Source organism: Epargyreus clarus, unplaced genomic scaffold (genome assembly GCF_041222505.1).
Source record: "Epargyreus clarus isolate Ecla_fem2 unplaced genomic scaffold, WU_Ecla_fem_2.2 ptg000006l, whole genome shotgun sequence".
Lineage (NCBI taxonomy): Eukaryota > Metazoa > Arthropoda > Insecta > Lepidoptera > Hesperiidae > Epargyreus > Epargyreus clarus.
The window spans coordinates 10,849,637-10,958,564 of record NW_027332214.1 but is presented as its reverse complement, the minus strand read 5'-3'; the positions used below and the strand labels follow the sequence as shown (position 1 = coordinate 10,958,564).

Below are 108,928 nucleotides of genomic sequence, written 5' to 3'. Positions count from 1 at the left end.
AATTAAATAAACATGTATCAAATACGATCATATAAGTATACCAATTTACAATACGCAATTGGCCAACGCGATGGACTATGGCCTAATCCTTCTCGTTCAGAGTGCCCAGCAGTGGGACAGTTATGGGTTGATGATGATAATGATGATACCTACTTTAATAAAGCAATATAGAAATGTAGCAACATTGCTTCTAAAATAAATAAATGGGTTCTCTATACTTATAGCCCGTTACTAAGTTTCCTGGTTTCATTCATTTAGTGTCTGTAAGGGAGGGCGATATTGTGATCTCTGAGACATGCTGGTCGCGTTTCTAAATATCAAAAATTAAAAATATCTTAGATATAATAAGAGTAAATTATTACATATAAAGTCAAACAGACTTTCTCACCAAGAAAATGTAGAGAAAATTCAAAAGATCGTTCCCGCCCGTTTGTCCGTGGTTTCTTTTATTTCTATTGTAACCGTTGGGGTGTAATTTACAACCTACATATTATATAGATGTTTATGTCTTCTGCAATATAATAAAAACACTATTATTTATAAGAATGCTTAAACCACAAAATAATTTCGATGTATAGTAACAGTAGTAAGATTTTACCGGTTCTGGCTCAGGGAAACTCCTCCGATTCTAGATCCTCTCCTCCCGTTCCCCACCCCCGGATCCCCCGCAATTTTGCTAACTTTGGAGCCATGCCGTCTAAAAATTATTATTTATTCAAATTTTATTTCTATTAGAACACCATTTACTTAAATACTTTTAACAATGTGATATCATTCAGTAGCCTATCCTCACCAAACAGCCTTAAGAAGTCGTGGATTGTATTTCCATAGAACTTATAATGCAAGTATGTGAGGCTATATTGTCCATAAACTGAAGAGAAATCATTGCAATCTATCTATCTAATAAAATCATACTGCCGTGTATTCCTCCTTAACAATTCTTTGTGATGTCTAAACGGTGGTCGACCATAGGAATCAAAGTACTGACCAATTCCACTTTTATCTATGTGTATGCCAACCCAGTATCACAATTGACTGTCAGTATCTAAGTTACTTATAATGCAGGTTGGATTTTTATATTTGTTTGGTCATTGAAATTATTTTATCTATAGTAATAATAGAACGACGAATGTTTGACTATTGATAAGCATTCACTTTAAGAGCACGAAGCAGGGTGGAACAGCATACAGCATAGTTAACCTGGCTTAAACACGGAACATGCTACAAGAAAATGATACTCATAGACCCAAGTTTAATAGATAAAATGAAGCAACCACTATCTTTAGAAAATTTCATATCTAGGCTTGCTGGTGAATTGCAAAACATTTTAAAAAGTGATTTGGAAGATAGAAAAAAGTGTATTTTATATTTAAAAATACTACAAAGATACTTATATTACACTCAAGAAGACAGGCAGCCATTCGAATTACCCATCGTCACAAATATTCCTAATGATGACGAGTATACCACTAACAATATAAAAACAATAAAATAAATAAAGGAGAGGAAGGGAATATAGTTACTAGAAAAACAAATTTTATATTAGGAATAACTACTTTTACATTCGTTTATTTTCTTTTCCGAGGCAGACGTGATAAAACTTTATCACTGAAAATAACTAAGCTGGGGATATTGCACAAAACAACGAAATGAACGGAACCGTCGTCAGCTCATTCACACCTGAAAGGTAATCAAGTTGAATGAGTCTGGATTTGTGAATTTTCCTTCAATTTAATTTGTAATTTAAAAAAAAAAAAAAAAGTTTGTTGAATAACACACTGTATGAAGTTCCGGTGGATGAGCGGAGTAACTGTAACACAGGTCTAGAACCAAGTACAGGGCTCTTGCGACTTGTAAATGTGACTGTATTAAGATCAATAAAATATTTTTATTTTTATTATTCAGTTACACTCATAGTCCCATCAGACCAATATGGTGACGGCTCTGCCATACGGGTCGTCACAATACTTTTACACAGTGTAGTAGAAATTGTGTTTACTGAAAATATCATTTTTTTTCTCTACAATGATTTGGTGAAGCTCGGGTGTATGGCACTTGCCGCTAAAGAGTGAATTTTACACCATTACGTTTTAATAATGTAGAATATAAATTGGTTAATGCCCTAATTAATTTTTTGTAAGTAACATACATAGGACCAGCTGTGGATTTCGGATCTGCCTTAAAAAATCTAACTCAAAACGCTACAAATTAATTGCTGCATTGAATCAGTTGTAGTTTACGTAAGCAACGGACCGTATATCAATAACTTCGCTTTATTGGTTAGATTCTGAGAAAACTCACTGTAAGTGAAACAAAGTGAAATATATAATAAAGGTAATACTATTTAATTAAACATATTCCATTGCTTCACATTTACTGTAGCAGCGTAGTAGTAGTAACCTAACAGCAATTTCGAATAAAAAACTTTTAACAATATAGAGCATTAACTCTGTGATTATTAATTTGTTATTTTTTTAATAAAATAACCACCCTTTTTTAATAACAAATGTTGAATATTTTAGGCAAACTTTTTGAACTGCAGTAGGCAAAAATTGTTTATAATTGATTACCTACGGGCGAATAAAGTTTAGTTTTATTATCGTAATAAAATAAAAAAATCTTGAAACTGGTGTTAAAAAATATTTCTAAATCAAATTCTTTTTGCAAGTAACGAATTGGATAAAACAGATATAAAACGGACAGTTACAACGGGATGTCATCTGGTTCGCAGAGAATCAAGAACAATAGATCGCTAGCTCCAAATAAAAGCTTGGAAATGGAAAAATTCCCGTTTGTCACGACAAACAATGGCCGGGATGAAGATGAAAGCGCTTAACAAGATGCCATGTCGTTTGACACCATTGTTCAATTTATTTTTCCTTTATTGCAACCTAGCGTAGCTTACAATAACTGCTCGTTTAACTGTCCAAATAAAACTCGTTACATTAACTCCACAATAACGGCTTTATCTAGAAAATGATAAACAATAAATTATTCTTTGGTATTCGAGGGAAGTCTACTGAATTTTTTTGTTAGTAACAAATTCAAGTAGCCATGTATTTTCATGACATACTTTATTTTAGTAAGTTTATTGCTAAGTTCTTAATAAAGACAGATCGCAAAGCAAAGCATACAGCAAACAGAAAATATAATAAAATAAACTAAGTTAATACACAACGCAACTAAATCAAAAAGCGCGGAGTGTGTCTACTTAATTTCAGCCGAACTCATCCAGTATATCTATACTACATGCAGAGACAGATTCAGAGGTATTGAGGGCCTGGGGCAACGAAGGAATGGAGGCCCCTAATTTTTTAGGAGGCCCCTAATTATTCAGAAGTCATTTAATGTATATAACTGATTATTTTCTATTGTGAGGCCCCTTTTTTGCGGAGGCCCCGGAGAAGAGGCCCTGCTTGGCCTTCCCACGAAACATTTCAGCGGGTTCTCCCTCCTATCATAACGTCTTCATATTAGAAACAAAAAATAAAAATCATAATAAACTATTTCCTCTGAATTGCACAATTTTCTATGGCATGATCTATTCAATCTCTTTTCCAGTATCAAAAGCTTCGCCCCACGTGTAACAGCTTTTTAATGGCCGACACGATATATCGTCGTTGACATATTTGTTTGTTATTTTTATGTATATATAAATATTAATATATGTTTCTTGATCTGAAAGAATTAATTTTATTGCTCGTTTTTACCTTGGTTACCTTAAAAGGCAAATCGTACACTCTTGTGCGTGTCTCAACTACACATAAGTATCAGAGAAGTTGTGTCCTTTTATTTAAAAATCTAATTGTGTTCTACATAGGCACTGTCTGAGAACGACGTTACATACAACAGCTTATAGTTATTATATTTTAATGGTTTCAAGATAATATCGGTATCGGCGACGATATATCATTACCGGTATCGGCAAGATCATGTAAGCAGCAGAAGCAGTGTCAATATCAGCATCACTCGGATGTCTGATTTCCCTAACGATGTTACCAGGCTCGTCTCTCTGTACAAACTAGACTCTTGAGTTAGAAAACCACGTAATCGTGTTTCAGTCAAAGTATCTGTTTACTACATTTGTTTACCACCTCGCTTCCCTTTTGCCTGTGTTTAATTATAAAGGTTGTTTATATTAAAGCAATGAGTTTCTTTATTATAGGTAATAAATACATTTATTTTATTACTATCACTATTAAAGTATCAAGATAATACCAATTAAGGTCGATGTCTGTTAGTATGATTAAATACGTCAAGATATCGTTATCGGTCGGTGATATACCGTTACCGATATCGACCAATGCAAGACCGTGTAAGCAGCAGAAGCAGTGTCAATGTCGGCGTCACTCGTCTGTCTGATTTCCCTAACGATGTTAACAGGATCGTCCCACTGTACAAACTAGACTCTCGGATTGGAAAATCATGTAATTGTGTTTCAGTTAAAGTGGGAACTTTGCAACGGATCGGGCTGGAGGTGGGAGTTGCGAACACGGTAAATCCATTCCGCTTCGATTTAACGGAAGCATTATTGAATAGGAACTTGCCACTCCATCTCCTAAGTACCTGAAATTTGTGACGTCATGGAGGGATGATTATCATAATGAATAGAAAATATATTTTTTATTAAAAGTAGTATGCTATTCACCTGAAGTTAAGTGAGTACTAGTGTTTATGGTTATTGAAGAAAACTGAAGGAGACCTCTACAAAAGTAAATATTTTGTTTGGTTTTTATGTACAAATCGCCATTGAATACCGCCGTGTTTTGTTATTATTTTTTTAGCAAATTAAAATTATTTTAACTTTATAAATTGGGGTTGCATGAGGTAGTATGGCGTATGATTTAAGCCTCCAATGATGATAAAGAGAAACGCATATCCAACAGAAGAATAAAAACCCTTGCAACCAGCAAATCACATATAAACATGTTGAATATAATAAATTCATTACTCGTATAAGCCAATATAAATATAAATTATTACCTCAAATTATTGGCTTATTTAAATAAATGTTATATAAGCCAATAATGCAAGTCAGGTTGTTAGATCCAAGTGGGCTGATTGCCGAAATGCTCGTTAAAATTTTCTTACGGAGCAGAGAGATAGGGATCTGTGGAAAAATATTTTTACAAAATATTTTCGTGTTATTTTAAAGCAAGTAGATTTGGATCAACAGAAATACTTTATATTTTTAGAAGCTTTTAATAATAATAATAACCATTTATTTCAGACAATATAAACAAAGATACAAAAGTATAATTGTAAAAGTACAGAGGTCCATATCATATATACCTTACGGACTAACAGACTAACTACTAACTAGTTTAAAAATATGTTTAATAAGTATTGTTTCCGACATTTATAATATATTCATTAGTAATTCAATTGATTATTAGAAAATCGACTTACCAATCATAATATTGGACTACATTTTATCAATAATAAAGATTATTTCATTTTATTTTTATGTTATTTACTTATATACAAATTTTGCTCATGTAAGAGTGGATTTTTTATAATAGCAATGATTCAGTCCCTAAATATTTTTCCTATTGACACCAGCAATAAAGAGGGTTCTATCTATTCTCGCCTGTCGTACAACATTTAATAGCTATGGTCTGCTAGTCCTCGCTCTAAAAGTTTAAACTCTCCTATACAGAGTAGAGCCGAGCGCGTTGAACTCTATTGATTCGGCTTTACATCGCACGCCGGCGGGATACGAATGCGAACTCTACATGGGAGATCCATGTATATAAGTTTTAAAGATAAGGTACTTATTTTATATACTACTTATTACAATAACTTTTGAAACGTTTTTGCTGTAAGTGTTATGAAAGTAAATAATAATGTAGAACGTACGATACGAGTTCTAAACGGATATCGATTTAAGTTTCACAATAACATCTTAATTTGGATTCTTATTGTTTATTCAAATACTGCTTTGTTAAATGCAACGAAGGTAACATTGAAGGTACATATTTTTATTTTTACAAAGATGTTTGACAATTTGTGTTCTTTTCCGTCAAACTACAACAAAGTTATGCAACATTGGGCAGGGCAGTTGTATAGGTAATCACTAGTCGTTAAATTTCATACGCGCTTCGGGCACAAGCTTTGATCCCGGTTATCATTGGAAAGCAGGTTTTAAACCTTGATAGAGGACATCGTGGAGGAGCGACTTGTGCCCAACAGTGGGACATACAACGGGTTAATGGGTCCTAAATTAAATTAAATGTCTTTAATTAATTTCAATTTAAAGTGGCATGACTAGCCCAGCATCACGCCTTCTACTTTTTATGTTTTATAAGGTCTGCGAACTTTCTACATCTTCTATTGTTTAAAAGGTGCGGTGTAACACATAACATAAGACACCCGGCATCCACATTCTATCGAAACGGAGAACTGCTTCACACTAGCAATTGGTGTAGCGGTAATGAAACCTTATCAGTCGAACTCTACTATAATGGCTCTACCATTCATCAGTTACTTAGATGACAAAGGGGACGAAAGCTTATCGATTAATTATATTTTGTATTATTTTGACCTAATATTATTGTGAATATTTAAACTACTTTAAAACTTTTTGTGTTTGAGATCGGCTCGATAAGTATTTATTGATGTTAGATTTTGCCTTTATAAAGGCAGCTATAAATATTATAACTTCGCTTATCACTACATATATATTATTAATGAATATTTCGAAAAGTAATACCCTTTTTATGCGGTTATATTAAGGCAAGTACCTATAAAATAAAGCTATTTAATAATTCTGTCATAGAATTCTAATATTATTTTAAAATGTGTAAGAATCGTCAAATCCATGACAGCACTCAAACATGAGTACTTGTAAAGTACTAGCCTGTTTCTAACTGTGACCTAATATTATTATGTTCTACGTAACTTGCATATCATACACCATTTTAATATGCATTACTCGCCAATCACTATAAAAGGAATTTAAGGCCTTACAGATTCCGCAATGGAAGTAATCTGGAGACATTGTCGTAGCCCATTGGGCTGGAGAGGTGTAGTTGTAAGTGCCGCGGGCGTGTCTCCCGAAGCGGGTGACCGGGGTGTGCCATGACCGCGTAACCCGGTCACCACGTGACCCGGTTTCCGAACCGGGTATGCACCGCCCGGGATCGCTTGCATACCCCGATTGATTCCTTGCGATAACGATTTTTAGGTCTCAGTTGCGATAGACTTAAAGAAACTGTAATTGAATAGAGCTTTTTGCAACGTGTAGCGAATGTTAGTGGTGTTTTTGAAATAGTTTTATTCTTTACATATGTTAGCTTAACAAGTTGAATATGTGTCATGAAATGTGCGTTGAAATTAAAAGTTAAAAGCGCTTACAGATTAAAATATATTTTATGAATATGTGGTGGACTATAACCTAAGTCCTAATTCTATTTATCCTAAGAAAGTATTCAGGTTCGAAGTGAACGTAAAATGAAACCGCAGATCATTTGCAAAATTTTTATAATAACTTTTTATCTAGTTGTACCTTTTCAATTATATGATCATGTTCAAAAAGTAAAAAAAATATAAATACATCGGGAATCTTTGAATATGTCTTATAAATTACTATAAATATATAGTTATAATTTTATTTTTTCCAATTTTATCTGTGACCATTTTTTAAATATTTTGTATCTTACGACTAAGTGCAAGACATTATATCTAAGATGACCCAAGTAGTAGAATAATTAAATACCTTTGTTCCAACTAACTTCAATCTCATAAAGCAAACCGAATTATACTAGTTCATATAAAAAATATATATTGCGTTTTACTCTATCGCTTTTAATTTACACATGCAAATAAAATTGCATTCTTTTACAATGCAAATTTCGCACGAAAGCGTGGTTCAAAAACACAAAAAACGAAATTACATGCATATATAACGATTTGCTATTAAAATGGACGAAAGGTATTGTAATATTAATAGAATTTTCAGTATTCGTTTCAACTGAGATTACAAAATCTATTAATTAATAACATCTATACAGTATTCAATATAATTTTTATGTTTTACTGGTCATTAAGCTTTCAAGAACGCTATCTTTATTAAAACTATTATCGGTTACACCTATTAAGGCACTGTTTCTCAAATCCTTTTCAAATTCGTCGTACTCTGCGTCCGAATGGTAAATAGTTTCTTGGCGGGGTGTCGCGGAACGCATTCCTTTGAGAACCACTTTCAACACTCGTTTAATGCCCAACAGTTCCCTCTTTAGCTTCGTTACCAAGTTTGACTTCGATTCCAATGTGGTTCTTAACTTTTCTTTCTCCAATTGCAAGGCCAAATTCTTTGTTTGTGTTCTCAACTCACGTTGATTAGCCGCCTCTAATTGCTTTTTCATTTCACACAAAATTACTTTGAAACATCTCCGTGCCTCATCTAAGTTTGAATTCGCCTTCAGGAGCTCGCTCTTCAACTTTTCAATATCGCCGTTCAATCTATTAAATGTACTACTTTCTCCGTTTGATTTGTGCACGTTAGTAATTATTTTATTATTACCTTTGTGTTTTATTTCTTTGACTATAACTTCTACAGCTGTTGTGTTGTTTCTGAATATTTCGAATGGACTCTGAAGACTATTGTTCAATCTGTTTTCTAGACCTTCTTTGTCATAAATTTTCGATGATAATATATCTGCAGATACAGAGATTTTCGGTTTTAATCTATTGGCCATCGTAGATTTGAATTATCGAGATAAATGTAAAAGCTGACTATATTTTTCTCTGAAATAGTTTTATATAAAGTTGTCTTTGTAATATTTAAATTTGAAATGTTTTAATATTGGATGCAAGTTTTCTACTGACATTTTAAAGCACATGCCATATCGTATCTGTGGTCTATGTCAAAAATTGGATAGATACACGTAAAAAGATCTTCTGAAGAATATGAATTACAATAAAAATTAATTATCTGTAATATTATATGTATGTGGGTGAGTGTCTTTGTGTTTTCATGTTTATACTACTTTTCATGAACCCATCCACTCTAATATACATACAAAATATTGCAACAAATATTAATATAAAATTTTCGCAACTCGAGTGATGTCTACGAAAAGCAGAGAGGCATTTTTTTAACTCACTGTACAAATTTGAAGTGTCTAATGGGAAGGCGAGGAAAGGAATGTGAGCTTACTAAATTAGCGCTAATGAGAGTAAACAGGTAGAGACGTACTCCAGTGCAATAAACGAGGCGTGTGATTGCGCTACTCTAACGAATATATTTTGTGAGTGAGACAGGTGAGAATCGACTGGGGAGACCACTACCACACCCACTTTTAATCCATAGGTATAAAGGATATGAAAATGAGTGCTGGCCTCTAGCGGCTTAAGGGAGGGGCTGTCTGCCCCGGGCCCCCGCTCCTAGGGGGCCTCCAAACACAGTTGCTAAAAAAGGTCGTCAGAACAAAACAATCTATGAAATGTGTATCAGTAAACGAAAAAAAAGGTCACTGAGATCAGCGAACTGGGGGCCTCCATTCAACGCCCCGGGCCTCCAATGACCTTACTCCGTCACTCGTGCTGGCTTCATAAAATGAGGCAACTATTTTAGTCCTCAGTAGTGCTAATGCATCTGCGATCGCTTTTAGGTAACTCCTTTTACATGTAGGTAGTTGGTTACGGATTTTCAAATGGACGCAGTGATAACTTCCCATCAGGAGGGTCTTCCTAAATTTTTCTACGTCAATCTTATACAAAAGTACTGACTGACTGACTGACTACTCGGAGCTAACGTCTAATAAATTCTACTGATACTAGTACGACTCCAGTTCTACATAGACCTAATGATACATCGATATATTCCACATAAAGTGTATTCTATACCTGTTTACTACTTGCACTTGACATGTACAATAAAATAGAGTAAGAAAAAATAGACGTAAGTCGGTAGTCTTCCGGTCAGAGTGTAGCCAGCGGAGCGTATGATTGCGCCTCGGGCCGCGCTTTATCTATAAACTTCATTAAAGTTTCTGTACGTGAGCTTTTTCATATAAATATTAGGTAAAATATTATAGCTAATATAAAATGATTGTAATGATAGATAATTATCATAAAGTGGATAATAACAAGTTTACTGGTGTATAAAAATCCATCTACAAAGTCGTTTATCATAGCTGTGTTTGGAAAAAAATCTTTTTTTTTTTTTCATTAATCGTTCCTTGATTAGTTTGCTGAAATAACACACTTTTAAATAATACAAGTACCTTGTCAATACGTGAATAATTAAAATAAGAAAACAAAATACAGCCTAAATTATGGGTGACCCAATTTTTGTCCACTAGTAGGTAAATAGGTCATAAGGTAGGTCATATTAATGGAGAATCAATATAGTTACGAACAAAGGACATTCCTATTATTTTCAAATCATCGCTAGATCCAGTAATGTAACAGTTATCGTAACAGAACAGAAACAAGTACCTATATTACTGTCACATAAATATTTATTAACTCCAGGAATCGAACATGTTTCTTCAAGGAGAAATAGCAGTATTACCGCTTGTATGGTTTTCAATTCAAGTCCAAATTGCAGCCAATTGAAACATTTCGTAGCGCGAGGTTACGTGGTTCTATTTAAAAGGCTATTGAAAGAACGATAAAATATAGTAAGCGTCTTTTCACACGTAAAATAACGACACAAAACCCTTTCATCTGTATAACAACAATGTTAAGCGCTTTTGAGTTCTGATTTGCTCATGTAAAGGATGGAGGACGGAGGAGTAAGCTTCGGGATAGAATCCCACACCCTTCTTATCACCGCAGCCTTAACATTGCTGTTGTTAAACAGAAATAGGTGTGGCGGTTGTGCCGCCGAAGTCGAACCACAAAGGGTTCTACTACCCTTAAATTTTTTTTAACAAAAAATACAACCGACTTCTATGTCACTACAAAGTAAAAAATAATTGAAATAAATGTTGGTTTAGTACATATTTCTGAAGTCGGCGCTCAATATATTTCGTTGGATAACGATGTAAATAGCGTGTCTAATATGAGAATTCATTCATTAGAATTCTTTCATTAGAACCTACACCAAATATCTTCAAACACAACTCAATTATACCCATCGGTTGAGGAGTTACATATTTTTTTTTCCAGAACCCACTCTGATCCTCATCATATTTAAATGGGACCAACTTGTAGCAATTGTACATACACGAAATTAAAGGCATTAAAATAGGTTCATAAACGGCGAAGTTATGGCTGTTATATTTACATGGGTGGAGGAGTTTCCCTCATTTTCTCCAGAACCCATCAATGGATCCTAACCATATTTAAATGGGACCAACTTCCAGCTCCTCTCTATACAATAAAAAAAGATTTATTACAATCGGTCCACTAACGGCGGAGTAATTCGTGTACATAAATAAAAAAAAAAAAAAGATACCGGCCGAATTGATAACCACCTCCTTTTTGAAGTCGGTTAAAAATGGTGTCATGTAATGTGGTACTTATGAACTGGCTCTAATAACGGTCTCACATACATTCGCATCCCTAGGGAACCTCAGAATATTACACTTTTCAAGCCAGCACTGTTTTAACTGAGCGGAGAGATGGGACAATTTGCTGAAGACAGTTGACCCAATTTTGAACTGTACAGCTTAAGTGATTTCGTAACCTATAAATCGGAGCTTTGGATAAATATGACGTGCACTCGTGATGTAATAAAATAAGTATTCGTAGTTTACTAACCTGAGAAAATTTTGCTTCCTACCAACTATAAACCTCTTCCTCCTTATGAGCCACATATCAGACATTTAGATTTATAACATAGTACAAGACACCGAGATTCCTTGAGTCGTGAGTGCCACATACACACAAAGAAGAATACACAAACACCTAAAGTCCAGTTTAGAAATTTAAATTGTTAAAACTAGCAAAATCGTCTTTATTAGTAGTATATCTATGAGCAAAATTAACCAAATTAGCTACACAATAAGCCGGATCTATATAGGTACATAATTTATGTTATTTCAGTTAATATTAATCTTTTTGAAGTTGGGTAGAGATGTTCATGGGTGTAGTGGTGCGGCAACGCCGATGGATTCATTAGGTCAGGTTTATTACGCTGAATTTATTTTATTTATTGATACAAAGTAACTTAGGGCTCGTTTGCAATTGGGCTGCTGTCTTCAGGAGACGAAGTATTTTCCTTCCTCTGTTTATATCAAGTAAACTTTGAAGTTGGTAGAATTCACAGTAGTTATAAGCGCTAGTGTGTTCTGGTTTGAAGCGTGTGGTAAGGGAGACATACTTTTTCGAGGCGTTCCAGCTTAGTCCTCAAGGGTAGCGGCGCATCTCAGGTTGGAATATCGAATCCTATCTGCGGTTGATTACAGATGTCCATGGGCGTCAGTAGCCACTTACTATCAGGTGAACTGCATGCCGCCTGCTACTCCTGTATTCCAAAAAGGAAACTACCACTTACGCTGAGCGAAATCGACTTACCAAGAATCTTGTTGGCTGATAGGGAAGTTGAGTTGACCATCGCTAACCCAAAGTCAAAGGTCGACTTTCGCACTGAAGCGCAAAAGTAAAAGTGAGGACTGCTTACATCGTGGTAAACGCCTTCGACAGACAAGCGAATTTGACTAACGACCTGATGTTAATAAGCCCTTAAGTCATATTCACTACACGTGTACTAGGACGATACCGCATAAAGGATATTAACGTAATAAATTAGATTTACTACTTTGAAAATTATTTTATTAAATTATTTGTAATAGTATATTAACATAAGTCATTCACTACACGTGTAGTCGTGTAGAGACATTAGCAAACAAAAGGTTTAAGGGTATTAAAATCGTAAATAAATAGACTAATCCAACGGATCTAAGCGGGCAGTCGGGATTTAATAGAACGCTCCGGAGCGCCAGTTGGGACTGGGGTTTAGCGCTTATTCGTGTTAGCTACAATCCCTTGTTTTATACTTGGTTTCTCGTTACTATACAATGTATGTTTGGTGTATTTAGAAGTATATGAAGGACGGTTTTTACACAAAAGAAGGAGCAAGATTTCGTCCAACTTTTAGAGGATGGCGAATTTTAATATGAAAAAAATGGTTGCCTGTAAAGTCGGTTTTACGGGCGAAGATTTTACGTGACAACGTCTTTTTCTCGGTAGAATATTTATTGATATGAATATAATTAAATTGCACAATAGGAACAAGGAATTGAATGAAAATAAGAATTGCACAAATTTTAACTATAGAAATATATTTTGTTTAGTCTCTAGTGCTGCGCGCGCGGCAGACCGATCATAGTTGAGTGGGAGAGAGACGCAAGGCATTCGGCGGGCCTCTCTCTCGTTCGGTGACTCATCGTAACGTTACCGGGCGTTACACTTATTCATAAGTGACTCCCAGCCGCAACCTAATTTAAGACGTTGTCACGTCAAAAATGACAGTAAATTCACCTCTGATCGAAAACATATAGGATTAAGTTATACCTAAAGCATTAATACTTATCCGAAAGGTACTAATTGCATCATCAGGGGTAGCATCTTTGGCCAACCACAGGGTGGACTCTAATCTTAACTTAGGTTGATTACAGATGTCCATGACCGGCATTTGCCACTTATCATCAAGTGGACTACATGCCCGTTTGTTCAATATTATAAAAAGCCTTATGAAAACAAGCCACAATCGGTTCCAGGAAACGAAACTATCGGTGTTAAGGACGTCTATGAAAGAAGAATAAACCATCATCTGTTCCGCAAATTGTACTTATAATGATTCCACGTGTCCAAGGTACAATATATCGAATTTAAAGCCAATTTGAAGATAATAATTTTGCTACTTTTCCCATTCATTTCATTTCATTATTGGTAAAAGTAAAATGAATGAAAAAGAGTATAATACAAACGTAACATTTCAACGACACTCGTGTATTGTGTACCGAGATATGAAAGTGTATACACTCGTACAATGTTATGTTATTACCTAATTCTCTTAACTCTTAACTTAACTAGCAGTTATGGTCAATACCCAATAGGGTACCCATTAGGACCGACCAGGTTAGATACATTAGGTAATAACCTAATGTATCTACCTGGTTGCTCCTAAATTCTTGTTACTGGTTAATTTGTTTTTTGTCAGAGGTCTAATAAACAAGTTGAAAATCTGTCGTGATGAAAGTGTATACATTCGTACAATGTTATGTGATTGTTATTAATTCTCTTAACTAAATAACCAGATAGCAGTTATGGTCAATACCCTGCTACCTAATGTATCTACATAATGCTGGTTAGTCCTAATTGTTGTTACCTACTGGTTAATTTGTTTTTTTGTCGGAGGCCTAATAAACAAGTTGAAAATCTGTCATGGGTTAGCAGCATGCAGAATTTGTTCTAGTTCCAAGGTAGATAGCGCTATTTAGATAAATAATTACAGTTAAACTTAAGGTACCTATTTAATGTTAGCATTCTATACCCTTCCAGAGTATTAAATAGTCTACCTGATACACCGTATCTAAATATATATAACTCAAAGGTGACTGACTGACATAGTGATCTATCAACGCACAGCCCAAAACACTGGACGGATCGGGCTGAAATTTGGCATGCAGGTAGATGTTATGATGTAGGCATCCGCTAAGAAAGGATTTTGATCAATTCTACCCCCAAGGGGATAAAATAGGGGATGAAAATATTAATTCGTAACGCGAGCGAAGCCGCGGGCAAAAGCTCGTCATAACATACGATGACCATTGATCGTGCTAAAAACGTGGCGTGTCAGGCATTTTTATCCAGAAAAATCCGAAAAAATCTAATAGGTACTTACAGTCTCATATTTCAGTATCAAGATTTTTTTAAATAACACGTTCATAGCAGCATGATATAGTACAGTGGGCAAACTCCTTTATACTACAAACTACATAACCGCACTGTAACTCTGGTTTAATTTAATAACTTCTTGCATCGATATCCGAGCTTTGCAAGCGGATGGCGAAGTTCGAAGCCAGCCGGTTCATAGCTGAGCTAACTCGATAGGTGTATGCGGACCGTAATTGAATAATGCTTTGCATGCGGCCTATTGAGACGATGCACAGATGAATGTCTGGAACAGTGGTTGCCAAAGAATTTAACTTAGTTGAACTCAAATTTCAACATTGTTTAAATATATGTACTATCTAAGGCTTTATAGGCTAAATATGTTTGTGTGTTTCAAATAGAAACATTCCACCAAATGTTAGCATTTGTAACGAATTCAAACTAGAAGGCCAACATTAAATCGTGTTAAAACAAGAAAAACAAATTTTATCCACGGTAAAATCTAAAGCTACAATGCTACTTCTTAACTACAGCGCTAGTAATTTTTAGAGTTATATTAAAATAATTCCAACATAAAATGTAAACATTCTTTGTCCTTCAACTTACTAACATGGTTCTGAGTTTAACAGCCCGAAAGAACAAAAGATTGAGAACAGCTGGTCTAGAACTATAGGAAGTCTACGTAGATGCCTAGGTATTGTGCGGAGCTCGAGGCCGCGAAAGTAGGACGTCGAATGTACTCTCGGAATGAGGTTACAGCTTCGAATGTATAGCTTTGGGTATGTATGCTGGAAACATTGAACTCAGCGATTAATCGGGTTTCGATAACGAAGCACAGTTTGCATTTCCCGGCACATAAGTTTCTTAATTTAAATTCAATTTGTGTTACGCTGCAAGATTTCTGTTCGCCGCGCGATTGGGCGCTGCTGTTTGCTAATTTTATTGTATGCATGTAGTTATATCGTAGCGAGAGCCTTGTGGGTGAAACTCGGCCTCTCAATCGAGAGTTTGAGATTCACATCCCAGCCTCATATCTCATCTTTTCAAAGAAACATGCATATTAGAAATTAATTATCACTTACATTACTGTTCGAGATAAAGTACCTATTTCAAGTCAATCAATCCGCACTTGTACAGCGTGGTGGATCTTATCCTTTTCATTTTGAGAAGAGACTCGAGCTCAGCAGTGGTACAATCGCTAAGAAACAGCAATCACTAACAATATTTTACATTCGTATATAAATCAACTTTAGGCATCGCTAATTAAGTAGATGCTAACCTATTCGTAAAGGAAATAGACATACTCTTATTGCATCGTACACCTACATATCTAGGTATAAGATCTCTTCTCAGAAGTCACAACGGAAAGTACTAAATTGGTATTACTTTTGTCTTTATAAGTGGGTTTGTTATTATACATAGTTTTCACAAATGTTTTTGGAATCTACTCTAGTAGACTGCAGTTGTGCAGCAGTCTAGAAAACTTGATAAGAGGTTTTGCCGTGTTGATCAGTCTTATAAAATGTAAAATATAAAAAATCGGGTATTCGCAAGAATTATTTACTTCCATTAACAGAATTCCATGTTTTATAACCCAGTGTCCACCTTCCAATTCGGACTTGGCCAGCGCTGTAGACTGTGCCCTTACCCCTCTTACTGTGAGAGACTCGTGCCCAGCAGTGGGACACTGAGTTGACGACAACTGCTTCATGACGGTATAAGGTAAGTTCTGCAAGTTATATTGATATTTTGAGGGTATACCCTATTTTCATTGGGGCTATTTGGTTTTAACCACCACGCGAAGCCGTACCATGTGATTTAATCGTCACACGACATCAAATAAAATAGCCGAAAAAAGATACCACTACATTTCTGCATGTATAAGGACTATGTAAATAAAAGTCTATCTTTAAAAAATCATTTATTATTCAAATAACAAATCACTGATTTAATAATTATAAATTTAGAAAACCATAGGTAAATCTTATCAAAAATTCGCTTATACTATATTAATGTTAGAACGTGCATTAATTTCCAAGCTTACTGCTTCATAAGTACTAATTTTAAGAAACCGAAGTAGCAAATAAGCTTTGTTTCCAATTTATACTAAGAGTTCACATGAGTGACACACTCGTGTACATTCCTAATCAACTCAAAATAGAGTTGGAGTCGTACGTGAGATATAATATGGCCGTTGCTACTTCCAAATTCTAAGTTGGAACAACTCAAGAAAATTTCTGCTTTAACAGTTTTTGCCAAAACACAGCACTACTGTCGTGTTATAGCAAAAATGTGCGGCATTTTCTCCACAGGAAGATTATGCCTTCATGAATATTATAAAATAATTATTTTTTTATAATATTATTATAGAGATTGAAAATTATTCATTGTATTTTTTTCCGACAAGAGATTCAAATCAACGTTCTCGTATATGCTTTTTACAAATTAACAAACTTTGGTATTTCGAGATATTTGAGAGGAATTCAAGATATTTTAGTGAAACTATATTATATTATTACTTATGCTAATTTATGAGTAATAGTCTGATTCATAATTAGGTGTCCAAAATGTAAACAAAGAAATGTCACTGTCAAGATTAACAAGAAACAAAAACATTAACAAACTCAACAAAATACGAAAACTTTAACAACTGTACGCAATTTAACAAACGCGCTATGAAAACGAGAAAAAATTCGAGTTCGATCACAATCACGAAAATGAATAATATCAGCTACGAAACTTAAAAATGCGGCACAAAAAATGTTTTGGATTCCGATTGTGTTACCATTATCACATTTTAATTTTCTACCATAAACTTAGTTTTTAATTATTATTACTGTATGAAACAAAATCGACGTGATATAAATATTAGAAAATGTGAATTAAAGTTAATTTATTTAGATTATTATTTTATTATTGTTGTATTACTTTAATATCGTCAAAAATAAGAAACTACCATTTTAAACGTATTTTCTTGATAGGTCAACACCTTTGTTTACATTTTGGACACCTAATTATGAATCAGACTATAATTTAAGTCTGCATTGATAAACGACTGTATTAAGAAATTAAACATAAAGCAAAAAGCAAACATCAATTTTTGCGTAATTAATTCCTTATTTAAATACATTGTCATGTTTTATTAATACATAACACTAAATATAGTTATTATATGACACCGTGCTTATTATTTTGAAGCCCTAACTCACACACAAGATACCATAAAATTGTAAATATAAGGTTATGGCGTTACAGTAAAGGCACTAATGGCTAATTAGTAAAAATAAAGAAAATAATTATAATTAATAATTATTTTAAAATTGAAACATTCGAAACTATTCTATCAAACGGTGGATAGACAGAATTTCAATTAATTAAAAAATCAATAATAATGAAGTTGTATTTTTTGTATAAAAAATACATATTTAATAATAAAAATATTAATAAGAAATTACGTAATACAGCATGAAAAAGTTAGAATTTAATTTTTATCTAAGTATACGCTCGTTACAAATACGAAAGCATGCGCTTAAAAATATATTATACATAATAATCAATTTATAAATAAAATATGAGATAACAAAATCACTCAAAGTTAACATCACTGGCTGTATATAAAAAATATAGAAAACAAAGAAAAAAAAGACAACCTCATGTTTAATAATCTCAGATAAAAATCTCAAGTTAAGAAGTTTTATTTTTTAATGAAATAGATCCATATTAATATAATCTATATTAAAGACTTGCATGTAATCAATCAATGCATGCAATCAAGCACTAACCACAGCTCAATCAATCAGTAATCATTAATCAGTATTTCTAATTTCAATAGGTATTTTTTTTGTTATTTTACTAAGCTCTCCAAACAGTCAGCGCATGTCTTTAAAATATAGTTGTATATAAAAATGTGAATAAATAAACATGTTATATGAATATATTATATTTTTTTATCACTTGTAGTAAAATCACAGCAACTGAAGAAAGACCAGGCGTTATAATGAGATCTAACAGTTTTCACGGCCGATATATATTTCACGGCCGATTCTTCTTTTCCATAACGAAACACCTTGTGAAGTGGTGGTAGTTGTATTGACATTCAAAAAGTGCTCTGTAAAGAACCTATTTTGAATAAAAAAATTGATTTGATTTTATTATATCATTTTATACATCAACATAACTTAGGTTTAAGACCTAATACATACAATATATTTACTGAGTTTTATAATATAAAATCATCTCATAATCACTTAGCGTTCCAATTGAAAATTACAGAACATTGGCCACACATAATAAAATTCAAAGCATTCAATCGATTTACACGTTAACATTACAACGGTTACGCGGATTCGTTTCACTACATGCGTTATCATGAATATTATGCGGTCTACTTCCATTCATAGAAAGCTTATCGTCGCAACTACTAACACCGTGGAACGCAGAATTACTAACTATACTACCAACAAAAATCGTCTCTTTTACTTTCAAACCTCTTGCTAGATATTTCGAGTAGATCGGCTTAACCGCTAGATTGGCACCGAGATTTTGACGGGCCGATGTGCCGGCAATGAAAAGCACGTTGGAACTTGTCCATACACTGCCGTCACACGCTGTTATCGATCGAACAAAATAAACCGCCGATATCGGTCGCGGTGGACAAACTATCGCCGTCACGACATATTAAAATCGGCCCCACAATAATCTCGTTCTCGGTATCGACTCGGTGACGGTGCGGTGGACGACCTTACGCGTAGTTTCCACCAGGTATTTGGCCGAGCCAATACGCTGTGTTCTTTTTTGAAAAGGCCCTTTTTTAGTTTCACGGTGTTAGAACTTAGCGACATTATATCGATGGTGTACCTATTCCACGTTATTCCTATAGTTAAGTGGAGTTAAACGACCGCGCTACTGGCCATCTGGTTGAGGCCGCAGGTGCCGTCGCCGCGGAACACGCGGTAGTAGCCCTGCTCGCCCCACGACTTGCCCCACGAGTTCTTGATGATCCAATAAGGTAGGTGTTTGTGGAAGAGCGGGTAATCTGGAAACAATCATGAGGGCATAAGAAATATAGAGGGACACACATATGTAGGTCAATATGGCTGACCGGCCATTAGTTAGTTAGATAGATAGTTTCGTATTTATTTATTTTATTGTGTAAAGCAGCGTTTGCCAGCCTTTTTCAGTGCACGGACCCTTAGGAAATCAAGCACAGTTTTCACGGACCCCCTTAATAAAATAAACAGCAAAAAAAATGGATTAGGTATTTATTTTAGTTATTACAGATACAAAAAAAAACAAATACAGAAGGTTATATTTATTATAGTTATATTATAACTGTTTATTATGAAAAATATGAAAAAAAAATGCGAAGGTTGGTGTTGCTTTTTTGCAACCAAATCAGGGATATTCGGGTTCATGTTGCTACTAAGCTGTAATCTCAAATCAGATTCTACTTGTAATCTGTTTCTGTATTTGTTCTTTTTTTTTGTATAAATAAGAGTAGACAATGCCTTTTCACATTGTTATACATCATTGGCTGCATCTTTTTTAATTTTTTAAAATATCGTGTGCTTAGATCACATTTTTCTAATAATGAGTGATTTATGCATGGTCCAGAGATGACACCGCGGACCCCCATACATATACTCGAGAACCCCCAGGGGTCCGCGGACCATAGGTTGGGAAACGCGGCTGTAAAGCATATAAATTACGTCAAATAACGATACATAAAGTCCAATTAAATGCTACCTTTACAGGTGTTACACATGTCAAAACTTAGTTTACATGATAGAATTAACAATAAAAATATTAATATTAAAGGTAAATGATGTTAAGACGTATGCAATCATCTCAAAATAATTATCAATAATAATAATTAGTGGGCTATTTAAGTTATTGAGGAACTACTTAGATTAGCTTCTGCGCTAAACAACCACTGTTATTAGGCGGAAATAGGTATTACGGTGGTGCCGCCGGAGTCGACGGCAAACAACATAAGGATGAGGATGGAATATTGATTATTGAAATAATAACTTGTATAATCAACACGTATTTCGTACCATAACACCACAATAACATAAATTAATTAACTGTATAAAAAACAAGGACGAAATACAAGGAAAATAACAAACCACATATTTGTCAAACATACACAGGTCTTATAATAATATATGGCATATTACTATTACTATTACTAATACGCACTTGGCCAGCGCGGTGGACTATGACCTAATCCTTCTCACTCTGAGAGGAGACCCGTGCCCAGCAGTGGGACAGTAATGGATTGATGATGATGATGATGATGAAGAGAGGCCGAACTTCAAGCACTTGGCGGCTGTTCGATTTTCAAAACGATATAGATGAAAATATTACCTTTAGTTCCATATCCGACAATTAGAACTCCGTGATCCAAATTCTTCGGATTGCAGAGCATCTTCCACGGGTGGGACACGCCGCCCACGTAGAACTGCATCGCATTTGCGTTAATACCTGTAACAAGAATACATTTATTAACTACAACCCCTTCAACCCCTGCACGCATTGTCTCTTTTTTTATAATATAAGAGTAGCAGACGAGCATGCAGTCCACCTGATGGTAAGTGGCTACTGCCGCCCATGGACATCTGTAATCAACCCCAAATAGGATTAGATATTCCTACCTGAGGTCAGCCACAGATGCGCCGCTACCCCTGAGGACTAAGCTGAAACGCCTCGGAAAAGTCTGTCTCCCTTACCACACCCTTCAAACCGGAACACAGCAGCGCTTAACACTGCTGTTATTAGGTAGAAATAGGTGTGGCGGTGGTGCCGCTGGAGTCGAACCACGAAGGGTTCTACCACCTTCAAAATTCTCCTTTAATTTTTGAAGTGTGCGGCACCTGCGCCTTGTGTATTTCTTAATCAATTAACCAAATTAAGTAAAGTCGTAGGTCAGGAGCTCGATAGGTGCCCGCCAAGTAAAATAATTACTTAATAATCATTCTTTCCAACAGTTTGCCTACCAACGAATGGAATTTGACAATTTCCGCCTATTAGAAATTGTCTTTCGGTATTTAGTAAGCAAAAAGTAAGTAAGAGACTCAAAGGCGGTTCGGTGCTACGAAAAGTGCACATCATCGATCCTGGATATTATTGGAAAGCAGTCAATAAACATTCATTGTTTTTTTTGGTGGTTTTAACATTAATTGAACGAGCATGCAGTCCACCTAGTCAATGGGCTCTGTCGGCAATGGCCCTCTGTAATCAACCTGATAATATCAGTATTATCTGAAGTTGGCTACAGGTGCATCACTACCCCTGAGGACTAAGTTGGAACGTTTTGGATAGGTACCTATACCTCCTTTATCACCTTTCCTGTTATTATGGAATCTTCGTCGTAATGGTGCTCCGAAGTAGAACCACATAGGTTTGCACACCAACCGTTGTGGCCAACAGTGTGGCATGGGGGGAATACTTGCCAATAGATATAGGTCCATTCTTCACGAGCCATTTCGCCATGTCAGTCTCATTGCTGGTGATGTTCACCGCGCTGGTGATCTGGACCTTCGACAGCGTCCTGTTGAACGAGCACTTGTCGTTCTCGCCCTCGTAGGGATAGTCGTTCTCTGTCTCCAAACCACCCAACTCTTCTATTGCTCTGTAATTATTAAAAATACACATAAGTATAATATATTCAACCCGGAAAGCTTCAATCTCCTGTAAATATTATTAGAGATGTAAGTTTGAAAGGTACGACCGGTATAGTTCGAACGAACAGATACCACTGTCACACCTACTCGTATATAGAGTGAAACAGTTCTTACGTATCGGTAGAAGAGTGTGAATGCCGGGCGACTTAGGTACATGACACGTTCGGCCCCGTTCGACTTACATATGAAGCCGTGAGACGATAATTTTATCAAGTCTTCGGGTGTGGCAATAAATCAGTAAGTTTTTTTTTTATAATATAGGAGTAGCAGATGAGCATGCAGTCCACCTAATCGTAAGTGGCTACTGCCGCCCATGGACATCTGTAATCAACCCCAGATAGGATTAGATATTCCTACCTGAGGTCGGCCACAGATGCGCCGCTACCCCTGAGGACTAAGCTGGAACGCCTCGGAAAAGTATGTCTCCCTTACCACACCCTTCAAAACGGAACACAGCAGCGCCGAACACTGGTGTTATTAGGCAGAAATAGGTGTGGCGGTGGTGCCGCCGGAGTCAAACCACAAAGGGTTCTACCACCTTCAAAAGGTTCAGGTAGAACCCCTGGTTCAATGGAATTGGTTATAGACGGTTATAAACGGCAGTGACCATTTACACACAGATGGATTGCATGCTCGTTTGCTACTCCAATCTTACAATAAAAGTAAATAAAAATTTCGCTCGTATGATCACTTCTAAATGACATGGAAAATATTCAAGAAAATTAAAAAATATACAGGCTACCATTTGGACGCAAAGTGATAAAGTTCCGCTTATTTTAAGAAAAACCCGTTGATAAGTAAAATAGGGATCAAAGAAAAAAACCCTGACCAATATATTTCTATGTAGGTATATGAACATTTCCTGATGTTATCAATACTATATTTTCTAAAAACATCTGTCTTAACCATACGTCACCTACCCATTCTACTTGCAAGTTGACTATTTACAATAAATTACGCATTTGGCATGTTACTCACACGTTATGTGTAGCTATTTTTACAAAACAAAGAAATAAACCCAGGGTAATGTACATAAACCGTTATCATACTGTTTGACCGCAATGTCAGATTTATCACTAATGTTCTAACGAAATAACTCGAAGGTGAATTACCTACTGGGTTATTTCAGGATAATTACATTCCAATAACATGTACTTAATGTCAATTTACAAAGTAGAACCCTCTGTGGTTCGACTCTGGTACCACCGCCATACCTATTTCTGCCTAATAAAAGCAGTGTTAAGCACTGCCGTGTTCTTGTTTTAAGAGTGCGGTTAGGGAGAGATACATTTTCGAGGCATTCCAGCTTAGTCATTAGGGGTAGGAATCGAATCCTATATGTAGTCAATTACAGATGTCGATGGGCGGCAACATCTACGCACCATCACGTGAACTACTTATTGTCTGATATTCCTATATAATAAAAAAACTGCAATTGCAATAACACATTTCATTAGATGTAATTGTATAACCTTGACCGATTCATCATCTTAAAGTGAACATAATATATTCATATTCATAGAGATAAGTTTGTTTTTATAAGCATTGCGTGGGTGGCCTAACCGCTAAACTAAAGCTCAGACTACATGAAGTGTTGAGGTTAATGTATGTCTACAGACATTGAACGTGCCATAAACGGACCGGGGCACATAAAATGTTATTTTTTTTTAATATAATATAGGAGTAGCAGACGAGCATGCAGTCCACCTGATGGTAAGTGGCTACTGCCGCCCATGGACATCTCTAATCAACCCTAGATATGAATAGATATTCCTACCTGATGTCGGACAGAGATGCGCCGCTACCCCTGAGGACTAAGCTGGAACGCCTCGGAAAAGTATGTCTCCCTTACCACACCCTTCAAACCAGAACACAGGAGCGCTTAACACTGCTGTTATGCGGCAGGAATACACATAATATATATATTTATATTTTTCTATACACGCCCTATGTCTGCGCGGAAGCGTTAAAATAAATACATCAATAAACATTGTAAAGGAAAATCTATTTTGTCTGCCACAGACATGTATTCTGACACGCCCTATGTCTGTATATTCTGGTACGTAACGAGTTCATTCGTGTGAACTAATCGAATGTAATTGAATTTAACTATGAGTAATGTAGTAGAGTATGTCCGCCTTGAACAAGTTAAGAATAAATATACCTTTTTTTTTTTTTTTTTTTTTCTCGAGGGGGAAACCTTCAAAAGGTACCCGACGACGTGGGAGCGACGCCGGGTTATGTGGGATTTTTACCGCACTAAAACCCCCCCGGTGGCCGTCCTCAACGCTTGTTGGAGAACTCCGGGATCTCCGACGGAACACAACCGGAGCCCTCCAAGCGCGATGCCCCGATCGGGCTCTACCCTGGAGGAGCAGCTTTCGCTCCTCCCACACCATGTAGTGTTTACGACGGTATGCGACCACACATACCGCCGTCCTTCCCGGGGTCGCTAGCTGGACGGTTCGAGCTCCCACTCTTGCCGCCCGCAACCCCGGAAGCCCCCTTTTAGTCGCCTCCTACGACAGGCAGGGGATACCGTAGCCCTATTCTAGTCCCGGAACTACAGGGACAAAGAATAAATATACCTACAAACAAACAGATACATTTATGATAACTAAACAAACATAAAAATAAATAAACTATCATGATATAATGAAACCAATGCTTGTCTTCGATTAATGTTAAAATCGACGATATTTTACATTCCCGCTTTTCGGAAAAAATGTTAAATCGTCCTTAGTAACGCAATGAAATTCGCTAGAGTATGGATGTAAGAAACTTGAAATAGATGCATGTAGTCGGCACGTAAATACCACACGCTTATATTAGAACCGAATCAAGGACAGATTGCACCGAATCATTCTCAGTAATATTTCAATCAACATACATCACCACTACATCAATAAGGCTTACTTATTTTTAAGATAGTATCGAAACTCTAATAAATTAATGCAACAAATTCTTACATTTAATTTGGTTTTGTTTCATTGTTAATAAATTACAATAAATGTATTAAGTAGTAGACTTTTTCTCCGTAAACGAATCTCCATGTTTATCATTCGAACATAATTTACATATAATAAAATACTTTGACTTTTAACACCCCCAAATAAGACTCGCATTTTTTAAAGTTCTGTAACATAAACTCATATAATAATTATATATGTATTAAGAAATTGTTACATATACCTACGGTTGCACTAATGTCTACATTGTCTCCTCCGAGAGAATGACGTCAACGGTTACACACGTTTTTCTTAACGTTGGCACTTGAACAACATAATGTTTATTAATGCAACGGAAATTCCTACAATTTTACTGCGTGTTTGTTTTTTCAGGAACACGTATTGTGATCACGATTTTAACAACAAACAAATTCGAACAAATAGATGAAACATTTGGTTAACATTTGCATTACAATTCCTTGTAGATTACATTGTTTATTTAAATTGTACTGATAAATCCATGGCCACTATTTCAACAAATAAAAAAATGGACGCATCAGCAACTTTTTTTAAGTATTATTTCGCATTGCCACAGATAATACTTGCAGTTAACTAAATACTACATTGTTTGAAACAAGTTTATTTGCTGGCAATATTTCTTGATAGAATTGGGCAAAAAACTATTTTTTCTCTTATTCGGAATATAATTAGAGGCCTCCGCTTCTTCATTGGCCCTAATTCCGACTCTGACCATAGCTAACATAACGCAGGAATATGTATTTAAATGAGGATTAGGAAGAGGTTTACCTGTAAGCGTTATCTGGTAGACCACCATTGCATCCATCATCAAGCTTGTCACAGTCCACCAACTCTTGTTCGGAGAGTGACAAGAGCTGGCCAGATTTTATCTTCCATTGACCTTCCACATTTCCTGTCAAAATGATTAATGATTGGTTACTTAATAGCGATTGTTATTAATAATCAATCTATTCAATGCTTCGCCTACCAAAATAGAAAAAAATCTATCTACTGTTTGTAAAAAAATAGGATAAACTGAACTCTTTAAGTAAAATCTTAGAATGGTAGAAGTCTGCGACAGCAGAACAGAGGCGGTGGTGCGACAATTATTTGTCCTGTGACGCAGTGTTAACAGTAACACTGTTTGGCACACGGTGTATGGCCTATCGATCTCAGACGTAAAGAGGAGCAACGAATCTGTATGCAACTTCTGATAGAACGCCTCAAACGCCCATGGACTACAGTAAACGGACAGATTCAATTCGTTTAATATGAGTCACCCATAAAGACTATTAATGTTCCACTTGTTGTCAAGAGTTTGAACACACTATATGTCGGTCTGTCCTATTGTATGGCTTTTATCCCGATCATTGAAATTGTCATCTCATTTAATTATATAACTTTAGTTTATTTAATTTAATAATAAAGAGTAACTTACCTGTAACACTGAAAGCCCAGCAACTACCGCATGAACCCTGGTCCTTGACCTCTGTCACGGCATCATGGTCCCGCCAGTCAAATTTATTAGGCAGCGGCACTTCAGGGATAGTTGCCTTCCTCAAAGGTATTTGATTTGCATCACGCATTTTTGGCTTAAGCCCCAAGTACCGAGTACTGAACTCTTCGTAGGTGAGATCTGCAAACCGAGTCACGCCATATCTTGCGGTTCCGCGCTCATGAATATTCATCTCATGTATTTTCCTAATATTCTCCTCGAATATTTTAAAGCGTTTAAGCATCTCTGCGGGTTCGTTTTCGTACTGTGGCTTGTAGGTTGCTATGAAATCAAAGAACAGGTGCTCGGCCTGAATTTGACGATATATGTCCGAAGTAACTCCCGCTTGATAGTCACACGATACACGGAAGTTTGGCGGGTGATCTGTCCAGGGCCGGAACCAAACATTCACGCGACAGAATTTGTTCTGGCCCACGTTCTTCTCGAACTCGCAATCTTCATTAACACTCAACGCCAGACAATTAGTTATACCAACTTCGATCTTCATTCTGTAGTGTATGCCCGCAATCACCTGCTTTTCCAGTGAGAATATCCTCACAACTTTCTGTTTACGCGGATGCGGATATTTCGCTTCTATATGTTTTACAGCTTCCTTTGCTAACTCCATTGCGTTTTCGGCACTCTCAAACTCTATATGAGCTTCTAATGGAGTTTCATCATCTTCGCAATTCACATCAATGTGCCGGCCATTGTTGATCCAGAGCCGCTCAAAAACATGAGATATGCAGTGCCTTCTAGGCAGATGTTCCAGATAGTCACACTTCGTAACATTATCGACCCATTCGTATTTTAAACAAGATGTATAGGCCACATCGAAATCTATTGTAGTAACTCGGCCAGTTGTTAATTTAGTGGAATAGCTATTTATCTCTAAAAGCCTTTGTTTATATCTGTGGGTGGATGACATTTCTAATTTTTCCAAAGATTCTTCAACCATATCCTTAATCATTACATAGTCTGGATCAATGTCAGTAGAATTGGACGAAATTGATCGCTTTTTTCGTTTCATTTGGGGTGGACCACATTTCACTCTTATTTTTTGAATGCTTCTGCTGTTAGGTAATGGCCACAAATAAGAAATGCATGATTTTTCTGGTATTGTAGTGTCTACTTGGCAGTCGAAACGCTTTCGATAATCACCATCTTTAGAGCAATTAGTATGAACAATTATGAAAGTCATGGTGATTGGCATGTTAGAGTCCAAGGTGGGAATTACGTAGGGTTCCCCCTGTTGTAGTATTTTATGCTTAATTCTTTTGGACTTTTCAAGTTCTTTAACAGACGCTTCAATTAATGCCGGTATCGACAAACCTGTTATTGTTTCGAAATCGACGTTGTCGTCGCACACCACAGAAACGTCTTCGACGATGAGTTGATCATCCAGTGAAGGCCATAATCTAACAAGACATAATCTGTGATTTAGGCCACTAAGTTCATCGCAGTCGTGCAAATCAGATTCGTCCTTATGCTTTATGCAGTACGTATAAGCCGTTTCAATGTACATTCTTACCATATTAGCACCCATAGTTTTGCTTGTTTGAAATGCATGTATGGTAATTAATTTTTGTAAATTATTTGTATCAGACTTGTCATTCAAATTTTGTAAAGCACGTTCAGCATAATAATACCGTATATCTTCATCGACATAGTCATCATCAAAACCTAACTGTCTTTTATTTCGTTGTAAGACTCGTCCTTCATAGGGGTCACGCTTATTTCTGTATTCTACACCAAGACTGTCGTCTTCAATATCATCTTCATCTTCGTCTTCATCTTTATCGCAGAACACTTTAATTTCTTTACGGTGTAACCATGGTTGGCTCCAAATTTCAGCATGACAATAAAGTTTTACTTCATTATTGCGAATACAATTTGTAGATTTTCTTGAATCAATAGGACAAGAAGTAGGGGAGGCTATAAAATCAATCTTATATATTATACCAGACACTATTTGTGAGGTAGCATGTTTTACTTCTACAACTTCATGGCGTACTTTACATTTTTTCACATGTTGATATTGTTGTAACGATTCCTGTGCAAAAGTTCTAAATTTTTTATTACTAGGATCTTCAATTTGTAGACCACCAATCATTTTTCTTTCCGAGTATTGCTTTCTATGCAAACCCCCTAACGTGCGAAGTTTAAGCTGCTTATTTTCTTTTTGATTTTCTACTTCTTGACCAATCTGATGGTAATATTCAGGATCCATCTCCAACTGACCACCAACAATGTGTCTGACTTTTCTGGTAGCTGGTTCATCTGGCACTGGCATTTCGCATTGAGTTACAATATTCTTTATTTTCAGCCACTTTTGTTCAAATACTTCAGCACGACAGCTAAATTTAACTGCTGGATTATTTACCTCACATACGGAAGACGTCGGTTTCCTTTGAGTATCTAACTCGCAATTAGTTGGAGATATATCAAACCATATTTGCGTAAGAGACCCCGCGACAACTTGACGTGTTACATTGTTAACATTTATGACATCGTAGTGTTGTGAACCATCAGATGACTGCATAAACTGCGCTAGGGATTCTTTAGCCAATGTTTTATACTTTGGATCTGTAGGATCATCTGGTTTTTTTCCTCCAACAAGAAAACGTTCGCCCCTGGACTGGTTGGAATTCGTTGATCTCTTTGTTCTGCTTACCGATTCATCTAGTTTACAATCAATTGTAATATCCGTTTTGTTCAGCCACGGTCGTTCCCATACTTTAGAATGACAGCTAAATTTAACAGCTGGATTCTGTACTTCGCATACAGAAGATGTTGGTTTTCTTTCACTGTCTAACTGGCAATTAGTTGGTGATACATCGAACCATATTTCTGTACTAGACCCCGCGACAACTTGACGTGTTACATTGTTAACATTTATGACATCGTAGTGTTGTGAACCATCAGATGACTGCATAAACTGCGCTAGGGATTCTTTAGCCAATGTTTTATACTTTGGATCTGTAGGATCATCTGGTTTTTTTCCTCCAACAAAAAAATTCGATGATCTCTTTCTTCTCGACCTGGGTATTTCATTTTCGAGGTCGTTTTCACATGTAACATTTACCTGTCTGCCATCTTCTAACCACGGTCTCTCCCATACTTGTGCCTGACATTTTCGTAATGGTTCACTTTTTATCAAATTACAAGTGTTTATATCTACTTGAAAATCATTAGAGCAAGTTGTGTACCCAACAACGAAGTTCACATGAGTTAAAAGACCCGCAATTATTTGAGTTTGAACGGATTGTATTTCTACAAGCTTCTGTTTATTATTTTTATTGGAATTAATTTCCAAATACTGCAAAGCTTCTTGCACCATTTCAAGAATTTTAGGATCCGTATCATTTTTATTATATATTTTATGATGGCCGAAACCTGAAAAGGTTTCATCTATTGATCTTTCAGAGCATGAATGAGTTATTTTCTTCTCTTTAAGCCAATGTCTTTCGTGAATTTCTACTTCACATATACTTGACCCTAAATCTTCTAGTATTGTGCAATTTTTCCTTTTTAATAAAGGAATTTGTTTTTTACAATCGGTATATGCAAGGATTAATATCATCCTTGTCAGAGTACCTGAAACTTTCTGAGTATTCGCAGAAACTATCCTTTGAATTGTCATAGCATTTAATCGAGATGATGCCAATTCTATTTCGTTTAGAGCTTGTAAAGATAACTTCTGAAGAAGAGGATCATTTAATGGAACATTATTGAATCTACCTATACCATTTTTGTTTATAGATTCATCATGACAAAAAGCACTTAATACTTGCGGAATATTTTTATCCGAAGTATCAATTATGCCATTGCAAATTTTCTTAATGGTATCTTCTTTTTTACAGTCTGCTTTATCACACGGAATTATGACACGAGCTTGGATGTAGAAAAAATTTTGATAATTTTCTTTTTCTTCTTCCGCTGTTATTACATCCTGAAGCACACGAGTTTTAATTTCCATATCCATTTCATTTAGATGATCGACCATAACCTGGGCTAATGAATAAATATATTCTGCATTTTTAATATTCTTCTTGATCTTATAGTATTTTTCTGCCATTGCCATGATTTGCAAATCATGATCGTAACTTCTTTTTATTCTTTGTATATCTTCTGTAGCCTTTGAATCAAAACCAGCAGAATTAAAGAAATTGATTAAGTCCTCTATAGCTTTTCGCTTTCCCTCATCTAAAGTTGTCTGTGTTTCATCGTCTGCTTGTTTTACCTGACCCGAATTATCACTGTAATGTTTCGCGGTCTCAATATTTGATACAGCTTGCGCACTAAATTTTGATGAACCAGACGTTGTAGACTCTACGTTTATAGGAATACCTGTTTCAAAAAACTGATCATGTGGAATAATTTGCGACTCTAAATTTTTTATTTCTACTTCTGTTAAGGATTTTTGCTGTGCTTGAACATCTGTATGATGTATAGCTTTAAGAATTTCATCTGCTGATCCTGTGTTTGCAATTTTATCGTAATCAGGAGTAGGTTTGGGATAGTCATTTCGGTTATCTTTACCATCATTCGAAGGATTTATAACAATATCGTTACTTTGTTTATTTCCATCCTTATAACTTACGACCTCGCCATTGTCTCCATACAGCCATTCACTGGTACAGTTATTGGATACAATTGCTCGATATTTTGAACCATCGGGTAATTTAGCCCATGGTTTTTCTAGGACTGACACCTTGCAAGGCGATTTTGTAATACATTCTTCTGTTTCTTCTGAAGTACAATTGTTATAGTTAACAATGAGGGTCAATATGTATCGGACGCCATTAACAACCTAAAAATATATATATAATGAATAAAAATTTATAGAACATTAAATGATATTGGAGGGTGTCAAACTGTCCACCCAAAAAAGGATCGCAAAATCAGACTCGCGCATCAAGATTTCATACTATTGCAATTATACCATATAGTGTTTTATAATCCTTAATAGGATTTGTTATTCTTACCTGAACCTGCCTCTCCACATCAACCACAGAATCAAGACTGTGCCTTGCAATGGGGTCATGTTTATCAAGATGCTTTATTGCAAGTTCAGCCAGATCAGTCACACCGGCTGCCTGGATGTTGACATGTTGTGAACATCCTATACACGGCACACTAGGATGCTGTCGGGGAATAGCAATGAACTGTTCACCTGAAGTCACCTGAAAATATATATATTTTATGAAATATCAAATTGTTTATTAAATAATTATGCCCCACATGGAAAATGAAATCTCACTCCAGGCAGCTACAAACCAAGCTACACCATGCAATATTTACAGATTATGTTTATTATAATTATAATTAAGTGTAGTTAGAAAGGCAAGCCTATAGAAAAACAAATTAAAAGGTTCTCTATTAATAAAAAAACGCTATACATTATATTTCAAAAATTGAATACAACCTACATTAGGCATAAATCCTTACTAACATTATAAATCCAAAAGTAACTCTGTCTGTCTGTCTGTCTGGTTGTCTCTTCTTCACGCCTAAACCACAGAACCGATTTTAATGAAATTTTGTACAAAGATAGTCTGAGACCCGAGAAAGGACATAGGATAGTTTTTATCTCCCGGAAATCCCGCGGGAACTAGGGATGGCGATCTAAGATCGGTTAATCGGAGAATCGATCTTTTGGACCCAAAAAATCGATTATTTTAATTGATATTAGTAAGGATTCAATCGTAAACTATGCATTTGATCAAGTGATGATCTTTAGCAAAGTTGAAGGTACGAATTAACAGTTTTATGTATGTTAGTATGTTATATTATTTTCTTTTAAACGCGGACGAAGCCGCGAGCAAAAACTAGTAATTTACAAATAACTTACATTATTTATTCAAATATATGAAAAATAACTAACCGCAGCTGTGGTTTGAATTTCATTATCCAGTTGTATGGGTTGATAGTCAAATGTTGGTTCTGTTACAGTAGTCTGCTGATCCACGGAGGCCTCTTCCACTTTAGGAGAAGCATTACCAAGCTTGGTCTCCAAGTCAGCATCATGGCACTGATGCTCATTATTTTGAATGGACACCCCACTCTCCCCAAGATCCAAAATGGTAGCAGAGCATTTGAAAAGCTTGTGTTTATCCAAATTATGAACATCACTGGCTTTCAAACTACTCTCAATCCTGTATACATTTTCATCCTAAAAAATTTTGTTTGTCATTTTGTTTGTCTCAAAATTTCATTATTCATACACAGAATGTGGTAATGAACAATAAAATAGATGGTAATAGAATCCTTTGGTTCAACTCTGGAGGCACCACCGCCACACTAATTTTGACTAACAACAGTATTAAGCACTACTGTGTTCTGGTTTCAAGGGTGTGGTAAGGGAGACATAATAATTGGAATGTATCTTATTCCAACTTGGTCCATAGCAACAATACCTGGGACCAACCACGGGTAGGATACTGATTTTATCTGTGGTTGATTACAAACAATACAAATGTTTGTAATTGCCACTTAATGGCATTGGGTTGGCTGCTTGCCTGTTTCCTATTTCTGTCATGTACATAAATAATAGTTTTAAAAAACTAAAAAAACACGCTTTTATTGCTATTGGAACTAAAAACTAGAAAATAATTATTAAGTTCTTAAAATAATAATTCAATTCAGAGTGCATGATATTTGAGGTGAGGTGCTTGATATTTTAAATGTTACAATTATCTATTGGCAATTAACTATGAGAGAATCGTTATGCACAGTAAAATGCACCCCACACTTTTTACTCAGAATTGAATTATTATTTTAATAAACACCAGAGGAGTCGCCATGCATAGCCAGTTTTGTATGAGAGCTTTTTTGCAGCTTTTTTTAAAAGACCCCTGTCATAGCGCTCCGGGAATACCTCTAAGTGGCTATTGCTACCCATGGACTTCTATAATGAATTTCATAAGCTACTAGCTGACCCGAAAAAATGTTAAGGGTGAACAACCCTTATCATTTAGGGGGATGAAAAATAGATGTTGGCAGATTCTCATAGATACCGGATAAGCAGAAAAAATTTCATCAAAATCGGTCAAGCCGTTTCGGAGGAGTATGGCAACGAAAACTGTGACACGAGAATTTTATATATTAGATAGATATTTTGATATTCCGAAGTTGGTCACAAATGAGTCACTACAGAACACAGCATCAATTAACACTGTCATAAGGCAAAAAAGGGGTGGTGGTGGTGCTGCTTAGAGTCAAACCATAGAGGTTTCTACCACTTATAAAAAACTGTCATTATTTTAGATTTCAGTAAAAAACTATTTTAACTTTTTTTTAAACTCCATCTATCAATCTATTGTTCATACATAAAAGATCATGAGTTATTATTAATTCATTAACAAAAATAGGTTTAAATAAAAAAAACAAAACAGTTTAATAATATGCCCGATAGTGACTGGAGATAATAGCATAGGTCTTACTTTAGATAACCTTTCACAGTACTCATATAAAAATTAGATATATTCCTTCTCAATGTAAATGCCCTTTTATAATTAAAGTTATTACTAGCATATTATTTTTTCTTTTATTTCTTCCAAACAATACAGAAGCTTCATGCCTAAAATATGCTCTAGTTCTCAATGATATTCAAAACCTTAAATTTAAACAAAGATCATAAGATCATTATAAAGGTTGTAAGTAGCCATCAATGCAACTTATTTAGTTTTTCATAGTATTTCAATATGGGCTATTTTAGAAGTGTTTCAATTTTAAAATAAGCAATGCGGGCCAAGAAAAGATCCCCAAAATTACAGTTACACTCAAATAATTACTCATATTATATCATCACACTGAAATAATATCATCACTCAAAAAATTAAAGAATTAACAAAAAAAAATGCATCTGGGGATCTCCAAACCACTGTTTGCTGGAGTAATGGAATAAACCTATGTAAATGTTTATATAACGATACTAATCTATGTTAACGATAGAAATCGATGTGGATTTTGTCACAGATATCATCTATATTCATAATAACAATGCATGAAGTCATACCTAACACATAATTGATTAGGTATTAAATGTAGTTTTTAAGAAAATTTAAATAAAATTTTGCATTTCATCAATTTATTTTTTACGTCATTTTTGCCATTATTTGAAAATTAGAAAGGAGGGTATATTATGAGTGCGTAATTATAAATACCGTCAAGTAACAAAATAGCTGGTATCAAAAGAAAAAACACAGTCGAATATAAATTAGCTACTCACAAGTTTCTGCGCATCATTAATTACACCTTCTTCGTATGTGTACGTCTGTTCAGGCAAATTATTCAAATACTCGAGAAATCCATTGATAAGTTTCTCTTTTCTTTCTACACTTAGTTCACCAACACAACCGTGTATTAATATAAACTGAACCAAAAAGAACGCGCAATACCAACGCATGATTAGGACGAGCTCATCTCTTCGTGCGCGAATACTCAATAAAGACGACCGAAGCCTCGTTGGCCTATAAAAAGGCTTAATACGTCACAGTGGCAATCACTATACCAGGGTTTGTTTATTACATTTATTTACATTACTGGACATTTTTACACATGATTCAACAATATGACACTTATGACAAGAACCAAGGTGACAGTTGACACAAGTATTGACATTGACGTGCTATTATACGTTCAAAAGTTTGGGCCCCCTAAACCACGTTACAACGCCATAGAATTCTTTGTCACGGCAAATAATGTGACGCAGGTGTGAAGAAGCTGATAATGAGATGAATCATAATGAGAGAATTTTAATTTTAATTTAAAATAAATGTATTTATTAAAAATAGCTTTAAAACTTTCAAGTCTACCATTGACATTCTCGTGTCATGTCAAGTGTCATCGCAACAATATTCATTCTGTCTTCTGTCTAATTCTGTTCTGTCAATTTATTTGTCTCGTCAGAATCATAGGCATATATAAATACCGTTATAATTTCTTTTAAAACTGATTTGTATTTGTAGAAAAATAAAATACAAACTATATTTGTTAAGGTACTTCTATAGTTATGCCCTTATAATGCCGTCAAAAGATATAAGTGAAGCTCCGAGTAAGAAAGTGTAAGTAAATATCATGTAAATATATTGTTGTAAGAAACTGCAGATTTTAAAGATAAATGTGAGAGAAGACAAACTATTTGGGATAATAAATGACAAAGTGAAGCGTTGTTATTATAGATGTCGTGTACCAACACCTATGATTCTGGTTAATAAAGTTTTTGATTACTAAGGACCTAAAAGTGCAAAACCATAAGCATGGGAAGGCTTTAAGTTCCACTACTAAGGCTTACAGTGTTCTAATTTAAAAGTTTTGGCTAGTCACTGCAGAAAGCTGATCATGTTCTAAATCACTGCTGCTAAATAAAAACTATAAGATGTTGCTATTTCTTTGCTTTAATCCTTTTGTAGTCCTATGACTATTGGGGACAACAATAACCCATTATATATACAGCCGTCACACTATCTTAAGTATTGTTTCATGGAGTATAATTGAATATTAACTTTTACTCGTCCAGCCAAAGATGCCCTGAGCGCGCCTTACCAAACTTTTCACTTGACACTGAGAAGTCACTGAATAGAAATGTCATAATTTTATTCTTTTGTACTGGTGACGTGAAGGAATATGTTGTACCGGTAAAATAGGTTCACATACTACATATTAAAAGTATTTTTGGCCACAAATAATACGTAGATAATTTAAAATAAGCCAAATACCAAAGCGCTAAATTCGGACATGTATGCATGTCCATGGGCCGATTAGGACATTTTTTGTTTCCGGACATGTATACAAGTTGCTGGGCATTGAAAAATTAATAATAAATTTGTTTATTTTTTTAAAGATGGTGGATAACATTTGGATTAATATGTGGAGCCACTTTTTTGACCCGTTATTACAAAGTTTTAGACCCTGATCATGTTTGGTAAGTTTTATTTTTATTCGTGTACCTTGTATTTTTATTTTATTATTCAAAATAAATGTAACTCATAATTCAATACCAACAATTGGGGTAAATAAAGTGTCTGAGTAAATAATACTATAATTTTATGGTAAAAATCATGTCAAAGTAGAAAAGCATATCATCATTTATATTTAATGCATTTAATCTTTAACAATTTATTTGGTAAATATACTTCAAAGTAGAAAAGCATATCATCATTTATATTTAATGCATTTAATGTTTAACTTGTTTTTTTTTATTGATAAATATACTATTTGCTTTTTATCTTTGACTGCAAGTTATTTTGTGTCACTGCTTGGCAATAGTTACTCCTCACAATTAGATGAGGTCTGAAGCATACACCGACACACTACTCTAATGCAAATTGGTGGGTGCAGGTATTAAGGATTAGTGGCAAATAACTATCTTAACACATACTATCCAATTTAATGATATCAATTAGGACCCACAGTTGTCCCAAAAAGCAAAAAGATGCACATGAAATCTTCATAAATTACTCTAGAAGTCACTTGTACATCTCTATATCATGCACAATGTTGCTTTACTTTGTGAATCAGTTACTATGTACATAAGTTACAAGGCTATGCATGTTTCTAACTTTAGTTCATAAGAACGGGTATAAACCCGTTAATATTAATGAATATTAAACAATTTTTGCTTACCACTGTTCAAAATTTCTCAGTTTAAGTAGGCCAAAATTAACAAGTTGTGAACTTTAGTTGGCAAAAATTTAATAGATCATTATTACGAATGGGTGTCAGTATGCATGATGCATTATCACTGCTTTATTTTGAAATTTATTTTTAAGCTAAATAATTATATGCTGTCATAACATTTTAGTGGTGAAATGGTGGTGGTGAAGTATGGAGGATTGGTGGTTCTTCATTCATGAGTTTCAGCAATTGCAATTTGGATTTTCACTGGTACCAGGCATGTCACTATTTTTTTGTTTCATTATTTTTATCAATTGCTTATAATAAAACACTGTAGATTTTGATACCTTAATTCGCAAATCAGCCAACTCCACTTTTTGTCAAAATTGTTTTTTTATTATTTTGATAGTAAATAGCGTTGAATGAAATCAAAATAAATAAAAAAATACATTTTGACAAAAAGTGGAGTTGGCTGATTTGCGAATTAAGGTATCTATATGCATTATTGTCAAAGTTAGTTTAAATATAATTGGGAAATTGGTGTGGTATAAAACCTTCAATATTTATTTTTCATATAAATCATACCTTTGCGCTATATACATTTAAAGATTCATATATTCATTTCAGTTGGGATGAAACACATTTTGGTAAAATGGCGAGCTGGTATATAAACCGGACATTTTTCTTTGATGTTCATCCACCACTTGGAAAGGTAACACCCATTACATCAAATTTAATGTAATTGCATTAATTTGTCTTCATCGGATCAAAATTAACTAGTAAAAAATTAATTTGATGTAAAATTAGCCGTTTAAGACATGTTTTATTTCAAAAGTGTGATTCAATAAACAAAATAAAGATATAATAGCTTTGTCAGATAGAATGATTTTATAATAATAGACCGGAAAACTGCATATTATTTGACACAACTGGTCATTGGAAAATAATTAAATTGCAGAATAGTGTTTGTTTCATTAGGAGACTCCTGATTGATTTTATAATCTTGCAATGCAAATTTTCATGATATAAATTGTGAAATATCAATTTCTTTATTATTTTTAGATGTTGATTGCATTGTCTGGAAAGCTGACAGGGTATGATGGAACATTTCCATTTGAAAAACCCGGTGACAAGTATGATGGTGCCAGATATGAAGGAATGAGAATAGTATGATTTCATTTATGTATTGATCACTTTATTTATAGTTAATTAACGTTGTGGTTTACTTTTTTATCTTACAATTTAATTCAATATAATTCACACTTCACCTTTTTATGATGTTATGGGCTCATTCACATGAACTATAACTTCACCACATCACATTCACAAAAATTGTACCTTGGTTCTGATATGTGAATAATATCTTGTAGCTGCATTGTAGCTTATAGCCCTTTGTCATTACTTTCAACTATTAAAAAGAAATGGTACAGTTAATAGTGTTGTGAATGTGATATAGTCAGTACTTATCACACTAATGACTGCAACATCAAAATGTGGTCTGTATGAATAAAATGAAGCATTTTCTTACACATTGGCACATGCCCACACAGTAATCATTATGCTGTGTGTGTGTGTGTGTGTGTTATGTGTGAATAGGCACTATCTGTAAATGAATGCTAAATAGATTATTCTAAAAATATATTATATTATTATGCGATATTAATTTGTTGTTCTAAATATTATGATGATTATTTTAGTTTTGCACTACTCTTGGAGCATTGATATTACCTTTGACATTTTTGACAATATGGGAAATGACAAAATCGTTGGATTCTACCTTTATTGGTACCCTGCTGTTGTTATGTGGTGAGTTATTATTAATATTTAAACAAAAGAACTTATATCTTCTTACTATGTTTTTTTTTTTTTTATATTCATACAGTTGATTCATGTCTTTTTTTTTATTTCAGATGTTGGATTTTTAACGCTCAATAGATATATCCTATTGGATCCCATTCTTCTGTTTTTTATGAGTTGTTCTATTTATGGAGTTTTTAAGGTAAATAAAAATGCAACAAAATATATTACTCTAGAATGGAACTTATATATTGACTTATTTATCGTGTCTTATCCCGAGACCACAGGAACAAAGTAGTCGGTTGCCTAGTACGACATGAGCCTGTAGTTAACTTTTTATACGTCTCCCTTAGGTACGCACACTGACAGACGAGAAGCTGCCGCCGTTCTCGACGCGGATGCTGTGCTGGCAGTTCTTCCTGGGCACGTCGCTGGCGTGCACGGTGTCCGTCAAGTTCGTCGGCCTCTTCGTCGTCATGTTCGTCGGATTGCGCACCATCGCCGACCTGTGGAACGTCCTCGGTGATCTGTCGAAACCTGTTGTGAGTTGGTTTGAAGTTTTGGATAGCTATTTTACATCTAGAATATCCTTGTTACCTAGACGGAGTGTATGTATGTGTACGGTATCACCTGCCTGTCGCAAGAGGCGACTAAAAGGGGGCTTCCGGGGTTGCGGGTGACAAGAGTAGGAGCTCGAACCGTCCAGTAAGCGACCCCGGGAAGGACAGCGGTATGTGTGGTCGGATGCCGTCGTGAACACCAGATGGTGTGGGAGGAGCGAAAACTGCTCTCCTTGATGGACTCTGGTTGCGTTCCGTCGGAGATCCCGGAGTTCTCCAACAAGCGTTGAGGACGGCCACTGGGGGGATTTTAGTGCGGTAAAAATCCCACATAACCCGGCGACGCTCCCACGTTGTCGGGTACATTTGAAGGTTTCCCGCATGACCATTGTTTTCTTTCATTATAAATTGTTCGTCGTTGTACGTCGTAATACGTCGTAATACGTTGCGTCCCAGCGACATGTATACATGTCCGAGACGAAAAGTACCGTAACTGTCCACGGACATGTATACATGTCCGAGTTTAGCACCTTCGTATTTGGCTTATTTTAAATTATCTATGTTTTATTTGTGGCTAAAAATACTTTTAATATGTAGTCTGTGAACCTATTTTACCGATACAACGCATTCCTTCACGTCACTAGTACAAAAAAATAAAATTATGACATTTCTATTCAGTGACTTCACTGGTGTTGCGCGCGAAGTGCAGTGTAATACTTTTTCTTTTGTTTCGCGGTTTTAACTAACGGAATACGGTAAGTGATGCTTATTATCTTTAGTAGATAGTATTTTTAACCGATATAATATAAAACAACAGTGATATTTGTGTTTCAAGTGATAAAAACAATGATATGAAAACCGCGCGGTAAACGGTTTACAACGTAACGGTTTTTTATTGAAGTAAATATAGTTTATTTTGTTATTGAAATACGATTGCAAAACATTATTCTTATAGATAAACTCGTCAGGAATCTATTTCTATAATTCTTTTTCGATGAAATTCTATGATTATGTGTATTTTCTATCTAAAACATGCAAGGAGTCAAATTACACTCACACAAGCACATTTGTTACGTTTGTATGTGTGCGTTCCAAAATGGCGCGAAACTATCGATACAGATACAGGATGCTCTTTTTTCAAAGCAATATATTTTTTTTATTAGTTTGAGATAAAATGTTACATGCGAATTCAACACCGTACATGGTGTCCGGGGTCTGATGATGGGGCGAGGAGATACGTGTCGTAACTCCTAAACTATCGAGTACGTACAACGTACCTAACCATCTAGGGAGTTAGGGCTCTTTAGATTTGTTGTGCAGACTTATAGAATTTATTTATATATACGTTTTTGTTTCTGTTTTAGAAAATAGCAGCCAATGATGGCGAAGTACCAGGACCTAGTGGGGTCCACCTTGTACCCTGCTACCCCTGCAGCATTGCGCCAGGGGGCACAAGGCGGGTGCAAGGTGACCCTATTTTGTATGAGATGACACGGAGTGGGCGCTTTGAAGTAAGTATTAAAAAAATACAATCCGATCGTTTCATATTTTTACCAGACTTTGGAATCAAATCGACCGTTTTTTTTTTTACATCTTTTTCCTGTTTCGGGATGTTTGTTCAGGGATAACTTCGTCGTTTATGAACCGATCTTGATGATTTTTTTTTTGTTGGAAAAAGATATTTTTAAGGCGTTTCCATTATTTCATTACTTTGTAGTGACATAGAAGTCTGTTGTATTTTTTTTTTTGAGGATTCGGTAGTTTTACAAGGATAATATGCCTAATGTACTTCTTCTGTGGTTGTTTTAGCCATGGATGCCAATGTCTACACCGGTCATCTCTCCAGCCGCGTCTCCGGGGTCGTCGACGGGGCAGCGAAAGCGGCGCTGCCCTGATGTCGCTGGTGGTTCAGGTGCCCAACGAAGTCGCCGCTCCCTGCTCAACTTCTTAGAAGACTCAGGGAGCGAGTGCGAAGAGGGCTCCTTGAACTACTTCGACATCGACGACGAAATCGGAGACGAAGACGAGGAGGACGACCGGGTAGATTTTCAGTTGCTCCGCCACCATACGCGACAACTCCGTGACCGGTTGGTTCGGGAGGATGTCGCGGATGGGTGGCGGTTGAGTGAAAGGATAGGCGTGAATGAGGATGTGAGGGTGGAAGAGAGTGAAAGGTTAGGCGTGAATGAGGATGTGAGGGTGGAAGAGAGTGAAAGGGTCGGCGTGAATGAGGATGTGAGGGTGGAAGAGAGTGAAAGGGTCGGCGTGAATGAGGATGTGAGGGTGGAAGAGAGTGAAAGAGAGGAAGAAAGAATGGGTGTGAGCAGGGGAAGGGGTGTTAGAAGGGGACGGGGTGTTGGAAGGGGACGGGGAGGTAGGAGGGAAAGGGAGCCCGTGGGAGATGCACCTGAGATGCCGTCTTTCTTGTGGTCGGAAGATTTTACTTCTTTTTCCGGCCAGAAGGAGACGTATTCTCGGGTGCCCGGCCCCACGTTTGGGTCCCAAGACCCGGTCGCCATATTTGAAAAAATATGGGACCGGGACTTTATGGAAGCAGTAGTCGAAGAGACAAATAAGTATGCATGGCAATTTATCTCGGGGCTCTCCGACACTGACCTTGGCAACGAGATTCCAAAATATTTGGATGCTTGGGTCGAGGTCACGGTCGAAGTGCTGTACCGATACTTTGCTATGCTAATTTATATGCCTTTTCGCTACTGCTCCGACGTGAGGGAGTACTGGACGTCTGGCACAATGAGGATGCCAGGATTCCGGGAGATTATGCCGCGTAACCGGTTCTTCCTGATTACCAAATTTTTGCATTTTGTCTCCAATGAAAATTTGGTATTCGGGGGGCACCAACGCAAAATCGCCAAAATTGCTCCCGTAGTTGATCACATGAACAAGCGCTTTGGGGAGCTCTACACACCTGGTCAATACCTCAGCTTAGACGAATCCTCGACTAAGCTGGAGGCAGTGCATACGGTCAAAGGCAGCCCGGTTTGGTATTAAATCCTACGAGCTGTGCGAAGCCGACACGGGTTATCTCCTTCAATACAGGCTGTACACAGGGAAATCAGACGACATGCATCCACCTACCTTGCATGGGTTCCAAGATCATACCGCTAAGGTAGTCGTGGGCCTCATGCAAGGTTATTTGGATGTAGGTCATGTACTCGTCATGGACAATTGGTACAACCAATTGCCCTTGACGAGGTACCTGAAAACCCGTCGTACAGATGTATTGGGGACGATAAGCCGGCGTCGCATTGGCATCCCACCAGCTATAAAGGATTTGATACCAAACAACATGGATCGTGGTACGGTGGTAAGTAGTCATTGCGGTGACATTACGTTAACCGCTTGGAAAGACGTGAAACTAGTTACCGCAATTTCGACTTACCACCAGCCTTTGATGGTGCCGGGTAGACGCGCGGGACAGGCGGTCCAGAAGCCTGAAGTGATCCATGAGTACAACCGATACATGGGGGGGGTTGATCTGAAAGATCAAAAACTGAGTACGTTCCTTATGGAACGGAAAAGGAACCTCAAGTGGTATATGAAAGTGTTCAGGAGGCTGTTAAACACCAACCTTCTGAACGCTTTCATAATTTACCGCAAAAACCCCATGTATCGTGTGTCCTCACATCGTCAGTTCAGGCAGATGGTCGCCGAAGGGCTTTTGAGCCGATACCCGCGCGTATCACCGGTGTCGGTTCCATGCAGAGCAACGGACACAATGCGAATTCGTCTCCAGCCCGGAGAACATTTTCCCATTCATACGGAACTTGTTCCCGGGCCTGGAAGAGGGAAACACAAACAATTGCGTTGTGTTCGATGCTCTGCCTTGAAACGACGGGTGACTAGCACCTACCAGTGCAAAGTATGCAAGGTGCCTCTTTGTATTGGCCAGTGCTGGGAAGACTACCACCGTCTGACAAATTTAAACAGGTAGATGTTATGATGATGATGATGATGTACAGATTATTATAATCTGTATTTTCAAATTTGTCAGACGGTAAGTGCTTGTTCACGTTGAATCGCGGGCGGTGGGCATTTTAGGCGATGCAATCTACCCGATGGTAAGCGGCTACTGCCGCCCATGGACATCTGTAATCAACCCCAGTACTCCTACCTGAAGTCGGCCACAGATGCGTCGTTACCCCTGAGGACTAAGTTGGAACGCCTCGGAAAAGTCTGTCTCCCTTACCACACCCTTCAAACCAGAACGCAGCAGCGCTCAACACTGCCGTGAAAGAGAGAAAAAAAGGAAGAACGCTTGTAAGAGTTGAATGGTAGCATCTTTCATGGGTAACTGTATTCACTACTACAATAAAATAACCGACCACATTTTGAATCTCACAGAAAAAAGTTCAACCATGTCGTTAAACAAATGCGCTATGTAAAAAAGCGTACTATAAACTAAGTGATTATTTGACTGACAAAACGGTGTGGTCTGCAGTAGTTCCAGCTCCACATGTACCATTAGGTTAAGTTTAACATTGTAATTTTTTTTTTTTGAAAGATCTGTGTTATGGAGTTTCCTTCGCCGCTTCTTCTCCATAACGAAACACCATGTGAAGTGGTGGTAGTTGTATTGACATTCATGGGATTTAACTTTTTTGCGCTTATCCCTAATTCTTTTTCCAAAATTAATGTAGCCTATGTTACTGTCTATAACATCAGCTAACTGACAGTGAAAGTCCCGTCAAAATCAGTACAGCCATTTTGAAGATTAGCCGGAACAAATCAAAATTTAAATAATATTTTTTTCGTTATAAGTACCGTATATCCTTTTATTTTACATTTTCCTTTTATGTTATATGCTATTAGTAAAATGTTGTTATTTTGACATTACAAACATACACTTAAATCTCGCATCTCAATAATTATAATACTTGTAAATCGTTATAAAATAGAACATGCTGTATAAGACTGTGTAGGTACGCGTGTGTGTGTTCGTGTACACGCGTACGACGTGACGTCGCATTGGGTGTAGGTAATAAAAACGAAAACTTTGTAAACCTGTTGCGACATTTTTTTATATCACAAGGGTATTGTTTTTATACAGAAATGAGTTCAGAATTTCATCTTCTATTCGAGAAATGAATAAGTTATCCAGTATGGGACATTTATCAGGCACAGATTTGATCAAAACCATACCCTAATGATTTGCTTATAATTATGTACCTCTTGAGGTGTTTAGCCTTATTTTTAAAAATTGGTTACTAGTTTACAATGGATAAAATTATTACAGTATTCTTGAATGTTGTATCTATGTAATACTATAAAATATACGAAATTGTACTCCATTATACGGTCACAAAAAAATATTGAAAATGTAACTCACTTCGCGCGCTAAATCTGTTTTTCGCCGAATTTCGAGCGAAGTTTGTGAGTAAAAAAGTGTAATTATTATAATAGAGACATGCATATTTTTATTTTTTTTGTAGCAAGATTATACTATAAACAATATAAATAAAAAGATATGAAATAAAAAAAACATTGTTTTTCTTCGTAATAAATATTTATTCTAAATAATGCCTGTTTTTACAAGATCCGCTCAAAACAAAGAGCCGTACAAAATTAAACAAACATTAAAATGGTATTGTTTTTGTTTCTTGTTAAAGCTTATCTATCTGACTTTCAAGAATAATAACCCGTACTCCTCTAATCCAAGCAATCGACACTTGAGAAACATAAATAAACGATCTCAAGTGGCCCGCGCGCTATGACGTAATTCGATCGCGGCGGCAACCAACTGTAACGCTTACCTCGAATGCCGCGGTATACCAAAATAAAAAAATACAAGTCATTTATAATGTAAAACATGTGTGTTATGTTTTATTTTGCAGAGTTTAACAGTGAAACATGTGATCGCCAGGAGTATAACACTAATAATTTGGCCAACCATTTTGTATGTGTTCTTTTTCTGGATTCATTTAACTGTATTGAGTAAGAGGTAAGTCCAACTTTATTTGATTAAAAAAAAAATTGTTTGTGATTTACTTTTTTGTTATTTTGAAACGGCGTTATTTATTATTGTAGTACTTTTCGTTTTATAACATTTTAAGTTTTGAAGGAGTTTCTTGCGTTGCTTCTTCTCCATAGCGAAACACATTCCGAAGCGGTGGTAGTTTGTTGACGTTTAAAAAGAGTTCTATGTGAATCAATTTGGAATAAATGAGATTTGAATTTGACGTTTTTGATCATATCATAGTCTATTAGCTCGTAGGTCATTGAAGTAACTATTATTATACTATAAATCATAAATCTTACGCAGTGGTAATGGTGACGGTTTCTATTCGTCGGGTTTCCAAGCGCGCTTGGAAGGGAATAGCCTACATAACGCAAGCGCGCCACGAGTGGTAGCTTACAACGCGATCATCTCCTTGAAGAACCACCGCACTGGTGGGGGCTACCTGCACTCTCACCACCACCTGTACCCGGCTGGTGTTGGAGCTAGACAACAACAGGTAATCGTTTACTACTTGAATTCGATTTTTATAAGCAACGCAACGGGTCAGATACCTATTTCAGGCTTAAGAGTTACAACTGACAGAAAACGATGAAAGGAGTTGGAGGAGGCCAAAGGGCGAAAATAAAATCTAACGTTATGGCGGCACCGCGCGCCATGAGTTTCCTGCGGTGCGTCAGAGTTCTGAAGCCCGGTGATGTGAAGTTTTCCACGTAGTTGATATACACTGTAGCAAGCTGTGCGCTGTGGCGCCGTAGAAAATTTTAAGTGCGGTGCCTTGGCGAGAATACGTGACGTCTACAGCAGCGTTATAAAATACGTATACCGAATAGAGAAGCATTGTAAATAAAAAGTAACTAAAGTATATAGGTTATTATTTATTTATGTTGGAAAAATGGAAATAAAGTGTTTTTTTATCTATTTATTAATTTAATTTAGATAACAACGTACACGCACAAGGACGACAACAACCGGTGGGTGATAAAGCCGTTCGACCGCGAGCGGGTGTCGAGCGTGGCGGCGGTGCGCAGCGGCGACCTGGTGCGCCTCACGCACGCGCCCAGCGGCCGCAACCTGCACTCGCACCGCGAGCGCGCGCCGCTCACGCACAAGTTCATGCAGGTCACCGGCTACGGGGAGGTGAGTGGTGGCAGCTACTTGTGTTGCCGGGTGTGTTGCTGGCTGGTCAACAGCTCCAGAGAAGTAACACAAAGGGAATAGAGTTTACGTATTTATAGGCAGGCTGATCATCGAATACGGCAGGTTAAATACAACATCCGATATAGTGAATTAATGACAAACATTTGTTGGGGTCAGCTTGTGTTGTGGGGTGTAGTCTTGTCTCTCTTAACTTGGCTCTACAGTACTCATATAAAGTTAAATATTTACATTTCATTATTGTCTGTAATGGAATACAATACAACTTTAGAATTTGGTTTTTAAACATTTGTGCACGTTCGAATTACCAGATACGAAAGTTTTTGTACTTGCTTTTAGGATGGAATTGGTGACGCAAACGACGTTTGGAAAATTTTAATATCTGGTGGCAAGGATGGTGATGAAATACAGACTGTTCGGAGTAAGCTGATGCTAGTACATTACTTACAGGTTGGTTCAATTTATTATTAATAATAATAATAATAATAATAATAATTAAAAAAACTAAAAACTAAAACGCTTTCTACACTCACAGCCCCACACTAGGATTCCCTGTGTCTTGGGCGCTATGGACACACACAGAGACAAATACACAAACACCCAGACCCAGAAACAGAAATCTAAATTCATCATTTAGAAATCTGTCTGGCCGGGGATCGAACCCGGGACCTGCGCGTCAGATCGGCATGGTGACCGCTCCGCCACGCGCACCAATTATATTAATACAATATAATTTCATCATTATTGGTGCCCACTCTGCAGTTTTCCTATTTCTGTCCTACTGCTGGACATGGGACTCCTTTAGCAAGCGAGAAGTCAACAATTTACCCTGCTAGTAACGTGAGTTAATGATGATTGTGGTGTATTACCCACTGTTTGTATATTTTGAAGTATTATACTACCCGCCGTTTGTATATTAAATTTAACATTGCAACCCGGCGGTCGACTAACGACTTGCGTTAGTCCTGCGTCTGATGGCGGTAAGAGACGGACGTGTCGCGAGTGCTCGAATCACAAATACGTTCGCTTCTTGAGTTCCAACCCCTGTGGTCGAATCCCAAGTTAATAATGATCAAATTACCTCTAGAGTTACTATTTGATGTATTACAGGCGTTTATTAGAAATTAATGCAGTTTACCTTTTAGGCTTGCGCGTTGACGACGACTGGTAAGCAACTCCCGAAGTGGGGTTACGAGCAGCAGGAGGTCGCGTGCAACCCTAACTTGAGGGACAAGAACGCCTTGTGGAACGTCGAGGACAACATTTTTGATGACTGTAAGTATACAGGTCCTAAAATTAAACGATATATTTTATAATCATGATCATTTTTGGTTGAAAAAAAAACAGTTTCCATAAATCTCCTGAATCATCGTTTAAATATTTTTTGCGAGATTAGATCGTCATATTATGTTTGCATCTTCAGTGTCTCATGCATGTTGGATGTAGGCGACGCACTATATATATGTGCTTATTTATTTGATTATTTTAGTGCAGAAGGTTTTAATGTATTTTTCTTTTAATACGTTCTTATGTATATTGTTTTTTCTATGTCATTCCTTCCTTCAAACGTTGTCATTAAATTTTCATCGGTTCTTCTGGCTTTTTCTATTAATGTTCCTTAAAATTCCACTAAACCCTACTTTTCTACATGCCTATCACCTATAAAACTGGTCCTTCGTGCCTCATCTTACCACGACTATGTTTCATACTCCGCCTGGTGATAAAAAGGAACTTAGTGACCGCTTGGAAAGTGAGCATGTGGGGAACAATAATAGCGGACAAAGGGTTTGTACAAATGAAATGGTAAGCTCACAAATCCCTTCGCAACAAAATTTACCGATGCCATCAAATGTAAAATTAGAAGTTAAACGAGAGAAGATCGCCTCGGCGTACGCGTCATCTATGTCAACGTCGTTTTCAAACGTAAGGCGCAAGCAGCTTGAGTTGGCTGCAGCTGAAGCCAAGGCGAAGATCCAGCTTGATTTAATTGAGAAGAAACTAGAATATGATTTAGCTGCGAATGATTACGAATCTGAAATTCATGCGCCACATAGCATACATTCATCAAGATGTCGTTCGAATGCTAGCCGAGGTCATGATTGTAGCAGTAAATCACTGGTGAACGAGTGGATGGAGCAAAACGAGGTGCAGGAGTCGCCTATTCTACAGGCGGCAGCGACAGCGACGGAGGCAGCGCGGATACCTACAGTATACCCGATTCGTGCACAGGCTCAGGGCCCTCCTGTCGACAGCATACTGCAGCTCGCGCATACATTGAAGGACATTATGGTAACTTCGTCTACTCAACAGGAAGAACGTTTACTCACACGATTATCTACACCGCGTGAACTACCCAGCTTTGCTGGTGACTATATTGAGTGGTTGCACTTTAAAAGTGCATACGAGGAATCTACTCGTGTATGCCATTTTAGCGACTCTGAGAACTTGTGGCGTCTGAGAAGAGCCCTTAAAGGTGAAGCTAGGGAGACAGTAACGGAGCTGCTCATAGGTAACACTTCACCAGATGTCATTATGGAGGCATTACAATTGAGGTATGGTAATGCTGATATTATTATTCAACATCTCATCTCTCAAGTTAAGAAGCTCTTACCGCTACAAAATAATTATCAACACGACATAATAACATTTTCAATTAAAATAAGTAATTGTGTTGCAATCATACAGAGTTTACACAAACTTGACTATCTTCGTAGCCCAGAATTGTTAGCTGCGATATTAAACAAGCTACCTAATATATTGTTAAGCAAATATACTGATTACGCTTACACAAGAATGTCGTCCGATATGCCCAAACTCCAGCTCTTAGCGGCATTTCTGAAGAGGGAGGCTGAGATGGTTTCGGTTGTTGGTGTATCACAAGTGCGAGAGTTTAGAAAACAGCCTCTATCTTTAGAAACGCAACCTATTAAATGGTTTGAAGATAAACCTCGTCTTAGTGGCTACAATCGACCTGTATTTGCTACGGCCACGTGGGCTGAGAATCCTTGTAAACTTTGTAACTTTTGTAAAAAATCTATTCATTTGTTACCAGACTGTCGAGCGTTTAAAAGGGCTATGAGGAGAGATAGATGGAGCTATGTCAAGTCTAATAATCTATGCTATTGTTGTTTACTAGATAGATACGAACGTGGTAGTTGCACCGCTGCCGTGTGCAATATAAATAATTGTGGGCTCCCTCATCATCACTTGTTGCACTACAATAAGCCTATCGCCACGCAAATAAGATCAGCTGCGGAGCGGGAGGAAGAGCCGTCACCATGACAACATGGTCAATGTGGACCATCGTCAACATTGGGCGAAACAGTGACTCACTCCCTCGTCCCCGCTACGCAAAGTACAGTATTACTTAAAATAGTTAAGGTAAATTTACGTGGGCCTAAAGGTATTGTAAGTACTTATGCTTTATTAGATGATGGCGCTTCTATTTCTATGATAGATAAGGGGTTAGTGCAGGAGTTAGGTCTTACGTCATCACAGAGTACTTCTATTAAATTTATCGATGCCTTTGGCGTTGAAGTATTTCAATCGGACGCTCCGAAAATATGTACTAATATTAGTGGCTTTTATGAGAATCAATGTTATGGTGTAACTTTGAGGCAGGTTGAAAAATTAAATTTACCTAAACATAATTTGTCACCTATTAATGATATTAAATGTGGTCATTTGTTACCTATATAAGATATTGTTTGTAAAGAATGCATAGTGCCTCGCCTGCTAATAGGGGAAGATAATTATTTTCTAATTGCGCCGTTACAAATTCGTCACGGTAACAAACAGGAACCTTATGCTACGAGATGCCGTTTGGGGTGGTGTATTCATGGTTGCCTTGGTCTCACTCACTCTTCCGTGAACGCACACACATTTCATCTCGCTCATTCCGAGGTGCACGAACATTCAATAGTTATTAATGAACTTAATGATTTAATTAAAAAATCCTTTGAGTTAGATTCCATTGGAGTATCGAACTTACGACGTGCGAATACGGCACATTTGAGAGCGGTACGTATACTAGATGAAACTGCACGTCAAATAGGTAAGCAATGGGAGGTAGGTTTACCCTTCGTCAAGGATGAATTCTGCATGCCTGACACCTATGATTATGCCCGTTCCAGGCTTACAGGTATTATGAAAAAAATTCAGGCAGACAGCAGTTATGGGGAGAGATGCCGGAAGGAAGTGCGGAAGCTCTTCGACCAGGGCTACGCTCGAGAACTAGATGAGTCACAACTTTCGGCTAGTCACATTTGGTATCTGGCTCATTTTGGGGTTCTGAATCCCAATAAAACTGAGAAACTAAGGTTAGTATTTGACTGTGAAGGAAAGGTAAAAGGCGTTTGTTTAAATGATTTCCCTCTTACCGGCCCTGATTTATATAATTCTTTATTAGGAATTATGTTACGTTTTCGGGAACATATAATTGTTGTAATGGAGGATATTAAAGAGTTTTTTAAACAAATACTTCATATAATAATCGAATGTAATTCTATTACATTAATACAAGCAGGAATGAAGGAAGCAGAGGAACTGCTGATAAAAAGTGCCAAAGCGATAGTTTTGGTACCGAATTGTCGTATTTGAAGCAGAATAAATCGCTTCCTTTTAATAGCCGCTTGCTGCAGTTATCACCATATATTGACGAGTTAGGTATATTAAGAGTGGGCGGTCGTATAGACAAGGTGGCAGGTGTGAACCACCAAGCACGGCGGCCTACTATCTTAGATGGTCAACATAGGACTAACCTTCGAGGCGCCGATACAGAGATGAGACGTAGCATAGCCGAGATTGACACGGTGTCAGTTCGGGAGGCTGGAGCCGTACGCGGCGTGGATTGGCGCTTCATTCCGCCAGGTGCTCCTGAGATGGGAGGCAGCTGGGAGCGGATGATTCGAACAGTTAAGTCTTCACTGAAGGTTATTTTAAAGGAACGCGCACCTCACCCAGATACTTTGTCTACGCTGTTAGCTGAGGTAGAGGCCTTGGTTAACAGTCGACCAATCACACATGTTTCGAGTGACCCCTACTATCCTGAGGCGCTTACGCCCAATCATTTTTTGATTGGAACATCTTCTACTAGCCCTCAGTTTGGTAAGTACGAGTATGACGACTCTGACTTATATCTACGAAAAAGATGGCGAGTTGCTCAGAGACTAGCGGACATGTTCTGGGCTCGCTGGTTGAAAGAATATTTACCAACTTTACTGCCACGCCAAAAATGGACACAAGAAGCTAGATCCCTTGAGGTAGGTGATTACGTTATCCTTATCCGATTCTAATCAAGAGAGAGGTCACTGGCGTCACGGAGTAGTGAGTGCAACCCATCCAGCTAGGGATGGACGCGTTCGAATAGTAGATGTGCGTACACGCACAGGCGTACTGCGTAGGCCGGTGACACGCGTCGCCTTACTATCACCACGGGACTGTAGTGCTATTTAGCTAGCACTAAGGAGGCAGATATTGTAGGCGACGCACTATTTGCTTATTTATATTATTATTTTAGTGCAGAAGGTTTTAATGTATTTTTCTTTTAATACGTTCTTATGTATATTGTTTTTTCTATGTCATTCCTTCCTTCAAACGTTGTCATTAAATTTTCATCGGTTCTTCTGGCTTTTTCTATTAATGTTCCTCAAATTCCACTAAACCCTACTTTTCTACATGCCTATCACCTATATTGGGCATGTTGAATATGTATAATGTTAACGATTTTAGAGCAAAGTATGAAACTATTCGACTGCATTGAGTAATAATAAACATAATAAAAACGAATTGTAATGTTACTTCTCCTATATGTGTATATTATGTTAAAAATAGTGTGAAAATTTATTTCCATTAATTGTGCAGTACCAAAAATGAGCTTCGAAGCGTACGCGTCTGGTTTCGTGGAGCGCTTCCTGGAGTCGCACGCGGTCATGTTCCAGGGGAATGCTGGTCTTAAGCCCAAAGAGGGGGAGGTCACATCCCAGCCCTGGCAGTGGCCGATTAACTATAGGGTACGTAAGGGAAATGGTATAAGGGTTTAAATTAAAATAGAACTGTTAACTTTTTCCAATCTATTAGGAGTAGCTCTGTATACCTTAAGGTAAGGCCGCTGTCAAACTAATCAGATCAAATGTTTCTACTATATGTATCTACTACCACTTAACAATGTGTTTTGTTATGTTACAATGCTTTTATAACAATCATTATTTTTATTATTAAAACGAAATAACTATGTTGATGGCGCTTGGGCTGTTCAAATACTTTTAGTCCTAAGGTATGTGAATGATAGATTTACCACTGTTATTAAAGTTTTGTATTTAAAAAAATATCATTTACATGCTAAGAGTCTGATACTAAAATTATAGTTAAAGGTACGTTATTTTATATTTTTAGACACTCATCACTGCTAATTTTGTTGCAGGGTCAGTTTTTCTCAGGCAGTGCCCATCGTATCTATTTGCTTGGTAATCCAGTTGTATGGTGGGGTAACCTTGCGTTCCTGGTCATCTTCTTCATCATATATGTCGTCAACTCCATCAGGGAAAAGAGGGCGGAGGCTTTCGGAACACCTATACAGGGTAATTTAAATTTTATTTACATTATATACTAAATGGTGTAAATATGAATTTCCGTTATTTTATATTGTTAAGGCTAAATACTATTTAGTGTATTAAAACTAACCAATTTTATTGGCAGGTAGGTACTCCAGTGTCCTGTCTTATTATAACGGGATTAATTGCTAATGTGTTTAGTGATTTATTTTGCTTTTAAAGGTAGAAACCTTGAGGTCTTCCAACTTAATCAAATTATTACAAAAACTTGCAATGCAAACGCTCGAATACGGTGTGACTTAAATTTTATTAAATTTTATTTTAAACGAACATAATTGGCATGATGACAGTATTAAAAAATCAAAGAATAAATGATTTAAGAAAACACATTATATTGAAAGGTTTCTCAAAAATGACTCAGATTAAAAAAAAACTTTAAGATTTATTATATTTTCAATTAAATAAAAGTAAAATACTACAGTCATCTTGTCTGAAACGCTAATCGGGGGCGAATGACGTCATTTTTGTGTTAGTCACTGAATTGCTTGAAATTTTGTATGAGATACTCTAACGTGACGTCACCAACTGACGCCATGACACTCGCGAGCGTTTTCGCGCTTAATTCAAAATGGCTAGAAACAAATGCTATTATTGTCGTTAATACTGAATTTATTACCGAAATAAAACGATTTTTGGAATCGGTAGACATGTACCTACGTTATAGAAGGGGTTTTCAAAATTTGTCATCATGCCCATTGTTTCGGCTGAGCGGAAAGGTTGAGCTGATTTCCACCTTTCTTTTGGGAAACTTGGCCGAAACCCGATCTCCGTTCACCATACTGACAACAACGTGTTATGTTTAGACGGCTCGGCGCGGTGCCTGCTGAACGCGGCGGGCTGGAGCGGCGCGGGCTGGGCGCTGCACTACGTGCCCTTCTGGGCGATGGGCCGCGTGCTCTACTTCCACCACTACTTCCCCGCGCTCGTCTTCAGCTCCATGCTCACTGGTATGCCACCTGCCTTCTAAGTTCAACTTTATTGAAAAGAGATTTCGTGTTGATTTTATAAGTCCACGTGATTGTAAGTATACACTTTCATGCTTTCATGTACATGATGATTTGTCTTATTAAAATGATTCTTTCAAACAAAAAACAACAGCACGTGACATGGCTGGCATTGCGCAGAAATAAGTTAAGTGAAAGAGCCAGAAACCACGTAAAATATTTCCACCATAAAATCTATGTAATTTATGAGTTTACTACAAAGGTAATTTTATGAATTATACTGATACACATTAGAACTTTCTGCCATAGATTTTATAGATCCATATAAAAACTGTCTGGCTAACTTGCAATCAAACTAAATCCGGGAGTCGGATATGGCGACCGCACCACTACGTGCGTTGTGACGTTAAGACCTTTCGTTATTTTTAATTTAATTGTTAAACATGCCTTCCTTTTACAGGTATCCTAACAGTATACCTCCTACGAAGCATCAAGAGCTACTTAAGCCCGGAACTCGGGAGAACATTTTATCACTGTGTCATGGGCGTCATCATATCCACGACAGTGTATAGCTTCTACCTGTTCTCGCCGTTAGCTTACGGTATGAGTGGCCCGCTATCACATGAACCTAATTCCACTATGACTGGACTGAAATGGCTTGAATCCTGGGAGTTTTGATCAAATATAATGGAAGCTAATGAGTCTACAGCTGATGTTTAAGTCACTGCCGCACGTTTAAATTAAGAAATCGTAATTTATTATTTTCATATTTTTCTTTATGATCAAGAACCGATACCGTAGTTTAAAAAAATATATGGCATACGTCACAAACGCCGCTGACATCACATGCAGAGACGATTCGGTGAATAGAATTTAGTTTTTTGAATGACTTTACATGACCTTCATCCGTCCATATTTTATTTACCTATTTATAAAGTCAGTCGTTTCTTCCAGATCTAGTGTTAGGAATCTACAATATTTTTGATGTATTTACAATTTCCATATATTTTATACAAGAAATTTAATAAAAATGTTTTATAAGTTTTGTTTTATTTTTGATGCATTGTACCATTTATATTTATTTGCTTAGCAATATTCTGTAAGTTTTTTTAATAAACCTAAACATAATATAATGAACTCTCCCACAGTTAGTCATCCCTAAGGACTAACTTGAAACGTCTCTTGCAGCATTTTCCCACCGTTTAAGAGCGTTCGCTAAAATTGAAGTGGGTATATGCTTGAGTATTTGTAATTTGTTAATAAAATATAGTACGAATAACGTTATAGGCGTGCACACTTGCAATGGGTGTTTACAAGAACGTATTTTTTGTATAATTTGATAAGAAAATAATATCAGTTATACAATAAAATGACTCATACAATTAAATTAGAAGGGACTTTCCAGATCGATTACTTTAAAGTTGCTAGAGGAAATGTAATCATTTCAAGCGTTTAATATTCAGGCACATCATGTGACTTAGCAATATAATATTTGATATAATAATTATAATATTTATAATATTTATCTCAGAGCATCTAATATTTAAAAATATAAATCAAATTGATAGTCCCCTTATGAATTAATAATTCATTTGAACACTGCTGTTAGTTAAAAACAATGGGTTATTAGGTGGTTTCTGATTAAAAAACTTGTGGTTAATTAATTTTTTAGTATTCTATATTAGTACATTACAATACGAGGACGAAAAATTTTTTTCTGACAAGTGTGAGTTTGCAGGCCGAGCCGCAGGCGAGGACTGCAATCACACGAGTCAGAAAAACATTTTTCGTCCGCGTGTTGTATAAAATTTTATAAATAAATGGGGGTTTTGCGCACGCGAAGCGTGCGTAAAACGTCCATTTACGCACGCCGTGATATAAAATATTTTTTGACCATTTTAAATTTAAGGGCTGTATAAATACTAGAGTCATAACTGAATCGCCAATAAAACCAAAATAGTCTGTGGCCTTATCTATTTTGCTAACTAGCAACATTTTTTTACTTTTATGATGTTATTTCTTTTGCATTTCTAGTTTTACACTATTCAAATATAGAGTTCATTGCTTAAATGTATAATAATATCATCAAAGTATTTCTAAATAATAGTTAATTATGAAAAATCTTTTTTTATATAGCATTCTAGTGAATTTCGAAAAAAACATTTTGCTCTATGGAACATGATACAGCCTTCATCCATTTTACGTCTGGCCACTTCATGTAAAATATTTGACATAAAAAAGTATAATTACAAATGGCGTTAACGTAGTGTAGACAGATGTGTTCACGGCCACGATGGGCGATGATTCTCTGTTATTGCGCGAAGATGGCTATATACGCATGAACTTTCCTGTCACTTCTCTAGCGTACCATATTAATTTAAATATACTCTTGGTGAAGACTGACGTTGGTGATGTACACGTTTTGGATGTGAATTCTGGTGTGATTCTACAGTCATCGAATCTATCAGCGGGTAAGTTGCACACGCATATACATTTCGGACAAAGAATCCGGTGTACTATGTTGAATGAAAATTATGTACGATCAATCGATATTCTGTCAGTGTAGGTGGGCAACAGGATCGGTTTTCAGTGTCCTACATTGTTTCGGTTTGACAGCTCACAGTAAACAATTCCGATTACACCGGAGTCGATTATATCGTTCGCCGACCGCGATTGTTATGAGACTTTATGAGAGTCTTGGTTGTAGATGAGGGGGGTACCGTTGGCGTGGAGTACGTGCCCGGCGCCGACCGTGTCCTCCTGTGGGACCAGGGTGGCGTGAGCGCGCGGAACGACTACAATGGGGTACTTCTCCTCCACACGGCGTTACAGCGGCCGATACATCCCTTGAAGCCCGACCAAGTGATTAAGATTGAACTTGTTTTGTCAGAGGTATGCATTCATCTGTAATAATAACTACTGTCTAACAAAATACTTTGTTAAATCCATTATGCATATCATAAGATCTATATATTTTTTTCATATTAGAATACATTAGGTAAAAAATGGCCATTGAAAATTATCCTTCTATTATTCTTACACAATTGTATAGGTTTAACATAAAATAAACAGTTAATATAATGTTTGATCTTTGTTTGTAGTTTAACTATGCTATCCTGTATCTTAATATGACCAAGAAATGTTTTGCTATGGAATAGTAAATTTAGTAGAAATTGGTAGGTTTTTTTTTTATTTGCTCTATGCAGATATAAAATCAATAATTTGAATATAGAAAATAATGATTTGTTTGTACATAAGCTTTAAAGGTATTGTGTATTATAAAAGTAATTATAAATTCAAGTCTTGTGGTCTTCGTGAATACTAGTTACTATGTGGAATTAGGTAAATATTGTGCAATATATGTTAAGACTGATACTTAGTAAAATAATTTAATATTTTGTAGCTTGTTACAATTTGCCATTATACCAGTATTTTAATTGTCTATGATGTTTTTTTAATTAAACCAGAATTTGCTGGTATTCACTTGTAACATTGAAATAAACTTAGTAAGGACGGATTTATATCTAAGAGTACTTAAATATGTTGGAAATAGCCTACAAATAAGCACTTTTTAGTCTTGCAAATTATATTCCAATTTAGTATCAGTACTTTCATATAGATCAACCAACCGCTACCATTTGTAGAAGGTATTTCTTTATGAAAAAGAAATTAACATTAACATTTTAAAGGATGTGAGTGTGTGCATATGCATCTTTTTAAATAAGTTTACACTGAAGTAAAAATTTAGTTGTAACTTGAAGCAATTTTTTAGAAGCAAATACAACTGCCTCATAAATAATGAGGTATCTAACTTAACCTAATACTGAATAGAAATTTTACATAATTTTATGAAAACATTCACAAATGGACAAGGCATCATTGCAAACATAACATAACATTCCTAATATCAATTTACATCATTGAAAGGTTAAGTTAAAATCAATACATGAAAATAACATACAATTATGCTTAGTACTACTAGTAACACAAATATGTTAACCTGAAAATTGTTGGCAGGCTGTGTTGTTGTACCAGTGCGTGCAAAGCTTGGATGCCCACTCCATCGAGGGCCTCAGCGACTTCATCAACGAGTTGAAGAGTGCCATCGATGCTGAGCCGGTGCGGAAGGGCGTCAAGGCGCAAAAGGTTTGATACAAATTTATACAGTATGTGGTGCAACTCTTGGGTTTTTTTACTGTCTCAGAACCATTTTTGTTGCTGTTTCTTTTGTATATCAGTATTATTTACACTCCTGTTATGTATTGAATATTAAGTATATTCCACACCCTTTTCTGCCCAATAACAGCGTGTGGTAAGGAAGTCATACTTATTCTTTGTGTTATTTCTTGGGTTTCATGGGTACCAACACTAGCATCTATGGCTTATCTTAGGTAGGACTTCTATATTATCTGGAGTTAATTACACAAGGGCAGCAGTAGCTACTTATCATCAGATGGATTGCATGCTTGTTTGCTATTATTAAAATTGTGTTGAGATCTGAATTTTTTATGTGAGTTCTAACTTGTTTCCGGTGTTAGTTCTCAATACAACTAAATATATCGTATTCATATTATTCATTGGTTTCAGTTCTCCAACTGGCCAATTAGTGTCTTAGTATGGATCGTTTGATTGTGTGCTTATCGAAATGTACTTTTTGTAGTGGAGTACCGTGACGATCTCGCTGCCCCAATCGACCCTCCGGCTGGTGACGGCCGGCGTGGTGCAAGAGCTGAAGGGGCAGAACCGGCAGATCCCAGCGCTGGCCATCGCGTCGGCGGTGGGGCAGCGCGCTAGCGACCTCTACCCCGGTAGCCGCGACGAGGACTCGCGCACACTCATGTACTCGGAGGCTGAGAGGAAGAAGACCTTCAAGCGATGGCCTCACATGGACTATAAGTAAGCTAAATTTTTGTTGTACAACTAGAATAAAGCCACTTTTCTTTACATTTCATGATATTTGTTAATTAGAACTATATCTGACTTTTGTTTACCATAAAGCACTTATCTTCAACTAAGATTGCTAAGAATTTATGGATGGATTGAAAATAAGTTGTGCATATTAATATAAATACATACATTTGTAAATAAATACTTTTACAAAGGTTTCTGGTAACAAATGTTTAATTTAATATAGGTTTAAAATTGACTGTACTTCTTATGCATTTGTCAAGTTTAACAAGGGAGTTGACTGATTGTTATTATGAATAATCCATATTTACGCATTAAAATAAAAAATAAATAAAATAAAATTTATTCAAGAAATGCTTATAACTAGGTATAACAAAACATGGTTAATACTAAACATTTCTTTGTATATTTTGTATTTATGCAGTGATTGGTGCCATCCTAGTAAGCATTTAAAAATGCCTGTAGCAGGAGGCTTCGCTCTTCCATATCTCTAACCGTTATTAATATGAAATGTTGAAGCCATAATCATATCGTACGGTTACAAACATAATTATTAGAATTATGTTTGTAACCGTACGATATGATTATGGCTTCAGAGCATTAGAAATAAAAACATTTTGTGGAACATATAATTTTCGAGTTGTAGACGTACCGTTTGCCGCAGGTGGGCGCTCCCCGCTCGCATGGCGCAGGCGGGGTTCTACCACCAGCCGTCGCCGAGCGGAGACGACCGCGCCATGTGCTTCATGTGCACCGTGTGCCTGGTCTGCTGGGAGAAGTCGGACGAGCCGTGGGTGGAGCACGAGCGCCACTCGCCCAACTGTCCCTTCGTGCGCGGCGAGTACACGCACAACGTGCCTATATCGGTCAGTTCCTGCTTCATCTAGTTCAGTATTTTCTTGTTACAAGTGCAACAAGTATCTTGTACTAAAAATGAGATCAAAAGCGAAATTATTACCTTAATTATATATCAGCTTGGACTAACGGATTATTACTACTATAAATGTTGTTTGTCCCTGACATGTGCAGAACCTTTTAAAATTTATAACACATGTATACACTCAATAACATTAATGTTTTTCGATAAAATTAAAAACAAATTTAATTTCAGTTTATCTTTGCACTTGAGTAACATTATATACTTATCTACAATAGGTCACAAACGCCACCGCCTGCGCTCAGGTGTCGCCTAACGCACGGATCATTTCAAGGGGAAACACCGGACACCTCATTGCTACCGGCACTGTTGAGGGTAAAGTCACCATCTGGAAGTTTGATTGTGGCTTGAAATTCACCAAGCTTATCCCCTTGTCGCCATATGATTCCATATTTAGCGGAGTACTGGCCACTGACAGCAATAAGGTCTGGTCTGCCAGTCTGGAGAAAGACACATGTAAGTATACAAAACATTTATCAGATTTAGTGTACTAACAAATAACAAATGAGTAATAAATATGATGATTTCTATTAATTTTTTTAGCTACCTATGGCCTTGAACTGACCGCAATGGCGTTCTTGGGGATGACACCAAAACAAGAAGTGTACCCCCAGCCTCAACCTTCTGAGATTTCTGATCGGTACCCAAACATGTTCACTAAAGCAAGACCGGCTCTCATATGCGCCGTTGTTATTACCAGAACGAATGGTCAACCAACTGATCAGCCCATTAAAGACGATTCCAGTAAAGCTTTGTTTGACTCTGCTTCAGACAAGTCTCAAGAGAGTGTTAGGGCTATGAATGACCAAAACGAAGCTAAGAGCAATCTGACTAATCCAAATAGAATGCTCTTTTTACTCACATACGATATATTCAGCAGTCGAGCTGGATCTATGACAACTGTAGTACAAACTTCGCAAAGTAGCGGAAACTCCAAAGCGGGAGGGAGCAAAAAAGTTGCTACCTTGAGCCCCTTGCAACGTGCCGACGATGCAAACATATATGACGAGATATACTTCCAGTATTCCGATGAAGACACAGAGCTTCCACAGTGCACAAACAGCTTGATAGATGAACAAATCAGTAACGTAATTAATTTGAATGCGTCATCGAGTAAGGAAGACTGCAAAATTTGGGAGCCCAAAAAGATAATATTTACTAAACATTTCAAGGTGCTACCGCCGCCTCCACCGACTGCTTTGCTTCCCGAGCTACCCGAATCTGGGCAAGGCAGCATGTTAGATTTTGTTGGCAAAATCACTCAACTTAAAAGTTGGAAAAGTGGGAACTTGGAATCCGTCGGCACTAAACTCGTCGATCAAACTGACGCAGTACACGGTGATGCTATCACCCAGTATCTGAATATGACTGGCCAGGGCCCATTAGAGATTTCGGATCTAAAGTGGTATGAAGGTGGAGAGGGAGCTGATAAGATTAAAGTGACGACGTTCGGCGGAAGCAAGGTGTTTACTCAGGCCATCGTCAATACCGTCAATGCTGATGGATACTCTGACAGTGATCAGCAACAAGATGATGGTCACATGGCCCACGTCGGCACGGCTGTCCAGTGCATTAGTCTACCAGAGCATCTTAATTTGGGAGAAGGCTCCAAAATAACACACCTGTTCCCAACAGAGGATAAGGAACATTTGCTAGTAGTTATATCTACCATTGATCCTGAAAAAGTGAAAAAAGAAGCTGAAGTGGATGCCGACGGTGACACTAAAATGGACATTGATGAAGGTGTGGAAACTCAGAAAATTGATAAGCCTGAAGCTAAAGCTTACTTTTTGTTGTACAAAGTCATCAGCCATGCGGCGGTGTATGCTCTGCATGATAGTCCCGAATCCTACAAGGAACTTCCGTACAATGAGAGTCCAGTAGACTTATGTTTATTACCTGTCGACAAGAGCGACCAACGCTCTTTTGCTACAGTAGGTGCAGATGGTCATTTAAGACTGTATTCGTTACCAGATTTCAATATTATCTCTGAGAAACGGGTTCCTAAGGGCCCATTCACATCAGTTATATACTGCGCCTCGGTCGAACGTCTTAGCGTATCAACCAAACAAGGGATGATATATTTTTACGCTCTCAACAATGGTGAGAAAGATTCAGCAGCAGATGTTAACGAAGATGAGTTTGCTAATATAGATTTTGATATGCTCCAAAGTGCACCCAGAGATGAAGTCTGTGGTCCCACTGCACCTCCCGTAATTATTGCTAATAAGCCACAATTGGACCTTAATGATCTAGAGACCCTGATATCTTTAACGGGCTTTTACGGTATGAACACGACTGTACCGTACAGCGCAGTGGTGCCTGGGTTTTGGTGCGAGCTCTCCCCAGCACAACGGTCGAGGTCAGACCATCAGAATAATAGATCGTGGAGGCTGCAGAATACTTCCTCGACATGGGACGAGCACGTTCTTGAACTGACGCTACCCTATAGCGTATCTCTGGCTCACGTAGAGTTTGGTTTCACGCTGCACACAGCCAACTCTGTAAACTTGCCGATAATACAAGTGACATTACTGAAACAGAATTTGCACGGTATAGGTTACAAGAAAGATGCTTCTTTCAGTAATAGATCGGAATCACCAGTTCACTTTTCGATCATCGACGCTGATATGTCGAATCTTGAAAATCCTGTCAACAGCGAAGAATACCTACAGGCCCACAATGCGGAAATATTGGCTGGCCCTCTACTTCTCTCTTCTGGACTGGACCTGACTCAGCAGTCAGGATCGCTGATATTGACGAGCCCTCGTCTTTATAGGGCTAGAGGAAGAACATTCCTAATCCATATTAAGACACTGTTCGATCCAGCTAAAGATATAGCTAAGGGGCCAGCTAAGGCCGGTGAAAGTAACTCTAAAAAATCTGGTTTCATAGGTTGCGATTGGTTACACCAGATCTCGATTACGGTGCGATCCAGTCCGCACACAGACGTGCCTATGGAGAGGCAACAACGTATTGCGATGTTGGAGTCGAATGGCTTTTTGGACACACTTTTCGAGATAGCCATTAAGGGTGAAAACGACGAACGGAAGCTAGCTCTAGACCTGATAAACTGGGTGATATCCATTAGGTTAGCCAGGATGCGTCTCGCTAAATCGGAGAATGATAAGGATCCCGATAATCCCATAGAAGCGCAGCAGTTGGAGTGCATGGGGGTTATCGAGAAACATACCGAAGCATTACTGAAACATTGCATTCTCTGTGCAAATCGAAGCATCGCTAAGAAGTGCGTCAAAATAATACTTATTGCTATCGAGTGAGTATACTTACTTTCAAATATTTTACACTATATTTTAGATAGAATTGAGAGTTTCATTGTCTGCTAACAAAGGCATGCAACTGCAAGGCATTAAACTCCTGAGTTTTAGAACTCATTAATCTTCTAGTGATTATTTACTATCATGAATATTTAGTCATTGATTCGTAGTTAGTAGTATTGATTAACAAATAAATAAGATAATATTTATTTATTTTATCAAACTTTACAAGTTTGATAAAATAAGATATTATTTATTTTTAAAGTATACTATACATACACTCAAAAAGTCTACAAAATTATTTGAAGTCAGTTTAAACGTCTGTGCAATGTAACTTTTTACTGATTCAGTAAACTTGAAACCAATTGATAATGATAATTTGTCGAATAATGAAAATTTTACACAACTCGCAGGGGCGTGAAGCAAACGCCGGCGCCGTGGAAGTCAACATTCGAGCAGACGGTCGCCCGCCACCTGGCGGAGTGCGTGGAGACGATCGGCGCGTGCGATTCGCCCGGCGCGCTCAAGTGGCTGGCGGCGCTCGCGCAGCACTGCACGCCGCAGGACACGGCGCCGCGGCTCGTGCGCTGCCTCATGACGCTGCTCTACCGCGCCTGCAGGTGTCTCCGCGACCGCGCCGACCCGTACCATCAGCTGCTCAGGGCCAGGTGGGTTCCACAACAACAAACCGCTCGTGTATTCAAATTGCATATAGTATTCATATTGTATTTTTTTTGTTAGTCAATTTATCGTCGATATGTATAGTTCGCGCCAAACTGCTAGTCCGCTCTGAAGTTGTTGCGAGCTGATGTAGTCATACAATTTGCTATAGCGACGCAATTCATTTCTATATTCAGAGCGGACTTTTACGCGGTGGAGTTTTACCCGGACTATACAATATTGTATCATGCTAAAATTCGATATAAACTTTATAAAAACACACCGAAATAAACCTATTATTCAGCAAACGCGTTCGTTCAAGGATCCAGTTCATTACAGTTGACCATACACATTAAGAAATATTTGTAAAGAAGTGCTCTTACACAATCAATGCGAATTGTTGTTAAATCACACCATTTATTTACATTGCAAGAAATCTTACTCGCAGTATATCAGCCGAATGAATGAGTTCTTTAGCAAAGCAATTTAGCTAAATACGTCACAGTAATGCTGAGTGTACCGCCACTTTGTAGTTGTCTAAAAATAGCGGACTAATATTCATTTTTGAATGGGTAAAAGTCCAGATTTTTTTAAATTATCACTTGTGTGTGTAATTTTGAAATAAACAGATGTAGAGTCAGTCAGTCAATTATTTTAATTGAGAAAATCTGAGTATAATTATAATTTTATTAAAATGACTTTACAAACGACGCTGAGGAAGATGTGTGATGTTTACTGGTTTCAGGTTTTATATTCTATTTTGTTTAATTACGATGCTTTGCGGCGTTGCTGTGCGTTAGACGCTATCGGATCATTAGTAATTATTTTATACCCCCAGAGGACCTTTAATCTTTACTAATCTAGGTATCTACCTTTAGTCTTTACTAATTGAGATTAGTGTGTATCAGTAGAGTTATAACATAAGTGTTATCTCCCAGGTTCGGTCTGTACGGGTTGCCGCTGGAGCGCACGCTGTTCGCGTCGGACGTGCCGTCGCTGGGCCGCAGCTCGTCCTCGCCGATCACTTACGCGAGCGTCATCAGCGCGGACACGCCCGCGCCGCCGCCCTGCAAGTACAACGACTACCATCTGAAGGATCTGCTCAATCTGCCGCCTGAGATGGGTGAGTGTATACACTTGGTACTTGTTACGATGTCTTTATTGCATTAATAAACAATTTAAAGGGACTGTGTTAACGTGTGTAAAAATATTGTTGAAATGTATTGAACATTACATTAAAAAAAATTGAATTTGTTATTATTTATTAAATAGACAGATAACAATAAATAAATATTCATTTAAGAAAATTGCGGCCTGTATGTATTGTTTGAAATGATATTTCTATTAGAGGTTCTGTAAACCAACGTTAAACGTTACGTGTATAGGTTAGTCTCGTTTGAATTTCGTTTCGAGGTGGGTCATGACCATGACGTAAGTTCAACGTCGACAACATTGTATACAACACGCCGTGTAAGATCTTAACAGCATCGGTACGTTGCGCAGACGTGAAGACGAGCAGCCCAAGCGGCAGCAGCGGCAACGGCAGCGGCGGCAGCGGCGGTGGCGGCGGCGGCGGGGGCGGCAACAACGCGGCGGACGTGGCGTGGTGGGCGGGCACGGGCGGCGTGGGCGCGCTGGGCGCGGGGCTGGCCGAGGCGGCGCCGCTGCACGTGACCTGCCACGTGGCCTCCGACGGCACCAAGCTGGAGGCGGCGCCCGCGAGACACGCCACCGTCGTCGTCAGCGCGCATCCCGCCGACGCGCACCAGGTAATCACTCCACAATCTTCCCCAAAATCCCACTATACACGATCCCTCATTCAAATACTGTAATCGGTCCCCCCTCTTTGTCCGTAAATACTATACACGGTTTCCGCGTTGTGGTTTTGTGGAAATTAACCACAATGTCGATAATTACGTTACAATGTCGAGGTGTTATCATGTAGAACTTATTTAGCAACGCGTAAAGTTTTTTATTGTTGCTCAAAGGTTTTTATTTTCGAGGATGTAATAACGACTCTTTTAGGAATTAGGGTTAACAACTGACGGTAACAACCACAAAAAAGTAGTGACTGTATCTAACAGCGCTAATATCGACATCCCTAACACATGCTCTAAATATTTTACATGCTATCTTAAGCCCCATACTTTTCGCCTTCCTCCAAATATAGTAAAGTAATTTAGTTTTATGTAACACAATTTGATACACGTATTTCTTCCTATAGCTGTGGTCATATGTAGTAAAAGAGGGGCAAATGAAGCAATCGTCTCAGGACCCCGACTCCCTCGAAGAAATCGACAGCTCACTAATGGAATGTGACCCACAAGATAGACATGACTTTTCCGAAGACAAAATGTTTAAGGTAACATATAATATGGCACTGAAAATGTCTATTTCTTCAATTATGTTGCATTTTTAAATAAACTTCCCTTTAAATAGTGCACCTTAAAATTAGGTTTTTTAACCCTTAGTTGGTCATGACACCCTGTTCTTTTTTAGAATAGTTTTATCTCGCTTTTCCTTATTTCTTTTCAATATCGTGAACTATGCCAACATGCTAATAGCACGGCCACTTCATGTATGCATTCCTTCCGACATTAACATAAAAATTATGAATCGTGCGTTGTTTAATTTGCTACTTGTTATGCTTTTCTCCTAGAATGTTCACGAGGGTAAGGTCGTATAAATAATTTTATATAGCTTTCTCCTTAGTTGGGTCCATCTCATTTTAACATTAAAACGCTCGAATATTAAGAGTTTCGTTAAATCATATAATATGTTTTTCGTTTAACTAGAATAGATAAAATATACTAGAACTAGAATATATAAAATAAAATTGGTGAAATAATTATCATTGGTATGGCGATAAATTAATTAGGAATATTTTCACAATGTAATGCTTCTACTGGGTAAATGTTGAGAAAATGTACTGATTTAATGTGTTTTATTTATATTTCGTTTTTTATATTTGTAATATATAATTAGGATGTTACTCTTTTACTATAGTTAGGAGACATAAATTACAATATACACTTGTTTCTTTTCTAATAAGTATATAACTTTATAATCATAAAATTAAATGTTGTTCCCAAAGACAAAAGATTCTTACTGTTCATTTAATTTAACCATATGCGTTCACCGGTTTAGTCATTTTAATGAATAAGTAATGCGTATGAGTGAGTGACGTAAGTGAGGTAAGCACGTATTATCTGCATATTGTAGTACCTACTAAATACATCCTGTATTTGTTTAAAGCGTATAGGAATTTTTTCACGCCTTGCCATGTCGCTGGTAAATCTAAGTCTACAGAAAACTTTTAATGGTTTACAACAATGTCTCTTAATGTGGGCGATAATGGCACTTTGTTATAAACTACGACCTAATGAAAATTGGGAGGCGTTGAGTTGGTTTAGTGGGCGAGGACTGATTTGTTTTTAATTTTAAATTTTGAGACTGATATAATTTATTGTAGTAGGCGGTAGATGTATCAGGTTTGAGAACCTTTGACCTAGAATAAATGTCAGGTTTGTACTGAAAAAGTTTTTTTTATCAAAAACGATAAGTGTTAAGTGTATTGTTAAGCGTCGCCTATCTGTTATGTATTCCTATAAGTACATCCTACTCATTTATTCCCATTTTAATACATCCTGGAATAATTATTATTAGAGAGGTCGTGGAAAATCTCGAAACAATGTTCAAAGCCTTTTGTTGATGGCTTTAATAATTTTTAAAAGTAATCTCCCAAGAGACGAATGTATCGTAATTCGTAACCTAACAACCGCCCTGGTATGGATGAAGGCGATGTTTTGGGCACGTAAACCTGCTTCCGTCATCAGAAAAAGTTTCATGTTCAATGTACTTTGCTTTTCATCACTTAGCAAAAACTCATAATTTCATAGGTATTTAATGGCAGACACCTTTGTACATGATCAATTCGATGTGATGCGCTAGTAATATGCGCGGGTCATGAAAGGACAAAGGTTAGATCGGAAATATTCGGGCGCGATCGTAAAGCGTCGGTGCAACACCCCTTAGCGGTGCAGCTATGTATGCACTACTACTACGAATATAGTGTGTTTGATTCGATCGACTCAGCTCGGACCTGGCCCGGCTGCGCGCGGCTCATGACCCCAGACGGACGAGATAGGTGTCCTGGTTTCAGTCTATTGAAAGTAATTTTGTTTATTGTTCGATGAATTAAAAATGTTGGTTTCAGTAGTCCTTTGGCTAAGTTTTAAAGTAAATAACGCGTTTTCGGCTAGATACGTATTATTACGTACGTTTTGTCGTAAATTCGTGTTATCGTTGTAATTAGAAGAACCTCCATTTGTTGTACTTTTTATGGAAAAATGCGTTTTGAAACAATAATTAAGTTTTGTTAACTCTTTTTAAAGCGAATTATCGGCTATAAATGTTATCTGTAGCAGTTTTCTTCTGCTTCCAAAACACTTGTTACTTCTGCATCATAACAAAAAACGGGATAAGAGTCTAGTGACCTTCTTTACCTGTTGATAATGAGCGAGCGAAGTGAAACCTTACGGACACTGTTTTGCCCGCGTATTGTTTAAGAGCTAGATTATTCTTACTTTTCCGTCCAAGACATCGCAATTGATAATGGGGAAAATAAAATAGCTGCACTTATTAACACGCTTTTATTAGCTTGGGTTGTATGTATGTAAGTAACAGTAACGGAATCTTTGAACCCGATTTCTATCCACTTTGAACGTTCAGTTTAATTCATAATTTTGAAGAATTATCAAAAACAAAGACAAAGTTCATCGCAAGTTACTAGATTGCAAATAATTATTGCTTTTTAGTTTCAATAAGGCGTAACTGTTATAGCGTGATTTTTAATTTAGAAAATAATAATGTTATTACCCTATAACTCAAATGTTCTGAAATATATCTATAATGCCCTCTTGTAGAATGATTTTTAGGATTCCGTACTCAAAAGTTAAAACGAAACCCTCCGCGGTCTGTTCGTGTGTCACTGGGCTTTATCTCTTAAATCGTAATAGATAGACACTTGATTTTTTTACAAATGATGCATGAACTATGATTATTTTTGTAGTCAGTTTTAGACTACGCCACACCCTTTACCGCTGATTGCTGCAATCTTATAAGGTCTTATTTCCTTCGAAGTAGAACAGATATTTGCTTTTTATTTATCTATTAAATACGAGTTTTTTAATTCTTTACTCGTACAGTGATACATACGGACATTTTAAATCGGTTTTGTAAGATTGGGCGTTGCTTCGTTATCGATTCTTCTATTTTTACCGTGAAGAGTCTGTGCTATTTAGGACCTGATACGGAGTTTATTCATTCCTAAGGACATTGCGACTGCCATTTAAACGGTATTAGCGCAAGTCATAATTTGCTATATTTTATTTAAAATGTTTTGTGTTTCCTTTTTGTATTATAGAGCATACTATTTAAAACCAAACTTGAGAATTTATTATTCAAACAAACAACTTTGGTGTTTGATTGTTTTACGAGGATGTTTAATATGCTTATATTAGCTTCACCTCTATGTATGTCATGAAATCTTTGAACTAAATTATTACCCACTTTGAACGTTCAGTTAAATTCAAAAATTTTGGACAATTATTAAGACCCGACCACAATGTATAATATTTTTGTTTATATTACATTTTCTTACAAAAATGGTATGTCACTCAGGACCAGGAGCAGTGCGACATCCCGTGGGCGGGGCTGGTGACGCGGCCGCCGCAGCACACGCTGCTGGTGGAGCGCATGCACTCGGGCGCGCGCCGCTACATCGTGCTCGACCTCGGGCACACCGTGCGCCTCACTGACGTGGTATAGCTTTATGGCTTTAAATAATATAAACTGATTTTTAGACGATTTTCCGTGTTTGACTTGTACATGATATTTATGAATTACTACATACTGCTTCGGTATAAAATATTAAAGTAATTAAATGAAATACTAATAACACTAGTAACATAATAATTTTTACGATTTGCGATTAATCCAATAAGTGATTGGGATTACTCCCATTATACAATATGATTAGTATAGTAATATAGAAGTAAATGATTAAATATGAATTACACTTGTTAATCTCCTGTTTGTGTATTCAAACCGCACCCTAATTCTTTATATTATGTATGTGTTTCAATATAGAATTGCCAAATGAAAATTTTCATTTTCAACAAACAAAATCACAAAAAGGATATAACTTGTACAAAGTTTCAAGTGAAATTCTACAAATTATTACTTATAACATTCCCCTTACTAATTATCTGTGGGATATTCAATTAGAAATCTATTTTACGCTTAAATTGAGCGATGTGTAATCCCCATTCAGATAATACCGTCGTGCTCGGACCTGGTGACGCTCTGCATCGACATTTGGACGGTGGGCGAGGAGACGGACTGCGCCAAGCTGGCGTTCGCGACCGACATCGCCACCAAGCACCTCGTGCTCACAGACATACAGCCGCCGCCGCTGTGCCGTTACATGAAGGTATTGTGTGTTTATGTAGCTTCCGCCCGCACATCGTTCGCATAATGTCAGTGGTTATGGTCGTTGTCGTAATATAGCTAGTTCGAGTGAAATAGATTACAAAAACATGTCCATGAAAAGACGTAAGGCGATTTTTTTAGTATATTATTTTGGTGGTTAGAAACCTATGCATCGCAGATTTTTAGTAATCATGTTACGCGTTGTTGAATTCAATTATTGCTTTAACCTTAATTAAAATACAGTTACCAATGCAGTTTACTAATCCACATTTGAATGTTGACCTAAAACTAATCTTGTATGTATAGTAAAATAAACGTAGAAATCCACATAACTCCCACAGCTGATATTTTTTTCATTTACCATCTTAAGCTTATTGGTGTATACTCGCATAGTTGAAGCAATATAATATGTCATTACCTCCAAGTGCTAAATTAAGAGGTGAATTAAAAAGAAAATCATTTTTGACAGATCACGACCATAGGTCGCTACGGCATGTCGGCAATGAAGTGCAAGATCCCACTGGGTTGGTTCTACGGCGAGATCGCCGAGATAAATAACGTGCCGGCGTCCCTGATCGCGCTCAATGCGCTCAGGGAGGACCTCACATGTAGATTCCGGTGAGTTAACTTATATTTTTATGAGATGATTGGTACCTCGTATGACAGCCCTCCTTGCTCAGTGGATCATCATCCAAGTCTGACAAGTGAAAAGTTTCAGATTCTATATTCGGCAATCAAATGTATTAAATTTCATTTCCTTTCTCAATCTGGAATTGTGTATATTCTAATATTATTCGGTATTTATATTATATCTGCGACGTAAGTAACTACTGAGAGATAAGTTATTTTTTAGTGAAATATGGTACCTTATATGGTACAATGATATCTGTTAAATGGTATAAGGCAGCACTTTCAGTATTACAACTGCAAAGTACATTATTTTTATTTGAAATAATTCAGGTTACTATATCAAATTGATTGAAAATACTTAATTTACCAGGCTGGCCACCGGCAAACTCATGGATCTTCTGAACCCGTACCTTGATCTGTACAACGGCAACGCGGCCCACATGATGGCCTACCTTGGAATGCCGCACGAAAACGATCCGAAAGTGGTCCCCGCCTACCAGGAGTGCATCGACTTACAGCAGCAAATCCACAACTGCAACAACATAATAAAGCGCTTGCTGAAGACGCCGGATTGTAACCCCGAAGTGCTTGAAGCGCTGAGGAATGGTCAAGTGACCGCGGATGAACTGCTTGAACGCGCTTCCACTGACAAGCTGAGAGTGATCGTCGAGAACATTGTTGATATGCTACTGCATTTCGGCTTCCAAATGGAGGAATTGGTAAGAATCGCATATCATTTAAAATTTAAGCGGCTGATATTACTGCAGTGGTATAATGTATTTCACTTTTCATTTCGTTTTTGTACTAAACTGACCTTGTAATCTAATAGCTATTTTAATCTAATAGCTATTTTAAATTGGCCCTTGTAATCTAATAGCTATTTTAAATTGGCCCTAAATTAAATTAAGAGTTTTAATTTAAAAAGTAACAAAATAATAATAAAAAAGGTTGTCACAATAGCAATATATATTTATCGTATTAAAAAGTAGCAAAAAAGCATTCTATCCAACTGTAGCTATATTTTGTATCTGTAATAAAATACTGATCGGACTGAAGTTTTATTTATCAGACAGGAGAGAACTTGTTTATTGTTATTCTTTGCTCTAAATTGCAATGCTTCCTAGTTTTTTTTATAATATAGGAGTAGCAATCGAACATGCAATCCACCTGATGGTAAGTGGCTATTGCCGCCCATGTACATCTGTAATCAACCCCAGATAGGATTAACTTTAACTAGTAGATATTCCTAGTTAATAGTGGGTCACAGATACGGCGCTAGAACTAAGGACTAACCTGGAACGTCTTGGAAAAGTATGTCTCCCTTACCACACACTTCAAACTAGAACACAGCAGTGCTTGACACTGCTCTTATGAGGCAAAAATGGGTCTGCGGAGGTGCCGGTGGAGTCGAAACACAAAGGGTTCATACGTTCAACCTTCATAACGCAAAGTAACTCTCTCTCGTTGCAAATATTTCCGTTACGTTAACAATTGTCCGTGTGTCAGTGGACGCACCCCGCGCCGGGCGTGAACCTGACGCCGAGCCCGGAGTGGTGCGCGGGCGTGACGCCGGCCGCGTGGGAGAGCGCTTGGGGCGGCGCGGGCGGCGCGGCGCTCGCGGCGCTGCTCTCGCAGCTCTGTGCCGACGCCACCTGGTGGGGCGACCATCTGGTTGACGCGCTGCATGTAGCCATCGCGCATCATGACGCGCCTCCGTTGCCTATTGATAGGTACTGCAATTAGATTACTATTGTATTTCATTACTCCTTTATAGCGTCTATAATTGTCTCTGTTAATATTAGTATTGCTCCGTTTATTGTAAACATTTTCCTCATTGTCACTGGGTATGGTAAGCAATTTGTATTTCATGATGTGGTTATTTAGGGTTGTTTTCACTACTTAATAAATAAACGTAGTAGGACGACATGAGATGAACATGTAGCAACTATAGCTGATCATTGTCGATCAGTATACGCTTAATGGATACTTGTTGGAAATTTTGAATTACTAATCCAGAACTTTAGTTTTCTGTTTTTAACACTACACTACTATTATCTGTGTCACTCAATAATCACTATACTGATTTTCTTACGCTGTTCTAAAGCTTCATTCAGAATTATTCATATAATGCGTTTGATTTATACTATTTAACGTAACAATTTCATCCAATCTCCCAAACAGATGCCTAATAGCGGTGATGTACATGGCCCGCAAGAGCATGTACGCGCACGGTCAGGGCGCGGGCGGCGTGGCGCAGGCGTTCGCGGCGCGCTCGCTGGCGCTGCTGCGCGACCCCGCCGCGCAGCCCGCGCTGCTCGCCGCCCTGCTCACCGTGCTCGCCTCCGTGCTCGACGCCGCGCTGCCCATCATGCCCATGCCCTCGCAGCGGCAGACCAGGTGACCATATTATACGTACAAATGACTTACAATTATGATTGCGCACAATCACTGCGTGAAGAATATGAGCGCGCGGTGCTGAGCAGTTCACACTGTGATCGACGCTGCCCATTATGTTCATTTAAAAAATATATATTGCCTAAGAATTTGAATGATCGAAGACGCATTATTAACTCACATTGATTTGGTTTTTCTTCAGAAAAAAGAAAACTTTCTTACATTCTGCAGTATTCTCACATAAGGAAACCAAATTTTTAGATTTTAAAGTTTTATCTTTACTATTGTAATAGTAATTTACGGTATTTCGTTTATCAGTGTGTAACGTAATGTTATTTTTGTTATAGATGGGATTGGGTGGTAGGTGGTCGCGCGGGCGTGAGCTCCGCGGACTCGGGCGCCGTGTCGCCGCGCACCACCGAGTGCAAGCTGCACCGCCGCAAGCTACACAAGAAGCTGCTGCACCAGATGCAGGAGCTCGACGCCGCCAGGCGAGGCGTCGCTGTCTCCATGGAGGAGCAACAGGTTTGATTTAATCTTTGATTTGTAGAATGTGAAGGATGTGATTAACCACTACAGGTTATCAGTGCATACTACAATGTGAATGTTGTACTGGAGTAACGTCCTCATCTAGTACATAAAGTCAGAAACCCCAAAACTCATTAGAATTGTTATATTATTGCATAACACGAGCATTCTAAATGAGCATGTGATTTATATTAATTTTAATTTATAAATGTAGGTAAGGTATAAATATAGGTTATGAAAATGGTCTTAACAGCATGAGTTAATTGCTGCGTACCTTCATCAAATGATCTCATCAAAAGATTTTCAAATATCAAAACAATACAGCTACAACCGACATTTGGTGATCACGTTTCGATATAGCTCTCTAGAGAGCTGAATAAATGTTATAAAAGCGTCACAACGATTATTGTACAGCGCATGCGTTTCAACCTAAAGACGCGTATGGCGATGGTGGGCAAGCGCGCGGCGGCCCGCAGCGAGCCGGCGCACGAGGGCGGCGTGCGGCTGGTGTCCTCGCTGCTCGCCTCGCAGCTGGCGCACGCGCTCGCCGCGCACCTGCTCAGCATGGACGGCGCGGTGCCGCAGGACGACATGCTGCTCGCCGCCAAGGTACGAACATTCCCAAGTTAGGTGACGTCACGCGCTCGTAGTGCGTGTGTTCAGCGCTGATAGCGCCTTGTGTGCGTGCAAGAAGGTATGCCGTTCGCCGCAAAGGTGCACTCGGTGGCTCCTACTTAACCTACTCCCACTACCTCCCTTTGTATTGATTTAATATTGGCAAAATTATATTGCTATTAACATTTTATTTTTAATGATAATAAAATAGTATGCACTAAAGTGTTGCTACTTTACCGTTGTTTATCTTATTAAAATATACTGGTTTTATTGTAAGGCATATAAATTTAATAATAATAATAATAATTCGACTTTGACTTGACTTTTTTTTTTATTTCGTTTTAACTCATGAATTCAATGACATTCTAATTGTGTGTAATTTTATTTTTTATTTTTTAATTAATTGTTGCCAAAAATTTGTGTAGTTGGGTAAGATCGTTCTAATTAATTGAAATGAATATCGATATATTTTTATTAAGTAGTTTAATAAAGTTATGTCGTTGTTGATACAGGTTATAGGGCGCTTGTGCGCCATGTGGGGTGGTTCTGCCCTATTGGAGCCCTCCACCATTCTAGGACTTGCGCGCCTGGCCGTTACGTTGCCGCCATGGCCGCGCCACGCTGTCACCACGTTGCTACAAGTACGATTGATCAAGTCATAACAATATTTTTTTAAATTAAATCATCAAAGGCTTGAAATGGAAGATTATGCTTTTTTCAATCATCTTTGGTTAATAATTATACGAACACATTGAAACACAGAAGTTACACACTTCTTAATTAAAAATACTGAAGATTATGTTAATAAATTCAAGTGACGATTTATAAACATAGCATATGTATATTTTGAATGTAAAGTTATTGAAGCTCTTTTTTGTATGGCCTTGGAAATGTTGTTGCAATGTAACACATAATTACACACATTAAACAAAATATGTTTAGCAATACACTAAGATACGTAATCCGTCACCCTGCGCACAGGACCTGGTGGAGTACGAGCACGGCGAGGCGGCGGCGGCGGCGGAGGAGTGGGGCGCGCCGGGCACGTCGCGCGTCATCCGCGTGGCGCACGACGAGCCCACCGTCAGCAAGACCTCGCCGCGCTCCAAGGGCACCGTCGCCGGTAACACACGCTAATATACCTACTTATATCATGTTGGTGGTACAACCCTTTGTGGTTCGACACCGGTGCCACCACCGCCACACCTATTTCTGCCTCATAACAGAAGTGTTAAGAGCTGCTGTATTGTGGTTTGTAGGGTGTGGTAAGTGTGGTAAGGTCCGAGCCGTTCCAGCTTAGTCCTCTAGGGTAGCGGTGCATCGGTGGCCGACGTCAGGTAGAAATATCTAATCATATCGAGGGTTGATTACAGATGTCCATGGGCGGCAGTAGCCACTTACCATCAGGTGGACTGCATGCTCGCCTGCTCTCCTATATTATAAAAAAAATACTTTTTTATATTATAAAGGGTGTGGTGACTCAGATGTGCTAGTAAGGAGGCGTTCCAATTGCAAACAGAAACATAATTTATTCTGGATTTTTGTCCAATTTAAAGTTGATTACACATATTCATTGACAAGAATGGATGGACTATATAACAAGAGGCATGGCATGAAAATGGCATTATTTTCATGTTATGTCGTACACCCAACAACTTATATGCTTATACTACAGAGCAACGTCTAAAGTTAAATTCTCAGTCATATTAAAGTAACAAATTTTCTAACTTAAAAAATCAGCTGAACTTTATTGATTCTACTTTCTAAAACACAGCCTCAGCTCATTTGTCATCTCGGTTTCATGAAATAAGTAATACATTTGAAGAATGTTTATTTTTTGTTTTATGTAGCTACATGAATATAATTTAGCTTTTTAAGTTTTTCCATATTTCTTTACTTTCCATTAAATATCACAACTTGATATGACACGTGCAAATCGTAAATATTATTTACGTTTCCGAAAAAAATACCTAAACCAAAATTTTAAAGAAAATGACAATTAAGTTAATTACAATAACTTCATAATTGTGTAATTAAATAGCTTGTTGGAATGGTACTATTTCTTTATTTATAAAAATTATTTCCGTATGCGACGCATTTATTCACAATAGTATTTTAAAGAGTACCTGCCAACTAATCAAAACCAATTATCATGTATTTCTATATGCTAGCAAGTGCAGACAAACGCATTGTTTACAGTAACTTGACCCGAGTAACTAAAATGTTATCATTACAGATGTGTTAGCAGATAGTTTTGGCCTGGCGAAGAGTAGCAACTCCACCAAGCCTAAAATAAACGCACCAGCCTCAAACTTAACAGCAAGTAAGATCACATTGAACACAATATTGGCTTTTGATCCATCACAGTATAGTGTATGAACTAACACGGCACTCTGTAAATGTAACATAGTGAATACTTTGTCATGAAAGCATAATTGTCTTAATACATACATAGTCGTTTGTCTGTACGCTTGTTTGCCATATCACTGCTTGATACAATATGACATAATTATGTTAAAATGAATCGTGAAATCTAACCTTATAGGAATACAATTGTAAATATTCGATTCAATTCACATTTAATCGATGCTACAGTTCCTTGCAGTCGATTCTTTGCTAACGCTTTTAAAGATTTCATTTACATATAAAATTTTAGGCTAACACTTTGTCGAATCTACACATTCATGCATTAGAATCTGACTAGTTGCACATAATTGTATTTGTAAGTTGAGCTACATCCATGCAACATATGGTGCTTAGGTGTTAGGTGGTTTCACATATGTATGTACTTTGTTAGCTGTGTATTCATTTCATTCACTTTTCGTTTTTATAATCCTCATTGTTCAGAAACACCGTTAATTTACAGTCCCGTAATTTTAAGATATTACGGAAAATAGGGGGGTTGCGAGCTTAAAGGTTTTGTCCGTCTTTGCCATTTATGTAGCTTAAAGAAATAGTTACCGAATTATTGATAAAAAAAAATTCAGTCAATGTAGAAATTTTGTTTTGAGGCTTTTGCTAGTTTTTAATTTATTAATTTATGATGTTAACAAATATATATTTATGTTGTGCAGATGCCATGAAGGATGTGGATTTCCACCTGGGCAATGTAGCAGAGTCTGACGACTCGGAGCCGGAAGACAAAGCTGAACAGCACTTCCTTGATTCCCTCAAAAAATTGTCCAAATCTAGACCAATAACGCATACAGAAAACAACACTGGACAAGGGTAAGATTTTTACTAGTCCATTTTTGATAAACGTATAAGTGCTTTGTTAAGCTTAGAAATGTTAGTAGGGTAAATCGTTATTATTATTATACTCCTTTATCATAAACGCAATTGATTAATTTAATTAATTTAATTTCACGCCTTCCTTAGAAATGATTCTTGGTGAGTTTAACGTTTATACTCTAAACATTTGTAAAGTGTAACATAACGATTAGATAATCGCATTAGTTAATCTGTAACACCCGCTGTACCTTCCTAATACGTACAATTGTACCTCAGCAACATATCGTGTTGCGTGGACGCGCGGCTGGAGAGCGGCGCGGCGGCGGCGAGCGAGGCGGCGGCGCGGCGCGTGCTCGTGAACACGGGCGCCGCGCTGCCGCTGGCCCTGCGCGCGCAGAACCTGCGCGGCCACCTGCGCGCCGCGCCCGACGTGCCGCCGCCGCCCGCGCCCGCCGGCCCGCGCGCGCCGCGCCCGCCCGCGCCGCAGGGGCCCATCGGCACCCTGGCGCCCTGCGGACACCTGTACCGCCCCTGCAAGCACGTGCGCCACACCTGCCCGCACGGCCAGCAGGTCTGCTCGGTGGTGCGCCCGCCGCCGCCCCTCGCGCACACGCTGTACGACGTGTTCAGGCATCTTGCGCTTGAATTTAATAATCAGGTATGTTTCGTTTTTTTAATTTAATATGATGCAAGTGATCTAAAAATGTCTTATGTCCATTGACTAGATGCGTCTTGCATCTTAAAAGCAGTTGTGAATTCTATAGAATTAATGTTAATTCATTAAAAATAGATTGTATTTCGATTGTTTGTTTTCCGCGGCAGCTGGACTGCACGTTCATGGAGAACGTGGTCTCGCTGTGGCTGACGCTGAACGGGTCGGCGTGGGGCGGCGGCGGCACGTCGTGGTCGCTGGCCGTGCCGGCCGACGCGCCGCGCGTGCGCCTCGCCTCCGACACCGTGTTCGCGCTGCTGAAGTCGCTCACGAGGTACGTACCGGCAACCCGAACACTTGACACCGAAAACGTCCGCCTACATTGCCGCCCCCCTATGTCCACCCAACACACTAAGCACATATCCTTCTGCACATATAATACACACCCTCCATATATAAATCTCACCTTCCTTGAAACCTGGCGTTTTGTTCATACACTACGTTTCTACACACTGCAGAGATATATATATGTTATAGTCAAATGCCGATACACAGTCTCTTCGCGGAAGGACTGGTTTATCCTAGGTTTGGCCAAAGCCATCAGGCAATCCCCGAAATACATTTCAATTTCGCCCTTTGCCTGAAGTATTTTTAGTCAAACCCAGGAGCTCCTAACTTTTCAGTCAAACGTCGAAAGTAAATTATTCTGTTTCGGTTTTGGCCTAGTCAATCCTAGAAGCGACTGCAAAACTCGGTCAAACGTTGATCTGAACATGTTTAAACAGGTTCATAATGTCTCTCGCGGTGTTCCGACCGATTGTTTTGTCATTTCATGTTCGTTCATTGAGCGTGCGGGCGTGTAATTGTGTAAAATTGAAGATGAGTGAGGTTAGGTTAGGTTAGGTTAGGTTTTTTTAAATTATTAAAACAATAAACATCAAAATTTTAAAATGTTATTTTTTTATACCTAATCTTACAAACTAACCTCCGTATATTCCAAAGCATTTATTTATTTATTTTATACTTTATTGCACATCGTACAAAAGGTGGGCCTAATGCCACACGGCATTCTCTCAAAGCATCTCAAATATAAAAGTGAAAATCACGTAAGCTGACCAATCAGGTGTCAGAACTGGCAGAGTTAAGCGGTTCTTAAGACTTGAAAGCTGCTTAAATGATAAAATGCTTCCAAATATACGAAGATAAGACACTTCATACCTATATCGGAGTTTGACTCGTCAAACCCCGATTTAATAAAATTGTGTTTTGACGTTTGCCTGACCAAATTAGTCTCTCCCAGGTTTGACGAAAATTGTTTAGTCAAAGGCCGAAAATTTACATTTGTTTGGGCTTTGACTAAGTCATTCAGTCTGACCTGAGGATTGACCAGTCCAACCTAGGAGCGCCGGAGCTTCGGAGTTTGCCTAAAACATATATATACCTCTACACTACACACCTTTTATACATATTCTGTGTTAACGCAGAATACACGCAGAATAAACACAGTGTCGCGTGCAATATATGTTTATACTTTTATACTAATTGTAATTTCCTTACAGATTGGACAACATCACGCTGAGGTGCTGGGTGTTGTCCATGCAGGCATTGGCTTGGATCGCCAGCTTACCATTATGTGTATGTACATTTACAATTTATGTATATAAGTTGAAAAAGTCTACAACTGTAAAAAAATCATATTAAAAAAATGTTTTTTTTTTTAATTTTTATTTACAGACTGAAGGTAGTGCCCAAACTATGGGACGCGTAATACTCGAGTGCGAACATTTCGTGCCAGCGCTAGTAAAGTTCGTGTCCATCGACGTTAGCACTGACGGCTCCGTTGTTACCTCGGAGCCCTATCTTGTAAGTTAACAAACTCAATTTTTACATTAGTTTAAAATTCACTTATTTTATTGAATCTTACGTGTTTGCACTTATAATCCGTATCGTTGATGCAGTGTATGTCTTAAAAAGACATGGACGCTTCTGACTTAGTTTAGAATAATGTTTTAGTGTGCGTGTTCGAGGTCGGACGTAGGAGGTGGTAACGTATTCGATGTGCGTAGGGCGGCGGCAGCATCGGCGGCGGCGCGGGCGCGACGGCGGCGCTGCAGTCGGTGCTGTCGCGCGTGGTGATGGCGCGCGGCTCGGCGGGCGCGGTGACGGCGCTGCGGGCGCTCGCGCAGCTGTGGCTGGCGCCCTGGGCGCACTCGCACGCCAACTCCGCCATGGACCTGCACGCCACGCTGCTGCGCGCCGCGCACTCGCTGCTGCCCGCGCTCGCACCCAAACACCTGCACCAGGGCCTGCCACTCATCGACGCCGTCGGTGAGTCGCTACTTCTCAAACTGTTTAAACGCACGCGTTACATTTTTAATTTGCTTCGAAGCAAACTTTGATTTAGGAAGCTAGTAATAATGATTAATAATGACTTAAGTCACAACACGATCGCCGGTCATGGTTCACGACAATCTACTTCGATTGTCGGTGGTACTCAACGACTGTCGGTACTTGTTGTTAGTGATTACTGCCTATCGTCATTATTTATGACCATCGCGGACTGTCGCTCCTATATTAGAGCCTTCCAATATTCAAAGTAGGTATTAAAAGAACTTTAACAACTGGTCGTCTTAACAATATCAAAGTAGCACTTGTTGTAATAACTTAAAGATTTTATTAGATTTGTGCAATGTTTGAATACGAGAATGAACAGTGTGCGTGTGTCCGCAGCGACGGCGAGCGCGTGGTGGGTGCGCAGCGCGTGCGGGTCGCGCGCGGAGGGCGGCGGCGAGGCGCGGCTGTCGGGGCTGATCGCGGACGTGCTGGCGGGCGGCGGCCGGCGCGCGCCGCTGCGCCGCGCGGTGCTCGCGCAGCTGCTGCACTACTGCCGGAAGCTCATGGCCGTGCCGCTGCCGCCCAGCGGTGCTGCATCGCCACCATCGGTTAGTATCATTCAACAGCAATAATTTAAGTAAAAAAAAAACTTTTATGTCTAATTATCAATAAAACTTGTATATGTCGGAGAAGGACGGCTCTCATCGACATCATTGATAGAATCTATGGGTTTTGTGGGCGTTGTCATAGGGTAGATGCAGGCACAAATACAGTAATCACAGTATTTATTGTTCTCTTAACATGATAACTTCGGATTTACAAAATAACTATACTATACTACTACTATTACTTTACAAACAAAGGATTTGAGCAGCAGGTTCAAGGTAGTGACTACACGCTCCAAAGCACAACGAAATAATGATCCACCTCGATCACTCACATCAGTTCTTATCAAAGTTTCCCCACCGCGCCGCCACATACCTCGACCCCACTAGAGACCTTTTAAGTCTCTGCTCTGATTCTAATACGAAAGCTATACAATGACTTCGATTGATCAAGTACCAATAACATTACTAAAATACTAAAGTAACAGTATAGCTAAAGCTATATTAAATAACTCTGACTCTTCCTCCGCCACGGCCATCCTGACGCTTCACACGTCCTCGTGTGACCTTGAAGGATGAGTGCAATTGTTATCTGAAATGAAACATATTTATTTTGGTAAAACTGTATGGTAGGAATGACCTCGAACGGGGACCACATCTGATCAAAAGGAGACCAAAGTATCCCCCGACCAGGTCGCGCGGATTTGGGTAGGCCTATGTCCAGCAGTGGACTTTCAAGGCTGATAGATGGATGGTTGGAGAGTTGTATGGTTAAATATTAAATAACGAGTCTCACGACACTCAGTCACATTAAGCAATGCTTTCACCCTTCACCCTTTGTTGATTTATTGGCACCCATACATTTGACCATTTAAAACAAAAATATTGCAGTTAAAGTGTAATCTTAAGTGGGGTCCTAAAATGTTAATGATTAAGAAATTCTCAAACGTTAAAAACAGGACGCCATATCACTCGAAATCTGTCATGGAACTTAGCCAAAGTCATAAACTAAACCTAACTTGGTTTTCAAGTGGCATTTTTGTATTATGAGGTGTCAAATGCCAATGTGTTAAAAATTCTTGGGAATTTCTTTCCTTTCAAGACATAAGTGGCTATAAATTTGCTCTCTATGACCCTCTACGTTATAAAATTAAGAATGTTATGTTGTGACGATGCTTACCTAGCCACTTTACACTTATACTTAAACAATGACTGGTTCTTATGACATTTAACAAGCGAGAGTTCAAGTGCGTAAGAATTGCCCCGTAATGTTTTACTTCACTGCGTCCCAAATTAATAAAACGTACACTTTATGTAAGCAATGATATACTTCCAAGGACCAATCGTCAAAATAAACTTATTCGTTCAACTATTGTACAAAAGAAACATTTACCTACACCAAACAATTTTCTATATAATCGGGGCACAAGTAATCTTCCCCTCAGTTAAATAGCCACCACGTCTATTTAACTTATACATAAATATAATTAAAACAGTCTATTAAATGGCCAACTCGCCTATTTAACAAATAAATCCACATAATACAACCAGTCCGTTAAATGGCCACCTCGCCTATTTAACAAATATATCCACATAATACAACCAGCCCGTTAAATGGCCACCTCGCCTATTTAACAAATATATCCACATAATACAACCAGCCCGTTAAATGGCCACCTCGCCTATTTAACAAATATATCCACATAATACAACCAGTCCGTTAAATGGCCACCTCGCCTATTTAACAAATATATCCACATAATACAACCAGCCCGTTAAATGGCCACCTCGCCTATTTAACAAATATATCCACATAATACAACCAGTCCGTTAAATGGCCACCTCGCCTATTTAACAAATATATCCACATAATACAACCAGCCCGTTAAATGGCCACCTCGCCTATTTAACAAATATATCCACATAATACAAACAGTCCGTTAAATGGCCACCTCGCCTATTTAACGTACACAATATATTTTCTTTAATTCTCTTAAACAACCTTTACGCCATCCCTTAAAGCCTTCTGAACGATCATATCGCCGTTAGAAAGCTTTCACTTCACTTACACAGCCTTCGCGCCGTATTATCTACTATCATGGTATTTGGACCATCATATTGCTGTTAAAAAAAAAAGCATTTACCTCGCTTGCATAGTCTCCACGACGTGTACCTAAGTATTTCCTAAGTATATGCATCCTATTTGCATAGTCATATCACCTTTAGAATCATATCACCTTAGTTAGTCAAATCTATATACTATTTTAATAGTACACTATAACTGATACACTTACGCTACTAACGTCTATCAACGCTAATAACAAACTTAAAACCCAGTGGACAGTTGGTACAATTAAGGCCATTGTTATTGTTACTTCTTCTTCTAAGATTACATTTTAAAACCTCGCGCTTTGACATTTAAATAAGTCATATTTGCCCATTTCATTTGCTTACTGTACGAAAAAAAAAACATATTTGAAATACATGTACGATTGTCTTTATTGCGATTTTGTAGACATCACATAGAAGTTAATAACACGGTAGGTTTCCGCACGAAGTGTTCCTTCACGACAATAGTAAGTGATTAATAATTTCTAATACGCACAAAACTTCTAAAAACTAAAAGGTGCGTGCCTGGAGTTGAAACCTAGGTCCCAGCGATCGAGAAGCCATGCTTCAACCCCTAGGCTATCACTGCTTTTTTTTCTTAAATATTTTATAATCATAATCCCATACTAAAACTTATTCTAACCACGACGCCAATTAAAGAGCGGCCACTGGTACGTTGATTTAATTTTATACCATCTTTATTTATACGGTTTCTTCTATACCTTAAACAACTTTTCTTGTAATTAAAAATACTTAGCTAGCCCTATGTGTTAAACACGGCTTGAATTCTACCATGAAGATACGCTAGACTCGAATTTGCAAAATTGATAACTTTAATCCAAATCAATCAAAATTGTATAGTTATCAATTACTAATTTTGATAAAAAGAAATTGAATGCTTTAGACTCCAAAACAAATATTGTTTATACTTCAAATGTACGAGATATTACGTACAGTTAACCAATCGAAAAAAAAATATATTAATTCTACGGAACAAATACACTTGTAATGATGTAAACAAGGACACAAGCAACAAAAAAGTAAGAATTATGTTATTTACGGACAATTTTAAAGTCACAAAGAAATTATACAGTGTTTGTTTATAAATATTATTATGTAGCGAATAATCTCTTTAATAAGTAATTTGACAACGCTTTTAACAATTTTTTTTTTCTTTTACGTTTCGTTTTGATGCGATAGGTGAGCATTTACTTGCGGACACCTTTTATAATAATAGTTTGAAAAATATTACTTTGGATCAAATACTCTAGGAACTCTCAAAATTTAATCCGAATCTTAGTTATTTTTATATTATATAGCGGCGCTATCTCGACAGTAAAATAATAGATCAAACTGCCTGAAACACCAATCCCATACGTAAAACGTTCATTTATCAAAATCTTTATGTATGGGTAACAAAATTAGTTATCACTTGTACGAGTATATCTAAAATCGTCAGTCGTCAATCAGATTTGATATATTAACAGTAACATTTTGCAATCCAAAAACTAAACTGTGAAATGCAATCATTGAAAAGAAAACTATTAATTCCTTCTTATTTGCTTTCCTATTAATTCCTTCAAAGTATTCGTAATTTAATTCCTAATTTCTTTCATACGTTAATAATTATCATGTCACAAATATGTAACCAATACCATATGCTTCTATTAACTTGCATGAAACCATACAGACGGCTTTAGAAGTGGCTCTTAAAGGAGATTATAAATGTGGTTAAAATTTTCATACAAAAATGTTATCTTGCGTCACACGAACAGTTATATTATTTGACTTATATTTCAGAATGACTTACGCATTTATTAATAAAATTGGTAACAACTCTTGGATGATAAATTTCCTCCCTTTGTTCAGTCTATTGCTGATTTAATTATAGTTAAATGTCTTTACACACCAAGCATAGTACCTACTGTCTTCTCTATTAAATTCTATTCTATGTTGATAGACGAATTGTAAAATCCATTAGCTATGTATGTATGTATATCATCACCATACTAAATGCTTAAAATGTTACATATGAATGACAAAAGCGATTAAGAATTTTGTAAGTTTCATTATTTATGAACACCGATAATAATCCGATGAACATGATATACAAAAAAAAAAACCGGTCATACATCTATTTCTAATATCTATTTCTAATATCGATCCCCACAATTTACTTACTCACAACTAATTTCATCGCATAATCTGTTCGTTTGTCAACACTTATAACCCGACAATATTGCTAAGATTTAAGAGTCTAATTTTTAAGTTACCTGAATTATCCTACTACCTACTCGTAGGTTAACATCAACCTGTAATGTGTAAATCTACCAAGAACAGTAAGTATATTACTGTTAATATTGATTGAAATATCACTGTCTTATTCTATAGGTCTCGACATATCAAAATACAACAGCCAACGTCTTATTCATTTAACTTACTAATCTATAATTTAACTATTATATTTATGTAATCAAAATTATATCTAACACTTATGTTCATAACACACATTCAATCCAGATGTGGTTATTTAAACTTTCTTCACCTTTTTTTTTTCATTTAGCTTAAAATACAATTATAACGTCATAAACACAAAGTACTTAAATGTATTTCACAATAAAATGCAAGAATCTACATTTTTTTATCATTATATCAGGTATTTTAATTTCTGGCCATTATTTCTCTTTTTTATCCTAATAAGCATCAGAATCAAAAACAAAATGAATATTGCTCACCAAATTGTGTGAAGAACTCGGGCTTTATACAACACACGTCCACTCGTGTACTATGTCCTATACAGTCAGATGAAAGGTTTTACTTGTTTTTAGCTGACCATAATCTCCAACTGCACGTTCTTATATGAAATTCAGCGGCACGCTTATATCATCAGGTGACTTGTAGCCTCGTCATAGCCATCGTCGTATTGAGGCACTTGGAATTTCGTACATAGTGTAGTTTTCCGTTGGTTTAACTGAAACATTTATAACAGCTATGACAACAAATAACAAATTGTCCACGAGCTAATAAAAAAAAATGTAAAATCTGGGATAAGATTAAGGTCCTGTATTGTAGACTTTCATATTTTTCTACAATTAAAATGTCACGTTACAAAGGAACGAACTAATAACACATAATTTGTCCTGAATGGACAAAAATAATAGATTATCTAAACTGATCTATGCTGTAGTAATTATATAATATAACCCATCTCGCATAAACATATGGACAACGAAACACTCACAACATTGTAAAATATCACTAATAATCGAGAGAAAAAAAAAAGATCTTAAAATTTTACAATATTTATGACAGAATCTTTCATAGTAACACTCAGATAATAAAAGAGAGAGAAAAAATACTCCCCTGACTTCAGCTGTTCATCAACCAAACAATCACAGTCGTCAGGTTGCACCTCCTCAGGATGAAACTCAGGTGATGTCTTTAGACCAACTTTCGCAAGTTGCGCAGCTCCTCCACAAGTAATTGTTATTTTACTATTTCTCGTTGAACACCGCCGCCGTTATTTGTTACACTCAATTCACTTAAGTCTTTTGTGCCTGCACAGATCCCGCTTCTGATGTCGGAGAAGGACGGCTCTCATCGACATCATTGATAGAATCTATGGGTTTTGTGGGCGTTGTCATAGGGTAGATGCAGGCACAAATACAGTAATCACAGTATTTATTGTTCTCTTAACATGATAACTTCGGATTTACAAAATAACTATACTATACTACTACTATTACTTTACAAACAAAGGATTTGAGCAGCAGGTTCAAGGTAGTGACTACACGCTCCAAAGCACAACGAAATAATGATCCACCTCGATCACTCACATCAGTTCTTATCAAAGTTTCCCCACCGCGCCGCCACATACCTCGACCCCACTAGAGACCTTTTAAGTCTCTGCTCTGATTCTAATACGAAAGCTATACAATGACTTCGATTGATCAAGTACCAATAACATTACTAAAATACTAAAGTAACAGTATAGCTAAAGCTATATTAAATAACTCTGACTCTTCCTCCGACATATATAAATGTCTAACAATCAAAAAATAACCAAACCCCTTTTCTTTCTTCATGACAAATTGTAATTATAAATATAACGTCAATTTGGTATAGTAATATGCTGTAGTGATATATTTGAATTACTCTTAAAATATTGGAAATATTATAAGAGTAATTCAAAATTTAAAAGACATTTAGTGACATCAGAAATTCTCCAATAACACAGAAAGGCTTACAAGATTGCTTTAAATTCACAGTCTGTCGGGAGTCCCCCATCGGCCTCTTGCCCGAGTCCGCCGTCCGCGTCGCAGTCGGCGACGAGCCCGTCGCCCCCCTCCCCGGGCACGCCGCCGGGCACGCCGCCGGGCCTGCCGCCGGGCACGCGGTCGGGCCTGCCGCCCGCCGCCAGCCCGCCGCCGCCGCCGCCCGCGTCGCAGACGGACGAGAGCAAGGCGCAGGCGCAGGACCAGCAGGGCGACGCCAACGTCGAGGACGAGCGCAAGCAGCAGGCGCCGCGACCGCCCACGCTCGCCGATACCGGTATGTTATACTAATCGACTATGTGTTGAATTTGTCTGTCGGCCACTCTTGTTTTGTTAAGATTAAGCCAATATGTTTTTATTATAAAACATTTATTTCATCGGGTTAGATTGTTTTGCTACTTATGTCCAATAGTCATTTTCACTTTATCTTGTTTACTAATTCCTCTAATTAAATAAATTTTGACCAATTAATATCTTTAATAGCTATGTTATGTTAATTTTTCAGTGCTCCAACAATCTGAGGTTATGCAGAAGTTCTACAAGACCTTGTCCTTGTGCGATGGAATGAATACATTATTGTTAAATTCTGGTATGTATTTATTTTTTACACCTAAATTTAAGTCTATTATTTATCTAAAACATCGAACATAGACATACAATAAAACATCCTATGCGTATCATATTGGTATAACATCGTTAAAGTAAATGTTAAAATTGTTTATTGTGCAGGAATGGGTGCAGAGCCGCCGGCGGAGTACTCGTCGGTGAAGGAGGAGGTGTTCTGGCTGGTGGCGCAGATGCCCAGCGTGGCCTCCAACCCGGCGCTCATGGTGCCCAGCCTTATTGAATTCCTACGTAAGTGCTCTGACCGGGTGTAATGTCCATAGTATTTAATCTAAATGAATTTATTTAACATTTTGTTAGGAAGGCCATGCGTACCAGATCACAAACTTACAAATAATACTTTATAAAAAAGAAACTTGATTGTGATACCATATTGATTTACGGTTGTAATAAGGCCTTTACAATCGTAGCTATGAAAATTAAATTTTATATCATACTTTGCAATGTCAGTCATATACGATTATGACATCTTGTACATAATTCAACAGGTAAAGACGAAGTAGTAAATCTATCCCAAGCGATGCAACTGCTCATCATCAGACTCTTGGAGAAGCCGGAAGCGCTCCAGGCGTTCATAGATGCGGGTGGCCTTGAGTTGGCCATTGAAAAGCTCACTGCGTGCCACCAGGTATGGGATTCATATTATGTTCACTATCTATCGAAATTTAGTCACTTTTGACTTATACTGATAGCAATATAGGATTTCGAAATAATTGCTCTCTACTATTTTGCCAGGAGAATTATTTTTGTCATTTTTAGTCTGTCAATATAACTTTTGAGTTAGTCATGTAAACAGCAAGAATTTATGATGAGTATTTCTCTTGTAGGAAGGAGCTTCATTTCTGTAACCCTGCTTTATTACTGTACCCAATTACTCCTAATTGTTTGGGTATTTTTTGTTTGCCTCGTAACACAGTTTAATCTTTTGTATTACCACCCAAAAAGGAAGAATTTGCGTGCAGAAATGTTATCAACTTAACTTTTTTTTTTTGTCACATAGGCCGGTCCAAGTGGTAGCCAAGGTTTGGTGTCGTCTCTGATGAACCACCTGAAGCTACCCCCACAACTGATCAACCTCTCCACGGCGGCCGCGACCAATAACAAGAAGTCGCAACCTCTAGTCATTGAAACCACTAATGGATTGGTCAACATTGCACCTTTATGTAAGTTGTGTATATTTATTTGTTAGTAATAGTTATAAATTGTATTGAGCAGCCTTATAGATCTAGATAAATTTAAAATAATAATCACTTTAACTTCCATCAATTTGGGTCGGTTGCAATCCCTGTTAATCTTTATAAGGACAAAAGGACGCGTTTCTGTTTGTGTGTTTGGTTTGACTATGAGTACGATGTATGTATTATCAGCATATAAAATGTTATTTTGTAATCCATAATATCTATATTTATTCTAAAATAGTCCTGAATAAAAAAAAATCATTCAGTTTTTAAAAGTTTATTCTTAAATATGGCTTTTCCTGGACCGTATACTTTTGCCGAAGTTACTGCGGTCGGGTGTGTTCTTGTCACAGTAAATGAGTTTCATGAGATGATATTTCATTCAATGTTAGTTGCTTCTTACTACACACATATGTGCCTCTTTTTATTTAATTGTATTTCTTTATATGCATACGGATAGAAGTGTTGTAATCGCAATTAAAATGTTATTTCGTATTACGTACACGTGTATCTCAAACAACGTTGATTTAATAATGTTAACGATGCGACTTGTAATACTTACTAGTTATTTTTAGTAGTGTTAACCAATAGAATGTATTCGCAGGCACGGTGTCGTGCGGCAACCCGACGGCGCAGGCGGCGGACGTGCTGCTGGGCGGCGCGGGCGGCGCGGGCCCGTGCGCGGCGCGGCGCGTGCGCGCGGCCGCCTGGTCCTACCACTTCTACAGCGCGGACGACGCCTCGCTCGCGCTCACGCTCACGCTGCCCTACGCCGCGCGCCTGCACGAGGTGCACCTGCAGCCGCACCTCACCAGCCTCGCAAGTCAGTCGCGTCTTATGTTGTTATTTAAGCCCGCTCCACATTCTCGCGAGAACGCGAGAAAAGTACGAGAAACATGAATGTGTATTCTTCTCGCGTTGTCGTCGTGTTCTACGATTTTTGTCGGTTTTTTGGCGCGAGAGAATGGCACGAGAACTACGCGAGAACTTATATCGAGTCTATTAGATTTAATTGTCAATAAAATATACATTTTTAATAATAGTAGGTTGTGAACGAGCATGCAGTCCACGTCAAGTGGCGTCAACCGCCCATGGACACGTATAATCAACGCCAAATAAAATTACAGGTCTAAGGTTGATTACAGATGTGTCACTGTCTCTAAAGACTAAATTGAAACGCCTCGGATATTTTACTAAGAAATGTATAGATTGATTACATACGTTTAAGATGGATTGATTACTATGTAAATAGTAATTGATAGAAGATAATTTTCTGTAAACCAAAAACAATGCCTGTAATTTTTTTTTACTCATACATAAAAAAATATTGAGTTTGATGGCATGTTAACAATCATTATGATATCGCTAGTGTCTTAGATGTGATTTTTACCACTACTCTCTCTTAACGAATATCAAACCATCATGACGTAACACTGAACACTTGAGGTATGGCCGGCTAATTTTACTAGCATTTCGGTCGTACCCACCGACTGATGCACAATTTTATAATTAATATTGATGATGTTTGTATGTGCAGCGTGCCCGGGCGCAGTGGGCGTGGAGGCGGGTTGCGGCGGCACGCTGGCGCCGCTGGGCCCGCCGCAGCACACGGCCGGCATGACGTTCATCCGGCTGGCGGTGACGCGGCCGGTGGTGTGCACCACGGTGCAGCTGCGCCTGTACAAGCCGCGCGACTCGCCCAACATGGGCCTGCTGCAGCTCAAGCTGCTCGTCGCGCCGGCGTTCGCGCCGCCACACCCCGATCGACCTGCCCTCGACACGTATGAGTTAGTATACATTCTAGCTCTCTATTACTTTAAAGCCGATATTTAGTAGTAAAAAAAAGAGAATTGAATCTTTATTTATTGATTTACTTGAGAGTGAAAAGTTGCTGTAAGGGATTTTTTTCTTGTCACGTGGGTTAATACCCGCCCGTGTGTCTTGCTACCCGTATGCTCGAATTCACTCTGTGTAGTCTTTGCAGTCTGTGTGCGTATTGCATGCATGACGAAAAAGTATTAATGATACTGAACTGGTATGCATGCGAAATAGATGCGCACGCGAATATAAATCCGCATGATATGATTTTTTTGTGTTGTCCCGCGGGTTAAGTGTCTGATTGTTGATGTGTTAGTTATTGTCAGTGATCTGCAGTAGCTATTCTAAAGAAGTTTTTTTGTCTAAATTAAACTAGTAAGGATTAAATAATTTTGTATTAGTGACATTACTAAAACGTACTAAAACATTTTTTTAATATTTTTTTCCAGTAATAACTGGGCGTGCGTGGTGGCGGCGTGTTCGCGTGCGCGGCTGGAGGCGGCGCGGTGGGGCGCGCTGAGCGGCGGCGGCGTGCGCGCGCTGTGCGCCGCCGTGCTCGCGCAGCACGCGCCGCACGCGCACCACGCGCTGCTCAACGCCGCCGCCGCCGCGCCGCAGCTGCGTCCCGTCGTGCTCACCGCGCTGCTCGACATGGACGTGTACGCGCACGCGCACGGTCAGTGTTGCACACGGTCCATCGGGTTTTCCGAGACGTTCCAACTTAGTTTTCAGGAGTAGCGGCGCATCTGAGGCCGACCTCAGGAGGGAATATCCAATCCTATCTGGGGTTGATTACAGATGTCCATGGGCGGCAATAGCCACTTAAAATCGGGTGAACTGCATGCTCGTCTGCTACTCCTATATTATAAAAAAGACTCTTACTGGACATAGGCCTTTCCTAATTGGCAAAACTGCGGCCAGGCTTTGCCTTATGTATACAATGTGTAGTATAGAGAGTTACTCCCACTTAGTTACCGATTAATCGAGTCATCCATTCACCTGGACGACCTGAGATTATTAATGTTTATGTACTATTTCTATATTTATGAGTAGACGCTTTTAATAAATAATCAATGTCAAAATTTAGTGACCCATTAACTCGGCCATACTTGAACGATTATTACAATAATACAGTAAAAGAAACATCATTTATAATATAATTTATATTGTATCTATTTATTTAAGCTGCATTGATTTAATATTATTTCATGATTACGATAAAATAAAATAAAACATATTTATCGTTTCTACAGCGTTCCAAACGGGCGTCGGCGGCGGTGTGGGCGCGGGCGGCGTGGGCGCGCTGTGCGCGGCGGTGCGCGCGCTGTGCATCCGCTGCGCGTCGGGCTGCGCGGACGAGTACGTGCGCTGGCTGCCCGCCGCCGCCGAGCGCTGGCTGCGCGAGCGCAAGACGCCCTCCGCCGCGCTGCTGCACACGCTCGCCGAGGTAATCATACCTACGTGTATTACACTACCCACTACCTAAGAAAATCTCGTATAGTCTCCGCCGAGCTGCAGGTCCGCTCTGAATAAAAAAACAAGACGCATCGCAATAGCAAATTCCAGACATTAGCGGGAAGAAGATGAAGAAATATATGCTAACTAAACCGACACGCAACAACTTCAGAGCGGATTCTAGCAGTTTGGCGCGGACTATACTAAGTCGGTAGATGGCAAATTACGAACGAATTTACGAATCCAGGTTATTGATTTTACTACAATTCGTATACTATAAATTTACACATTTTATATATTCATCAAATTTCCATACAGGTGTTATGGACTCTGAAAGAAGAAAAGACTCTTGAAAACTTAGAGGAACTGATGACGGATGATCTCTTTGAACTTGTCTACACTTGGGTTAAGGACGTGCCCGAAGCAAGCCTGCTGAAAAAGGCTCTTGACGCAAGTACGTATTTTTTTTATATTATGATACTGTTTATTTTATGCGGTTTTGTTTCAATTGTCTGATTTATCTCTTCTTTTCTATTTCAGTTCTATGTTCGATGTGCTACATCCGACCCCAGTTATTCCGGTTATTACTGGAACAAATGGAGATACCTACAGATTTGGATGAAAGGTACCTCATTTATATATTTTCACTGCCATGTGCTATGTTTATTCAATTATTTATGAAGGAATCAAATTATTTAATTGTGTTAAAATTTTATTTAAATTAACTTGTTCAAATCTTATTAATAATAATTCAATAATTGTTCTCACAAATTTGAAATGAAGCAATTTTATTTAATTGTCTTTATTAGTGCAATAATATTTGTTACATGCTAAGAACATAAGAAGAATTTCAATATTGTTTGCCATTCAATAATTTGGTCATCAGCTCGCTTTTCATCGTAAAAGTGCGAGTGCTCATATAAGTGTGTATCAAATGACATCCCAATCACAGCTTACATTAGCCTCCTGTTATGTTATTTATGGTGCGATGTTAACATTCCAGCATGGAGTGCCTGACGGACGACACGAAGGTGTCCGGCGTGGCGGCGGCCGGGCGCGACTGGGACGCGCGCGGCGTGCGCGGCTGGCAGCTGGCCACGCTGGCCGCCGCCGCCATGTCGCCCGCCGCCACGCTGCGCCTGCTGCACTCGCCGCTGCCCGCCGCGCTCGTCGTCGCCATCGCTGGTCACTTACACTTTACACCTTACTACTGCGCTTCGTATACCTAACATTACGTTCACTTGTGGACTCCGCGTCAAACTTCTAGTCCGCTCTGAATATGGAAACGAGTCGCGCAATAGCAAATTGTAGGTATTAGCGGACGCACGGGACCCCCGTCCACCTCCCCACGGGTACATAGCTGTGTTAATTTGCCCTACCTGTTGCTACGAAGTATGTGCTTATAGTTGTGTACGACCGCAGATTGGCTCGCTGAGTCCGCCTGCGCGTAACAACTTCAGAGCGGACTAGTAGTTTAGCGCGGCTTATACTACCGCGCTTCATACAGTTAAGGTTATGCGTACTTGTAAATCTTACAAGCTCGCTTTAGACTTTCGTTGTTTGTGCCCAAAATTACTATATATTTATATTACGTCAATACAAATATAATACATTTTATTTAAATTTTGCAGTATACAGCGAAACAAAACTGGAGAGTATTAAGCAAAAATTGAGTGCTCAACAGAAATCAAAGAAACGCACTGTAGATCGATCGGGACAAGATAAAGATGGTTAGTATGATATCTATAAAACATATTTATTAAATTGTATCTAGTGAATAATGGTATTCATTAACGCCCCTTTCACTGACACTTGAAAATTCCTGCATACTAGAAAATGCCCAATTTTAAACTTTAGTGACCAAAATTTAGATTGAATTGCGCGTAAGTTGCATGTATCACTTTGTAATTTAAAACTTTGTAATTAGAAATATAAAACTTAAAAAAAAAAAAAAATGTATAGTATAAAACTTTGTATATTTGTTCAATTTTAATCATGATGAATACGTTTAAATATTTGGCGTGTATTTCATAGATTTGAAATATATTTGCAGACGTAGCGACCATGAAGTGGATCCGCAGCGCCGTGCGTTGGTGCGGCGCGGCGTGCGCGGAGCGGCGGCTGAAGGACTGGCTGGGCTCGCCCGCCGGCCGCGTGTACTGGCGCCCGCTGCTCGCCATGCTGTGCCATCCGCGCCCGCATCATTGGTCAGTGTTACATCTCTTTAGGTACCAACCGAGAATCTGCCTGGACAAAGAAAGAGGGGATCCTCGAAACCCGAAATTCCACGCCCACCACCCTTATGTTAACATTGCTTTAGCATATGAGAGACTCGGAGGGTATGACGTCCTACTTCAATCGACATCTGTTTAGGAATACTTCGCTGTTAGGCCTATCTTAGAAATGAGCAGGACAATAGCTTTGTGTCCTATTATGGAGAACTTTTTACGAGTTATTGTATTATTTCACTATAAGTTAAATGAATTTATTGATGTGATAAGATAAATTAGAATGTCATTTTAATTTATTAAAAGAAAATAATCGTTTCATTCAACACTCAACAACGATTAAGATAATCATCACTGAAAAACTGAAATTTTTATAATTTTAGTTTATCGTCAAATCGTCCGACAATGTCAGACTTCCGTGAAGATAAGTGTGTTCTTAGCACAAAGTTTTTTAGCTTTGTGCAATGCAAAAATATTTTTGTGAAGAAACCTACATGCAAATATATAGCGATTCCGCAGTTACTTATAGAAGCTACGTCGTAACATCGTTAGCGTGAGTCAAAAAAGGTACAACGCCATCTAGTGTACGATGGAATACATTTCATATGTAGTGAATAACGCCATCTATCGTGCGTTACAACATATCTTTTTATCTCAGATTGAGTTGCCGTTCTGCATTGAAAAATATGCAAAAAGGTACAATTGTTATGTGATAATTAGTCGTGAAACAATATTTAAATTTATATCGTAATGTATGCAACATAAAACATATGGCGATTTTTACTGAGCAAGAAAAATACGGCTAAGAATTTAATATCTTAACATTTTTGAATTACTAATAAATAACGTTCGGTATAGTATACTGCAATAAATGGCAAATTGGTTCACTCGCCGGCCAATAAGTAAAATTCATCGATATGACTAGTCTTCGATAAAGGGTTTACCATTTTGAATTTCAAAGCTTTCTAAAGGTGAAATTCTGCTTAATAACAGTAATGTTAGTGTTTTTTTCTGGTTTGGTGATTGTGGTTAGGAAGAATCACTTAGAGAACTCTATAACTCTTCGCTTGCTCTTAGTGTATAAAAAATACCAAAGCACTTGGAACAGACTTTGATTAGGACTCCACTTCTGTTTGACATTCATTATAATTATTGCAGTGGCTACTTTTATTTTATATTAAAAATATATGTAATTCTCATTTGTTTACTCTTGTAGTTCATGGGAGGAGGGCTCTCAGTACGCTCACCTGGAGGAGGAGACCATCAGGCTGTTCGCAGAGCTGACCGTGTGCCACCCCTCCAACCAGAAACTGTTCGCGCACACCCTGCACGGCATATTGGAGAACGTGCACTGTACTGGTAAGACAGGATAGAAAATAAAATTCATATGTTTGTACTTAAATTGTGTTTATTTTATTGATTTTTTTATTATGCCATTTACCATATACACATAGAACGACGTTTTTATATTTATTTTACGGAAATTATGTTGTTGTGGAACATTTTCGTAAGTTTTAAATTTTTACTTCATTTCTTTTTAATAGAAATTGAGTAGCCTGTGAAATGAAATTATTTAATTCGTTTTTGACGTGACAACGTCTTAAATTAGGTTGCGGCTGGGAGTCACTTATGAAAAAGTGTAACGCCCGGTAACGTTACGATGAGTCACCGAACGAGAGAGAGGCCCGCCGAATGCCTTGCGTCTCTCTCCCACTCAACTATGATCGGTCTGCCGCGCGCGCAGCACTAGAGACTAAACAAAATATATTTCTATAGTTAAAATTTGTGCAATTCTTATTTTCATTCAATTCCTTGTTCCTATTGTGCAATTTAATTATATTCATATCAATAAATATTCTACCGAGAAAAAGACGTTGTCACGTAAAATCTTCGCCCGTAAAACCGACTTTACAGGCAATCATTTTCATGTTCATGTTTACTTTTAATATAATTATAGAGAAGTATATTTAACACAATTTACGATGTTTTGGTGATACTTGTTTTCATTTTTACAATAAGTATCAATATAATTAGTTAAAAAAATGTTTTTGATCAATGTACCTTTAAAAGTAATTTAGTAAAATATTTTGCATTTTTGTTAGTTTTAAGGAAGTGCACAATATTGTGTATATCACTAAATAGCGATCAATAGCGTGTATATTATTGTGGTGTGTCCGGTGTTGACGTGTGTGTGTGTGTGTCTGTCAGGCGGCGAGGGCATCACGGGCTTCACGCGCGCGCTGATCCTGCGGCTGGTGCTGTCGGGCGAGCGCGGCACGGTGGCGCTGCGCTGGGCGGGCGCGCCGCCGGCCGCCGCGCCCGCGCACCCCGCCGCGCGCGCGCACGCGCTGCTCACGCTGCCGCTCGCCACCACCGTGCGCGCGCTGCTCGCCGAACACCGCCCGCCCAGTTAGTCGCGATACTCTTCAATATTACTTTGTTATTTCTAGTATTTAATAATATTATAGTAGGTAGTAAGTATATATAATTTGCTGGGGCAAAGAGGGTACCCTCGAGACCCGAATAATCTCTATGTTGGGGTGGGCCCATATTGCAAACGCAGACGCGACATATGCTAGACCGGTGGGGACCGGTGAGTGAGCAAGTCCCATCTTGCTGCTGTTAATTATTACGTATTTGAGAAACTCATTTCAGCGTACGTCCAGTTTTTGTAGTGGATGGTATATATCGATCGTATATATTGATTTCAACGTTCAACGCCATTTACTATCAAAATACATAAAAAACATTTTGACCAAAAGTGAAGTTAACTGATTTGTGAATTAAGGTATCGATATGCAGAAATAATTTCAAGTAAATAAATAACATCAGGCCTTTGCCTGGTTTCTAAAGTTCATCACGTTATAAGTACCAAAATCTCTATTTTATTCTATTTCAAAATATTAAAAAACATCGAGATTCTAAATTCGTAATTCCTAAGGCTGATATTTTTCCTAAATAAAAAAAAATAAGTAAACTTATGAAGCAAATTTATATTTTAACTTCTAATGTTGCAATATTTAGCACAATCACGTTTCCGTACTAAATATTATATCATATTTCCTTTTTAACATTGTTACTACTTTGTGTGCACTAAATATAAAGTAAATGCACCTAAACTTATTTTTTTTGTACCAGTGCCTGTACTGGAGGACAGCTCGAAGGCTTACATGGGCGGACCATTAGGCGCAGCGTCAGTACTGCGCAGCGCGTCAGACACGGCGTTGGTGACTGTGGCGGAGGCGTGGGAGCTGTCGCTGGCCGCCGCCAGCGCTTCCAAGGACAAGCGCGTCAAGGACGTGAAGAACTCGCTCAAACAGCAGACCAACAAAAAGCGACAGAACAAGGCCAACAGCGACGCCGCCGCAGCTTCTACTAGTAATGACGGTGAGTGTGTATATTCGTCTTTCGTGTCCGTCGGTCGTGCAAGTCCGATTTCGTATAGGCGTTGTGTTGGAGCGCTGTCATGTAGCTGTCGAATACCGATCTTTCGACAAAGACTATTTACTAAGTGATAACTATTGATTTGCAAATATTTTTGCGAAGGATTTTTTTTATGGAAAAAGTGGTAAATAGGAACAATTCATCAGCTAGCTATGAATTCGGTTTGAAGCTGTTCGCGCATTATCATTACGAATAAATAGTTTTATTCGATGTACAATTTAACGCGACACTTCAGTACTTGGACATTTGATTTGACCATATATTGTTCACGCTAAATAACAAACTAGAACACTGAAAGAACAGCCTCCGAAGCGTACATTTAGCCCGGCTCCGTTATGCCGGTAGAAGCCTGGATTTATTGTGTTTCTCGCAGCCACCAGCGAGGCCAGCGACAAGGGTGTGAAGAAAGGGTCCAAATCTTCCCTCAAACATGGCGACGATGGCAAGGGGACAAAGGGGCAAACCGACGACGTCGACTTTATTAGCGACTATGGTTAGTCACATGCGCACTGCCTGCATCATCATAGTAGAAATTTAGTAACTGATCATTCAAATAGTACGAATTATCAGAAAAGGTATGCCGCAGGATCGGTATTAACTTTTTCATTTTCATTTTTTTATTTGACACATGTTGGGGGTGTTACATCAATCTTATAACAGATGAATTTTGCGACTGAACTGTGTTTAACAAAATTTATTTACCATTTCGCTGATTCATTAGCTTTTTTTTTACCACGCCGGACGAATGGAAAATCACTATCATCGCACAATTTGTTAGTTTGAAATTTAAAAGCTTTTAGTCTTGATGCCCTGGTTTTAATGTATATTTAATATAATAAGATTTGTCTTTTTCAATCGTTGCAGATCTGACTCGGATTCGTGTGAAAGTGCCCGGTCTGGAGGGGTATATACCATTGAACACAACGCTCGCGCAGCTGACCGAAGCCTCCCCGCACGAGTTTGGTCCTCATCTTACCCTGATTTTGCATCTCAACAATAACGGAGGTAAGTTTTATCAATCATTTATCAATTTTTGCAGTTCCTGTAGGAATGTATTCAGGATAATAAATAAAAATAGCAACGATATTGAAAAACTATTAAATTGCACGTTAAAAAAAGTCATTAATTACTTAAAAGATAACAAAGATATTACATCAATAAAATGGTGTAAATTTTATTATAAAAATATAAAATAAAAATATATTAGTGGATTTTTTCTTTGTGTACTACTTACTAATTCTCTAGTCTTTTTCCTACCGTGTATGACAAGCACACGGGTATGTAGTATGATGCTAGCAGTACGTTTAAGAGTGAGATATGTGAAGTGTAAATATAAGCGACAGGAGAAGCGCATTAAAGAACATTTTCCATGTCCGGCAGGTCCGTCGGGCGAGGCGTGGGCGGGCGCGACCGGCGGCGAGGCGGGCACCGCTGCGGCGACTAGCGCGGGCGGGGGCGCCATCCTGCGCGAGTTCGGCGCGTGCGGCGGCCTGGCGCTGGTGGCGGCGCGCCTGCCGCGCCCGCACGCCGCGCCCGCGCCGCCGCCCGCCGCCAACGCGCACCTCGACCTCGACTGGGTCAAGCTCGATGACCCCTACGAGGTATGAACTTTAACAAAACATTATTTCTTTAATTGATTCCGTTCAATTTCACATTGTTGCTATATAATACAGTACATATAATACAATACAAAATACAATAGCATAATAACAAAATAAATATACTCATAATGTATTTATAACTACAAAAGATTGCTAAATCATAAAAGGTTATTGATAAGGTTTGATATTAATTATTATATAATAATGATTCATAAAAGTCTTATTTATCGATTATAGAATGGTATAATTTCGTTTATTTACAATCATTTATTTAAAATAAATTGAATTAAATTCATATATCAATGATAATTAGATTAAAAAAAATACAGCCTAAAACTATACTGAACATAGATGAACATTTATAGTATATTTGAAAAATTAAGTAATTCTTAGTGATTCTTCCAATGAATAATATGATACCGTCCGCTACAGGAGGTGGTGGAGCTGGGCGTGACGTCGGCGGCGAACGCGGTGTCCGGCTCGAGCGGCGGCGGCGCGGAGGGCGCGGTGGCGGCGGGCGTGCCGTCGCACGCGCTGGTGGCGCTGGCGCTGCTGCTCAAGCTGCCCGGCTACGCGGCCGCGCTGCTCGACGAGGGCGCCCGGGCCGTGCACCTTCTGCGGCTGCTGCTCGGCGTCGCGCATGATGAGGAAGGACGTGAGTGCTGTTACATTGTTATTCATTACAAGTTAGCCACATTAGCTTGGTTAGGTTAGACTGGTTAGGCACGTTAGGTTAGTTAGGTTAGATAAAGTAAACAATAATGGGTATGTAATAAAGTACTTAACTACAAAACTACTTAAATAAACTACTTAAGTGTACTCTACCATATGATGTACACGTTATACTGCTTTTGGTAAGTTTTCAAAAAGGATTATAATGACAAAAAGGTAATTGAAAAGAATAAGTGTTAATAATTAATACATGATTCAGAGTGGGATGTAGATTGTTGGTGTGTACTCAATTTCATTGTATTCATAAAAATACATAAATACGCACGCTTTTTTAATTGTAGGGAGCATCGTAGTAAGCGGCAACGGGAACGGCACCAGCGGCGGCAACGGCGGCGGCGGCGCGAACGGCAACTGGTCGCTGGGCACGCTGCCGTTCCGCGTGGTGGCGCGGCTGCTGGAGGCGGCGCCGTGCGGCACGGACGACGGCCGCGCGCTGCGCCGCGCGCTGCTGCAGCTCGGCGCCGTGCGGCTCGTGCTCGCCTGCCTCGCGGTCTTCACGCACCACAAACCTACCTCCAATGAAGTGAGCTATGAACTCAAAGTATTGAAATATGGAAACATTTATGACTTTGTTTCTGTTAGGCTTTATAGAATAGTTAACCATTGCCACATCTCAACAAGTTAAAACATACATATATTACACATGGCATAATGTTTTTGAAATTGAGATATTTGAACTGAAATATTATAACCTATTTTTTTTGAAATTATTTAAATATCTGTACACATTTAGCGCTCATACTATATAATTTAATGGAATTACTTTTAGTAGAATTTTACTGAAGTTTTTTTAAACTATTTCCTCCTAGTATCATATTATAAAATTTAATAATTATAAATACGTTTAATGTAATTGGTATAAAATCCTGGAAATTATTGAAAAATGTTTAATATTCAACAATCTTCATATCACAAAATAGTGCCGAAATAGATTGGTCCATCGTTACTTAATATTCTCGATATGCTTACTTCCAGAATAGCCAAATGTCTAACGGCGGCAAGGGCGAGGACAAGTCCCAGTTGTACTGGGCGAAGGGCACCGGCTTCGGAACCGGTTCCACGCAGCAGTCGTGGAATGTGGAGCAGGCGCTCGTGCGGCAGCGGCTCGAGGAAGAACATGTCACAGTGTTGCTGCAGGTGAATTAGTGAATTAATAGGCATTTAGTGTCGTAATCTGACGAGTATGCTTGTTATATGTGGCAACTGTGGTATTGGGTATTCGAAAAATTGTTGTTTTACCAAAATATGCAGAAGTATGCTGGGTACTTATGCATATTTTGGTTACATCACTATTGTGTTTAAAAGTTAATTCGGATTCGTGAGGTCGACACATATTAAAGCGTTGTCGTGAAGAGTGTTACTACTTGAAGCATATACTGGTATCCGCGATGCTGGTGCGGCGTTAAAACTGTTGTGGCGTTGTGGCGGCCCTATATAACCTGTAATGAAATTACCATAAAATTTCTTAATTGTCTTAATATAGAACCCTCTACATACCTGTTATTGATTAGAAAGAACACATAACTAACCTAACCGATGTCCGGTACCGTCAGGTGCTCGCGTCGTACATGAACCCGGGCGAGCGCTGGCCGCCGGAGGAGAGCGCGAGCCCGGTGGGCGCGCCGCCCGCGCCGGAGCCGCGCGACCTGCCCGCTGAGTTCGTCGACCTCGTCGCGCCCAGCTCGCTCGTGCCCGCCATCTGCTCCTACCTCAGGAACGACTCGGGTATGTATATGAACGTAGAAAGTGACACAAAGACTCGGAGTACGTAATTAATAAGGGGGGCAATAGATTGGATGCGTAATTAATGATGTTTGTGCAACGTGTGCATAACAATAACTAATACGTCATTGTTGAATCTGGTGCGGAATGCAATATCAATGACTTGGGTACATATGCGTGACTGTCGATTTGTGTGCATATGTTGTTTTCAAGTAACGTTTTCCAGTCTTTCAATGCTTTCAACATCAATCATAGATCACTAAAGACTTAGATACGTAAACATCGGTTCGCGTACGTAATTATTAACTACTTGGGTTTACAACGACTTAGCACGTAACCGACAACTCGCGTGATATGTAAAAAAATCTCGTTTAGTAATTACTTTTGTACGTAAGTGACGATTTGTGTTTTAGATTTACAATAGATTTAATAGTTACAGATGGAATATTTCTAGCATTGGATTAAAATTATCAATAAATAAGAATTTAAAAGTGAAATGAAAAACTATTTACCTCTTGGTGCTATGAGTTATCCGTAAGCAAGTATATATGAGCATGACTCGCATGTCCGTGCAGTGCTGGACATGTCGCGGCACATCCCGCTGTACGTGTGCGTGCTGCGGTGCGCGCGCGCGCTGCACGCGCTGCGGGCGCCGCGCCTGGCGCCCGCGCTGCGCCCGCTGCCGCGCCTGCTGCACACCATGAGCCGCACCACCAACTCCTACGCCACCAAGCTCAGGTAACAACACACTGTACACATTGTCATCACGCCACCAGGCTCAGGTAACAATACTGTACACATTGTCATTACGCCACCAAGCTCAGGTAACGACACTGTACACATTGTCATCACGCCACCAAGCTCTTTTAAAGGTGGTAGAACCCTTTGTGGTTCGACTCCGGCGGCACCACCGCCAAACCTATTTCTGCCTAATAACATCAGTGTTAAGCGCTGCTGTGTTCCGTTTTGAAGGGTGTGGTAAGGGAGACAGACTTTTCCGAAGCATTCCAGCTTAGTCCTCAGGGGTAGCAGCGCATCTGTGGCCGACCTCAAGTAGGAATATCTAATCCTATCTGGGGTTGATTACAGATGTCCATGGGCGACAGTAGCCGCTTACCATCAGGTGGACTGCATGCTCGTTTGCTACTCCTATATTATAAAAAATAGAAAAGCTCAGGTAACAACACTGTACACATTGTCATTACGCCTCCAAGCTCAGGTCGGAACGATGTACATGTTATCATTTATATCATCATCATCATCATCGTTATAATTCACGTGGTAGTCAATGTCATCACCATCATCAAAATGATCACTGTATCTCAATTTACGATATTTAGTTCTTAATTTATAATTCAATTGTTTATACTTATTTAACAAGAATTAATCTGCAATGTAATAACATTGCTTACCAAAATGTGATACTTATCAAAATTATTATTTCCTATACGCTTAGTCAGAAGTATTGACAAATCAAATATTACTGAAAATTGATTTTTATTTTATATTTTTTCAGAATGAGCAAAAAGAACATTTTCGGAAAAATGACATATAGCCAAAGATTTAGTTCGTCAAGTAATTCTGAATTATCGGAGGAAGACGAAGGTTTAGCGTCGCTAATAGCCGATATTCAGGTGAGTTTCTTTAAATGTTTTTTAGCAATTATTATTTTTAATTTTATAGTACACATTTAAAAACATTTACTATAAATCGTTTCCGTTATTAGTAATGTTTTCATTAGAAAAGCCAGTATTTTAATGTATAATACGTATAATCTGCAGGCGACGAGCGCGCTGATGTGGCAAGCGGAGGGCGAGGCGGAGGCGGGCGCGGGCGCGCGGGCTCGCGCGGCGGGCCCGGCCGGCCGCGAGGCGCGGTACATCGAGCTCATGCGCACCATGCAGTTCGGTCAGTTGTTCTCTTGGAATAATATTTGCTTGATATAGGACCAATAATTATATTACAAAAGTAGAAGGAAAATTGAATGCAGTAGGGCCAACATTAAAGAGTATGACATGCAAATGAAGACTCACAAATAGGTCATAAAAATTGAAACACAAAGAGTTATCAACAAATAAGTTATCAACAACGTGTACAATTAACCTAATTTTACATATTTACCTATTTATCTAGTAGTCATGAAAACCAATAGTAATTCTTTAATGTTATAGGTCCAATTTGATGTTATAGGTCTTTAATAGTCTTTTTTGGTGCAAAATATGAAAATAAATGAAATCACTGCAACCAATAGATAGAGTGAAAACGAACCAATCCTTGCCCCCACAGAGACGTTCGAGATGATAGTGGAGTGCGGCGAGGGCGGCGGGTTCCGCTTCACGGTGCCGTACCACTTCGAGGGCACGGTGCGCGCGGCGGGCGAGCGCACGCACCCGGCGCGCATGAAGCGCCTGGCGCAGGAGGCCGCCACGCTCGCCACCTCGCTGCCGCTCTCCTACTCCTCCTCCGTGTTCGTGCGCACCGACACCGACCGCCTCGACGTCATGAAGGTACCTGTTATTAAAAAATAAAATACACCAAAATAAATTAAGTAATGACTCACGAATATTATTGAATTTAGTAGTAGAATCAAATGAATGAATAAATGCTTTGGCTACTGGGTACTTTACGATTATGTGTTGTATACACTTGCAAGTACAAATGCAAAGATAAGTGCTAATATTTAATGCCTTTAATGCATTTGTAATTCCAATAAAGTACAACTTAATAAAATTTACTTTCGAATAATTCTACTAAGTATGTAACAGTATTATGAACAGTATTATGAATCCATTCTATATCAGAGTGTAATCAGGCATATTTACTACGTTTATTACTGCTACAATTTCTATGTTTTATAACATTGATAACCCGTTTCTACTACACGGAATTACACCTGTATAACATATAATATTAACACGCGTGTCACACTACGATTATATGCAACACACGTTCTAAAGTAACTTACGTTCCATTACATCAGGTGTTGATAACTGGGCCGTCGGACACGCCGTACGCGAACGGCTGCTTCATCCTGGACGTGTACTTCCCGGCGGAGTACCCGGCGGTACCCATGCTGATCAACCTGGAGACCACCGGGCGGCACTCGGTGCGCTTCAACCCAAACCTGTACAATGACGGCAAGGTGTGCCTCTCCGTGCTCAACACCTGGCACGGCCGCCCCGAGGAGAAGTGGAACGCGCACACTTCCAGCTTCCTGCAGGTAAATGTTTTGGGATAAATGAGTGATTTATAGAATCGACAGATAAAAATCTAACACCGTAAAGTTGGCGAGTAAATGTTGCAAGTTTTGTTGACCATTTTATTTTTAGGTATATCATTTGAAACTATATTATACGTTACACGCGTCTTTACTTTGAAATAGATAAAAAATAAGCACTAAGTTGTAAAAAAGGTGCATCTATTTATGTCTAATTAAATAAAAAAATAAACTAGAAAAATTAAACAACAGTGTAAAATGTTCCAATTTGAAGAGTGGTAACGGAGATATACAATATAATTGGGGTGCTTCAAGTTTAGTCTTCAGCGGTAGTAACGCATCTGTGGCCGACTACTTGCTACTTCTGTGTTATAAAAAACGTAACGGTGATATTGGTTTATGAATCTCACGTGTTTCCCGATATCCCTCAGGTGCTGGTGTCGATCCAGTCGCTGATCCTGGTGCCGGAGCCGTACTTCAACGAGCCGGGCTACGAGCGGTCGCGCGGCACCCGCGTCGGCAACAGCGCCTCGCTCGAGTACAACTCCAACATCTACCAGGCGTGCGTGCGCTGGGCCATGCTGGACCATCTGCGCTCGCCGGAGCCCTGCTTCAAGGAGGTACGCTGCTTTAGTTTGTTACTAGTCTACTGTTGCGAAAATATTGCAAAATTGCAAAATTTAAACTCAAATAAAAATATAATAGAGGTTATGATATTTTTTTCTTAATGCTCGATATTATTTTTGTATATTGTTAATGGCTATAAAGAAATGCTAAACTAAATAATTTTATGTTTTTACCAGGTGATCCAAACACACTTCTGGATCAAACGTAATGAGATAATGCAGACTGTAGCGAATTGGATCACAGAACTGGAAGGGCAGAGCGGCGACGAGCGTACGCAACGCAGCATACAGTTGAATCTAATGGCACTCAAGGTAAACATTTTACTTCATGTATGTATAAATAAATACAATCTACACAAACATTGCAATGAGGGTGAGAAAAGATGATCTGATATAATATTTTAGCTGATGAGATGTGCCATCTTTAAATTCTTAATTGCGAACAATTTATCGAAAAATAATTAACATTGTCAACTTCGAATGTTTCTTTAAGGAACGTATTATGTAGACTGGTGTAATAGAACGTGTATGGTATCCGCAGCGGCACTACGTGAAGCTGCAGGAGGAGCTGGGCAAGCTGCCGGTGCCGGCGGGGCTGGAGGAGCTGGACGAGCCCTTCACGCTGCCCGCCGCGCCGCCCGCCGCGTCGCCGCCGCCCGCGCCCGCGCCGCCCACCGCCGACGAGATCGACCACGACATGGAGAAGATCGTGTCGCAGGTGCTGGACTGAGCGGCCGCGCCCGACGCCGCGATCGCCCCGCGCACCGTGTATTTTAACTTAGAAGTTGCGTTTTCTATGGTTATTTTTTCTTTCTAGTAGGAATTTATCTAGCATTTAGTGGGAGCTCAGTTTGATTTGACACGTATTGTGATACTATATGGGGCCCGCGCGTGACCCGGTAAGGTAGGTAGGCCCCGGTCGCCGGCGACGATGTACGAGTCGCCCGGCGGCCGCGGCGGCGCGCAGCGTGACGTGTTGCGAGTGGGGTCGCCCCTGACGAAGTCGGATAAATACTCTTTAGGAATGAGCCCTTATATTTAATGTCACGAAACTTGCGCTGCATGCTAAGTCATTTAGAAGCGCCCGAATGGAGACTGGGAGGTCGTTCGGTGGCGCCCTTATATACCGTAGCCAGCGCTGCCGACGCATCCGGTCTTCAGCCGGGCGGGCGTTTATCACTATGTATATTAAATTATAATTTTGGTGTATATAAAAATATTTTATTGAGTTTTATTAATATTTGTATTGTATTAAGTAATATTTGTATTTGCTATATTACTATTAAAGTGTAGGGAGCTTAGCATTACGCCGGAACGATGGAGGAGCTAAATAGTGGGAATATATATAAATTAGCACACGGTAGAAAATTATGTACAGGCCTAGCCGATTCACTTCACGATTCAACATGAATGTTACTTAGTGAAAGAGCTGACAATAAGTGTTTAGTGTAAAGTTTGGTGCTGAGCGCACAGAAGGCGGGCGGTGGGCGGGTCGAGTGTACATACAAATCATCAGTAGATCTCCCTCGATGTTTATCACTGTACTTTCATTGTGGAACTTAGGACGTCTACATGTTAAATTGACTGTGAATTTCGGTATGTAAATAAAGAATTTATGTTACTGCAGTCGATGTCTTTTATTTCAATGTCATTAAAAATCCGTTACTATATAACGTTTTGTTGTAAGGAATAAGTAAAAATTCTGTAATGTACAACATACATACAATTCTCACTCTCTCACAGACAAACATTCGACAGGTTGAACAAAGAAAATCCCGGGACGCGGAAATTAGGTATCTATTTTTAAAATACAGGGAAGCAATAAATAACAATGTTACATTTCATAATAATAAACAAATGATAAATATAGATAATATTTTTTGCGGCTTAGACAGTAATTATGTTCTGCCATGGAACAGAAAAAACAAGTGGGCACGATTACGATTCTTACGGCGCCAAAATTTGAATGCGGATCCTTATAGATCTCGACGAGACAAGACGAAAAGTAAGAATAAAATTTTTTGATATCTCGC

At 38.3% G+C, this 108,928-nt stretch overlaps 4 protein-coding genes across 9 annotated transcripts; 3 read left to right on the top strand and 1 right to left on the bottom strand.

Annotated features, from left to right (window-relative positions):
• Positions 1 to 19,059: 19,059 nt before the first annotated feature.
• On the bottom strand, positions 19,060 to 35,513 carry LOC140742955 (uncharacterized). Its single transcript, XM_073074062.1, has 8 exons — positions 35,170 to 35,513; positions 32,824 to 33,111; positions 31,925 to 32,122; positions 26,880 to 31,749; positions 26,231 to 26,354; positions 22,245 to 22,423; positions 21,160 to 21,276; positions 19,060 to 19,825 (listed from the first exon to the last, which is right to left on the bottom strand). Exons 1-8 carry the CDS (start codon positions 35,344 to 35,346, stop codon positions 19,680 to 19,682), a joined length of 6,099 nt encoding a protein of 2,032 aa, XP_072930163.1. The 5' UTR covers positions 35,347 to 35,513; the 3' UTR covers positions 19,060 to 19,679.
• A 289-nt stretch (positions 35,514 to 35,802) lies between these two features.
• twisted (Protein O-mannosyl-transferase 2) lies at positions 35,803 to 55,644 on the top strand. Of its 2 annotated transcripts, XM_073074060.1 has the most exons (17): positions 35,819 to 36,004; positions 36,784 to 36,864; positions 37,744 to 37,833; positions 38,184 to 38,268; positions 38,619 to 38,723; positions 39,254 to 39,362; positions 39,467 to 39,555; positions 39,707 to 39,895; positions 45,769 to 45,875; positions 46,197 to 46,389; positions 46,830 to 47,030; positions 47,388 to 47,498; positions 48,194 to 48,323; positions 52,911 to 53,059; positions 53,470 to 53,626; positions 54,463 to 54,606; positions 55,064 to 55,644. In XM_073074060.1, the coding sequence occupies exons 4-17, from the start codon at positions 38,209 to 38,211 to the stop codon at positions 55,279 to 55,281; spliced, it is 1,962 nt and encodes a 653-aa protein (XP_072930161.1). In that variant the 5' UTR covers positions 35,819 to 36,004; positions 36,784 to 36,864; positions 37,744 to 37,833; positions 38,184 to 38,208; the 3' UTR covers positions 55,282 to 55,644. The 2 variants fall into 2 exon arrangements, with proteins under 2 accessions (XP_072930160.1, XP_072930161.1); XM_073074059.1 differs by lacking the exon at positions 37,744 to 37,833 and having other exon boundaries at positions 35,803 to 36,004.
• On the top strand, positions 48,888 to 52,813 carry LOC140742537 (uncharacterized). Its single transcript, XM_073073438.1, has 4 exons — positions 48,888 to 49,981; positions 51,182 to 51,367; positions 51,676 to 52,154; positions 52,779 to 52,813. Exons 1-4 carry the CDS (start codon positions 48,888 to 48,890, stop codon positions 52,811 to 52,813), a joined length of 1,794 nt encoding a protein of 597 aa, XP_072929539.1.
• Positions 55,645 to 56,801: 1,157 nt separating the features above from the next.
• On the top strand, positions 56,802 to 108,521 carry Bruce (BIR repeat containing ubiquitin-conjugating enzyme). Of its 5 annotated transcripts, none has more exons than XM_073074055.1 (61): positions 56,802 to 57,074; positions 57,311 to 57,495; positions 58,621 to 58,749; positions 59,264 to 59,499; positions 60,176 to 60,377; positions 60,667 to 60,904; positions 60,992 to 63,725; positions 64,140 to 64,394; positions 65,325 to 65,509; positions 65,890 to 66,155; positions 66,611 to 66,748; positions 70,069 to 70,209; positions 70,721 to 70,879; positions 71,348 to 71,496; positions 71,879 to 72,227; positions 73,015 to 73,238; positions 73,690 to 73,905; positions 74,250 to 74,427; positions 74,866 to 75,039; positions 75,558 to 75,686; positions 76,027 to 76,168; positions 77,282 to 77,368; positions 78,120 to 78,273; positions 78,553 to 78,934; positions 79,099 to 79,262; positions 80,488 to 80,563; positions 80,663 to 80,791; positions 80,995 to 81,256; positions 81,659 to 81,870; positions 88,245 to 88,527; positions 88,756 to 88,839; positions 88,980 to 89,105; positions 89,363 to 89,502; positions 89,875 to 90,037; positions 90,657 to 90,875; positions 91,590 to 91,839; positions 92,320 to 92,546; positions 93,124 to 93,317; positions 93,644 to 93,779; positions 93,866 to 93,950; positions 94,329 to 94,510; positions 94,957 to 95,055; positions 95,379 to 95,532; positions 96,770 to 96,912; positions 97,762 to 97,962; positions 98,692 to 98,940; positions 99,371 to 99,490; positions 99,862 to 100,002; positions 100,378 to 100,598; positions 101,031 to 101,253; positions 101,612 to 101,853; positions 102,306 to 102,467; positions 102,884 to 103,055; positions 103,628 to 103,790; positions 104,569 to 104,686; positions 104,834 to 104,960; positions 105,339 to 105,559; positions 106,033 to 106,272; positions 106,701 to 106,889; positions 107,073 to 107,207; positions 107,437 to 108,521. In XM_073074055.1, the coding sequence occupies exons 1-61, from the start codon at positions 56,897 to 56,899 to the stop codon at positions 107,623 to 107,625; spliced, it is 13,671 nt and encodes a 4,556-aa protein (XP_072930156.1). In that variant the 5' UTR covers positions 56,802 to 56,896; the 3' UTR covers positions 107,626 to 108,521. The 5 variants fall into 5 exon arrangements, with proteins under 5 accessions (XP_072930156.1, XP_072930155.1, XP_072930159.1 ...); XM_073074054.1 differs by having other exon boundaries at positions 74,845 to 75,039; XM_073074058.1 differs by lacking the exon at positions 66,611 to 66,748 and having other exon boundaries at positions 74,845 to 75,039.
• The last annotated feature ends 407 nt before the right edge of the window (positions 108,522 to 108,928 follow it).

Excerpts from the sequence above, each read along its gene's own strand:
- LOC140742955 (XM_073074062.1), bottom strand. The coding sequence starts at position 35,346 with ATGCGTTGGTATTGCGCGTTCTTTTTGGTTCAGTTTATATTAATACAC. Across the intron at positions 32,123-32,823 it reads AAATTCAAACCACAGCTGCG|GTGACTTCAGGTGAACAGTT; the intron begins GTTAGTTATTTT and ends ATATATTTTCAG. Across the intron at positions 31,750-31,924 it reads ATGTGGAGAGGCAGGTTCAG|GTTGTTAATGGCGTCCGATA; the intron begins GTAAGAATAACA and ends ATATATTTTTAG.
- twisted (XM_073074059.1), top strand. The coding sequence starts at position 35,964 with ATGCCGTCAAAAGATATAAGTGAAGCTCCGAGTAAGAAAGT. Across the intron at positions 39,896-45,768 it reads GTGATCTGTCGAAACCTGTT|AGTTTAACAGTGAAACATGT; the intron begins GTGAGTTGGTTT and ends TTTATTTTGCAG. Across the intron at positions 46,390-46,829 it reads TTGGAGCTAGACAACAACAG|ATAACAACGTACACGCACAA; the intron begins GTAATCGTTTAC and ends AATTTAATTTAG.
- LOC140742537 (XM_073073438.1), top strand. The coding sequence starts at position 48,888 with ATGCCATCAAATGTAAAATTAGAAGTTAAACGAGAGAAGATCGCCTCG. Across the intron at positions 51,368-51,675 it reads AATAAAACTGAGAAACTAAG|CCGCTTGCTGCAGTTATCAC; the intron begins GTTAGTATTTGA and ends TCCTTTTAATAG. Across the intron at positions 52,155-52,778 it reads TTCTACTAGCCCTCAGTTTG|AGCAAAGTATGAAACTATTC; the intron begins GTAAGTACGAGT and ends TAACGATTTTAG.
- Bruce (XM_073074054.1), top strand. The coding sequence starts at position 56,897 with ATGGGCGATGATTCTCTGTTATTGCGCGAAGATGGCTATATACGCATG. Across the intron at positions 81,871-88,244 it reads GTGCTGCATCGCCACCATCG|TCTGTCGGGAGTCCCCCATC; the intron begins GTTAGTATCATT and ends TTAAATTCACAG. Across the intron at positions 101,854-102,305 it reads ACAAACCTACCTCCAATGAA|AATAGCCAAATGTCTAACGG; the intron begins GTGAGCTATGAA and ends GCTTACTTCCAG.